The sequence below is a fragment of the Ammospiza nelsoni genome, chromosome 27, assembly GCF_027579445.1.
Source record: "Ammospiza nelsoni isolate bAmmNel1 chromosome 27, bAmmNel1.pri, whole genome shotgun sequence".
NCBI classification, from domain to species: Eukaryota; Metazoa; Chordata; class Aves; order Passeriformes; family Passerellidae; genus Ammospiza; species Ammospiza nelsoni.
In genome coordinates, this window is record NC_080659.1 from 2,009,935 (window position 1) to 2,149,105 (window position 139,171).

At 54.1% G+C, this 139,171-nt stretch overlaps 6 protein-coding genes across 7 annotated transcripts in view; 2 read left to right on the plus strand and 4 right to left on the minus strand.

Annotated features, from left to right (window-relative positions):
* ATP8B3 (ATPase phospholipid transporting 8B3) overlaps positions 1–20,543 on the minus strand; it is a 30,885-nt gene extending 10,342 nt beyond the window's left edge. Inside the window, exons 1-17 of the mRNA XM_059489992.1 lie at positions 20,472–20,543; positions 19,897–19,988; positions 18,357–18,470; positions 16,445–16,543; positions 15,989–16,050; positions 15,361–15,433; positions 15,201–15,271; positions 13,789–13,871; positions 11,542–11,700; positions 9,757–9,845; positions 9,016–9,209; positions 8,080–8,288; positions 5,917–5,951; positions 4,649–4,769; positions 3,847–4,035; positions 2,214–2,326; positions 777–941 (exon numbers count right to left, since the gene is read on the minus strand). Of these exons, the coding sequence (XP_059345975.1) occupies positions 777–941; positions 2,214–2,326; positions 3,847–4,035; positions 4,649–4,769; positions 5,917–5,951; positions 8,080–8,288; positions 9,016–9,209; positions 9,757–9,845; positions 11,542–11,700; positions 13,789–13,871; positions 15,201–15,271; positions 15,361–15,433; positions 15,989–16,050; positions 16,445–16,543; positions 18,357–18,470; positions 19,897–19,988; positions 20,472–20,526 (1,923 nt within the window). The 5' untranslated portion in view covers positions 20,527–20,543. The remainder of the gene's footprint in view (positions 1–776; positions 942–2,213; positions 2,327–3,846; positions 4,036–4,648; positions 4,770–5,916; positions 5,952–8,079; positions 8,289–9,015; positions 9,210–9,756; positions 9,846–11,541; positions 11,701–13,788; positions 13,872–15,200; positions 15,272–15,360; positions 15,434–15,988; positions 16,051–16,444; positions 16,544–18,356; positions 18,471–19,896; positions 19,989–20,471) is intronic.
* A 10,908-nt stretch (positions 20,544–31,451) lies between these two features.
* On the minus strand, positions 31,452–82,493 carry REXO1 (RNA exonuclease 1 homolog). Of its 2 annotated transcripts, none has more exons than XM_059489710.1 (16): positions 82,213–82,493; positions 62,966–64,722; positions 59,363–59,464; positions 56,929–57,130; positions 56,116–56,279; positions 53,918–54,055; positions 50,285–50,408; positions 49,095–49,208; positions 46,664–46,801; positions 44,599–44,712; positions 42,960–43,033; positions 38,837–38,947; positions 38,350–38,465; positions 38,063–38,201; positions 34,858–34,978; positions 31,452–33,730 (listed from the first exon to the last, which is right to left on the minus strand). In XM_059489710.1, the coding sequence occupies exons 1-16, from the start codon at positions 82,400–82,402 to the stop codon at positions 33,642–33,644; spliced, it is 3,693 nt and encodes a 1,230-aa protein (XP_059345693.1). In that variant the 5' UTR covers positions 82,403–82,493; the 3' UTR covers positions 31,452–33,641. The 2 variants fall into 2 exon arrangements, with proteins under 2 accessions (XP_059345693.1, XP_059345694.1); XM_059489711.1 differs by lacking the exon at positions 82,213–82,493 and adding an exon at positions 73,572–73,796.
* Positions 82,494–91,221: 8,728 nt separating this feature from the next.
* On the minus strand, positions 91,222–97,687 carry ABHD17A (abhydrolase domain containing 17A, depalmitoylase). Its single transcript, XM_059489925.1, has 5 exons — positions 97,602–97,687; positions 95,330–95,819; positions 93,846–94,040; positions 92,954–93,133; positions 91,222–92,132 (listed from the first exon to the last, which is right to left on the minus strand). The coding sequence occupies exons 2-5, from the start codon at positions 95,632–95,634 to the stop codon at positions 91,907–91,909; spliced, it is 906 nt and encodes a 301-aa protein (XP_059345908.1). The 5' UTR covers positions 95,635–95,819; positions 97,602–97,687; the 3' UTR covers positions 91,222–91,906.
* LOC132084739 (uncharacterized) lies at positions 95,633–97,701 on the plus strand. The gene is made up of 3 exons (XM_059489993.1): positions 95,633–96,015; positions 96,811–97,105; positions 97,411–97,701. Exons 1-3 carry the CDS (start codon positions 95,633–95,635, stop codon positions 97,699–97,701), a joined length of 969 nt encoding a protein of 322 aa, XP_059345976.1.
* A 2,791-nt stretch (positions 97,702–100,492) lies between these two features.
* On the minus strand, positions 100,493–109,984 carry LOC132084469 (AN1-type zinc finger protein 5-like). The gene is made up of 7 exons (XM_059489593.1): positions 109,860–109,984; positions 109,277–109,556; positions 108,048–108,221; positions 106,955–107,048; positions 106,033–106,151; positions 104,529–104,639; positions 100,493–102,862 (listed from the first exon to the last, which is right to left on the minus strand). Exons 3-7 carry the CDS (start codon positions 108,196–108,198, stop codon positions 102,714–102,716), a joined length of 624 nt encoding a protein of 207 aa, XP_059345576.1. The 5' UTR covers positions 108,199–108,221; positions 109,277–109,556; positions 109,860–109,984; the 3' UTR covers positions 100,493–102,713.
* A 19,028-nt stretch (positions 109,985–129,012) lies between these two features.
* LOC132084700 (nuclear receptor ROR-beta-like) overlaps positions 129,013–139,171 on the plus strand; it is an 18,408-nt gene continuing 8,249 nt past the window's right edge. The window contains exons 1-5 of the mRNA XM_059489945.1: positions 129,013–129,061; positions 136,567–136,652; positions 136,751–136,892; positions 137,609–138,022; positions 138,824–138,945. Of these exons, the coding sequence (XP_059345928.1) occupies positions 129,055–129,061; positions 136,567–136,652; positions 136,751–136,892; positions 137,609–138,022; positions 138,824–138,945 (771 nt within the window). The 5' untranslated portion in view covers positions 129,013–129,054. The remainder of the gene's footprint in view (positions 129,062–136,566; positions 136,653–136,750; positions 136,893–137,608; positions 138,023–138,823; positions 138,946–139,171) is intronic.

Consider the following 139,171-nt stretch of genomic DNA (forward strand, 5'->3'; position numbering starts at 1 on the left):
TTGTAATGCAATGATGTAATGCAATATAATTATGTAATGTAACATAATGTAATATGATATAATATGATGTAATATAATATAGATTATATATACTTTTATAATATTAAATATAATGTTATATCTAATAGATATTATATATTATATATATTATTTATATATTATGTAACACAATATAACAATATAATATAATGTAATGTAATAATATAATGTAATGTAATACAATATGATATTATGTAATGTAATATGTGATTAATATAATATAATATAATATAATATAATATAATATAATATAATGTAATTCATTCCTTTCTAATCTTCTGATGAAATCCTTTCTTTCTATTTCTTTTAGTATAATTTTAGTATAACATTTTTAATATAATATAATTAATATAATGTAACGGAATATAATATAATATAATGGAATATAACATAGTGTGACGTAATGTAATATATTATATTATATTATTCATATTATATTATTCATATTATATTATATTATATTATATTATATTATATTATATTATATTATTTATATAATATAAATATATACTATATTTATATAATATATAAATATTATTAATAATATTTTTATTTGTATAATATAAATATATCTTTATATAATATATAACTAATATAGTATAACTATAACATAATATAACATTACGTGATATAATGTAATAGAATAGAATAATAAATCAACCTTCTGAAACATAAAATCAAAATTCTCATCTCTTCCCTCATCCTGGGTACCCCTCAAACACCGGCCCATGTCCCACCTGCAGGTTCTGCTCCATCTCCTCGTAGAGCCCGTCCAGCTCCCGGGCTCGGTCCCCCAGCAGCGCCGCGGCCTCGCGGTGCCTCCGGCCCCAGGTGCGGAACTCGGCCTCGCTCACCTCCCGGCTGGCCACGCACAGCGTCCGCAGCGTCTCCTCCGCAAAGCGCTGCAGGGAGAGACATCAGCACCCTCCTCCCACAGGAGTGGGTGGCAAAGCTGTCCTTGGGCCCCTCAAACAGGAAACAGAGACCCAGAGGTTTCTCTCCTGGATTAGGTGAAAAAGGCGCCTCATAGGATGTGGGGGACTTCACCTCAAACTTAAGGATAGCTAATTGGGAGCCAAAAAGTCCCTCCTAAACAATTTACTAGAAAAAGAAGTGAACAAAGAACCTCTGACACCTGGCTCACCTTTCCTCTGTTTGTTATTTTGCCTTTATTAAACCTTTTTGTTTCCAACACTGCAACAGAAGCCATCCTGCTGTTTTTTATGCTTCCAAGGGTAGCTGAGCTATCTTGGGTGTGTTATACACTCTGAGAACTTATGAGACCTGGCTTGAGGAGGCTCCTATAACATCCTCCCTCCCCAGGAGATTGTGGGAAATTATATGAAAAGTAGAAAGTAAGGACGAATAGAACAATAGTCTGTGTATTAACACTTGGCTAGAATAACTCCCTAAGCTACAGAAAAGTATATCTAGTATACACTAAAAGTATATATTATAAAAGTATATCTAGTGAGATATTAGGGAATTCTAAGCTTAATAATGGAGCTCTGTGCGTTGTATCTTAAGGTTTACAGGCAGGTATTGTATTCGAAATAAGCAAGCATTGTTTTAACCAAAGGTACGTGTGCTCATAGTGGTTGGATGGCACTACTGCCAATATGCTTTTGCTTTGTGTGGTTGGTCAAAAAACTTTAAAAGTGAGTTGTAACATTAAGTTCTTTGCTGTTGGGGATGTGAGCTGATGGCATCTTCCCGTTGTCATAACCATGTAATGAGATCGATGCTGGAAAATCAAACAGTTTGAGATGCGTTCCTCAGCAGTCCAATCCTGTTTGTGATTTGTACATAGACTCCCAAATGGCAATAGAGAGGGCCAGGAAACTCTCACAGGACCAGGACATCACCCCAGGCCAGCCATGGGCACAGCCAGAGACACTCCAGGACCTGAGCATCTCCCTCCAGGCTCCAACTCCTCCCATCCTCCAGCATCCCCCTGAGCATCCCTGGATGCAGCTGCTCCCTGCAGAACACCGAAGGTGGAATCCATTCCCTCTCACCCCCTGTCCCACATGCAGGTGAGGCTCCTAGAGCAGAATGCAGAACCAAAACCCCTTAGGCAGAGGGAGGAGGAGAACAGGGCATGGACTGCAGGACACCCAGCCCAAAGCCAGCAGGAGGCAGAGCAGTGCTGTCACCCCAGAGGTGGCACTCACATCCAGAGCGCTCTCGGTGAGGCTCTCCCGGGGCCCGCGGCTCTGCAGCCTCTCCAGGATGACGGTGTCGGCGCCCTTGGTGTAGAGCCGGATGGTGCCCTGGGGGTCTCGCACTGCCAGGGAGGGGAGGACACCTTAGGGCCCCTCAGAGGTGGCTCCCGTTCATTGCTGTCCCTGCACGGTGGCCACACTGGCCATGCTGGCCCCCAGAGGGCTCCATGGTGCTTTTCCATCTGTGGCCATGGGGAGCATAGGGGTATCCCTGTCACAGACATCTTTTAATGAAAAGTCCTTTCCTTAGGATTTTTCCTCATGAGAAGCTGAGAGGCCTCAGGAACAAAATGTAAATAATGATTATCTGCTGCTGTGGAATGCAACAGGTGCATCTGTGATTGGTCTCACTGAGTTGTTTGTAATTAATGGCCAATCACAGCCCAGCTGACTTAGACTCTCTGTCTGACCCACAAACTTTTGTGATCATTCCTTTCTATTCTTAGCTTAGCTAGCCTTGTGATGAAACCTCTTCTTCTATTCTTTTAGTATAGTTTTAATGTAATATATATCAAAAAATAATAAAGCAAGCCTTCTGAAACATGGAGTCAGATCTTCATCTCTTCCCTCATCCAAGAACCCCTGTGAACACGGTCACATATCCCCAAATCTGCACCACCACGGGGCAGAATCAGGGACTGTCAGCTCCTCACACAACTCCTCTGAGCCCTGGATTTACTTCCTCTCTCTTGGCTGCTCAAACCCTTCTTGGCTGCCATGACCAAGGTGAGCAAACCCACAGGGATGACCAGGATGACCCTCTGGAGCCGGCTGTGGATTTACTGATGTCAGAACTCAGTGCATCCCTCCGGGTGTTCAGAGTTGCTGGGACCCCATCAGGGGGCTCAGAGACCCTGGCACACAGCCCAGAGCACCTGGGGATTTGATTTTGACCCCTGGAGCAAGTTACCAGCTTTGTATGAGGAACTGAAATTCACAGAGGTTTGAATGGTGTAGTAACAAAATGATCACAGGGTGAAAATGTAGATTTTAGGATTTTTGGTATGGGGGTTATGGGGACAAGATGGAGGAACTTGGGCGTTCCAGCCTTTCTTCTTCTTCTTCTCTATCTCCATTTTCTGCAGTGATGTTGGCACTTTGGGATTGGTTTAGAGTAGAAGCTCACTGTCTAACACAGGTGATGGGTATTTGGAATTAAGTGTAAATATGTTATATGTAGTTTGTAGTATAAAAAGACAACACAGAGAGTGCCTGTGGCTGCCCTGCTGAGCAGATCTTGGCTGGGCAGAAAGAAAATATTATAGATAAGAATTAATAAACAACCTCAAGACAGAAAACTGAAGAGTCCAGACTCGTTCTTCAGCCGTGCGGGCCGAAGCAGAGACATCCTGCACATCTCGGGGCAGCAATTAACAACCAAAAACCTGAGATACTTCCTCTCTCTTGGCTGCTCAAACCCTTCTTGGCTGCCCTGACCGAGGTGAGCAAATCCACAGGGATGACCAGAATGACCCCCAGGAGCCGGCTGTGGCCACCTGCAGCCATGCCAGTGCCATCCCTTGTGGGGCTGAGCACAGAAGGCACTGGGACAGCCCAGCCCAGCCCACCCCACCCCACTCACCCAGGACAGACATCCTCTTGCGGTCGCTGTTGAAGTCCAGCATGGCCAGCAGCTTGTAGGTCCTGGTCCTGCCCAGCTCCCTGATGGTGATGGAGTCCTGAGTCCGGCCCAGGAAGACGTAGCCCAAGCTCCTGGCTGCCAACACCAGCGCTTCCTCATCAGGGGAGGCTGCCTGGTAAACCAGCTGGTCTGCAGGGGAGGAGGAGGAGGAGGATCACACACAGAGACTCCCAGCAAACCCCACTGGGACAGCTGCAGTGCCCTGTTCTTGCCCATCTGTGACACCCTGAGCTGCCAGGCTGGGAAAGCCCAGCCCTGCTTGTCTGATCTGGAGAGGGACAAGGGATGGAGGGACAGGACACAGGGAATGGCTCCCACTGCCAGAGGGCAGGGCTGGATGGGAGATTGGGAATCAGGAATTGTGGAATCCATCCCTGGAATGGATTTCCCAGAGCAGCTGGGGCTGTCCCTGGATCCCTGGCAGTGCCCAAGGCCAGGCTGGACAGGGCTTGGAGCAGCCTGGGACAGTGGGAGGTGTCCCTGCCATGACAGGGGTGGCACTGGATGAGTTTTGAGGACCCTCCCAACCTCAACCATTCTGGATTCTATGCTCCCAGACAGGATTATCCCCCTTGTGCTTCTGTTCCCACCCATGAGCTCTGAAACTCCCCCAAACACAAACCCATGGCACAGGGACAGTGGCAGAGCCCCCCACGGGCTCTCCCACACCACAGCTGAGCTTTGCTGGGTTCTCCCAAACCCCACCACGGCCCCAGAGCCCCGAGGGGCAGCTCAAACCCACCGCCCCTGTCCTCCACCATGACAGTGTGGCAGAGGGCCAGCAGCCTCAGGAACTCCCTCAGCACGGGGTCATTGTCCCTCTGGGCGGCTTCCAGCAGCGTCACATCGCAAACACCCGACTTCTGCTCCCCAGGGTGCTCCCAGCTCAGCCCCAAGCCCTGCAGGAGGCACAGGCAGGATGCAGGAGCCCAGTGGGGCTGAGCACAGGGCTCTGTGTCCCCAGGAGCACCGGGATGTGACACAGCAGCACTCTGGTGTTCTTCTGTCTCAGGTTGGAAATGGGGATGTGTGCTCTATTCTATCTGTGGAGCAGTTCTGTTGTTCCGTTCATTGGGCAGTTTTTTCTTTATCTCTCCCACAGCCAACCCTCCCTCCAGGAGATCTCTGCTGTCCATGGCCACTGAGTGTCCCTGCAGGGCTGAGCCAATCCCAGCATCCCATGGGGAGATGCTCCGCCCAGGGGAGGAGCCAAGCATTCCTGCCTGGATCCAATCTGAGCCTGGCACAGCACAGCAGCCTTTGCCCCCTGCATTGCCAGAGGAGCAGCTTTCTGCTGCCCTGCATGGCCAGAGGGAGCCCAGGCCCATCTGCAGCAGCCCTGGAGCTGCAGAGGAAAATTCCCCCCTTGTGCAGGATCCCTGCTGCAGCAGAGCCACAGCTGGCACTGCAGGAGGGCTGAGCCCCCGTGGGATGGGGCTGGGACACCACCCTGGCACACAGGGTGTCAGGTCTATTCTGACTCTGTCAGTAGGTTATTTTGTTTGTACTATTGCATTTGTATTTTCAGTTTTCCTAGTAAAGAACTGTTATTCTTATTCCCATATCTTTGCCTGAGGGCCCCTAATTTCAAAATTATAATAATTTAGAGGTTGGGGGTTTACATTTCCCATTTCAAGGGAGGCTCCTGCCTTCCTTAGCACACACCACTTTTCAAACCCAGACACCTTCTAAGGTCTCCCTGTCAGTGTGAGACCCCCAGGGCACAGACCCTGGCGGGAGCTGAGCTTTGCTCTGTGCTGTCCACACCAAGGGGGTAAGTGTAAAACAGCTGGGAGTGAAAAAACCCTGAAAATCAGAACTGCATCCTTTTATAACCCCATTTCCCCTGTCCTGAATGACAAACTCACCAGACCCCTCTGAGAGCCTGGACCTTGTTTGGAGCTAGGTGAGCTCCTCAGCACCAGCCTGTCCCTGGTGTCACCGGTGTCACCAATGTCACCAGTGGCACCAGTGACAGCCCCATGGCACGTGGCAGGGGGGTTTACTCACCTGTGGCTGTTTGTTCTCATGGCCTGTGCCTGAACCTGCCAAAATAAAAATAATCCCATTAATAGAGGGCTGGCAGGAGGCTTGAAGCAGCTTCACTGGAGAGGCTCCTGCTGGAGAAAAATCCAGTAAAAAACCAAAAACCTGAGCATCTGCTCAGGGTCAGACTCCACTGGGATATCCTCACTTTTTTGGCTTTTTGTTCAGATTTTCACCATGATTTTAATGGTAAAAATTCAGGTTTACTTTCAGCTGCATTTCCTGGAAGATTCTGCATTTGGCTGAAGCCTACTTGGATTAGGGTGATGCTGCTCCACAGGGGTGGGATGTGCTACACCAGGCAGGGAAAATTTGGTTTATTCCTGCCTAAAAGCTTTGCCAGGGTTTTTTGGCCTTCCTTTTTGCTTTTATCCGTGTCCATTTGTCTCAAGCACATGATACCCGCCTCAGGAAAGCAGTTCTTCATGCTAAAGCTTGGTCCTGCCCTCCTCATTAAATGTCACTAATTAAGCATCATGATGGCTCCCAAAGTAAGCCAAGAGCTGGAGAAAGTGCAGCAATGAGAAGAGGGAGGACTCTTTATGGGGAAAACTGAGCAGAATGATTAAAAAGAATGAATTTTTAAATGTACACAAAAGGTTAAAAAAACAAAAAACCCCAAACAGACAAATAAAATAAAAAACCCAGCACAGAGCAATTACATACATTCACTCTAATTTAACAGCTTAAGGACAATGATAATTTTACAACAAAATAAAAAATAAAAACTTCAAAAAAACCCCTTAATATAAAAATAAAATGCACAAACACTAAATAAAAAATAATGAACTTATTTCTATAATTATGAAAAAAATACCTTAAATTAATAAAAAGCTATATTAACAAAATTATAAAAAATAGAATATAAAAATATAATTATATAAAATAAAGCTAAAATTAAAATTAAACTAAAATGAACTAAAAATTAATTAAACTAAAACTAAGGTAAAAACTTACTGAAACTAAAACTAAAAATTATAATAAAAACATATATAAACATACTACAAAACCCCATTAAACAAAAATATCCACAATACAACAAAATTAAATAAATATAATAAATTTTAAGAAACCAAAATAAACCTCATAATAACTATCTATTAAATTAAAAAATTATGTATTGTCTTATAACAAAAAACTTATAACTACTTTAAACTATTGCCAACTACTTCCTCCTTTAAAATCTCATGACATCTAAAACTAATATTTACCTAAATAAGAAATCCTTCTTAACACAACAATAATCCCATTCCTTCATTAAAAACAACAATTGTCTTGGGCTGGAAGATGTTAGTGGTGTGTGTGTTGTATTCCCATCAGAGCTGGGGCAGTTCTCTGCTGTTGATGGGGCAGTTTTTTCTTTATCTCTCCCACAGCCAACCCTCCCTCCAGGAGATCTCTGCTGTCCATGGCCACTGAGTGTCCCTGCAGGGCTGAGCCAATGCCAGCATCCCATGGGGAGATGCTCCGCCCAGGGGAGGAGCCAAGCATTCCTACCTGGGCACAATCTGAGCCTGGCACAGCACAGCAGCCTTTGCCCCCTGCATTGCCAGAGGAGCAGCTTTCTGCTGCCCTGCATGGCCAGAGGGAGCCCAGGCCCATCTGCAGCAGCCCTGGAGCTGCAGAGGAAAACTCCCCCCTTGTGCAGGATCCCTGCTGCAGCAGAGCCACAGCTGGCACTGCAGGAGGGCTGAGCCCCCGTGAGATGGGGCTGGGACACCACCCTGGCACACAGGGGGTAGGGACTGCTCTGACTCTTCAGTAGTTTTTTTTCTTTTTTTGTACTATTGCATTTGTATTTTTAATTTTCTTAATAAAGAACTGTTATTCCTGCTCCCATATCTTTGCCTGAGAGCCCCTTAATTTCAAAATTATAATAATTCACAGGGAGGGGGTTTACATTCTCTATTCCAAGAGAGGCTCCTGCCTTCCTTAGCACACACCTGTCTGTTCAAACCCAGACACAATAATAAATGCTGCACCTGCAAAGCCCCAAAAACGTGGGAGATGAGAACAAGGAGAATTCCTACCAACACCAATCCTCCTGTCCCAAGCACTCAGCAGGGATGGAAAGAACCAGCTCCAGGTTCATCTGAGCCCCTACAAACCAATCCCAGCCCAGGTTACCATAGATGGTCCCATTGACACAGCATTTCTTGAAGCTCATGATGTTCTGGGTCAGGGTGCCCGTCTTGTCTGAGAAGATGTACTGGATCTGGCCCAGCTGGTCGCTGAGGCTGGTGCTCCTGGCCTCAGCTGGGATGTCCTTGGCACCATAATACATCTCCAGATCCCAGTTGATGAAACAGCTGTTCACCAGGTAGATGAACTCAAACCTAGGGAGTGCAGGAGGAGAAAACAGGGAGGAGGAGGTGGTGTTCCTCAGAGCCCAGGGTGCTGGGGAGCTGAGACAGGAAGGAAAGGCAGAGGGACATCCCCATTGGGATCCTACTGCTCTGCTCAAGGGACACAATTCCAGAGGGTTTTCTTCACCCACTGGGTCCCCTCTAGAATTCTGGCCCCTGCTGACCAAATTCACAGATCTAGAGGTCCAGTGAAGGGCCCAAAATTTGGAAACAACTTTTTCCAACATAAATTGTGATTGCTGGCTGCACAGAGCAGCTGTGCCCTTCTCCTCCTCATCCATTTTTCTCCCCATCCCTTCCATAGGAAGCCCAGGAATATCTCAGATCCTGCATCCAGGGAGCTGCACCTTCCTCAGAGCCATCCTCAGCCTGCCCACAATTCCCAGTGTCCCATCCAGCCCTGCCCTCTGGCAGTGGAAACCATTCCCTGTGTCCTGTCCCTCCATCCCTCACCAGGGATGCCCAGGGTCACATCCATGTTCTGCTTTTGCCCTGGGAAGATCTGAAACCACATCTTTGGTGTTTGTAGGACACACACCCCATCCACCCTTCCCCTCTGCTGGCTAAGGGAGCACCTGGGAATGACCTGGGCCACACCTGGATCTTCATTTTGGGGTTGTGACCCAAGCTCCAGGTGAGGAACAAGGGCAGGGGGTGGGTGCTGGGCCCTGGTCCCCACCAGCTCCGTGGTCCTTACGTGATGTACATGGACATGGGGATGATGATGCTCAGGAGGATGGTGAAGCCCCAGAAGTTGAGGAAGGCCTGGTGGGCAGGGCTGGTGTGCTGGTAGAGGGCAGCCAGGTAGCTGTGCTTCTCCTGGAACGTCTTGGCCCAGAACCCTGAGGCCACAGCCAGGCCCAGGGACGTTGCCAACAGCAGCAGGAAGATCTGGGGTGGGAAACCAGCATGAGAAGGTCCCAAGATGAGAAATCCCCACAGAGCCCACCAAAATCTTCTCTAGAAGGCTCCAGGGAGACCTCAGAGCCCCTTGCAGGGCCTGAAGGGGCTCCAGGAGAGCTGCAGAGGGACTGGGGACAAGGCCTGCAGGGACAGGACACAGGGAATGGCTCCCACTGCCACAGGGCAGGGCTGGGTGGGAGATTGGGAATCAGGAATTGTGGAATCCATCCCTGGAATGGATTTCCCAGAGCAGCTGGGGCTGCCCCTGGATCCCTGGCAGTGCCCAAGGCCCGGCTGGATGGGGCATGGAGTAATTTGAAGGTGTCTCTGCCATTGCAGGGGTGGGACTGGATGAGCTTTAAGGTCCCTCCCAACCCAAACCATTCTGGGATTCTCTAAACATGTTAAACTCAAGATATTTTGCCCCAAATCTTGCAAGATGAAGAAAAGCAGCACCACCCAAGCAAGAGGCCTCTCATGAGGAGCCCTGAGGGCCACCCAAGCAGCAGGGCAGAGGTGTTGGTCCCACACACACCACGATCACCAGCCGGTCCATCAGCTGGTCCAGCTTGGTTTTCTTCCTCTTGATCTTCCCAGAGTTCCTCATGATTTTGGAATCAAACCCTGGGCAGGGAACATTTCCAAAGTAAAAATGCAAGTTCCAGAAGGTCAGAGAGGCTGCTTCCCTCCATGGTGACACCTGCCCTCCCCTGAGGAGACCCTCCCTCCATCAGTGCCCCTGGAGCCGTGGCTGCAGGCTCCACAATGTGATGCCCACAGCAGCTCTGAGCCCTTCCTCTCCCCACAGCTCCCCATGGCCTGAGCTGGGTGGGCTGGATCTGGGATGGGTGGAAATGCCCAAGGCCAGGCTGGACAGGGCTTGGAGCTGTCACAGACATCTTTTATGGAAAATCCTTTCCTTAGGATTTTTCCTCCTGAGAAGCTAAGAGGCCTCAGGAACAAAATGTAAACATTGATTATCTGCTGCTGTGGAATGCAACAGGTGGATCTGTGATTGGCTCATGTTTGATGTTTGTAATTAATGGCCAATCACAGTCAGCTGGCTCAGGCTCTCTGTCCGAACCTTTGTTTTTCATTCCTTTTTTTTCTATTCTTAGCTAGCCTTCTGATGAAATTCTTTCTTCTATTCTTTTAGTATAGTTTTAATGTAATATATATCATAAAATAATAAATCAAGCCTTCTGAAACATGGAGTCAGATCCTCGTCTCTTCCCTCATCCTCAGGTCCCCGTGAAAGCCGTCACATGGAGCAGCCTGGGACAGTGGAAGGTGTCCCTGCCATGGCAGGGGTGGCACTGGATGGGCTTTGAGATCCTTCCAACCTGAACCATCTGGGGTTCTGTGACCATTTCCATTGCTTGGCAGCTTCTCTGGAGCAGTGGATGGTGTCCCTGCCATGTCAGGGCTGGCACTGGATGAGCTTTAAGATCCCTCCCAACACAAACCAGTGTGGGATTCTCTGAAGATGTCAAACCCAAGACATTTTGGACCAAATACTGCTGCAGCTGGGGGATAACTTGGGATGAGGAGAGGTTTGGTCCCACCAGGACATCCTGCAGCATCTCCTCCACCTTGTGCCAGCTGGGAACAGCCCTGCGGCACTGGAATTGTTGCAGTGTGTTGCAATTTCCTATTTTAGACTTCCTAGTCCCTTCCCAGGTGTGGCAATACCTTTCTTCCCCTTCCCCCTCACCCCCTTGCTGAGTTTGTTCTGTCAATCAGTCTTAACATTCCAGCAAGGCCATCGTGTGGTTGGTCAAGTTCAAAGGATGCCCCTCGGGCCTGGGGTCATTGGCCTGTCTGTGTGTCCCTCGTCCCCTGAGACCCTCCTCCTCCCACCTGGTTGGTGCTCACCTGTTCCTTTCCCTCCCTCTGTCCCTGGGCTTAAATTGAGCCAGAACCATGTGCTCAGCATTCTGTTGGAGCTGTTACCAAGATTCAGACATCTATGACCATGGAATAAAACTCTGGATATAAACCCTCCGACAGAATCTGTCTCCTTTTCCTCTTCACCTTAGCCTGATGCCTTTCCACCTGAGGTAAACTGAGTTTCTACAAGCCTGGGTTTGTTTCAATGCCCAGCTGCGACACCCAGCCAGCCAAAAGTGTCTCTGAGGTGAAACACCACAGCTGCCGCCTTTGGCCCAGCAGCAAGGGTCAGACGAGCCCGGGCACAATCTCCCGGGTAATATTGGGATCTTATTCCAATAGGAACGGCTCGGACACCTCAAAGCCGCCGTGCTGCCGGGTCATTCCTGCCCTTCCCGGCCGGGCAGCGACGCTCGCCAGGGGCACTCACCGGCGTAGAGCACCAGGCCGTGGCACAGGGCCGTGTTGCGGACGCGGCAGCCCCGCAGCAGGATCCGGTCCCCGTCCAGGGCGTGCGTGCGGCCTCGCCAGCGCAGGGTGCCCGTGAAGGTGTGCAGGCGGCTGTTGGGCTCCTCGCACCTCACCCGCCCTGCACAGGCAAGGTCAGCGGGCACAGAGAGCCTTCCTCCCCTCCCAGCCCCATCATCCCCCCCAAACAGGGATGCTCGGGTGGGAGAAATTGATTTATAATGGAAATGATATAGGTTATTAGTATTAAAATACACTAGTGCGCTTGGGGAAGCGTATGTATGTGTGTATATATATCCTATAAAAGTATTAGAAGTGTTGTGTGGCAAAAGCTGACTGGCTGAAAAAGCTATAAATGGTTATAAAGTTAAAAATGAACAGTTTAGAAAATGAAAAATTATAAAAATGGAAATGTAAAAAATTTGTTAATGTAAAAATTCTTAATAAATTTAATAAATTTAATACTTTAATTTAATTAATTTAATTATTTTAAATAATTTTAATAATTAAAAAAATTTTTAATAAAATTAATAATGTAAAAAACTTGTTAATGTAAAAATTCTTAATACATTTAATACTCTAATTTTATTAATTTAATTTAATTATTTTAAATAATTTTAATAGTTAAAAAATTTTTAATAAAATTAATAATGTAAAAAACTTGTTAATGTAAAATTTCTTATTAAATTTATTAATTTTAATACTTTAATTTAATTATTTAAAATAACTAATAATTTAATAAATTTTAAATAAAATTAATAATGTAAAAATTTTGTTAATGTAAAAATTCTTAATAAATTTAATAAATTTAATACTTTAATTAATTTAATTAATTATTTAAAATAATTTTGATAATTTAATAAATTTTAAATGAAATTAATAATGTAAAAAATTTGTTAATGTAAAAATTCTTAATAAATTTATTAATTTTAATACTTTATTTTAACTATTTAAAATAACTAATAATTTAATAAATTTTAAATAAAATTAATAATGTAAAAATTTGTTAATGTAAAAATTCTTAATAAATTTATTAATTTTAATACTTTATTTTAACTATTTAAAATAACTAATAATTTAATAAATTTTAAATAAAATTAATAATGTAAAAATTTGTTAATGTAAAAATTCTTAATAAATTTAATAAATTTAATACTTTATTTAAAATTATTTTAAAATTATTAATAAAATTAATAATGTAAAAATGAATTTGATATAATAAAAATATAAAAGTTTATTGGTTTTTATAAAGTATTATAAAATGAAAAATTATAAAATGAAAATGTAAAAAAATTGAAAACGAACAATGTAAAAATTATTAATAAATTTAATACTTTTAAAATAAATTAATAATTTAAATTATTGAATTAATTAAATTAATTTAATTATTTAAAATATTTCTAATAATTTAGTTATAATAAAATTAATAATTAAAAATGTAAACATGTAAAAATAAAAATTATAAAATAGAATTTGTAAAGATTTATTATTTTTAATAAAGTATTATAAAATGAAACATTATAAAAATTTATTTTTTTTTTTCTAGATTTATAAAGTATTATAGCCAAAAAATAGGTTGGCTTCTGGTGGAATGGTGTAGAGTTGTACATCTCTTATGTCTCACCCTTCATCGAGACTGAAAATGGAATAAAATCTTTTCAAACACTTCTCAGTTGTCCCATCTCTGTAAAAAGCTGAGAATAACCCAACCCTGAGGGCCTGCTGGGGAGATCCAGGGTTTGTCAGGGCATCTCCGGGTGGGGTTTGGAGGGCTCAGATTAAGGCTCAGGGAGGTGCTGGGAGGTTGGGCAGTGCAGGAGCCTCACAGGAGAAGGTACAAACACAACCCCCTTCACCCCCAAGGCCTTGGAGAGGGGAGTTCTGCTCCCTGAGGAGGAGCAGCAGGGGCTGGGCTCAGGTTTGGGCACCCAGAGCTTGGTTCCAGTGGGAAAACCAAGATCCAGGGCAGGGGGAAGGTGCCCAACCCTGCTGGATCCATCACAGAGGTGATGGGAAGTGCCTCCCACGAGGCCTTTGGTGCCTCTTGCTGGACTGATGGGAGCAGAGAATTCCCAAGGCTGGGTCCATCCCGTCCCATCCCATCCCATCCCATCCCATCCCATCCCATCCCATCCCATCCCATCCCATCCCATCCCATCCCATCCCATCCCAGTGGGATTGGCCATGTCCTCCCCCAGGCAGCACTCACCATCAAAGGCAGCCATGCTCTCCTCGCTCTGCAGCTCCTGGTGGGTCACCAGAAGGGCCTGTCTGAACTTCAGGTTGGTTTCCCTGTGAGCAGGAGCCAGGGAAAGGAATATAAAACAACCCTGTGGGGTGACAGAGCCGTTCATCCTCCTGTCAGGCTCACGGGACAGAGACAGCCATTAATTATCAGCTAATTACACAAGTGGTGGCAGTGAAATGCCAGAGAGGGACCTGTTGTGCCACATGTGCAGGAAGAGCCCTGGCCCAGGGACTCTGCCCTAAATCATCCTGCACAGGGAGGATGGGCTGGGAGGCAGCTGGGACATGGAGACACCAGCCTTAGGTGCTCTGTAGAACCCTCAGCAGAGACTTTGGACTCCCAGCTTCCAAATTTGTGGGTTAAATCTGCATTTCTGGGGTGTCTTCAGGTTTGGGTTTTGGAGGATCTCCCACATCCTGTGATTTCCACTGAGCCCTCCCAGTGCTGGGGGGTCCCCAAGACCAGGGTCTCTGGCCCTGTCCCCCTGATACCTTGAGGTTGAAGTTTTTCTGTTCTGTTTTGGTGAGCAGCTTTTAGCTTTATATTAAGGATAAATATAGGATATATAGGAAATACATATATATGTGTGTGTGTGTGTGTGTGTATATATATATACACCTCCTATAGCCTATATATATCCTATATATGTATCTTATATTCTATATATATCCTATATCCTATATATATATATCCTATAAATATATATATCTTTTATATATATATATATCCTAGATATACCTCCTTTATCCATCCTGTATATAATCCTAACTCCTATATCCACCCTATATATATATATATAGGATATATAGGATATATATAGGCATATAAAAATCTCCTTTATATAGGGTATATATATATATACATATATATATAGGATTTATAGTAGGATCTTTTCACAGGCTGGTGAAGACAAAACAATCCTATTCCATCTGCAGACTCAAGGACAATCCCCTCAAACTTCAGGCCCAAAGCACAAACAACGTGAAAAGAGGAGGGCAGGCAAGCAAGCAAGGAGGATGAAACTTCATCATTTGAAGCTGTTAATTGGACAATTAACAATACAGTTGTTGTTAACTGGACAATGAACAATTGGACAATAGTTAATTCCTATATGCAAATGGACTAAAACGTATAAAAATGTGAGATCTTGTGGCCAAGCGCTTTTTGCTCCCATCTTGGAGCCACCTGGGCAGAGCCACAACTGTGCCACTACCAGAGTGTGGCCTTGGAAGGCACTGCAATAAATATCCACTTTATTTCTCTGAACTCCATCCAGCCTCTGTTCCAGCTCCTCAAGGCATCACCCCCATGGCCAAAAGGGTTCCTGTCCCTGTCCTGTCCCTGTCCTGTCCCTGTCCCTGTGCTCTCCTCACCCATCAATGTCCGCGGTCTCCACATAGCACAGGCTGCTGGGCTCGGAGCTGCACAGCAGGAGCAGATCAGCCTTGAGGAGCAGAAAAGGGGGAGAGAGCAGCAGGATGAGCCCCTGGTCCCCGTTGTCCCCAGGGCACAGCCAGCTCTGGTCCCCCTCACCGGGACGACGCTGTCCTTGCGCAGCCGCACGATGTCCCCGACGCAGATGTCGCGCCACTGCCGCCAGCAGAACCTGTGGGGACACCCAGGGGACAACTCTGTGTCCCTGCAGAGCTGTGGGACTGAGGGCTGGGGGTGTTCCAGCCAATGCCTGTCCTGAATTCCTGCAGGATTTAGGTCTCCAGGCCCTTGTGCCACCTCCAGAGGGATGAGAGGGGAGGAAGGCTCTCTGAGGGTGGCACAGGAGCCATGTGTCACATCCATGTCCCTGTCTCCACAGGTGACAGGGGCTCTCAGCACCCTGAACACATCTTTCCCTGGAGCAGTGCTGGGCAGGGACACATGTCCATGGGTTGGATGTATTGGCCTGGAGGAATTCTGTGGCCAAGGAATGCCTCCCCCAGCACATCTCAGCAAACTGGGGCATTTCTAAACCTGCTGCCCATGCCTGGAACATCACCAATCCCACAGGAGGACCTGTGGCACGTTTTGGGAGGTGATGGGAGCTTGCAGAGCCCAGGACAGTCCCACCAAACCCTCCTCAGCTGCTCAAGGGTTCTAACCTCTCACTCAATGGGAGCACAGATGTTCTGGGTGTGACACAGGCACAGCCCCCAGAGCCCCTCACCTGCTCCCAGCCAGGATCTCACAGGGCCTGCTGTTGATGCTCCTGTCACTGCGGTGACGGCCCTGCACAGGACAGACAGACAGACCAAGGGGTGGCAATGGGCAATGCCAGGCTGTGGTGTCCCACAAAAACACCCCCCTGATGCCACCACCTCCCTCCTCACCCCAGAGCTGCATTCTGAGCCATAGGAAGGTTTGTTCTGATGGATAAAGAGGCTGAATCCCCCCCCCCCAGGTGATTCTGGGCACTCCAGCCCATGGTCAAGGTATTAAAGGTGACAGGAATGAGAGTCTGGACCCCAAGGGAAACAGCCAGGGTGAGACATCTTACCCAAGGGAAAATAAAACCATGTGTGGATGTGGTGGAGTAGGGGATCCCTCAGGGCAGCAGCCCCTGAGCCCCTCAGCCCTGCTGTTCCCCTCCCTGCCCCTGTCCCCAGGGCCACCCCACACTCACAATGTCATCGATGAGGTCTCGCAGCCCCCGGATGATGAGGAGGCAGCTCAGGGGGAACAGCAGGGTGTACCAGGGCAGCGTGGAGATCTCAGGGAAAGTCTGGAGAATGAGGATTTTACAGCACTGGCACAGCTCCTGTCCCACCCTGGGGCTCTTGAGGTGACTGAGTGACTCTCTGGCTGGCAGGATTCATCTCAGGATCCCCAAATCAACATCTCTGCTACAGACACCTTTTGTGCTGGGCTTTCACCTCTTTTTGAGGTGTGAAATGCTCCTGGGTCTGTGACTTTGGAGGGATGAATTTCTGGTTTGGTGTGGTCAATCTGAGCTTCAGCACCATGGGAACCAAACCCATTTTAGAGAATCAAGGAAAGATTTGGGCTGGGAGGGACCTTAAATCCCATCTCATCTCACCCCTGCCATGGCAGGGACACCTCCCACTGTCCCAGGCTGCTCCAAGCCCTGTCCAGCCTGGCCTTGGGCACTGCCAGGGATCCAGGGGCAGCCACAGCTGCTCTGGGCACCCTGTGCCAGGGCCTGCCCACCCTCACAGGGAACAATTCCTGATTCCCAATCTCCCACCCAGCCCTGCCCTGTGGCAGTGGGAGCCATTCCCTGGGTCCTGTCCCTGCAGGCCTTGTCCCCAGTCCCTCTGCAGCTCTCCTGGAGCCCCTTCAGGCCCCAAAAGGGGCTCTGAGGTGTCCCTGGAGCCTTCTCCTGTCCAGGTGAGCAGGCCCAGCTGTGCCAGGGCAGAGGGGCTCCAGGGTTAGAAGTTAAACCAAGACACGAAGGGGAAAGGAGGAGAAGAAAGAGAAGAAAACTGAAAGAAGAAATCAAAACTTTGGAGGAGAGAAATAAAACCAGAAGACGGGCTCCCAGCTGGAGGCCTGGAGCATCTCTGCGGTCTCCTCTGGCCTGGCTCTAGCAGCTCCACGTCCTTCTTAAGGAGACTTTAATTTAAATTAATCACACTGAACACAGGTTAAACCCCTCAGAAAGTTCCTGAAAGATGCTGAACACCACAGAAAAGCTCCTGGGGAACCTTTCAGCCCGGATTCCCTGCCCTGAGCTGCAGAGAGCGCTGTGTGGGCAGAGCCCTGGCATACACCCGTTGTGTTGTGATTTCAGGGTTTACTCCAGAATCTCAAGTCCCTCCCCTGAAGATTCCCTCCCAGGTGTGTCAATCCTCCCTCCTTTCCCCTCCCTGACCCCTCCCAGCACTGTCTGTCAATCCTGGAATTCCAGAAGAACATCAAGGGATTGGGAGATTCAAACTATTATTCTACTTAAACCTTCTTGACTTGTAATTCTTCATATAAAGGTTGGTAATTGTTTTTCCATGGGTCAAAATCAAAGGCATGGTGGTCTTGGGTTCTGTGCCAAGGTCTCTGAGCCCCCTGGGCAGGGTCTCGAGTCCTTCCGGGCAGCCAGAGGAATTTCCTGGGTTGCAACACTGCTCCTCAGGTTTCCCTGTGTGGAGAAGCTTTAAGGTGAAGGTGAAGGAAAGGAGTCAGTTCTGATGGAGGGTTTGCATCCAGAGCTTTATTCTGGCCCACAGGCCTCTGAATGCAGCAGCAGCTCCAACAGAACTCCCTGAGCCCGTGGTTGCTGCTCCTTTAACCCCGGGGAGAGGGGCAGGGAAGGGGCAGGGAGCCACCAGCCAGGGACAGGAGAGGAGGGACAAAGGGACAAAGGACACCTGGATGGCCCCAATGCCCCCAGGGATAGAGGGCATCCTTTGGATCTGCCAATCTGGAATGCCAGGACTGACAGTGCTGGGAGGGGGAAGGAGAGGGGACTGACACACCTGGGAGGGAATTATCAGGGAGGGACCTGAGGTTCTGGGGTAAACCCTGAAATCACAACAAAACAATTGTTCATGTTCCAGTACCCCCGGGGTGCCTGTGCCCACCTGGAGGAGGATGACGAAGACGAAGTAGACGTTGGCCATGCGGTGGAACTGCTCGTAGAGGTTCAGGGGCAGGAAGGTGAGCAGGCTGTACTTGGCTGTCCTGATGGCATTGCCCTGGGGACAGGGGGCACCGAAATCAGGGGCCTGCTCTGCAAATGCCAGAGCATTCTGGTGTTCTTGGGATTTCCCACAGAACAAAAGATGCCTTCAAAAATTATCAAAGCCATAAGGGAAAATGTTGATTTCTAAAATAATAATAATAATTATCATCATCATCATCACCACTATTATCATCACCACCATCATTGTTATTATTATTATCATTATTACTATAATCAATAAGTTATATTTAAAAAATATTTATTATTAATAAATCTTACTTAATTTTTACTATTATTATTTTAAAATTTTATTATCTTCATTATCTAATTAATTAAATTTGTATTATTTATTATTCAATTTATTAATAATGAATATTCTAGTTATATTTTAAAATTATTTTAATTTTAATATTATTATACATTTTATATTAATAACTTCTATTTTAATAGATTAATTTATTTTAACAGTATTTTTATTTTAATTGTATTATATATTTATTAATAAATTTTAAATTATTATTTCATATATTTTTATTTTAATATATTATTTCATTTTTGTATTATTTTTATTTAATTATTATATATAATATATATTATTTTATATATTAATTTAAAATTATTTATATTATATTATATTATATTATATTATATTATATTATATTATATATAGATAATTATTATATTATTAAAGTATTATATATTAATTTTAAAATTATGATTTCATATCTTTTGATTATATTATATTATATTATATTAATCATATTATAGATATTTCTTAATATTTTTTAAATTCTTATTTAATATATTTTATTATATTTTAACATTATTTCTATTTTAAAAGTATTGTATATATTGATGATTACTATTATTATTTAATATATTTTTATTTTTAATATATTGTTTTATTTTTATATTATTTTCATTTTAATAGTAGTAAATATTTATTATTATTATTTATTTTTATATAATTTTAAAATATTGTTTTAATTTTCTATTATTTTAATATTATTATTTTTATAATATATTCTTTTAATAATTTTTTCTCCTCACACGGAGCACCACTAATGTTGCACTTTCAGGAAGGGAAGGGAAGGGAAGGGAAGGGAAGGGAAGGGAAGGGAAGGGAAGGGAAGGGAAGGGAAGGGAAGGGAAGGGAAGGGAAGGGAAGGGAAGGGAAGGGAAGGGAAGGGAAGGGAAGGGAAGGGAAGGGAAGGGAAGGGAAGGGAAGGGAAGGGAAGGGAAGGGAAGGGAAGGGAAGGGAAGGGAAGGGAAGGGAAGGGAAGGGAAGGGAAGGGAAGGGAAGGGAAGGGAAGGGAAGGGAAGGGAAGGGAAGGGAAGGGAAGGGAAGGGAAGGGAAGGGAAGGGAAGGGAAGGGAAGGGAAGGGAAGGGAAGGGAAGGGAAGGGAAGGGAAGGGAAGCCCAGGACCAGCCTGGCTCACCGAGTATTTCCTCTTGCTCAGGCAGAAGGCAAATTTCTTCCTGACCTGCATGTGGTAGCTGCGGTCATTGGCTCTCACCTCCCAGGTGAAAGCTGGAAGAGCAAAGGGACATCCATCCCCCAGTCCCCCTGGGAGCCAGCCCAGGGCACAGGGACCCATGGTGGCCATGGCTGGGGTGGCTCCTGGGGACCTTGGGAGCTGCAGGCACAGCTGGGATCGGGGTCAGTGACAGGGGACACAGAGAGCAGAACATTCCAGAGCTGCAGGGGTGCTGCCCACACCTCCCCCGAGGTTCAGGGTCACCCCTTGGGCTCAGGGTTTGGCTCACAGAGGGCTCAGGCCCTGCAGGGTGAGCCCCCAGCCTTTGGGGTTCTGCTCATTCCTCTCCCAGTTCTGTTTGTGCCACTCCAGTGCAGACCCTCCAAGCAGGGCCCACCCCAGCCCTGCTCCCAGCCCTGCCCCTGCTCACCCCAGACCTTCTCCTTCCCCATTCCCCACCCGTGTCCCACACTCAGCTCCCTCACGAACCATCTGAGAGCAGCAAAATCCCCAAACCACACCCAAATCACACTGACCTGGCTGCTGCTGCTTCCCACGGGGGCAGCCTGGGGCTGGGTCCTGCTCAGCCATGCTGGCACCAATGCCAGGCCCTGGGGACAAGGACAGCCAGAGACTTTTGGAGCACTGAGCAGGGACAGTGGGATCCTATTGGGATGCTCCCAAAGGCCAGGCCCTGGGGACAAGGACAACCAGAGAGTTTTGGAGCACTGAGCAGGGAGAGCAGGATCCCACTGGGATGTTCCAGCTCCTAAATGCCAGGCCCTGGGGACAAGGACACCCAGAGACCTTTGGAACACTGAGCAGGGACAATGAGATCCTATTGGGATGCTCCAGCTCCCCGAGGCTCCAGGGCAGGACAGACTGTGGGAGGGACATTGTCCCATCAGCCTTCACCCATCCCAGCTCCCTGTGACAGCTCCAAGGCATTTCTGCCCCCTGGGGAAGCTGCAGGAAATCACTGAAATCCCTGGGGAGGAACTGGAGCTCTCCCTGTGCTGCCAGCCCAGCCCAGCTCCATCAATGACAAGATTTCCCTCATGCCTGATGGTCCTGTGACCTTCCTGCAGGGGTGGCGGGGAAGATTAATTAATGTTTGTGAAGAGCTTTGTGATCCTCACATGAAGGGAGGCAGTGAGGGATAAAACATTAATTACATTATTAAATAACCCCACCAGAAGTCACCCATGCCGTTATTTCTTATCTCACTCTTTGATCACTTTTTTCTTTCTTTTACCCCAAAATATCAACTTCCCTCTTGCTCCTGTGGGTATTGCTCTGTCCCAACACCTCAAAGACACCACTGGCTGGGCATCCATCCTCGTTCCAGGTCAAAGGGACCCAAACACCAACAGCACCTCAGCCCCTGCAGCCAGGAGCTTGCCCAGACCCATAAAATCCTTCTTTACCACCCAGGACTTGGTGCTGTCCCTGTCCTTGGATCCTAAATCACACCCTGAGCTCAGCACACACAATTCCAGAAGATTTGGGTTGGGAGGGACCTTAGAGCCCATCCCATCCCATCCCATCCCATCCCATCCCATCCCATCCCATCCCATCCCACTCCTGCCTTGGGACACCTTCCATCACCCCAGGCTGCTCTAAACCCTGCCCAGCCTGGCCTGGGACACTCCCAGGGATCCAGGGGCAGCCCCGAATGTTGTTTTCTTTGTTTTCACAAACAAAAAGGAGGAAGGGAAGGTTTCAGGGAGATGCTGGGGGCGGTGGGACAATCCCAAAAGCTCCCACTCCCAAAAGCTCCCACAGGTAAGAGGGAGCAAGAAGAACAGATGGATCCCTGGATGGATGGGATCTCTTCCACACAGAAATCCCACAGGAGCCCCCCAGACTGGCTGTGACCATTTAGTTTAGGTAAAACAGGATTTGACACAGAGCAAAGCCAATCCCCCCCTTCCTCCCTGCTGTGCCCCACTCGTGTCCCTGTCCCAGCTCTCCCTGCAGACAGACAGACAGACAGACAGGGCTGGATCTGACCCCGCAGGGACAAAGGCAGGACAAACAAACCCCTCACAGATCTCCATGGAACTCCTCAACACAACAATTCCACAGAAATAATGGCAGCAGGACTCGCCAAAAGGCCACGGTAAAGTGGGGAAAATTTGGGCATAAAGCAAAATATTGCCCAGAGCCTGTGGAAAATGTGACAGCACCGAATCTTTGCCCAAGGTGCGGAAAAGGGAGACACTTTGCAAATCAGTGATATTCCAAATATGGCACAGATGGAAATCTTTTACTGAGAAAAGTGTTTCACAGCGAGGGAAACCACCCTGAAAGAATACAAGTGTTAGTGATGATTCAAGAGCCCAAAATGTCTCTGAAAACAGAACATTTGGGGAACTTTATTCATATCCTATCTGCAGGGTCATCAGCTGATTCTCCAATTTTTCAGTTTTGGGGATTGTTAGTAGTGAGCTTATAACCTTTCTTATTTCTGTTTTCTATACCTAACATTGATAAATAGTGACTGCTGTTAATATTACATAAACGTTTTAAAAATATTGGCTCAACCCCTGCAAACACTTGCTGCTAATATATTGACTGATTAACGTGAATTCACTGATTTTTGTGATAAGAATTATTTATAATGTTTACAGCTGGCTTTCATATATTTTACAATCTCTCTGTGTACAAAGGGACAAAGGAGGGACAGCAAAGCCCTCCATGGGCTCCTGGCAAGGACACTTCCCTCTCTCCTCCTGCCAGAGAGATTGGGATATAGGGGATCCCATAAACAGGATGATGGATACAGGCCCAGAGGGAAAACCCCACAGGAGACAAGACAAACCTCAGGGAACGGGGGAAACTGAGGCAGCTGCTCACAAACCCTGATCCCATCCCTGGCAGTGCCCAAGGCCAGGCTGGACAGGGCTTGGGGCACACTGGGATGGTGAAAATGTCCGTGCCATGGCAGGGGTGGCACTGGATGGGCTTTAAGGTCCCTCCCACCCCATTCCAAGGTCTCAGCCAGGGGTGGCACAGCTGGGACAAGCCCTGAGCCTCAGCCAAGCTCCTGATGGAGAGGCCCAGGCTCAGGCTGGGAAGGGCAGAGTCAGGATTGCCAAGGGGACACAGGCTGAGGTGACACAGGGCCCATCCATCGGGACAAGGCAGCCCCAAGGCCCAGGAGTGTGGCCAAGCTCAGCCAGACCCACCCTGGGGGTTTGGTCCAGAACTGAGCCCTGGCTGAGCTCCCCCAGCCCAGGGTGGTGGTTGGGGGTCCCAGGGTGTTGGTTGGGGGTCCCAGGGGCCGCTCAGGCCCAGTAACCCTGGCTGTGCCCTCAGGGCTCTGATCTGAGGCTCAGAACATCCCCTGCCTGTAGGGGGACACAGGATGGGTAAATGAAGGTGGGACAGAATGGAATCTCATCCCTTGAAGAGTTGTAGCTGAGCCAACTACTAAAGATTAGGAGCAGGCCTGATGTTAACGGGTAGTAACATTGTAGTAAATAAGAACAGTGTTATAAAAGAGTGGATTGGTGGGATCTGGAGTTGGATGGCTGCTGCAAGGACCAGGAACAGTCAGTGCTTAGAGGAGCTACCTATGAGAAACATCAAGGAGGTACAAAACTCTGGCAATATGGAATCCTTGCACTATAGTGACAGTGGAACTCTTGATACATAAGACAACACCTGCCCTCCCTCCTTGCTCCAGGACACCAATATTTAGGGTGGGGCTGACAGTGAGAAATGCCAATGTGTTTTCCTGGGTTCTGCTTCCAGACCAGCCTGTCCTGAGCTCCACACTGGAATTCCTGGGTTTATTTGTGTTTATCCTGGTGCCCTCATGCTCAGGCCTGAAGCTGCTGATCCACCATGTCCCCACCTTGCCTGGCATCTTTGAGCCCAGTCAGGATCACCAGGATGCCCAACCAGGCTCAACTCAGCAGCTCCACAGAATCCAAACGGTGCCAAACAAAAGCACAGCTTGTTCAGCACCTGCAGCTGGCACAGACTGGGCACTCCGCGGGGCTGAGTGCCCTGCAAAGGCAGCTGGGGGTGCTGCCTCTTGCCAGGGCCTGGAGCAGGGGGAAAGGGGGGAAGAAAAGGTGAATTAAAGCACTGGAAAAATATTTTCAAGCAGGTATCCAAGAAATCTCGGTTCCAAGAAAGCTCTTGACAAACGTCACTCATCAGCTCAGTAATCAGAGATTAAAACTGCTGGAATTGGTGCCAGGGCTCCCTGCCAGCCCCAGCCCCACGGGGGGACAGCCTGGACAGACAAACCCTGCTCTGAATCCCAGGGAGGGCTGGGGATGGCCAAAGGCACAGGACACCCTGTGAACACCTGGGGACACCCTGTGAGCACTGTCCCACACCTGGGGACATCCTGTGAGCTCTGTCCCACAGCTCAGTGAGCCCAGCAGTGAGTCCTTACCCCAGGGGATGTTCCCCCAAATCCCCACCTGGGATGGAGCCACCCGGACTGTCCCATCCCCGGTGTCCCTAAAGCATCCCCATGCTGCTGCCGGCGGCTCAGAAGCCCCAAAACAGAACTTTCTCATCCCAAAACAGAACTTTCTCACCCCAAAATGCCGCTCCGGGCTCCTGCAGGTTCGCATGGCTGAGCAGAGCCGGGTTTAGGGAGGGCCGGGCACGGCGCCACCGGGGTTTGGCCGGGGCTGCTGAACCCGCTCGGATTTCTGTCCCTGCCTGCTCCGAGCGCTGCCACGGGAATTCTGTGCGGGTTTTGTTCTGAAATCCCCGGCTCAGCTCCGTGCAGGGGCTGTGTGAGAGCTCGGGGCAGCGCAGAGCTCCCGGTGCCCTCGGTGCCCTGCGGCTCCTTCCACGCTGGGGACACGCTGGGGACACGCTGGGGACACGCTGGGGACAGCACCAGCCTGGCCCTGGGTCCCTCCCGGGGCTGGCACACAGCCCTGTAACCCTCCTGGGGTGCTGATGTTGTTTCCTGACCCCAATGTCCCCCTGGGACTGCAGCCAGAGCCACCCCGGGGATGTCCCCACGGCCATCCCGCCCCAGTGTCACCCACCCCCAGGGCCAGCCCCCCCAGTGTCACCCACCGCGACAGGCGGCACTGGGCGGGGGGTGGCTGTCACCTCCCGGGCCCGGCACGCCGGAAACGCCCCCGCGCTCGGCCGGGCCATCATTAAACCCTCTCGCTGTTACTGCCCAGGACGTGCCCGAGCCGTGAGTTTCCCTCCTCTCGCCCCATTTCCAGCTTGGATGCGCTCCGGGGTGCAAAGGCGGTCCCCAAACGCTGCTCCGTGCCCGGAGGGGCTCCCTGGCACCACAGGCTGTGTGTGTGTCCCCCCGGTGTCACCGTGCCACCCGCGGGGTCCCCGTACCTGCCCCGGTGCCGGGCACAGCCCCGGGCAGCGCCGCGCTCCTGCCGCTCCTGGGGACGGGACTGCCGCCACCTCCCTGTCCCCCGAGCTGCCACCAGCCCTGCCCCACGCGGGACCGTGGCACAGCCCATGCCACACCTCCCTGGGCCCTGCCCGCCTCCCTCCTGCCCCTCCTGCCCCGGTTCATTGTCCCGCTCAAACCGAGCCGAGCCGCGGCTCCGCTGGCTCCGCGACACGGTGACACCGCCCGGGTGTCCCTGCCACCGTCCCAGGGCAGGGCAGGCGGTGCCAGGCTGATCCCGGGCAGGTTTGGGCAGCCCCGGGACTGGCTGGTGTCCCCACTGGTGTCACTGGTGCCACTGGTGTCCCCACTGGTGTCACTGGTGTCGCCGGTGCCCCCCGAGCCCCCCGGGTGTGGCAGTAGTTCGGAGGGACTGGGCTGTGCTTGGGCACTGTGAAAAACGCCAATCACTTGTTTTTTTTAAATTTAAAAGTTTAATAGTAATAAAATGGTTGTAAAAATAGGAATACAATTAGAGTGATAATGATCTGGACAATTTGAATTAGGACAATATGAGATAATAAATACAAAGAGTTATGGATGTCTGGGTACGTTTTTCTGGGCAGCATGAGCCTGAAAAAGGACACAGTTAACAAAGGATTAACCCTTAAAAACAACAGCCTGTTGCATATTCATACACTTCATACATGGTGCATAAATTCCATTCAAACACAGGATTCTGTCTGGTCATCAGCAACTTCTTCCTCCGAATCCTGATAGCACCTTTGATTGGGAACAAGTTCGTTTCTTCTGATAATGCAGCAATAAATTCTCTTTCTCTGAAAGATTCAGGTGTCCTGTGGCTGCTATCTCGCTGCGAGTCCTTTCTTTAAAAAAGTATCCTACATAGCATCATTTCTATTTTAACAATTTTTATAACTATATTACCATAGTTACTATACTATATTACTATTACTATATATTACTATACTATACTATATTACTATAACTATACAACTAAAACTATATTTAACACGGTACTTAAGAGAATTAATACAGGATCACTTTCTAACACAACACATATAATATTCATTTGAATATTTGCGAAAAGCCAATTATACAATACATGCATTTTTCACAGGCACCAAGCAAGGCGGGAGGAGGGGACAGCGAGGAAGAGAAGGCCGAAGGCACAAAGGAGCCGCTCCGGGCAGTGCCAGCAGAGCCCAGCTGGGGACAGGGACACCTCGTTAGTGACGGCAGCTAATTAATGAGGCCGGAGCCCGTGTCCGCCCCGCACACCCGCAGTGGTCCCGCATCGCCGGCATTGCGTTAATTACTGCCTGCAATTAACGCGGGGACCCGGAGGCGATCACACAGCGCCAGCCCCGCAGCCCATGAAGCGTTTACTGCACAGCTCGGTCCCCGTGTCCCCATTTGTGTCCCCACACGTGTCCCCGTGTCCCAACACGTGTCCCCTTGTCCGCATGTACAACCTTGTACGCAGAATTTACAACACCAAAAATAACAGTCCCAAACAAAACAACAACCCTCCTAAACTTTTAACTGAAAATTCAATTAAAAGAAGTCCCAACTCCAAACCAAAAACTATTATACAAATGTCTTACATCATTACTAAATATTGTCCCTTAAAACAAAATAACAGCACCTGACAAAGTTATCACTCAACAAAATAACAACCCCAATGCCAGCCATGCACAGCAGCACAAACACCATTTTACACCCATCAAAACCACCAACCTCCCACTGCAACACCCCCCTTGACCACTTCTATTATTGCAAAGAAAAAGAAAGACAAAAAGTTCTACACAGAAATACAAAAAAAACCCCCACATCTACAGAAACAACTCAAACATGTCCCCATATGTGCCCTCATGGGCCTGTGTCCCCATAGTGGCCCTCACATCCCCCTGTTTCCACACCTATCCCCATGTCCCTATGTCCCAATGTCCCCATACATATCCCAATGTCCCCACATGTGTCCCCATGTCCCTATACATGATGTCCCCACATGTATCTCCATGTCCCCATACATCTCCTGATATCTCCATGTGTCCCAATGTCCTCATACATGTCCCAATGTCCCCACGTGTCCTCTCGTCATCACAGATCTCCTGATATCTTCATGTGTCCCCATGTCCCCATACATGTCCCCATGACCCCATACACATCCCAATGTCCCCACATGTGTCCCCATATCTCCATACATGTTCCAATTTCCCCATGTGTCCCTGTGTCCTTACACATGATGCTCCCGCATGTGTCCCCATGTCCCTATACATGTCCCAATGTCTTCCTTCCTTCCTTCCTTCCTTCCTTCCTTCCTTCCTTCCTTCCTTCCTTCCTTCCTTCCTTCCTTCCTTCCTTCCTTCCTTCCTTCCTTCCTTCCTTCCTTCCTTCCTTCCTTCCTTCCTTCCTTCCTTCCTTCCTTCCTTCCTTCCTTCCTTCCTTCCTTCCTTCCTTCCTTCCTTCCTTCCTTCCTTCCTTCCTTCCTTCCTTCCTTCCTTCCTTCCTTCCTTCCTTCCTTCCTTCCTTCCTTCCTTCCTTCCTTCCTTCCTTCCTTCCTTCCTTCCTTCCTTCCTTCCTTCCTTCCTTCCTTCCTTCCTTCCTTCCTTCCTTCCTTCCTTCCTCCCTCCCTCCCTCCCTCCCTCCCTCCCTCCCTCCCTCCCTCCCTCCCTCCCTTCCTCCCTCCTCTCCCTCCTCTCCCTCCTCTCCCTTTCCTGTCGCTCCTGTCGCGATCCCGCAGGTCTGGAGCAGTCCCCACAGGGAATTTCGGTGTCTCAGCCATCACCTGCCGTGTCCCCCGCGCTGTCCCCTCCCCTCGGGTGGCACCGCAGGAAGCTCCAGCGGCCCCTGAGCCCCAAACCCGCCGTGCCCCGAGGGTTTCGCTCCCTCTCGCCCTTTCCGGATCCCTCTGGAGCAGGGACAGGGACATTCACACCCCGCTCCTAATGGTGGCTTTGGGCACCCGGGGACGGCCGAGGTCACCCTGGCAACAGAGGCCGGTGACGGTGACATTTTCCCAATCAATCGCCCTCTGCAATTAGCGGACACCCCCCCGCCCTTGCAGGGTAATTAATGAGCGCCGGGAGGCCGGGCCAGAGGGAGTCCCTGGGGCGCTGCGGGGTTTGTCCTGCTGTGTCCGTGTGTCCCCTTCCCCTGGCACTGCGGGGTTTGTCCCCGTGTGTCCCCTCTCTTGTCACTGCGGGGTTTGTCTCTGTGTGTCCTCTCCCCAGCACTGCTGTGGCTGTCCCCGTGTGTCCCCTCTCCAGGAGCTGCCCCCTGTCAGCACAGGGAAGGGTTAAACCTCCGAGCCCCGTCCAGCCCGGCTTTGTGTCCTCCTGTCCCTCCACGAGCGTGGGGCCGGCTGAGTGCTGCTCCCTTGGGACCGGGGCTCTCATAACCCTAAAAATCCCACCTGCCTCCACCCTCGCCCTGGAGGAGGCTCGAAGGGTCCCTGTCATCCTGCAGGCTCCAAAAGAGCAAAAAAAAAATTAAAAATAAACAAAGCAAAATGCTTTTGTCACTGCAGGCGTTCCCTGATGTCACCTGGGCCACCAGGTGAGCAGCAAGGGGGGAGCAGAGGGACCCTCGGGGATGGGGAGGTCACTGTCAGAGCAGGCAGTGCCACAAAAGCCCTCGGAGGTGGCTGAGAAGGCTCCAGGTGTGACTTTTACAGCCTCGGAGCGGCCGCTGCCATCGCCGAGCCATCAGCCGCGTTAAATAAAACACATTGCCTGTGAGGTCATCTAATGGGCCATTATTTCTTTATTTGAACTTTTTACCTTCACCTCTTCCTCCGTGCTGAATCAGCTCCTTGCCTTGGCACTTCCATTCCTGCCCCATTTGGGAGATTGATGCGGGCTCTGGGGGGAGCCTGGCAGGGCCGGGGATGCCGATGCTGTAGTGAGTTTTTATGTTTTATAATGGTTTTGTCTTTGTATCTCCTTATTTCCCTCTGATTGTGTCCCCTCCCTCTACCTGTGTAATCCCTTTCCTTTGCTGAGATCATCCCCAAATCCCCACCCTGGCTCTCTGTCAGTCCCTCACCATCCCATCCCCTCCATCCAGAACTTTCCATCCAGGTGATCAGCCAGAGGCCAGGGGTCACCCCCAGGTGTCACCCCATATCCTGTCCTGAATGTCCATCCCCAGCCTCCATCCCTCAGGGTCACTCATTGGTCAGTAAATGTTTTCTACTTTGGGTTTCCACCTCCCTTTCAACGTAACCCTGGCACCTCTCAGCAGGAGCCCCCTGAGGTTTGTGGGGGCTCCTTGGACCTCCTGAAATAAATTTTGGATTAACCCCTGATAAGAGTTGGCTCCTTTATCCTCTGCCATTGCTCCAGCATCTCCTCTGCTGCAGGGGATCAGCCTGGCTGCCTTTGGTACCCCTGGGATCAGCCTGGCTGCCTTTGGGGCTCCCTCAGTGGCACTCAGAGGGACCAGAACACGCCGGGGCTCTGGGGGGAGCCTGGCAGGGCTGGGGATGCCGAGGCTCGGTCCCGGCCCCGGGATAAGGCAGGAGGAGCCGGGATGTGCCCGGGAACCCCTCGGGGTGTGGGGTTTGCACAGAGCGAGGGTCCGGCCGCGACCCCCCCCTCCTGGTTCAGTCCGAGGGGTTGGGATCGGGTTCTGTCCCAAAGGAGAAGCACCGATTTCATCCCTTTTTCTTGGGATGTCCTGGAGGGGCAGGGAGCAGCGGGAGCGGGGGTGGCCTGGGGGAAGCTGGGCTGGGCTGCAAAACCGGCCAGGGGCACACATGGAGTTACTGACAGAACCAGAGCACACAGCCTCAAGCTGTGCCAAGGGAAATTCAGGTTGGATATCAGGAAAAAGTTTTTTACACAAAGGGTGATAAAGTTCTTCAATGGCTGCCCGGGGAGGTGGTGCAGTCCCCATCCCTGGGTGTGTTTAACAAAGCCTGGATGTGGCACTGGGTGCCAGGGTTCAGTTGAGGGGTTGGGGCTGGGTTGGACTCGATGATCTTGGGGGTCTCTTCCAGCCCAGTGATTCTGGGATTCTGTGAACAGTGGCTGCAAACTGAAGATGTCGAGGAATCACGGAATGGTTTGGATTGGGCAGCAGCCGGGTTCCAAAAGCGCAGAGGGGGGACAGGATGGGAGCCCTTGGGGCTGGGACCCCTCTCATCCCTCAGCCCATGCAGCACCTGTGTCACCCTGTGCCAGAGTGGAGGGGGGACGACACACCTGAGCGGCCACGTGGGGACCCCACAGGCCCAGCTCCAGCCCCAAGCAGCAGAACGGGGTTTTGTCCCTGCTGCTGTCACAGAATCATGGAATGCTTTGGGCTGGGAGGGACCTCAAAGCCCATCCAGTGCCAGCCCTGCCATGGCAGGGACACCTCCCACTGTCCCAGGCTGCTCCCAGCCCTGCCCAGCCTGGCCTTGGGCACTGCCAGGGATCCAGGGGCAGCCACAGCTGCTCTGGGAAATCCATTCCAGGGATGGATTCCACAATTCCTGATTCTCAATCTCCCACCCAGCCCTGCCCTGTGGCAGTGGGAGCCATTCCCTGTGTCCTGTCCCTGCAGGCCTTGTCCCCAGTCCCTCTGCAGCTCTCCCGGAGCCCCTTCAGGCCCCAAAAGGGGCTCTGAGGTGTCCCTGGAGCCTTCTCCTGTCCAGGTGAGCAGGCCCAGCTGTGCCAGGCTGGCTCAGAGCAGAGGGGCTCCAGCCCTGGCAGCATCTCCGTGGCTCCTCTGGCCTGGCTGCAGCAGCCCCACGTCCTCCTGCTGCTGTTGCCCAGGGCTGGGGCAGCTCTGCAGGTGGGGTCTGACCTGAGCCCAGGGGCAGAGGGGCAGAATCCCCCCCTGCCCTGCTGCCCACGCTGGGGCTCAGCCCAGCACAGGGGGGGTTTCTGGGGCAGCCTGAGCCCCTCACCCACCAACAGCCCAAGTCCTTCCCCCAGGGCTGCTCTCCCTGAGCTCATCCCCAGGCTGTGCTCAGGGCTGGGATTGCCCAGACCCAGGCGCAGCACCTTGGACATGCTGAACGTCCAAGGTCTTCTCCAGGTCTTCTGCAGCTTGGGAAGGATCTCCTGGGAAGCCTGTCCAGCCCCTCCCAGCCCCAGGATGTCTCCAGCTCCCCCCCTCCCCAACGCACCAGCAGGCAGAGCAGTCACAGACTCGGGGATGTGCATCTAGTCAACACTCTTTTATTAAAAACAATTACAAAAAGTTACAGGTTACAATCGTTCTGTACAACCCAACCAAACCTCTGGTGCCTGGGGGGGTGATGGCAGCCCTGGGCCAGGACAGGCTCTGAGCACACCCATGGATGTGGTTCCACCCTCCCAGGGACATCCCTTGACACAGACACCCCCTCACCCCCACCCCAACAGCCTCGGTTTAGGCTGACCATGGGGAAAGGATGGAGGATGGAGCCAAAGCTGCAGAGCAGGACACAGCACGGTGTGCCCATGGCTGTGCCAGGGCAGGAGCTGCTGTGGGAGGCTGGGAAGGAGCAGGAGCTGCCTGTGAGGAACAGGCAAGAGGCAAGAGCCAGCTCTGCTCCAGGGACATTCCATCCCTGCAGCCAGGGGTGAAGATAAACGGGGGATAAACGTGGCAAAGAGGCAGAAACAGAACAAACCTTCCCTCCCCAGCTGTGAGGCACTGAACTGTCTGTCCCACAGCCTGGGCAGGAGCAGCTCTGTCCCTGCAGGCACTGGGACACAGGGACAGCCCAAGGGCTCCCAAGGCAGGGAAGGAGCAGAGCTGCATGTGGAGCACTGGGGGAGCTGCATCCCCAAAACCTGGGGTGAGGAACTGCCAGAGGGAACAAGGATGGGCTCAGCAGCAGCAGGAGTCTGTAGAGCCCCACTGCTCCTGGATCTCCTGCAGAGCCTGGCAGAGGAATCCCCTCCCTGCCTCCGAGGGCAGCAGTGGGATGGGAGAGTCCACCAGGGCCAGAGAGGGGCTGGAGCAGGGACATCCCTGTCCTGACCCCAGCCCTGCAGCAGGGACATCCCTGTCCTGGACCCCAGCCCACAGCTGGGCCAGCTCAGCAGGACCTGCAGGGGACACAGAGCTGTCCCCAGACCCTGAGCCCAGCAGGGGCACAAAGCAGTGAGCAGGACCTGGCTCTGACAGGAACCAGAGCCCAGCAGCTCCTCTGTCCCCAGACTGACACAGCCAGGGACACAGCAGCCACCAAGGGACACAGGGACACAACTCCAGTGCTGCCAGGGGGGCTCAGGGTCCCTGCTCTGGGGTGAAGGTGCTCCCTGAGCCCAGCTGAGAGACCATGGGCTCCATGGGGATTGCTCCCCTCAGCTCTGCTGTCCCCAGAGGGAGCCACCAGGGCCACCCAGTCACCCCAGTGACAGTGACACCCAGCAGTGCCACACACACAGCTGGGTCCCTCACTCTCTGCAGAATCCCAACATGTGAATGAGGTGAAATGAAGGAATTTTGAAGAAATAGGTGAAATTTTCCCCTATTGCTTTTGCCTGGGCCAAGTCCTTGCAGCAGGGCCAGCCTGGTGGGGAGTCCTGCACTCTGCTGAGGCCACCCTTAGGTGTAACCCCCAAAAACCTTGTTCCCTGAGCACAAGCTCACCCGGGCCCTGCTGGCAGCTGAGGGTGAGGGAAGGATCCCTGTCCCACCCTGCAGTGATGGGGTGCAGCCTCTCCCTGGCTCTGGAGCTGTTTGTCCCTGCCTGCCTCGTGGCTCCCTGAGGTCTGGGCAAGGGGAGACACTGGTGGTTTCCCCTTTGCACTGCCTGCAGAACCAGGTGCCAATTCCCAGATCCCACCTCATTCCTGTCCTTCAGAGCCTCCCTCTCCTGCAGCTCCACTGTGGGACTGCACCAGGATCCCTTCCCAAGTGCTTGATCCTCAGCTCTTGCTTCCCACACCAGCTCCACAATCCCCTCACAGCTTCCTGCCCAACCTTCTTCCATCTCCCCCCTCTCCAAACACTGCTTTGGAGTACAGAGGCAATTTAAGTTACATTTGGGAGAGAAAAAAAAAAAAAAAAAGTAAACAATCTACCTTTAACTGAACCAGAAAGATCCTTCTGCACATCTCCAACCTACCTCTAACAAGCTTCTCCTAGGAACCAACAAGTTCTGGTTGTGCTACTCCAAACACCTTGCCAGGCCCAAAAGGCAGAGCTTGGACCACAGAGAATCCCTCAGGTGGAGCCTGAGGATCTGAGAGCCACCAGCTGGGCAGGGGGGCTGCAGGTGTGAGTGCAGGAGTCCTGCTGGGGTGGTGGGGAGCAGGAACATGCTGCTGGCACGGGGGACAGAGTGGCTGTGGGCATTTATTGCACTGCTTCTTCCAGAGGTGCAGGAGAACGGCAGAGACACCACACGAGGTCATCGCTTCACCTTGGCATCCTCTCTGATCTTCCACACCATCAGCTCCATGCAGGCTCTGGCATCCTCACTGGAGTCGTGTCCTTCCACTGGGGACACAAACACAGTGCCACTGACCCCTCTGCCTGCTCAGCCCAGCCCAGGGAGCTCCCCAGGCAGAGGCAGCTCCTCCCTGGCCCTGCAGCCACAGCCACACCTGGGAGCCCCCTGAGCACAGCTGGGATTGAAAGGATTCCACACAATCACAGAATGGTTTGTGGTTTATGGTTTGTTCAAGGCCATCCAGTGCCACCCCTGCCATGGCAGGGACACCTCCCACTGTCCCAGGTGCTCCCAGCCCTGTCCAGCCTGGCCTTGGGCACTGCCAGGGATCCAGGGGCACCCACAGCTGCTCTGGGAAATCCATTCCAGGGATGGATTCCACAATTCCTGATTCCCAATCTCCCACCCAGCCCTGCCCTCTGGCAGTGGGAGCCATTCCCTGTGTCCTGTCCCTGCAGGCCTTGTCCCCAGTCCCTCTGCAGCTCTCCTGGAGCCCCTTCAGGCCCCAAAAGGGGCTCTGAGGTGTCCCTGGAGCCTTCTCTTGTCCAGGTGAGCAGGCCCAGCTCTGCCAGGGAACAACTCCTGCCCAATATCCCATCTAAATGGGATTTTTTCCCATCTAAATTCCACTTCTTTAAGTGGGAAGCCATTCTCTGTGTCCTGTCCCTCCATCCCCTGTCCCCAGTCCCTCTGCAGCTCTCCTGAAGCCCCTTCAGGACTTTAAGGAGTCCCCAAAGCCTTCTCTTCTCCAGGCTGACCACTCCCAACACTAAACATGTATTTTTCTCCACTAAACCCACAATTTTTGCTGGGTTTGAGCCTGACACCATCAGCTATGGAACAGCTGGGAGCTTCCCCAGCAGTGTTTAGAATGACAGGAAGGAACAGGCCCCACTTCCAACAGGAGGGTCCATCCCAGTTGAGCAGAGAGAGAAGGGAGGGCAGGACCTGACCTTAGTAGAACCACCCTCATCCTTCCCACATGCCTTCCTTGGTCCCACTCAGCACAGGGAGAGCTCTGCCCTTGGAACAGGGGTCAGACAAATGAACTGTGGCTGAGGTTCCTTACACCACACACACATGCAGGGCAGAAAACACAGTGTCAGGAGGGCTGGGGAGAGCAGAGGAAGGCAGGGCTGAGGAGAGCACAGCCAGGAGGTCCCTCAGGTCTCACCATTGTCCTGGATGATGCGTTTGAGGTAGTCGGCCATCAGCGTGCGCAGCGCCCGCTTGTAGGGCAGCCCCAGGCGGTGGGGGAACACGATGGCTGTGTCCACCACAGTGCCATGGATCAGCTGGGGAGGAGCACAACAACAGGGTTAGACCCCATTCCCACAGGGACAGGTTCTCCTGGGGATCAGGAACCTCCTGGTCAGCTCTGGGCTCAGTGCGGTGCTCTGTGCAGCTTCCAGCCCAACCAGTCTGGCAGGAGGCTCTGGCTGGATGTGGGCACCCATGCAGGGTGTGGGCACACAGCATTCCCACTGCTGTGCCAGCCCCACAGCCCTGGAACCTCACACTCAGGAGGTTTCCTGAGTCTCAGCAGAGATTGGGGCTGATCCAGTGGGACAGGCCAATCCTAAACCCCCCAGCCTGGAGAAGCTGGAATAGCTCTGGAGTATTTCCCAATTAAAAATGAAACTGAAGAACCAGCTGACAGCACAACAGTCCCTGTGGGAGCTGCAGCAACCTTCCAGCTGCTTCTCAGGCTGGTGAGGGGCACCCTGCCCATCGGAACTGGGTAATCTTTGTGGTGCCTTCCAACCCAACCATTCTGGGACAGAAGTGGGCAGGATGTGCACACATGACAAAGCAGGATGTACATCCCAATGCTGCCTGGCCTTCAGGGTGCAAACCAACCCCAAATCCTCCCATCCACCAGCAGTGACTCAACAGGAAGTTTTTAACCAGCACCAGCTCAGCAAGGATGGAATGGGAGAGGGAAATTCTATCACTGAATCATATCAGAGAGTGTTTTGAGTTGGGACTTTTTAAAGGGCTTCTACTCCATCCAGTGCCATGGCAGGGACATCTTCCCCTATCCCAGGCTGCTCCCAGCCCTGTCCAGCCTGGCCTTGGGCACTGCCAGGGATCCAGGGCCAGCCACAGCTGCTCTGGGAAATCCATTCCAGGGATGGATTCCACAATTCCTGATTCCCAATCTCCCACCCAGCCCTGCCCTGTGGCAGTGGGAGCCATTCCCTGTGTCCTGTCCCTGCAGGCCTTGTCCCCAGTCCCTCTGCAGCTCTCCTGGAGCCCCTTCAGGCCCCAAAAGGGGCTCTGAGGTGTCCCTGGAGCCTTCTCCTGTCCAGGTGAGCAGGCCCAGCAGTGCCAGCCTGGCTCCAGCCCTCTCATCCAACAGCTCAGCTCTGAATTGTCACCAAGCTGGAGAAACTGGGGATGCTGACCAGGTCAAAGCGCTCCCTGCCCTGCACCAAGGGGGCTGGGGACAGCCAAAAGGCCCCACCTGAAAAGTCCATAAATCACAGGCCAGGCTGGCTTTGCCTTTTTTAACACTGATTTCTTCCTCTCAGGTTAAAACAAGATGAATTCTCTGCTGTCATGAGCTGCATTCAGTGGGAGCTGGAGGAATGTGGGTGAGGGCAATCCCACATCCTGAGCACAGCAGTGAAGGGCAGAGCATAAGAGATAAACCTGTGTCCTGTCCCAACAGGGATAACTCCAACAGGACCCTGATAATCCCCTCTCCTCTCTGCCCCCAGGCACCAGCTCATGCTGCAGGACAACCCATAACTCCATCAGGAACAGCTCCACAACTGCACTTCAACAGGAACAACCTGCTCCTCTCCTCAGAATATAAAACTGCCAATGTTATGGATAATCTTCCCTGGCCTGCACTCAGCCCTGGCACCCTCCCAGACACACTGGTAATTACTTATGTAGATCAGGAAGAGTGAGGAAACAGGATAATAAAGCCTTAAATAAAACTTGAAATGCCATCAGCACTTGGAAGTTGCCACAGCCATTAGTGAGATATGGCTTTAGTGCCACAGCCCTGGGCCATTCTGCTGTGACACCCCACACTGCTCTGGGCTCCTCCTCTTGGCAGCAGCTGTGGTGCTGAGAGAAAATCAAGCCTCTAAGAGGCCAAGGCAGTCATCTCGAGCTGATCTAACTGGAAATAATGTCTTTCTGATTATGATGAAGCCTCTCCAAGGCTGGGATAAAGGGTGCCACGGAGAGGTAAAGTGTTTTACAGGCATTAAAAGCTCCTGCTTCCAAGCCAGCCCAGCCCTGGGAGCTGGCAGCCACAGAGGCTTCAGCAGGAGAGGTGTGGGACAAAGAATGGCTGAGGGCAGTTCTGGCATGTGAGCACAAAGACTTGGCTCCTGCCTGCCACATGCTCTCCTGGTGAGCCAGGACAAACCCCTCAGTGCAGGACACACACCCTGGCAGGGCCCTGGGCACACCAGGCTGCTGAGGGCCAGGCAGGAAACAGGACAGGTAAAAGGTAAAAATAATTTCACCAAAGTAACACCACAATTCCTAGAAAAGCTGGCACAGAACAGAGAACAGATCAGGCAGGGGTGAGAGGCAAATTATTCGGGATCAGTCACAGAATCATGGAATAGTTTGGGTTGGGAGAGACCTTAGGGACCATCCTGTTCCACCTTCCAGCAGCCCAGGCTGCTCAGAGCCCTGTCCAGCTCTGTCACCCTGGGCAGCAGCAGCCACTGAGAGTTCAGGTGACACCAGGAGTGACAGACACGACCCCACTGCCTGCACTGCCAGCACAGCCAGCTCCACACAGGCTCAGAGACTGGACAGACCACGGAATCCTGGAATGTGCTCAGTGGGAAGGGACCCTCAGGGATCATTGATCCCAGCCCTGTCCCTGCACAGCCACCCCAACACCCCCACCCTGAGCAGCCCTGGGAGCTCCTGCAGCTCTGGCAGCCTTGGCACCATTCCCTGGGCAGCCTGGGCAGTGCCCAGCAGCCTCGGGGGGCAGAACCTTGCCCTGAGCTCCATGCCAAGGCCTGGCACAGCTGCAGCCCTTGCTGGGCTCCTGTGTCTGGTCATGAGAGTGAAAAGATCAGCCCCTGCCCCTCCTCTTCCCCCATGAGGATGCTGAAGACCACATGAGTCTCCTCTCAGTCTCCTCTAGGCTGAACATACCAAGAGCCCTCAGCTGCTCCTTATGAAGCCCCTCCAGACCCTTCCCCATCCTCACAGCTCCTCTGGACACTCTCTAATGGGTACATAGCTTTTTTATATTGTGGTGCCCAAAACTGCACACAGGATCTGAGGTGAGGCCACCCCCCCGATCCTTGGAATTAAACTGCTCCTAAATCCCACCTAACACCCCCAGGGTGGGAAAGCAGCCCAGGGAGATGTGGAGGGAGAGCCCAAGTTACCTTTAGTGCAAATAAGTCGCTTTCCAAGCTGTGCCCTATCAGAATGGTGTCTGCACTGAACATGTTCAGGAGGACGGCTTGGACATCTCGCAGGGTGATGCTCGTGTTCTCCAGGTCCTCTTCTGTCACACCTGAGAACCTGCACAGCAACAGCACAAAACAGGTTCTGTTCCTTCACCTGAAGAAACACCTCAAAGCCCCTCAGCCCTTACGGAGTGGTGGTCAGTGGAGTTTCAACAAGTTCCTGAGAGAGCACAAAGCTCTGTGCCAAGGGAGACCCTCCTCACCTGGTGTTGTAATCCACCACCTTGGAGTCTGGCTTGACAAAGGTGTCATACACCACCTTCAGCTCTGAGTTGATCACAGTCACTCTTGTCAGCTCCAGTCCTTGCTTAGTGTAGCACTGCAAGAACAGGGCAGATGTGATGAGAGGCACAGGCCAGAACAGTGTGGGATCAGTGGAGCCCCTCACTCAAGGGCTGCAACTCCCAAAATGTCCAAAATGCCCAAAAACAAAAAGCCTAAATGCCCCAAAAAAATCCAAAACATTTGGTGCAGCAAGGCCAGGCAGCAGCACTGCCCAGCATGGGCCAGTCAGAGCCTGCCAGGGCTGCACAGCCCTCAAGCCAAACACAGCAATCAATAAGAGCTCATTTGCACCTCCAGCACCAATATTCAGAACAGAGAGAATCAGGTCAGCAAGCAGCTTCCCTCCAGCCACTTGTGTCACACCTCAGGCAGCCCCAAAAAGCTTTGTTTTGGCTTTGGACCCACCATTTCACAGTCTAAGGCATAGATCCCAGGGTAGCCATCAGTTGTGGGCAGCTTCTCAAAAGTCTTGACAAAACCATCCAGGCTCTCCTTGCGCCCATCGTGCACGTGTTGCTGAGAGGAAAAGAGAGACAGCTGGTGAGCATGGGAACAAGAAGCCAAAGAGCCCACTGCAACAAACCTCCACTTCAACAAAAGTAGGGTTTTAATGATTTCTTAATGAGGAATAAGTTTTGAGAGGTTCACAACCACAGCAAACACACCATGGGCAGCCCTGATTCCAGTGGCACGTCAGGGCTGGTGGCATCGCACTGACAGCACATGGAGGAGCAGGACATGTCTGGGGAGAGGGAGCTTTCAATCTGGAGGAGAATTAGTCAGGAAGGGCCACACTGAGGCCTGGCTCTGCTGGAACTCCAGCTCCTGGTTCCTGTGGCCAAGACAAGGCCAGGTGCAGGATCCTAAACCCAGACTCTCTTGGGTTTTTGGTTGTTAATTGCTGCCCCGAGATGTGCAGGGTGTCTCTGCTTCAGCCCACACGACTGAAGAATGAGTCTGGACTCTTCACTTTTCTGTCTTGAAGTTGTTTATCAATTCTTATCTATAAAATTTTCTTTCTGCCCAGCCAAGGTCTGCTCAGCAGGGCAGCCACAGGCACTCTCTGTGTTGTCTTTTATACTACAAACTACGTATAACATATTTACACTTAATTCCCAATACCTATCACCTGTGTTAGACAGTGAGCTTCTACTCTAAACCAATCCCAAAGTGCCAACATCACTGCAGAAAATAGAGAACAAGAAGAAGGAGAAAGGCTGGACATGCCCAAGTTCCTCCATCTTGTCCCCATAACCCCCATACCAAAAATCCTAAAATCTACATTTTCACCCTGTGATCATTTTGTTACTACACCATTCAAACCTCTGTGAATTTCAGTTCCTCATACAAAGCTGGTAACTTGCTCCAGGGGTCAAAATCAAATCCCCAGGTGCTCTGGGCTGTGTGCCAGGGTCTCTGAGCCCCCTGATGGGGTCCTCAGCAACTCTGGACACCCAGAGGGATGCACTGAGCTCTGACAAGACTCCAGAGCAATGTGTGCACCCACACCCAGCCAGCCACACCCACAGCAGCTCCAGCCCACCAGGACTTGAGGCAATAATGGGCATTTCCAAGCACTCTGCATTGTTCCCAGCTCCAGGGTCAACAAGATCCAGCAGGAAAACTCAGGGAGTGATTTCACAAGTGGTTTTAGCCAGCGCATGACTGAGCTGCTGTTGTAACACAGGTACTCCCACACTCCTCCACAGCTCAGATCCCACTGGTTACCCTGAAACCCTCCTGGCAAGCAGGGGATCTGAGCTGGAGGAAGCTTAAAGAGGAAGCAGGAACAGGTAACAGAGAGCAAGGCAGAGCTGGGACTGCCCTTTTGCCTGCTGACATGGTTTTGGTAAAACCAAGCTGCACCACACCCAGAGGTGATGCTCTCCCTCCCTTATTCCCCAGTGGGGTTTTTGTTGTGCTGAAGTTTTGCCTGTCCCTAAATCTCCATGTACCTGTGTACAACCACAGCAACCTGGGCACAGCCTCCTTTGCCATATCCAAAACCAAGGAATCACTGAATCCTTAAGGCTGGAAAGGACTGCCAGGGTCATCAAGCCAACCCAGCAGCCCCACCATGGTCACCACTAAACCATGTCCCCAAGTGCCACACCCACAAGCTTCCTGAACACTCCCAGGGATGGTGACTCCACAACTGTCCTGGGCAGCCCCTTCCAATGCTTTACAAACCTTTCAGTGAAGAAATTTTCCCAATATCCCACCTAAACCTCCACTGGCACATCCTGAGGCCGTTCCCTCTCCTCCTGTCCCTGTTCCCTGGGCTGTCCCCTCCTGTCAGGAGCTGTGCAGAGCCACAAGGTCCCCCCTGAGCCCCCTCCCAGCTCCCTCAGCCTCTCCTGGTGCTCCAGACCCTTCCCAGCTCTGTTCCCATCTCTGGACATGCTCCAGCCCCTTCAGATCCTTCTTGTCATGAGGAGCCCAAACTGTGCCCAGGATTTGAGGTGGGGCCTCAGCAGTGCCCAGCACAGGACAGAGCTTCCCAAAGGTCTCACCCTACAAAGAATGAAACTGTTCTGGTTTGTCCCAGGATTAAAGGCTGGAGAGAGGAGGAACTGAGGCCCTTGTAAAGCTGCCATGTGTGGGCAGAGAGGAAACCAAAGCAGGATTTGCATATTTTCCTGCACAGGTCACTGCTGCAGGTACAGCCAGAGCACAGGAACTGCATCATCTGAAGTTAATGAGGCAGCTGGGCCAACATTGAGGCCAATCTCTCCCAGATTCCACAGCCAGCACTGCTCAAAGGCCTCATGGATCACAGCTGCACTTGTCCACTCTGCACCCATGGCATGGAACTGCTCTGCTGAGGGATTGGGGAGAGCAGCTCAGCAGCCAGGAGACACCAAACACTTCTCCCTGGCAGCTTCAGCCCTTCCCTCCCTCTGTGACACAACACAACTGAGCAGTGAGTGAAAAAAAAACCCCATTAGGTATTTTGTTGTCATGAAAATGCCCAAATCTTCCTGGCTGGGAGGAGGGCAGGGAAGTTGCTCCTGTTTTTGAGGAAGCACAAAGAGCAGCCTCTGCAGGCTCCCTGGAGCAGCACAGCTCCCTCCTGCCATCTCCTGCCTCCCTGCCTAACTGCAGCAAACCCAGCTCACTCACACAGCTGAGTGCCAAATTCTGGGTTTTCCCACCACTGCAGGGCAAAACAATTTAAGTTGCACTTGATTTATCCATTTAAGGGAAGCCACTGTTCTGCTAAAGGCTTAAACAAAGATTTCCCAGCCCTGTGCTTGGACACACACAAGTTTTCTGACCAGCTTACTGCTCCAGTTACTGAGAATGGTGTCTCATTACAAATATTTTCTGTTTTCAAAGCATTTCTTCAAAACTGAAGGATTCTGTGCTCCCTAAAACCCTAATATCCAAAAATTTCACTGCATGCTCTGATGCTGAGCAGGCTGTGGATTCAATCTTGAATCTACCAAAAGGTGCTGTGAAAACTGGGGGCTTATAAAAAGGAGGGAGAGAGACTTTTTAATACTGGTATGGAAGGACAGGACACAGGGAATGGCTCCCACTGCCACAGGGCAGGGCTGGATGGGAGATTGGGAATCAGGAATTGTTCCCTGGCAGGGTGGGCAGGCCCTGGCACAGGGCGCCCAGAGCAGCTGATTTTTTAAAAATCCTAAATTCATGTGGAAAAGAACAAAAAGTAATAACCTGATGTCATCCAATCCAACTGTGCAGGGCAGGCTTTTATGGTGTAAACAAATAAATTGTAACAAACCTTTAATTTTGCCCAGAATCACCTTCTACCTCTAGCTTTTGGTTCTCCCCTGTGTGGCAGTTGCCAGATATAAAAATGCCACCAAAACAATGACAAGGAACATGCCCAGAGACCTGGGAGAAAGGCACAGGACAGACTGGGAATGTGGGGTGGCACACCAACTCTCCTGCTGCCTAAGGGAAAGAAAAAAGCACCTGTGCAAAGGTACCCAGACCCTCTGCTCCATCAAACTCCACACCTGAGAAGCTTTTTCATTCTTTTTCTAGTGCTGGGCTCCCTCGAAAGAAGTTTTGTGATATTTTGGAGTTACAACAGGCTCCTTGGGAAGGTTCTTCCCCTCATTATAATCAACAAAACTTGTGAGAAAAGATCTGTCCACCAGGATAAAGTTATCTTAGAATAGGAATCTGGAAAGGAAAAGATGGGAAGATGGGTTTGGCACTGTTGCCAAGGCCATGAAACTGCTGCTTAAAAGGAAATCCCTTATTTCTCATTCCTTCTGTGATTCACTGAAGAACATGAGCTTTTCTATGTCCCTCAAGCAGATGATAAATGATCAGGATAAATGAACCCAGCCCACTCCAGACAGCTGAGTGTCAAATACTGGATTTTCCTACCACTGCAGAGCAAAAAAAAAAAATTAAGTTGCACTTGTTTTATCCCCTTAAGGGAAGCCACTGTTCTTCTAAAGGCTTAAGCAAGGATTTCCCAGCCACTGCCACTGTGAGCAGGGCACAAATGTCACAGAGAATAAAGAGGTGTTGTTCCATCACTTACTTTAGCAACCTGGCAGCCTGGTGACCCCACAGCTCCAGAGCAGCAGCTGTAGTGAGTTTCCCACCCACCTGGCACTGAAAGAGAAAGAGAGGAAGGGTCAAGGAGAAAACTCTTGTTAACAAGAGACCTGAACTTCAGCTTTCACTGCAGATCCCCTGGATAAGCATGACAAAAATGTGTCAAACACAGGGGGAAAATAACTGTGGATTCACAGGCAGCAATCTAAAGAGTTTAAGTCTCTGGTACTCAGCCAGACAAACTCCAGAAGCCACTCAGTGATGGAAAACCAGAGCAGAGCTCAAACTAGGTTAGTGCCTTGCTGCAAATGAATTCAGCCAAGATCAGTGAACTCTCCTGGGACTGACAGACCTCTAGTGCTCCCAGTCAGCCTTTTAAAGGGCTGATTCTTTTCCAAAAGCACAGGAAGGTTTTTTTTCCTTTACAAAAAAAATGAAACCCCCCTGCTGCAGCCCCAGTGTCACATTCTGAGGACAGCCAAGCCCAGCAGCTCTTGGTGAGGTCATTGCAGTGACAGGCACAGAACTGCCACCACCTGGGGGTGTGACAAGCCCCAAAATCAAGCTCAAAGCTGAGGAAGAGCCTGTGTTTGGGGCTGGAGCATGGGCAGCAGGGCCAACCTGTGGTTATTAATTATTGTGGGGTTGTTGTGGGTCCCAGGACAAGGTGAGAATTGACTCCAAGTTCTCAGAAGGCTGATATTATATTATATTATATTATATTATATTATATTATATTATATTATATTATATTATATTATATTATATTATATTATATTATATTATATTATATTATTAAAATATATTAAAATATATTATATTAAATGGCATTATTATAAAATTATATTATTCACATTTATATTACATTATTATATTATACTATATTACACTATATTATGTTATACTAGATTATATTATATTATAATATTAAAATTATACTAAAATTATATTAAAATTATATTATATGAAATATATATTATATCAAAATTATATTATATTAAATGGCATTATTATAAAATTATATTATTTATTTATATTATATTACATTATTATATTATATTATATTATATTACACTATATTATATTACTATATTATGTTATACTAGATTATATTATATTATTATATTAAAATTATACTAAAATTATATTAAAATTATATTATATGAAATATGTATTATATCAAAATTATATTAAATGGCATTATTATAAAATTATATTATATGATATTACAATATGATATGATATTACTATATTATATTATATTATATTATATTATATTATATTATATTATTATATTATATTATATTATATTATATTATATTATATTATATTATATTATATTATATTATATTATATTATATTATATTGATATACTAAAACTACACTAAAGAAAGAGAAAGGAGACATCAGAAGGCAAGCAAAGAACGATAATAAAAAACCATGACAGACTCAGAGAGCCCAACACAGCTGGCTGTGATTGGCCATTAATTAAAACCAACTCACATGCTGGTTAACAATTCTCCAAACCACATTCCAGTGGAGCAAAACATGGAGAAGCTGAAGTTTCCCAGGAGAAGCAGTGGTGGCAAAGGGATTTTTAATAAAATATGACAGGGCTGTACCTCTCTGCTTGCGCAGCCGCCCCCAGTGGTGCACGCACTCCTCCCTGCGGATGCAGCTCCCCGAGGCTGACACCATGTACTCGGTGCCACAGCGACAGCAGATCCTGCACGAGGCTTGGGGACAGAGACAAACAACAGCCAGGTCACTGCAAGCAGCCCTTCCTACCCCTCACCTGGCCAGAGCAGAGTAAATCACCGTCACTCAGCCCCAAATGCTGTGAAATGATGTTTTCTGTTATAAACTATTCCAAATATTGTTGCAAACTTCTATGAAAGCACAGAAATCCCTCTGAAATCTGCCCCCCCAGAGGCAAACACAAAGACTCTCCAGTGGCTTTGGTTCACATAAGCTGCCCCCAGTTCCATCAAGGTTTGCTGCATTGTTTCTCCATGCCCAGCAAATTACGTTGGAGTCTAACACAATTATTTTAAGAACAGGATAAATAAGTCATTCTTTGGACACCAGAGCTAATGAAACCTGGTTTCCAGGGGATCTGTGCCTTGTCACTTCCAAATGACACTTTAGCCCTTCTAGGGCACAGTTTTCTGTCAGGATTTTCCAGCAGGAGCACTCGGGTCAGGGCCTGGCAGTCTGCAACTGCTCCCTCCTACCACCTCAGCTTTTACTGCCCAAAATTTGGGGAAGGGAGATGCAAAAAAACATTGGGAAGGAGCTATCATCCTTGTGATCTCCATGCAATTCCATGATTCCACCAAAATTCCATTTTTGTGTGAGCATTAAAGCTGTTAGCACATTCCCAGCTCTGCCCAATTGGTCACAGTGGCAGCAACAGCTTTAGTTAAACAAGGAGAAATTCAAAGATCCTGCAGCATCTGCAGGAAACTACAGGAACAAAACCAGGAACATGGGCTCAGGTTCATAAAGGAGCTGGCTGGTTTCTGGGAAAAAAGGGCTCTCACAAATACAGCACTTGACAGTGTTAATGCAAGAGAGCTTTTGCCCAGGTTGCTTCAGCAACCACAGGACAAATGTAGGCACAAGGTGTTAACATGGATGAGCACTTAACACACTTTAGTGAGGTCTCTCCACACACATGCTCAGGGAAGCGTGGCAAAGCACCTCAACAGAAATCACCAGTCTGGATTTTATCCTGCTGCAGCACAGCCTGCTTTAGGCAGGGACTGAGGAACAGAAATCTTGCCATGAGTTCAGAAAATTCAGAGGAAGACCCCATCCTGTGGGTTGACCCAACCTGTGGGTTCAAGGCTAGGTTGGATGTGGTTTGGAGCAACCCAGACTGGTGGAAGGTGTTCCAGGGAGTGGAATGAGATGGGCTTTAAGTCCCTTCCAATCCAAACTGTTTTGTGATTTTATGATCACTGCACAAAGGGCTCTGGGGAAGTGTTTGGCCCAGCAGTGCCATGAGATCAACAGAAAACTCTGCAATCCAGAGCAGCAGAGCAGGACCCACTGCAAAGCCAGCCTGTCCCTGTGTCAGTCCTTATCCCACCAGAACAGCAGCTCCCACAGACAGAGACAGAAAAAATCCTTCCCCTGGGAGAGGGGAGGGTCACCAAGTGCAGAACAGGAGCCTCTTCCCAACTGGTGAATTGCTGTTCTTTGGTAGCACAGAATCCTGGAACTGCTGAGGTTGGAAAAGAGCTTTAAGATCAAATCCAACCATCAGCACCACCACCATGGTCACCACTAAACCATGTCCCCTGTGCCACATCCACACATTTTTTCAACATTTACAGGGTGATGACTCCACCACTGCCCTGGGCAGCCTGTTCAATGCTTCACAACCTTTTCCACAGAGAAATTTTCCCTTATATCCAATCTAAACCTCCCCTGGTGCGACGTGAAGCTGTTTCTTTTCATCCTGACACTTGTTACCTGGAAATTAGAAATTAGAAACCTCCCTCAGCCTCACAGACTATAAACTCTGGGTCAAAAATAGCATTCTGAGGATGTGAAAGCTGAAGAAAGAAACTCTCCATGCAGCAGAGCTCTGCAGCCACACTCCCCATCCCAACAACACCAAGGGGCAGCTCCTGCTGTGTCCAGCAAGCCCTGCAGAAGGAAAGAGGCAGCAGAACTTACAGTCAGTGACTTTCTTCTCCTCTGCAGTGTAGAGCACAGCCCGTCCAGCCTTCTCAGGGTGAGGCATGGGGTACCCATTCTCCTTGAGCTGCTCCTCAGTCATCAGGTACTCCTTGAGGCGCCGGTACAGGGCAGCTCCTGCACACAAACACACAGCTCAGCTCTCAGCACCAAAGCACTGCCTGTGTTTCTGCCTTTACAAACTCTCCTGCCTTGATAAATTGAACTTCCCCCACTATTCTGAACTTGTCTCAGCTCAGGATGGACAGGGGAATAGGTGTTGGGTGGTCATTTTTAAAATCTGGCCATTATTGTACAAGTTGATTTTTAAACTCTTTGAACAAGGAGCATTAAGTCTGGAAAGCACAGCTGGAAGAGAATTCCTCCAAAAGGTCCATCTTCAGCCTTGCTGTTACTGATAGAACCAACACAATTTGGGTTGAAGGGACCTTGGAGATCAACCCATTCCACCCCTGCCATGGCAGGGACACCTTGCACTGTCCCAGGCTGCTCCCAGCCCTGTCCAGCCTGGCCTTGGGCAATGCCAGGGATCCAGGGGCAGCCACAGCTGCTCTGGGCACCCTGTGCCAGGGCCTGCCCACCCTCACAGCCATGAATTCCTGCCCAATATCCCATCCATCCATTATCCCAATATCTTAGCTATCCATTCCCCATCAAGCCATTCCCCCTTGTCCCGTCACTAAATGTGAGATTTCTCACATTTCAGTGTTTAAATGCAAATATATCTGATAATTGGTAACACAGCCCTCAAATACCCCTCAAAGGCCACCCACAGCTCCCTAAAAACTTCATTATCCAAAGTTTCTTCCCGCTACTGATCTCAGGCTGCTTGTTTCATTTCACTGAATAATTATAACTTCTTGCACTCTGCTCAATATCTCCTTTGGCTGCTGCATTAAACCCTTCCAATATTCCTGGGTGCCCTTTGATGTTGCTTAGCTGAGCTATATTGGCCCTTTTAAGCTTTCTCAATGTCAATTCCTTCTGCTCCATGGCCTCCCTGGCTCTCCTCTGATCTCCTCCACAATTTGCCTACATCTCTTGGCAACCAAAATACCCATAACTGATTTGAGCCCACATGAAAAATGCTCGTGGCACAACCCTTTGGCTACGATACGACCTTACTGTGACATTGGTGAGAGTGAAACTGAGCCCTGCAGAGATGGAGGTTTTTAAGTTTGCCTTTTAATCTGACAGGCACATTGTAAAGAACTGCTTCAGGGCAAGAAAGCTGAAGTAAAATTATGCCCAAAGCACAAGAGGCAGCTCTGAATGGTTATTGATGCTCCATCAAAGCCAGCCAGGCTGCAGCAGTGACCTCAGAGCCCCAGTGAGGATGGAAGGAGGGCACTGGTCAGTGGTGCCACCATCCCCCAGGAGACCATGCAGCTCTGTGGTGCAGCCAGAGAACAGAGAAATCCCAGCAGTTCAGGTCATAAAATCCTGAATGGGAAGGGACCCTCAGGGATCATTGATCCCAGCCCCTGTCCCTGCCCAGCCACCCCAACACCCCCACCCTGAGATGCCCTGGGAGGTCCTGCAGCTCTGGCAGCCCTGGCACCATTCCCTGGGCAGCCTGGGCAGTGCCCAGCAGCCTCGGGGGGCAGAACCTTGCCCTGAGCTCCATGCCAAGGCCTGGCACAGCTGCAGCCCTTGCTGGGCTCCTGTCCCTGTGCCAGAGCAGAGCTCAGCCCCTGCCCCTGTGCCTGCCCTGGGGAGGAGCTGCAGCCCCCGAGGAGCCTCCCCTCAGTCTCCTGGGCTGCAGCTGAACGAGCCAAGTGCCCTCAGCTGCTCCTCAGCCCTTCCCCAGCTCCGTGTCCCTCCTCTGGGCACTCTCCAACAGCTTTGGGTCCTTCTGATCTCGTGGAGCCCAAAGTGCCCCCAGCACTGGAGCTGAGGCTGCCCCAGGGCAGAGCAGAGTGGGACAATCCCTCCCTGGGCCTGGTGCCCCCAGCACAGGGTGGCCCTTGGGGCTGCCAGGACCCAGCAGTGACTCAGATCCAACTTGCACTGACCAGGACCCCCAGGCCCTTTCTGCAGTGCTCTGAGATGAGCCAGATCTGCTGAGATGCCTGGAACAGTTGCTGTGCACATCCCAAGGGATGCTCCTGACTTACAAGAGCTCAGCTTGGGCACCTTGGTCTGGTTCTCTGGCTGTCTGCTGATTTCCAGGACATCCGGGTCCTGTTTGGCTTTGGGATTTGCTGCTGCATTTCTTTTTTCCTTCACCAGCTCCAAGTCCCTCCTTTGGGCACTCTCCACCAGTTTTAGATCCTTCTGGCAGTGTGGTGGCTAAAATGCCCCCACAACCTGAGGTGAATGCACCAGCCAGATCCCGATCCTGCCCCCCCAGTCAGTGTCACAGCTCAGCCCCCCTCAGCAGTGACAGCCCAGCAGGAGCAGCTCTGACCTGTCAGATCCTCGGCTCTCAGGCTCCCTGAGCGGTTCAGGGTGAAGCTGGTCTTGGCAGCAAGCTTCCCTCCCAGCACAGCCTCGTGGGACACCACCTTCTTGTTGCTTGTCTCTGCAAGGAGAGGGAGCAGCACAGGGGGACAGAGATCAGGTACCCAGTGGGTGACTTCAGTCCCAGTTTGGGACACTACACATGGGCAAAAGGATGATTCTGTTTATTCTCTTTAACTCTTGTTTTGCTCCAGAAATGGATTCTCTGTGCCACATGCTGGCCCAGCATTTCCATCCCAGCACCACAGAGAGTATTCTGTTCACACTGTCAGCCCACAGCAATTTTAAGGGCAGCAAAGACACTTTTCCAGTTCTGCTAGAAACTTGTAGCTCTCCCAGCTCACTCTGCACAGCAAGCCCTCTGACTGACCAGAAGAGAGGAGCCAGCACAGAAACAACTTGACCCCTTCATGTGCTGTGTGAGGGCATCACCCACCCTCAGGAAGCAGCTTTGATTCTGGGGCTCTACAGACCAACCTCTCACACAGGATCCTTCAGCTTCTTTCAGAAAGGAGCTTCAGAGCTCTAGAATATGCTCAACACATCAGACAATGGCAGAGAGGGGCTTTTTACTAATCATTAACTGGCAGCCCTCTCCTAAAGGCCAGCCTCCAAGTTCAGCTGCTCTGCCTAATGGCCAGGAACTTAATGAAGACAGAGGGGAGAAAAGGGAAGAGACCAAAGAAAAAAAAAATTCACAAGAACAGCACAAATTGATTGTTTAATGTACCCTCTCGAGAGCCAATAATGAAATGTCTTAACCCTCTTCGTTTCTCTCTTGAAGCTTAATGTGTGTAACAGATTTCTGTGGTGATGGACGAGTCTATCACTTTGAAGGCATCATGTGAAAGTTACTCCATTAGCAGGGCTTTTCATTTGAAAGAACTTGTGCTAAAAAAAAACCCACCCATGTGGCATTATCTCCATTTAGGCTGAGAAAGCCAACAAAGCATTGCAGGACCTGCCTCTTGAAGGCCCATTAAGGCTTGCCAGGCTATAAAAAGCTTAAACTGGAGCTGTTTGCCTTTCAGCATAATGCTGCTGAGAAATGGGTTCTGGCCTTTTGAAACAAGTTTCTCTGTGTGGTTTGTAATCCCAGCAGGGCTCCAGCTGTCCAGCTGCAGGGTTGGTACCTACTCTTGGTGCTGGCTGGGGAGTTGGGCACGAGGCTGCGGAGCTTCTTCAGGGTGTTCACAGCCACGTTCAGGTAGATGTTGCGGCTGGTGCTGCGCTCATAGGCCACCTTCTCCTCTGCCAGGGCCTGGGAACAGCACAAATCATCACCACACACCCCCTTCACTGCTCACAGAACCCCAGAATGGTTTGGGATGGGAGGTGATGAGGTCTCTGGTGTTCAGATGACCCCAAGGTGTTGGAAAGTCTCTTTTTCCCAGCCCCGGGATAGAAGAAGGCAGCAGAATTCTTTGGCTCTGGTTCTCAAGGTTGTTTATTGTGACTGTGGTCACAGGGGCTCTTGGATGAGGGAAGAGATGAGAATGTTGACTCCATGTTCAGAAGGCTTGATTTATTATTTTATTATATATACATATATACATATATATTACATTATAACTATACTAAAGAGAAATAGAAAGGAAGGGTTTCCTCAGAAGCTAGCTAAACTAAGTTAAGCTAAGCTAAGAATAGAATAGAATAGAATAGAATAGAATAGAATAGAATAGAATAGAATAGAATAGAATAGAATAGAATAGAATAGAATAGAATGATAACAAAACCAGCTCTCTCAGACTCTGCCGGACATAGCTCGGTCCTTGATTGGCCATTAATTATAAACATCCAAGATGGCCCAATCACAAATCCACCTGTTGCATTCCACAGCAGCAGATAACCATTGTTTACATTCTTTTTCTGGGGCATCAGCTTCCCAGAAGGGAAAATCCTAAAGAAAGGATTTATAGTGAAGAAGATGTCTGCGACAGTTTATTTGTTCTTATCTAACACATTGTCTGTCTGACCTGCTGAGGTGGGTCTGGCAGGTCAGGTTGGGGCACACTGACCACCCTCAGGGCAGGGTTATCTTTTTATACTAAAAACTTTGTGTACTTTATTTACAATAATTTTCCAATACCTATCACCTATGTTAGACAGTCTGTCTCTACTCTAAACCAACCCAAAAGTGTCACGATCACAGCAGAAGATGGAGGACAAGAAGAAGGAGAAAGACAGAACATGCCCAGATTCCTCCATCTTGCCTCTTGAACCCTCATTCTAAAAACCCCAAAATTCTACTTTTCCACCCTGTGGTAAATTCACTATCATTCTGCTCAAACTGTTGTGGCTTGTAACTCTTCACACAAAGTTGGTAATTGTTTCTATGGGCTAAAATCAAAGGCACAGGTGTTTGTGACTCCGTGCCAAGGTCTCTGAGCCCCCTGCCAGGGTCTTGAGTCCTCCAGGGCAGGCAGAGCAATGTCCTGGGTTCTGACAGGGAGGAACCTCAAAAATCACTTTTTTCCACCTTCCACTATCCCAGGTTGTTCCAACCCCATCACACCTAGCCCTTGAACCCTTCCAGGGATGGGGCAGCCACACTTCCATGGCTTCTGGATAAAAGAAATGTTTGGTTCTTAAATACAGACTCCAAGTAGTGATGCCTCAGGTTTGAGCTTTTCTATTTTTCACATTCTGTGCTGCTTTAGTGGGTGGGACTGGGTTCATATTATGGGATGGTGAGCTCTGTGCACAGAACAGGGAGAGAAAACAATTCCTGCTCCAGCTGGGGACCAAGGACAAATGATCCAAATCTCAGGCCAAGAGCACAAACACTGTGGGCTTGAGAGAGAAAAACAAGCAGGGTAGGAGTGCATGGGCTGGAGCTGGAATGGGACAATGAACTGCAATGTGCAAATGGAGCAGAACTTAAAAAATTGAGACCCTGTGACCAGGTGTTCATTTTGTGACCATTTTGGTTCACCTGGGGTGCAGCCCTGGCTGGGCTCTTGTGCTGCCCAAGGTGCATCCACTGAGGCCTTCTAATGAATCCCTGCTTTATTCTTTTGTTCCATCTAGTCTCTGTTCTAGCTCAGCCCTCACAAAGCATCAGTAGGACCACAAAAAAAAAAAAAATGCCTGACAAGGAATTGACTTATAAAGCAGAATATGGCACCAATATTTGCTGGTAAGTAAGAGGAAAAAAAGTAATTTTATTTTAAGCAAAGTGCTGGAAAAAGCACTTTCATGTGAAAATTTCCTGAAGAGATTAATAAAACTTTCCTACTTAGCAGAAAAATTTTTTTTCAAACTTTAACATATTTTAAATTGGTATCATCCCTTTTCTTTTCCCCCAGTATAAAGTCTGCTGCCACCTTGGTTGAAGTATTCCAGAGCTGCTCTTGCTCCCAGGAATATCTAACCTTGCCATGTTTTCATCAAGTAATTCTTGATTCTTGTTCTTGGAACTGCCTGGGCAAGGCTGCTTTCCCCACTTTGGGGCAGTGCAAGATCTTAACTGGAAAGGAAAGGAGGTTTGGCAAAGGGCGACTCCTGGGGAAGGTGGAATCCCACAGCAGAAATCCTCGTGGTGTCTGCTTTGCTTTGGGACACACCACACAATGCCCCACATTTACCCAACTAACAACCAAGCTTTTCCAAGAAAATGTATTACTCTCTCCACTCTGCTTTTGGATATCCTACTGTACTGTCCCTACTGCTAAAAAGCTCCTTAAAGTCTCCTTAACAGCCTTCAGAAACAGCAAGGAACCAATTCCCAACCAAACACACCTATCCCAAACACTTCCCTGGGCTCAACACATTCCAGGAGGTGTTTCTGGCTGCACTAAAGCAGAAACCCTTTGACCACAATGAACATTCCTCTGTTTTCTTCTCCTGGGGTTATTAAAGGGCTCAGGCAAGATTTCCAAATGAAGGGAAAGATGGGATTTCCTACTGGAAGCCCCCACTGGAATGACACTTGCTGTTGTCCATTGTGGTGATATTTAATGCCAGTTGTGGATAGGGGAATCTTCAGGGAATCAGGGAATGGTCTGGCTTGGAAGGGACCTTAAGATCATCGAACTCCCACCCTCAAGTTTCTGCAAGCATAAATGCAATTCAGTTTTCTGGATTTGCTACCATTTTAGAAGGTTTTTGTTGCAGACATCTTTTATAGAAAATCCTTTCCTTAGGATTTTTCCTCCTGAGAATCTGAGAGGCCTCAGGAACAAAATGTAAACAATTATTATCTGCTGCTGTGGAATGCAACAGGTGGATCTTTGATTTGCCCATGTTAAATGTTTGTAATTAATGGGCAATCACAGCCCACCTGGCTCAGGCTCTCTGTCCAAGACAGAAGCTTTGTTATCATTCTTTGCTATTCTATTCTTAGCTAGCCTTGTGATGAAATCCTTTCTTCTATTGTTTTAGTATAGTTTTCATATAAAATATATTTTATTCTATATTTATATAATAAAATATAAGTTATACAAGTATAATATTAATATATTTAATATAGTTTTAATATAATATATATTATATATTATATTTATATTATAGAAAACTTATATATTCTATAAAAATATATATTCTATAATATATACTATATAATATATTTTTATATATTAATATATTATATATAATACATATTATATGTATATAAAATAATAAATCAAGCCTTCTGAAACATGGAGTCAGATCCTCATCTCTTCCCTCATCCAAGAACCCCTGTGAACACCATCACAGGTTCTGGCCAAGGCAGAGGATGCCATTTCCTGCTGCAATCATTACTCCTGAGAAGCAGGGATGTGTACAGACCTTGTCAAAGGCTTCCTGGGAGGAGGAGCAGAATTTCAGGCACTCATCAATGAAGAGATTGAGATACCTCTGACGAATGTTGGTGGGGACTTTAGCACCAAACTCTGTGGGAATAACAGGCCTCTGTAAAGTGGTGCTCTGGAGGTGAGACAGAGAGAGAAAGAGGCTGGTCAGGCTCCAGGAGGTTGCTCTGAGGCTCTCCCACTTCCTGTTATTAATCATGGGGTGAGTTCCTTTTTGAAAATCTGCCCAAAGCCAAACTTAACACGCAGCACTTTTGGTACTAAGAATACCACTTGAGGCTTCACCACCTTCAGTGCTCTAAGTCCTTCAAAAACAGCTGTATTTCACTCTAAGTCAGCCAGGAGCCAGGGACTCCAGGGGCATTAGTCACACACAGCATTCCAGAGCAGGGCATGCTGACATTTCCAGTGAGAGGGCCAAGGTGAGGATGGCACCAAGCACCACTGGAGCCATGAACACACACCACAGTTATGGGCACCACACACAGGTTTGGTTCTCTGGCTGTGAAAAGAGAACAGGAGGCCCCACCTATCCCACCCCCATTCCTGGGGCATTCCTGCAAATTGATTGCATTGGGGGTTTTCCTCCATTTTTAATGCCAATCATGATGTTCCTGAAAGGATTTACCCCTTCAATTTACTAGCATGTTCTTCAAAAGCTGCATGTTGGGCTGAGCTGTGACCCACCACTGCAGCTTTCCATTTCACACCAGTTTATCCCCCCATCACAGCACACCTGCCTCTTTTTCAGAGAGGAAAATGTTCATTCATCTCTAAAACACCCAATTGTTTTGTCAGTTGTCCTCCATCCCACCCAAGAGATATCCATTAGCCAAGCCATCTGCTGCAATCTGGAATGAAAACAGCTCTGTGGAAGGTGTGAGGTTGTTCCAAGCTGGTCCTCTCTCAATGGGAGAAGTGCTCATTTTCCCCAGGAGACTCTCACCTTGATACCCTGTTCAAAGGGATTTGGTCTTTTTCATTAAATATATAAATTCTCAACCTCTAATATTATATCCTTAAGCACCTCTGTAACTCTGCTAGATATTTTATCCTTTCAGTTATTTCTCTTATGTTTAATCAGCTTCAAGTTCTTTGTTACTATGGTGGCAGTTTGGGTGGAAAGGAAAAAAAATTACTTTTCACTCTTCTAGAAATAATCAGAGCAAGTTATGACAGATCTTGACACAAACCATCATCAATAAATGGATTTTTAACCAAGTCCTGGCACTAACCAGTTCTGCCATCCACTCCAGCAAACAGCTCCTTATGCCATCCCCAGGCTGCTCCAGGAGAATTCTGCTCTCAGTTGTCTTAGCAAATAACAGATTCCCAATCCCATGGAAAGGAGGGAACTTTACAGAATCCCTGAAAGGTTTGGGTGGGAAGGGGCTCTAAAAATCATCCCATCCCACCCCCTGCCATGGCAGGGACACCTCCCACTGTCCCAGGCTGCTCCAAGCCCTGTCCAGCCTGGCCTTGGGCACTGCCAGGGATCCAGGGGCAGCCCCAGCTGCTCTGGGCACCCTGTGCCAGGGCCTGCCCACCCTCACAGCCACCAATTCCTTCCCAATATCCCATCTAACCCTGTTCTCTGGCAATGCTCTCTCCCTGTGTCCTCTCACTTTGCTTAGGAACTCACAGCAAAGGCACCCAAAGGCTGGGCAGAGATCCCAGAGGATAAAGAGAAACAAAACAAAAGCAACTAACAAAGACAAAATAGTCTTTTCTTTAAACACCAGCAGCAGCATGAAGTTCAGTGCTCACATTTTACCATCTAGGTCACAGAGGGACATTATTCATAACCACCAGTGCTTGCCACAGAGCCTGGCAAGGCCATGAATCCATCCCTGGCTTTTGAGCACAGGAGGTTCCAAGCCCCTGACCCAAACACACCCAGGCCAGTCAGCACAAGAGAAGGCTCAAATTGGAGACAAATTATCAATATTCACAAAGATCAGAGCAGCATTTAAGTATTTCTACCTTTTTAAGCTCCTACCACTTGAGTGTTTAATTTTTTATACAATGCTATCTAGGAAAACCACAGGAAGAAACAAACCCACTCAATCAACACAATCAAAACACCACTCTCAGGGAGTGCTAAGTTTGGAACAGCAGGATCAAACATTCCACCCTCCCTGGGGAATGACAGGAAAAAATTCAAACTCCCCTTACCTGTAAGGAGGGAACATGTGCTACCCTTTTGGGCACGATGGTGCTGGTGGTCTTGGAAGCCATCCCAGCCAAAGTGCAAGGCTTCAGAGGAAGGGTGGAGGCTTCAGAGTCATTGGAAGGTGTGACACTCCTGCCACCAACAGCTGCCTTGCTGCTCCCAAGGCCTGCAGGGAACACAAAACACTCAGGGACAAATCCTGCCACTGGGCTCCAGGCTGCCAGAATGAACTCACTATCAAAGGCCAGTACTGCAAGCTGTGATTTTCTCAAATCCAGGTCTCCAAAGGGACACAAATTGGGCAATTTTACCACCTTGCAGGCAAGGATGAAGAAATCATCTGCCAGGAAACGTGTCTCATTTGGGTTTGTTTGGGGTGACTGAGTCAGCAGAGTTTAAAGAGGTAACTCTGGCAGCTGGAGGCACTGACACCCCACACTCAGCTCTGAGTCCTTCCTCCATAAAGGCTCAGCAATGAGCCTTCATTAGCACTTCCCTCCTGCTCTGCCCCCCCCCGCCCCGAGGCTTCAATGGAAGAGGGAATGAAGAGCAAACACAATCCAAGGAAGAAACAGAAAAAGGAGAGGCTGAAGTGAGGGAGATTGGGTGAGACACATCAGGCTGGACAAGTCTGACCTGCTGCTTTTCACAACAGGGTGGAATTTCTCAGGGAAAGACGTTCCACTGGACGCTACCAGCAGAGATTCGAGTCATGGCCAGTCCTATACATCCCCTGACAGTTTTACACGTGCTTAGGAGAAATGTAAACCCGGGGGAGGACAGGACAGCGACCCCAAATCCCACTGCTGCCTTACTTTGCTTGGCCGCTGCGGTGAGGGCTGCATTTGGCACGTGAGCAATCCTCCTCTTTTCTCCTGGCAAACAGAGAGAGGTCTTTTGAGCAGCCCCAACCAGCTGTGCTGCCTGCTGCTGAGCCAGCTGGATCCTCTGGTAACACACCTCCTGGGCCGTGGGGGGACGGTAGGGCCGCACCACCGGCTTGCTCGGGGTCTCTGCCTGCACACACAAACAGCATTTAGGGCCAGCAGCTCCCCTGCTCCATCCACACCCCCCAGAAAGGTCTCTTCTCCTCAAGCCCTCTGTTAGTTTTGAGAGGACAACATCCCAAGTGTGTTCCAGAATGAAATAATTAAGAGTCATCCTTTAACAAACATGGCATTAATGATTCATGCTATGGGAAGGCCTCCCAGCTCACTGGCACGTTCCTCAATTCATGAGCTGCTTTTAGTGGCTGTGCCCAGCCCAGTCCTGGGTTCTATCAACACCCTCAGCCTTGCCCTAACACACAGACCCTGTGCTGCCTACTTTGCTTTTTACAGCAATAAAAAGGTGACACCAATTCTCCAGTCCTCTTTGCCACAGGACACTGAGCTCCACTGCTCCCTCCCTGAGGACACCTGCACCCACCTCTGCACCACAGCAGCTCCCACCTCTCTGCAGCCCTGGAACTGCTTAAAAGCCTCACAGAGAAGTATTTATGGCATCAGAGCATTACATAAACTGATTTTCTGAATTTCAAACAGGCTCTGTCCCTGCCCACTTCTGGAGGTACCTCAGTTACAGCACAAACAGGTCCCACACGAGTTTCCTTTGATGGCCAAATTTAGGTTTGCAGGAAAAGTGCCAGAAATTATGTCAGCAAAGAGAGAAGTTTCCTAGCAGCAGAAGTGCAAGAGAAGCAGCAGTAGTACAAACTTCTCCCTCTACTTCACACCTTTGAAATGTGAGGAACAGGCCTTGAATCTCCTTGGAGGAGGATGGCCCGTGAACACCTAGGGGCAAAGCTGGCACCTCCTGCATTCCCGGCCTCTGATGCTGACAGCAGCTTCTGGATACCAAACTGGGTGCAGTCAGACATTAAATTATAATTACAGACTTCCAAGCAGCACAGGCCACTCATTTTCTGCCTCACCTGCAATTCCTTTGGCCCCCATTTCCCCTGGCAACCAACCCTGAACTCGCTCCCTCCCCTCCTCCTGCTCAGTCCCTGAGCCATAAATCATGAGCAAGACTGAGCAAATATTCCACTTGGAGGGACACAGCAAGGCACGTTCTGAGGTGAAAAGTGGCAGCTGAGGTGTTCCAGCACCTCCTGGGCAGAGCTCTGAGCTGACAAACTCCAGGGAATTCAGGTCCTGGAGCTGAGCACACCAGATCAGCTCTGTTTGCCCAAGCAAAGGCTCTGCTGAGGCTCCCATCTTTGGAAAGCATTTTGGGATCAGCTGTCACATTAAGAAAATATATTTGAAGGTTTGTACATGTCTAAAAGGTGCCTCTTTGCAATAAATATTTGAGTTAATGAATTTCCAAGCCATTTGCTTCAGTCTCTTATCTCTTCACTTTGGAAGAAAGGGCCCTTATCAAACCACACGAACTGGCTGGAGATATGTAGTTAAATAAAACCCATTGTATTGACCCCAGGGCTTCAAATTATTAAAGGCAAAAAAATCCTTCCTAGGCAGAGAGGAAAGGCAGAACAATTAATCTGGACTACCCAGCTCAAATTAATGCACAAGCCTCCACTCTTATCCTGCTGCAACATAAAACTAATCTGAGATCAGCACCTGGAGGGAAACACATTAAACCCTCAGAGAAAACATGAATTAAAATCCCAGGGAGAAAGGAATAAAAAAATCAGATTTTTTTGCTTCTTCTTTGCCTTTTTTTTTTTTTTTGTTTTGTTTTGTTTTAATTTTTCTCCTCTGTATTTGTACAATTGGGAAAAAAGAGTATCCAAACAAATACTGCTGAGATCTTGGCTGATTCCGAGCAGATGTAAGGTAATGGTTTTAAACATCTGAGTAAATTCCTGTAGTATCTTTTAGATCCACAAGGCACAGAAAAATACCAGCAGATACAGAGTGACCTTGTGTGCAGTTAATTTTTATTGAAATCTCTAAATTAAGCTGTACTGGAAAAAAATGAACACCCCAACCTATCCCAAAGGGTTACCAAGAGCACAATCCACTCACTCTTCCCAGCCTACCCTTGGTTTTAGGAAGATTTTTTGTTTTGCTGCCACTTTTAACAGATTCTAAAATCTGGGAGATTTTTGAGGAATTGGAAAGAGAGGAAATAAAACAGCCATAGACTGATTCCAGCACAAACAGCTCCCACACTGCTGCCTGGCCCTGGGAGTGCAGCCTTTGCCAGGGTCAGGACAGAAAATCCTCACTTGGAACAACCTAAACTCATCTGCTTCTAATCTGCTTTTAAATCTGCACTTACATTTCCTTGTTTGACAAGATGAGAGATCCTTCTTTTTTGGCCAGGAAACAAGGTAGTTAAATTATCTTCTGTCTTTTCTTCATTTCCCTCCTCTTTGGATGGCTGGAAAACAAAAGAACAGAAGAACAGACTTGAAGATCCCTCACAAGAGGGAGATGTGGAAATTCTCCTTTTGGGTTAATCTTGCAGAGGACAGGTGGGAACACGTGGCCAGTGACAAGAACCTTCCAGAAGCCACCAAGGAACAGCAGCAGGACATTCCCAGCCCAGCAGCAGCTCCATGAGCTGGCATGGGGCAGGATCAGCCTCACCTGGCACAAGAGCCTTGACCAGCCCTCCCCTGGCAGCCACTCACACTCCTCACCTCCCATGGCATTTTCAGAGTCCAGGGGGGTTAGGGTGGATTGGTTTTTAAGAAGTTGGGAACTGACTCATTCTGCCCTGGGCAGTGCTGACACCTGCTCAACACCAAACCACGGTGTCCTCACCCCACATTTAGGGAAATATTTCCTGCAGGCTCAGCCACAGCTGTCACTGCAGGAAGACTCTGGTGACACAGTGCAGGTCACATCCAGACACTCAGCAGGAGGCAGAAACACCTCTCCAGCCAAAGCTACTCCAAGCTGACACCTCAGAGCAACTCCTGGACAAGGAGAACCCCTTGGAAATCTGCTTGAAATTCGACTCAGTTGTTAATTGACAGAAACTTGCTAAGTGATTTGTTTCTCAAAACCCCAGCTGCTCTCCAGACAATCTTGGTTTGAGTTTCTCAAAACAACTCCTGGCAAAACTCTGACATGAGCCTGACCATCTCTGAAATTCAGCAGCAGAGCCAAGGCTGGATTTAGGGATGAGCTTGGGCACCACTTGGGACAAACCTGTGTTCATCACCACAAGGGCACCCTGAATCACCTGGTACCCCAGGAACCCCAGGGTTTGTTAATTCACTTCCACCCCTAATAAACTCTCACAATGCAATTCTGCCAGGCAGAAATCACTGCACTGCCACATGCAGCTCCTGCAATCACAAACCCTGGAGTATCCTGAGCTGGAAGGGACCCTCAGGGATGATCAGTGCAGCCCCTGTCCCTGCACAGGCACCCCAACACCCCCACCCTGAGCAGCCCTGGGAGCTCCTGCAGCTCTGGCAGCCTTGGCACCATTCCCTGGGCAGCCTGGGCAGTGCCCAGCAGCCTCAGGGGGCAGAACCTTGCCCTGAGCTCCATGCCAAGGCCTGGCACATTATTGAGCCCAAACAACACAGGGTTGTGCTGGTTTTGCACAGCCTGGTGTTTGGTAGTGGGGGAGGCACAGAGGTGGCTTCTGTGAGAAGCTGCTGGAAGCTTCCACCATGCCCAGCAGAGCCAATCCCTGATGGCTCTGAAGATGGACAGGCTGCTGGTCAAGGCTGGGCCAATTAGAGGAGATGGGAACACCTGTGTGATAACAGATTTAAGAAGAAAATCAAAATAAAGTGAGGCATGCAGTTTTCATTCCAGCTAGAGAAAAGAAGGTGAGACATGTGAGGGAAACAATGTGGAGACACCAAGGTCAGTGGAGAAGGAGGGGCAGGAGGTGCTACAGGCACCAGAGCAGAGATTCCTCTGCAGGCTGTGGTGATGACCATGGTGAAGCAGCTGTGCCCCTGCAGCCTGTGAGGATCCCTGGGGATGCAAAGATCCACTCTCAGCCCTTGGGGATGCAGAGATCCACTCACAGTCCATGGGATCCACAGGGGATGAAGAGATCCATGGGGGATGCAGAGATCCACCCACAGCCCTTGGGGATCCACAGGGGATGCAAAGATCCACTCTCAGCCAGTGGGGATCCATGGGGGGTGCAGAGATCCAGGGGGGACACAGAGATCCACCCTCAGCTTGTGAGGATCCATAGGGGATACAGAGATTCCCCCCACAGGGATCCACAGGGAATGCAGAGATCCACTCACAGCCCATGGGTGAGGTGCCCATGCTGGAGCAGTGGATGCCTGGAGGGGCTGTGATCCAGTGGGAGACCAAGTGGAGAGAGAGAGAGAGGGGCTCTGCTTCCAGGCTGGAGCAGCCTGGCCTTGGATGACTGCACCCATGGCACAGCAGCTTTGGGGGGCTGTGTGCCCATGGAAGGGACTCTCATTGCAGCAGTTTTGGGGGGCTGTGTGCCCGTGGAAGGGCTGTGTGCCCATGGAAGGGACTCTCATTGCAGCAGTTTTGGGGGGCTGTGTGCCTGTGGAAGGGCTGTGTGCCCATGGAAGGGACTCTCATTGCAGCAGTTTTGGGGAGCTGCTGCTCCTGAGAGTGGACCCACATTGGAGAAGTCCATGGAGAGCTGTCTCCCCTGGGAGGGACCCCACAGCCTCACAAGGGAAGGATTTCTCTCCCAGAGCAGTGGAAGAAAATCTCACTGATGGACTGACCAAACCCCCATGGCCTCTCTCCCTGCACTGTCTGTGGGAAGGAGGGAAGGGCTGAGGTGGAAAAAGCTGTTTTAAGGGCCTGTTTTACTTCTCATTAGATTCTGATTTTGTTAGCAATAAACTCACTTTGTACCTCTAAGCTGAGCCCTTGGAGTCCTCTCTCCTGGTCCTTACCTCAACTCATGAACCCTTGGTTTGAATTTTTTCTTTCCTCTGTGCAGCAGGGGAGGGAAGTGAGTGATTTCCATGGGTGCCTGGTGTTTGGCCAGTGTCAAACCACAATGGGTCCATCTAGGAAATCACTCCATAAACAAAAACAATGTCCCATGACCAATCCCACCCAGACACCCATGTCCCAAAGAAGGATCCCTGTGCTGCAGTGAGCCTCCTTCCCCAAGGAGCAGGAAACCACACCCGAGCACAGGGATGCAAAGGAGCCACATGAGGCTACTGACAGCTGAGCTTTTGTCACTCCAGGCCACAATTAACTCCAGGCCTCTGGTTCAGCACTTTCTGAATTCACTGATCAGTAATTCCTGCTACAGATTATGTGCCCTTCAACTATTTTCTTGTTATGTAAATACTGTCTGTTTTATATCCTTAGTCTGAAGCCTCTGGTACCATTGGAAGAAATTTTACCTTCAATTTTTTGCTTGCACCACCCACAGGTATCCAGAGATCCTGAGCAACTACCTGTAATACGCATTTAGAATAGGGAAGATGAATTTGGAGAGTCTCCAAAGTGTCTGACAAGTACTGGACTTGCACCAACACCCTGTCCAGGTTCTACCTCCCCCATGTTCCTTAAACTCTGCTGCAAGAAGAAGGCAGTGCCCAGGCTGGCAACCTTAGATTGGCATTGAAAACCCCAAAACTGACTCCCTGCAGCCTTTTCTCCAGCCATCTACATCCACAAGGTTCTCAGGCCAGATGGAGACAGAAGTAATTGATAATCTTGAAAGCCTTCCACACAAGAGGGGACTGAACCCTCACATTTCATAGCAGCTTTGAATCCAGCAGGTAAATTCAGGAGCAAACACTTCCAGGCACTCAGTCACAACAAGGAAGAGATTCTACCAACACATGGAGTCTCCCTCTTCAGCTACTTGAGATAAGCAGCACCACTAAACCAAACCAGAATCCTGCCACCTTTGGAGGGGAGAGAACCAACACCCCCAACCCAGCATTACCTGCTTGCCCAGCCTTCCCTTGTCTTCAGTTTTCACATCTTTAGATTCATTAAAGATCCTGAGACACTCTTCCATGGGATCTGACTCAAAGTCCACATCTTTCTCAAGGATGGAATAATCAATGTCATCAGATGTAGAGGAGGATGATGAGGACTTGGACAACTTGGAGCGCTTTGCTTTCTTTGTCCTGTCCCTGTCACTGTCAGAGGCTGAGCCAGAGTCAGCCCCATCCAAGTCTGAGCTCACATCAAGCAGTGAGGAGGACAAAGGCCGGCCTCTGTCATCCTCATCTCCACTCTCATCCCCAAACAGGTCCACGTGACTCAAACTCTGCTGCTTCTGACCCTTCTTGGGGTCTCCTTGTCCTGCACAAGTGACCTTGTCCTTCTTTCTCTCCAGGGAGCTCTTGGTCCCTTTCTCCTTGCTTTTACGACCAGAGCTTTCCTTGCCATTTTTCACATCAGCAGTTTTGCTCTGAGGATCCTTCTTGCTGCTCCCCACTTTCTCTGTGCCTTTGGTGACACTCTCACTCTTGCTTTTCCCTGAACTGCTGCTGCTGGACTTGGATTTTTCTTTCTTACACCCATCCACTTTTTCTGACTTGTGTTTTTCAGGTTTTTTCAAGTTCCCATCTGTTTTCACTTTGATGCTTTTGTCTTTGCAGTTTTTCTCTTCATGCTTGGTTTTTAATTTTTCTTCTTTCTTGAGCACTTTGTCTTTGTCTGCATTTTTATTTTTCTCCTTCTTCCCAGCCTCACTGAGGCCTGCTGTTTTACTAACATCAATTTTCTTCTTTTTTGTTTTGTCTTTGGATTCTTTGTTTTTATTTTCAATGTCCTTGTTGTTCTTACCAGAAAACAACTTCACTGCCTTTGAGTTCTTGTCTGATGAGTTCTTGGAAAGGTTTTTCTGTGAATTTGGAAGGTCCTCCCTGTGCTGTGCTGCTTCTTTGCTCCCCTGGGAAGCAGAGCCTTCCAATTTTGTGCTCTGCTCTTTGCTAGAGGACTCATTTGACTCACTCTCAGAACCAGCTTTTGAGGGTGAACTACCAGAAGCTGTTTTATATTCCACCTCAGCCTCATCTTCAGAGGAGGAGAACCTGGCCAACACCTCATCATCATCAGGATCTTCACAGAGCTTCTTCCTTGACGGAGAGTAGGAATCCTCATAATCAGAGGCTCTGTCCCTTTTGGACCCCTTGGTTGTGCCTTTGCCCAGCAGCCTGGCAGAGTAATTGGAAAGGGGGTCATATTCCAAGTCTGTGGAAGGCTTGGAGTCATCAATTACATATTTGTTGTTGGTGACAGTGCTGCTGTATTTTTTATTCTGCACCACAGCCTTGGGGACGTACTCCAGTGAGCTGCCCTTGGAGCGGGAGGAATCCAAAGTGTATTTACTGGAGCGGGCAGCAGCAGCCAGAGGAGTGGGGTTGTAATCTGAGTTATTATTGAAGTTGTAGCTCCCTGGATTGTACTCCAAGGAGGCAAAGGAATCACTCTGTGGCCCAGCAGCTGACACAGGTGTGTTTGAAATGAGTGAGGAGCCCTCTGAAGCACCAAAGTCCTTCGTGGTTTCCAGCAGCTCCTCGTACTTCTTCTGCTCCCTCTCCACTTCGTTCTTCACCGCCTCAATGGCCTTGTTGACCAGCTCCAGCTCCAGAATTCCAGGTGTGACATCTGTGATGTCAGCCAGAAAGCCATCCTCCACCTCCAGGGAGGGCCTGGGCAGCTCAGGGTTGTAGGGATCATAGCCTCGCTCTGCAAAGAGGAAAAAATCATTTACTGCCAGCAATTCAAGTAAAATTTAAAATGAGATCTTTTTAAGGTGTGTTTTGATCAAACCCCAACACTGAATGACACAACCAAATGCCACATTCTTACACCACAGAATAAATACCAAAAGCCACCAGTGATGTTCTCTGGCCTGGACTAAACCAGATTGTAGAACTTACTCCCAGGACCAAAAATCTGCTAAGCGCTTTTAAGACTCATGAAAAAGCTCTAAAAGCTCTATAAATTAAATATTCTTCAAGGCACCAAAGAATAATCCCCTGTATTAGGAGCTGACTGTGCACAGAACTATCTGCTAAATTCAACGAAGCCACCAAGAAGGAAAGAGGAGAAGTGAGAAACTGTGGATTAGGTTCTCACCTCCCAATGCCAACACCTAAAGCCACCAAAAGCCTCAAGGCTCAGAGATTCTTATGGCTGCTGCAGGAAAATCACTGATCTCAACTGACAAACTGAGAGCTGCTGGTAGGAAGGAAAAACTACAACAGGAAACACAACTCAACTACTCATAGCAGCCACCAAGACAAGAACACCGAACATCAAAATATTTCCCTTTTCCACATTCCCCTTTCCAGAAAAGCCCCTTTGATGGCCTCTCTTCCACATCCAGCCTGGACAAGAGAAGGCTCCAGGGACACCTCAGAGCCCCTTTTGGGGCCTGAAGGGGCTCTAGGAGAGCTGCAGAGGGACTGGGGACAAGGCCTGGAGAGACAGGACACAGGGAATGGCTCCCACTGCCACAGGGCAGGGCTGGGAGATTGGGCATCAGGAATTGTTCCCTGGCAGGGTGGGCAGTGCCCAAGGCCAGGCTGGGCAGGGCTGGGAGCACCTGGGACAGTGGAAGGTGTCCCTGCCATGGCAGGGGTGGCACTGGATGGTCTTGAACAAACCATAAACCACAAACCATTCTGTGATTGTGTGGAATCCTTTCAATCCCAGCTGTGCTCAGGGGGCTCCCAGGTGTGGCTGTGGCTGCAGGGCCAGGGAGGAGCTGCCTCTGCCTGGGGAGCTCCCTGGGCTGGGCTGAGCAGGCAGAGGGGTCAGTGGCACTGTGTTTGTGTCCCCAGTGGAAGGACACGACTCCAGTGAGGATGCCAGAGCCTGCATGGAGCTGATGGTGTGGAAGATCAGAGAGGCTGCCCCTGGATCCCTGGCAGTGCCCAAGGCCAGGTTGGATGGACTTAGAGCACTCTGGGATGGTGGAAGCTGTCCCTGCCCATGGTGGGGGGTGGCACTGGATGATTTTAAAGTCTCTCCCAACCCACACCATTCCAGGACTCCAACAATGACAGAAGTTTCAGGAACATTAACAGCTGCTTTTTGACTCTGAACTGTTTTCAATCCTTGTTTTATCACAGCATCTCTGGATGCTGACATTCCAGAGGAGCTTTTTGTTCTCTGCTACAAGGACAGTACAAAACTGGCTCTCTAACATGGATATGCTAAAAACCAAACAAAGAGCAAAGAGAAAGAAAACAGAAAATTAAAAACCTCTCAGGTCTAAGAGGGATGAGAGAATTTCTCATAACAGTCAGGGTTAAAAGAGCTGTTTCTACCATTCTCGTAGGACTGAGGGGTTTGGGGTTTTTTGGGGGGGCAGGGGTAGTTTTGGGGGTTTTTAGAGAGAATACATAAATGCAAAGCTTCCTTTGGCAACAGGAAAAGGATCTCTCCAGCAGCTGGCAGAACTGGCCCCCGAGGAAGCAGAATGAAAGAGGCTGGGTTAAAATCAAGGCAGCAGTTTCAGAAAATACTTTTTATTCCTTTGGGTTTGCAAGGTTTTTTTTCCAAACCAATTAGCTCCTGATTGAACAGGGACTCTGGGCAATGGCAGAGTGATGTCACCACCCTCCACAGGCCTGCCTGAGCCCTGCTCAGAGCCAGAAACGTGGGGAAAGAGGAACAAGGTGCTATTTCTACAGCCAGTTCCCCTCCAGCTATTGCAGAGAGCTGTAATGATGACACAAAGAGCGATCCCAAAGCCAGGGTGTGCTCCTCCCTGGGACACAGGGAGGGAGCAGGTGACAAACCAGGGACAGAGCAATTCCTGGTTAGAAACCTTGAAGAAAAGCAGGCAACAAGGCAAAAACAACAACAAACCCATATGCAAACAGCAGCAGCATCAAGGCAAGACTATGTAGAGATTATCAGAATTGTTAGGGATAAAATCAGCCTAAGGAGTGAGAAGGAGCAGACAGCTCATGTCTGACCATGGGTGAAACATCAGCTCCACACTGGCAGAAAGCAGCAGGAGTCAGCTACTACCCTCTAAATCTGGACTGAGACCTCAAATGCAGCACAAATGTTTGAAAGGAACAGCTGAAAGGCTGATAATTCATGCAGGGCTAAATATCAGATGGCCTGCAAACAGAGAACACAGAGTCTGGATGTAGAGACTTGCCAAAAAATAAAGCAACAAACCCTAACTAAACAAAAGCCACCTTGTACATGCAGAAAACCAAACTATTTTAAACATATCAGGATCAGGGAGAGCAGAGGGCAAGCCCAGCACAGACATGGTGGCTGCTGCTTATCTCTAGCCCAAAACTGCTGGCACATTTTCTGTGGCTGGAATGATGAAAACACACATTATAACCTCAGGACATGCCACAGGCTGGGAGACAGGGCAGGGAAAGAGCTCTGTGCAAGTGTGGGGGAGGCCTGATGGGTTCTCCAGCACTGCTGATCAAAGGCTGCCTGCCCATGAAAGGCTGTGAAAGTGGCTCCAGGATGCCCATCAGCACCAGCCCCTCAGGCCACCAGGCATCTGCAGAGAATGCAGCAAAAACAGGGCAGCAGAGGTTTAATTAATACAAAAACAAATATATAAAAAAATTATATATATATATATATATATATATATATATATATATATAACATTTTAATATATTTTTGTACAAATGTTACAATATATATAAATATGTATTATATATAACATTTTATATATAACAGTCATACAAAAATATTTCTATATAAATTGAAATGTATATTTATATATTTATTTATATGAATATAAACAAATATATTATTATAAAATATATAAAATATTTTATATGAAAATATTTTAGTATATAGTATGTGTAAAATATATTAAAATTAATATATTGTTTATATAAATATATATAAATATAGATAAATATATATTATCTATATAAAATAGATATCATTTATGCTGTATATAATATATAATGTACATTTTTATAATTTATATAAATTCTATTTATATAAATATATTTATATTTATAGAATATATTTATATTACAGTATAGTTGTACTATACTATAATATAAAGTATATTATATTTATAATATACTATATTTAGTATGTTATATTTATACTTTATTATTTATATTAGATAAAAATATATAGTTATATTTATATAAATATTAATATTTAGTATAGTTGTGGAATATTTATATTTTAGTATGGTGGTTGAATATTTATATAGAATTGTGTTTACATTTATATATTATATATTTTGCAGGATTACTTATAGTTCTACATTTATATATTTATTTAATATCAATTTTATATCTATTTATATGTATACATATATGATGAGGCAGAAGCACACAAGTCCAAACCAGAGATGCTCAACCTGCCATTTGAAATCAGCTTTTCAGCTGCCAAACTAATCCCAGGAACCAGGAAAGGGAAGGATCCTGACCTCAAAGGAGTCTGCTTCATGTTTTCTTTTCTTCCTCTTCCCTTCCCCAACCTGGGCACTCAGAGGTGCAGGATGAGCTGCACTGGGTTTGCTGCTCTGCAGGATTGAGGCACTGCTAGGGAAGGAATTCTTTTTGGCGGGATGGAAAGCACAATCTGCTCTGACCCTTGGGAATCACGAGATAATGAGACTTGAGATGCCAGCTCCTGGCAGGATTGTGAACTAAACACTTTATAAAGTACAAACTATTAAAAGAAATTATTGTACCTCAGACACGTGAGAAACAAAAGGTGAGGTTACCATCAATATTATAGAAAACCATTAATTAATATTAAACAAGTTATTGATATTAATCTTATTAATATATCATTAATAATTATATCTATTATATTAATAGAGACACAGAGGTCTCTATGCAGAACCTCAGTGAACATTTTATTTAACCTCAGTGAACATTGTATTTAACCCAGGACTGCTTTAGAACACACCCAATTGAGCTGTGCTTCAATCAGCCACTGCAGCACAGAAAATATAGAAACACAGAACAAGATTCTACCTAAAAAAACCAGGCTGATGGGTTTTTTTTCCTAGTTACTGTCAGGATGATTGAGGGACACAAAGCCTCAGTTCCAAGGTGGAGCTGGATTATTACAAAGCTTCTCTGAGCCAGACTCCTCACTGGTCCTTCTAGTTTGGGCAACAGGCAAGGGCAGTAAACAAAGCTGACATTAAAGAAGAGTGGGAGGACAAGGTCACCTGTGTGAAGGTAAAACTTACTTTACAGTGAATCATTCCAGAGAAAATTTTTATTTTATTTGTCCAGGCCTAATACAGCACATAGCTGAGATGCCTGAAATACAGAAAAGCCCAAACGTGTCACAGGTGAGCTGTATGATCATGGCAAACCTGCAGGTTTTGGAAAAGGACTCCAGCTCTTGAATGCATGTGGGAGACAGAATCCCAGACTGGTTTGGGTAGGAAAGGACCTTAAAGCTCATCCAGTGCCACCCCTGCCATGGCAGGGACACCTCCCACTGTCCCAGGCTGCTCCCAGCCCCATCCAACCCTGGACACTCCCAAGGATGCAGCAGCCACAGCTGCTCTGGGCAGCTGGATGGCAACTGCTTCTCCCAGGTCCAACAGAGCTACCCAGCTGCTGCCAGACAAAAAGGCTGCAAAAATTAGAAATTTTCAAATTTACAGCAATTAGGAATTCAAACAAAAGGCTCTGTTGGCCAAGCTGCAGAGGGACCAGCACGGGTCAAAAGACATTGAGCATTTCTTGTAGTGAACCCACAAGAAGGACATTGAGGGGGTGAGGGTGTCCAAGGGAGGGAATGGAGCTGGGGAAGGGTCTGGAGCACCAGGAGAGGCTGAGGGAGCTGGGAAGGGGCTCAGCCTGGAGCAAAGGAGGCTCAGGGGGGCCCTTGTGGCTCTGCACAGCTCCTGACAGGAGGGGACAGCCCAGGGGTTGGGCTGTGCTCCAGGGAACAGGGACAGGATGAGAGGGAACAGCCTCAGGCTGGGCCAGGGGAGGTTTAGATTGGAAATTGGGAAAATTTCTTCACAGGAAAGGTTGTCAGACATTGGCACAGGCTGCCAGGGCACTGATGGAGTCCCTGTCCCTGCAAGTGCTCATAAATGGTGTGCATGTGGCACCTGGGGACATGGTTTAGTGGCTGGGCTGACTGCTGGACAATGATCTTACAGCTCTTTTTGATTTCCAAGCCCTGCTGCTGCTGCTGAAGGCACCCACTGCCCTGGGTCACCCGCAGCTGGCAACAAAAGGTGCATTCATGGGGAGGTGGGGAAGGTGGAAGCTGTTTGGAGACTCTTTGGGAAAGGAAAAAATAAAGGCATTTTTATTTCACGTCATCGGAACAGCTTTGTTGGCTTAAGGGCTCGCTGTGTTTACAGTGCCAGCACTCAGCAAAGGGACAACCTCTGTGATTGCAGAAAAATTATCACCACTGGAAAATCATTCTGAGCTTTGCACTTAACACTTGACAGAAGGGACAGTGGTGCCTCAAGAACAGAATGTTTCAGAGAGGTTTTAGCAGCAGCCTGAGTTCTGCTACTCTTCAGAATTAAAGAGCACACAAGAAATGGCAGGTTTTGGCACAGAGCTTGTTCACCAGGACCCAAAGAAAATTTCCAACAATTAATTTAACAATAACATACAACCACTTGGAAATAATTAACACTGAGATTTAAAGTAGTACATTTCAAATAATCATCCAGAGGAAATGGGTTAGGTGGGCAGCAAAGGGGAGCTAAGAAAAATGTTTCTTCAACTTGAATTCCAAACGTAGTCCAAGGATTTGCTTTGATCCTTTTTTGTGTTTTTGAAAAGTAAATCTAATTATAAAATTAAGTGTTAAATGCAGAGATAACCCTGTGTTGGTCAAGGAACACCAGGAGCAAGGTTTGAGAGGCATTAGAGGCAGAAGAATCCCTGTGCACTCCTTGGATTTGTTCTCCAGGGGAGGCATTTAATGCCACAGCCTCAAAGTACATCATGAACCTCTACAGTCATTTCTTCAATGGAAAAAAGGATGCTAATATGAGAAAAGAAAGTCTGATATTAGCAAGACTGAAAAACAGTCTGAACAGTCATCTCTCACTCCAAGGTATTTTTAGCCTGCTGGGTTCCAGCAGGGCAGTGCTGGTTTCCCCAGGTGTTGTGGCCAATGGGGCCACCTGTCCCCATGGGCTGAGCCCCAGGGGTCACACTGAGGGACAGGAGCAGCCAGACAGCACCTCTGCACTGCACCCTGAGCTGTGTGCTCAGCCCAGCCATCCCAGACTGAGGGCAGGCAGTGCCCAGAGAGAAATCATGCAATGATTTGGGTTGAAAGGGACCTTAAAGCCCATCTTGTTCATGGACACTTTCCACTGTCCCAGGCTGCTCCCAGCCCTGTCCAGCCTGGCCTTGGGCACTGCCAGGGATCCAGGGGCACCCACAGCTGCTCTGGGAAATCCATTCCAGGGATGGATTCCACAATTCCTGATTCCCAATCTCCCACCCAGCCCTGCCCTGTGGCAGTGGGAGCCATTCCCTGTGTCCTGTCCCTGCAGGCCTTGTCCCCAGTCCTGATCTCCTGAGACAGGGACCTGCCCAAGGGGGTTCATTCAGCCACAGCAGCTCCAGAGGGTCCTTCCAAAGCTGGAATTGTTATCAGGGAACTCATCAGCAGCTCAGACAGAAACAACCTGGGATGCAGCACCCACCTCCTCAGTTTATTCAAGGCAACACAACTTTGGGCATGTGATAGATGAGTAATGCAATATTTGACTCTCACAATTAAAAGGCAAATATCCTGTATATGTATTAAGAGAAGTTCTATAGATTTATAGTTGTGTTTTACCCCTTTTGTGCTGTCATCAGGGGTGCCCTGGGTTTGGGACATTTGGGAGGGTGGGATTGTCACTATGGCAGCACCTGAGCTCCAATCAGGATTTAAGGAAGTGAATTGCACAACTGGACAGCAAAGGAACCAATGGACAGAACTTTGGGAGGGGCTAAAGGGTTAAAAGGTGAAACCTCCACTGTGTGGGTGAGCACATGGTGGGTAAAATCCTCCTCTGCAGGTGCTGGAATATTTTCTCTATTCAGTCTGCTGTTGTATTTTTATAAGGTTTTAATAATCCTTTTACACTTTTGGAAGTGAGTATAACTTCTCGCAGGCAGTTTTGTCTGTGGTGCAGCAAAAACAAGAATCTGAAAGGTCCTCAAGCCACTGAGCGTGACAGGGAGTCCCCAAGGACACCTGGGGCTGTCACTGCCTCCCACAGCAGCACCACCTCAATCCAGGGATGCAAAAGCCAGGACAGGATGACCTGGCCCACACCAACCCATCACTGCCACCCCTCCATGCCCAGAATCACTGACAGTCCCACCCACCCTGCTGCAGAACAGCATCAAGCTCTGTGAGACATTTTCCTAAGAGGAAATCACAGCACTGGCACATTTCTCCCATAACTTAGGAAAAATGTGAGAATCCCAACTGACTGGATTGGCCAGGACAGGCAGAGGACAAAGACAGGCACCCAAAATACACCCTGACCCCACAGCCTGTCATGCACAGGCTGGAAGGAGTGTCACCATTTGAAAATCTGGATATTTGATGTTTGGGTTCTTTGGAGATCTTTCCATTCCCCTTCTCATTTTTGCTATAAAGTTACTCCTCAAAATATAGGAGAAATTGAAATTCTCTTTGGGGAAAAAAAAACCCAACAAAACAAACTTAACAGAGACTTGGCTTTTTCCTCTGAGGAAAAGGCCAGAAACCATTTCCACATCTCCTGTGTAATAAAATTAAGGATCTACTCAAAAATATAATTAGCAGAGCAAGTCTTCTTTTCAAAGAAAAAAAAATTAAATATTTCAGGTATTCTGGTAACTTCTCTCCATTCAACTTCACCTTGAAAGCTTACTCCAACCAGCACAGTCACAAGCAGCAACACCAACCAGTCCTTTAATTTTCCAGCCTTTTTCTGCATGCTCCAGATAAGTTATCTTCTCAACACCTGTCTGATTCTTTAACTATTGTGGGGGGGAAAATTCCCACTTGTGACAAGAAAAAAAGAAAAAAAAAAAAACACGAAACCCAAAACTCAACTATTTCAACTTAGTCACAACTGAACATTTGGAAAACAAAGTTAAAAGCTAAAGAAAAACAAACACCTTTCAAGCTGTATTATATTAAAATATTAAAACATTTAAGGTGCGATGTATGAAAAGCTAAAAGCAAAACTTCAACTGTTTTTAAAACCTGTCTGGCTTTAAACAATTCAAAAGCAGGAATTAAAACTCTGCAGCTCCTTTAGGTCTCAGACACCTGCAGCTTCACAGCCACTTTTAACCACAGAACCCAACACCCCAGCACAAACCTCCCTTCAATAAAATCCCAAAATCCACAGGGGGATTAAAAACCCTTGTAAACCAAACCCTCCAAAGCCAATGTGGGCTTTTTGCACAGCATAATGAATATTCCAGAGGCAGGTGACACTCAGGTCCCTGCTCAATGAATGGCCACCATGTGAAGCCTCCCTGGAGAAGTCGCTTCTCTCCAGCTGCTCCTTCCCAGCTGCGCCCCCCAAACCTCCACCAACCCCGCAGGACTGCAAAAACCTCAGGAAGAGTTACCTGAGCTGCCGGGGCTCGATAAGCACTGCAGGTATTTGTTCATGCCGGAGCTGCCCGGCCGGGCTGGCGGCAGCACGCGGTGCGCAGATGCTGACACAGCACTTTGTGAGCACCGGGGCAGGACCGGCCCCGGTCCCGCCTTCACCCGCCGGTGCTCCCGGCTCGGTGGGGCTCATCAGAGCTTCCCGAGCCCGCTCCTCTTTCCTAGAGCTGCTGCCCTCACTTTGGGGAGTTCCTGACCTCCTCCTCCTCCTCTCCCCAGTCCCCACCTGCGGCTGCTTTCGGCTTGGTCTGAGCTCCGCACCCTGCGCGCAGCAGCGCCGCAAACTTCCATCCCCGGCCGTGCCGAAGCAAACCCCGCAGCTCTGCAGCCCCCGGGACAGCGGGACAGGAGGTGACACGGCTGGGACACAACCTGGGGAGGAGGTGACAGGGCTGGGACACAGCCTGAACCAGCAGAACAGGAGGTGGCACGGCTGGGACACAGCCTGGGGAGGAGGTGGCACGGCTGGGACACAGCCTGGGCCAGCACGGGATGAGGTGACACAGCTGGGACACAGCCTGGGGAGGAGGTGACACGGCAGGGACACAGCCTGAACCAGCAGAACAGGAGGTGACACAGCTGGGACACAGCCTGGGGAGGAGGTGACACGGCAGGGACACAGCCTGGGCCAGCACGGGATGAGGTGACATGGCTGGAACACAGCCTGGGCCAGCAGGACAGGAGGTGGCACGGCTGGGACACAGCCTGGGCCAGCACGGGATGAGGTGACATGGCTGGGACACAGCCTGGGGAGGAGGTGACACGGCCGGGACACAGCCTGGGCCAGCAGGGGAAGTGACACGGCAGAGACACAGCCTGGGGAGGAGGTGACACGGCCAGGACACAGGCTGAGCCAGCAGGACAGGAGGTGGCACGGCTGGGACACAGCCTGGAGAGGAGGTGACAGCACTGGGACACAGGCTGGCCCTGCCTGTCGCCGCCTGCCCCAGCCCACGGGAGCCACCCGGCGTCTCCGCCCCGGCCAGCACAGAACGCCCCGGGAAGCGCTGGATTACTGAATTGTGCTTCCCAGTGCACGGCCGGGCTTGGCTGGAGATTAAAAACATAAATTAGAGGAAGTGTTCACATGTCAGGGAGGAGAGGAGTTTTTCAATCCCGGGATTGCAGACACAGGGCGGGCAGAGAGGAGCCAGGGACTCACCAGCACTGGCACAACTCCAGCTGTGCCAAACCCAAGATCCTGCTGGCTTGATGAGATCTGCTCCTACCTCCTGCTTTTCACACACCTGGAACTGCCCCACGTGGGGAGACTCAGATGCAGGACAGAATCTCCCCACAGCCACAGAAAAACCAAATATGAGAAGTGTCCTGTGAGGCTTGATGGAGATCTGCTCCCACCTCCTGTTTTCCACACATCTGGAACTGACCCACGTGGGGAGACTCGGATATTTAGGGGAAAATCTCCCCACAGCCACAGAAAAACCAAATATGGGAAGTGTCCTGTGAGGCCACACTGATATCCTGGCACTAAGGGCACCTGCACCTGTCCACCCACAGGAACACCCCAAAAACAGCACAGGGAAATCACCACAAATCCCAAACTGCTGAAAAGACTCATTCTGACCTCATCACCAACTGGTTCTTCACTCTTCATTTCAAAACTTGGTTAAAAATAAAATCCATTGGTGGCATTTTGGTAATTATTCTCCTAAACACAGATGTGGGGGGGAAAGCAGAATTGATGCCCCCTCCCAGTTCAGACTGGAGCACCCAACACTGAACACCTGCTTTGCTCTGTCAGTGAAATGATACTGAAAACACTTGGGGTTCCACTTCTGCTGGAGCAAATACAGTAATAAAGCTCTCTGCTGAGATGATCGTGCACAACATCAGCTCCAGGAAGGAAAATGCACTGGGAAAGATGCTTTTTCATCTCTTCTACAACACAGTGTGAGCATGGCCTGCAATGTGAGTCATGCCAAGGCTCTAAATCCCAACCTGTGCCAAAGCTGCTCCCACAAACAGGCACAGCCCCTCGGCAGTGAGGAACTCAACAATGGCCCTGACCATATGGGGTGATTAAAGATGGGTTTTAGCTTCTAAAAAGCCTCTCTAGGTTTTACAGAGTATCACAGAACCACAGAATGTCCTCAGTTGGAAAGGACCCTCAGGGATGATCAGCCCAGCCCTGTCCCTGCACAGCCACCCTGTCGCAGACATCTTTTATGAAAAATCCTTTCCTTTGGATTTTTCCTCCTGAGAAGCTGAGAAGCGTCAGGAATAAAATGCAAACATTGATTATGTGCTGCTGTGGAATGCAACAGGTGCATCTGTGATTAGCCCATGTTGGATGTTTGTAATTAATGGCCAATCACAGTCAGCTGGCTCAGACACAGAGCCTGAGCCACAAACATTTGTTATCATTCCTTCTTATTCTATTCTTAGCCAGCCTGCTGAGGAAATCCTTTCTTCTAGCATAGTTTTAATGTAATATATATCATAAGATAATAAAGCAAGCCTTCTGAAACATGGAGTAGATCCTCATCTCTTCCCTCAACCTGAGAGCCCTGTGAACACTGTCACACCAGCCCAACACCCCCACCCTGAGCACCCCTGGGAGCTCCTGCAGCTCTGGCAGCCTTGGCACCATTCCCTGGGCAGCCTGGGCAGTGCCCAGCAGCCTCGGGGGGATCATCCTGGTCACAGCCATCCTCTGTGGCTGCTTTTGGGCAGAAGAAGGGAGAGGTGAAATGATCCTTGCACCAGTGACAGGATCCAGGGTAAAGCTGGGGAGATAAGCCAAGGATTTCTCCACACTTGACCTGAGCCCCACAGTGTTGCAGCAGCTCAGTGTGTCAATCACACAGAGGAGCAGAACTCTGTCCCTGACACCTCCCACAGATTTGATCCAGGTCTAACCAGCAAAGCTTTGTACACCCAGAGAGAAAACTGCTCCACAAGCTTTGGGCCACATCAGAAAACTGCTGAGCAGCTCAGTGCACCCCACTGCAGAACAAAATACCTCAGGCAGGGTGCTGAAAGCCTGGCTGGCTCTTCCCATCCCACAAGAACACAAGGATCAGGACCTGAGGGAGGCGGCTGCAGCTGTGGCAGGCCTTGGCATGGAGCACAGGGCAAGGTTCTGCTCCCCGAGGCTGCTGGGCACTGCCCAGGCTGCCCAGGGAATGGTGCCACAAGGCTGCCAGAGCTGCAGGAGCTCCCAGGGCTGCCCAGGGTGGGGGTGTTGGGGTGGCTGGCAGGGACAGGGTTGGATTTGATGACCCCTGTGGTCCTTTCAAGCTCTGGCACATTCCAGGATTCTGTGATCAATGGCAGACAAAAGAGCTCAGAGCTCCAGACCTGGGTGCAGCTTTCTGCTCTGGGTTCAAAACATCCACCTCCAAACCACCCCCAGACAGCATCAAACCAGCAAACCAGGGCTGCCTACCTTAAGATATTTATGAAGAGCTGTATTATGCCTCTTTTATGTCTTTCAGCATACTCAGGACCTCTGACTTTAAAGAGAGACCTATTTTTCCCCTCTACAGCTCTTGAAAAGACGCTTTTAGGACTGAAGGCAGCTCTTCCCTCCTCCTTACAGCGCATGCTTTCAAAGCACTTCACACACATTCAATAATCTTTTCATCCTGCTCTGAAGCAGGTGGGTTTTAGTCGTCTCAGAGATGGAAAAAGCACTTCAGCCAAGTCAGGATGAGAATTTGCAATCTCCAGATTCCAGTCCTGACAAGAAAACCCCATCAGCCTCAGCTCAGCACAGAATTTTCACAAACCTCCAAAGCAGGATGAGAATTTGCAATTTCCAGATTCCCAATCCTGGACAGAAAACCCCATCAGCCTCAGCACAGGATGTTCACAAACCTCTAAGGCACCAATATTCTGTTACCACACAGGTAATTCCTGCAATAAAACACTGGAATAGATTTCCCACACCAAGCATTCCAATGTTTCAGACTCCAGCTCAAATGTGCCCCTGTCTCAACATGTTTGTATTTATGGATCTGCTTCCAGATGAAGGGAAAGGGAAAAGGGAAAAAGGGGAGGAAAGGAAAGGAAGAAGGAAAGGAAAGAGGAAAGGGAAAAGGAAAGGAAAGGAAAGGAAAGGAAAGAAAGGAAGGAAAGGAAAGGAAAGGAAAGGAAAGGAAAGGAAGAGGAAAGGAAAGGAAAGGAAGGAAAGGAAAGGAAAGGAAAGGAAAGGAAAGGAAAGGAAGAGGAAAGGAAAGGAAAGGAAAGGAAAGGAAAGGGGAAGAGGGAAAAGGGGAAAGGGAAAAGGGACTCCTGATAATCCAGCAGCAGTCAGGGAAAACTCAGTCCTGCTCCTGCAGATCTCCAAGAGGAATAGAGGGCTCAGCAGCACTGCCCCCAGCACTGTGTGTGCAAAACAGAGATCATTTATGTTATGAACACCTGAAACTTGGGAAGGCCTGGAGCAGTGAGGGTGGGCAAAAAAAGGAGGGGAACAGTGCTGCATCCCATTAATTCCTCTTTCCACGTCCTCTCTGCTCCACCTGGCACATGTGCATGTCCTCCCCCTCCACAACCCTGCCAGGGCCAGCTCCACTTGCAGTTTTCAAAAGCTCCTTTCAAAGCTACGAATTGCACCAAGAGTTTTGGGGTTCCTGCCAATCCTCTGGTGATCCTCAAACATCAAAGCCAGCCCCAGCCTCAAATCAATATGCTTAGCAGGCTGCTCCTTTAGATGTTATCCTTTTTTTTCTAGGCACCATCCCAGAAAACACCAATCTGTGCTGTAGCTCTTGGTGTAGAAACCAACCTGCCTTGGCAAAAAAAAAAAAAAAAAATTACATTTTTAAAGCTTCTGTATCGAGTGATGTGATTAAATAGGTCAGACCTGCCCATGTGCATGGTTAGGAGGCTACTTCAAAACAAAACAGGCAGTTCCCCTGGCAGGGAGCACGCCCTGGGGGATGGAGAAGCTGCTCCCAGAAGATGGTTGCCAGGTTCTGGCTGAGTTACTGCACCCTCTAGCGTAAAACCTCCAGATCCTTGCAGGCCAAGAGCCTGGGGCAGGCAGGGAATGAGAGGAGCACTTCAGCCAGAATCCTTCCCAGGAAACTGAGCCAAGCACTGCAAAATAACTGCAAAAGTGTCTCCTTGCTCCTACAGGAATCAGGAACATTTTGTGATCTGCTGGAGTCTGTTCTAAAAGCCTGAGATTGCAGCAGGACCATTGCTCATGTCCCATTTCTCAGTTGGAATCACAGAAACCCAGAATGGTTTGGGTTGGGAGGACCTCAGAGCCCACCCAGCGCCACCCCTGCCATGGCAGGGACACCTCCCACTGTCCCAGGCTGCTCCCAGCCCTGCCCAGCCTGGCCTTGGGCACTGCCAGGGATCCAGGGGCACCCACAGCTGCTCTGGGAAATCCATTCCAGGGATGGATTCCACAATTCCTGATTCCCAATCTCCCACCCAGCCCTGCCCTGTGGCAGTGGGAGCCATTCCCTGTGTCCTGTCCCTGCAGGCCTTGTCCCCAGTCCCTCTGCAGCTCTCCTGGAGCCCCTTCAGGCCCCAAAAGGGGCTCTGAGGTGTCCCTGGAGCCTTCTCCTGTCCAGGTGAGCAGGCCCAGCAGTGCCAGGCTGGCTCAGAGCAGAGGGGCTCCAGCCCTGGAGCATCTCCGTGGCTCCTCTGGCCTGGCTCCTGCTGCTGTTGCCCAGGGCTGGGGCAGCTCTGCAGGTGGGAGCCAACACAGAACCAACATTAAAAAATGTCTGGAGGCAAACCCTGAGCTCAGACAGAACTCCCAGCTCCCTGTTATGCCAGCTGTGCCACGTGCTGGATGCCAAGGGTTTGGCAAAGAGGCAAGAACAGGCTCTGAGCTGCCTGCAGGGAGCAGTGCCTGGAGCTCAGCCTCCTCATCCTGCTCCTTCCACAAGTGACAGAACCTTCCCCTGGGAAACCAGGCCCACACTGGGGCTCTTCTGTGCCAAAAAACTCTCCTAAGTGCTGTAGATTAGGTTGGAAATGAAGAAAATATAGAAACTATATAGAATAGATTCTATACAAGAATTTCTATTGAGAAATAAGAATAAGACTAGAATATTAAGACTATAAGAATAAGAATTTCTAATAACAAATTCTATAAGAATCTGTATAAGAATCTGTATAAGAATCTGTATAAAAGAATCCCTATAAGAATCCCTATAAGAATCCCTATAAGAATCCCTATAAGAAATTATTTAAGAAATTCTATAAGATTCTATAATAGTTTATTCTATAAGAAATTCTATAAAGAAATTCTATAAAGAAATTCTATAAAGAAATTCTATAAAGAAATTCAGAATATAGAGAATAGAGACTATATAGAATACAGAATATATAGAATATAGGGTTAAGAAAATATATTTCTTTCATAGAAAAAGTTGTCAAGCACAGCAGCACCTGGGGCAGACCAAAGTGAGCAATTCCAGTTCCAAAACTGACACTCCACTCAGATATTTAAAAACCTGCAGGAACAGCACACTGAAAGATAATTATAACATCATCTAAAGAACCATCCTAAAGCATTCTAGGGAGCTTTTAAAATTTGAAAAAACACCAAAATTGGCAAAAAAACACTTTATCTTTTTAACAATTATCTGCCTGTGACAGCCCTGAGAATGCTTCTTTTACTTTAAACTAAACTAGCAGTGGTGGTAAGCTGACCTGGTAACCAGGAGACATCAATAAAGAATCCTCTTCCAAACTTGAGAGCAACCCAAAGTTAAATAAGCACACAAAAAACACAACTTAGGCTTTGTTTTGGCAATTTCTGCTTCAGATTATTAGAAACTGTCCACACCAGCATTATTATCCCATTACACCTAACAGAAATAAAGCTTTGACATAAAGAAAGCCAGCAGGGCTCTTCTGGGAGAAGAATGCAGGCTTTTTTTCTGCCAATAAATCAGCAGAACAGCAAATAATGGGAATAAATAAAATGACAAGAGCTGCTGGAAGAAGGGCCAACAATAGCTCGCTATTGATCCTGGTGGGTCTGTTCCAGCTCAGGATATTCCAGGACTGCCTGAATCACTGGGGGTTTGTGCCAGGCTGCCTTTGAGAGCCTGGCAGTGCCCTGTGCCCCACAAGCTCCTCAGGGGCTTGGAGCACAGCCCCAGCACATTCCAGTATTCCCAGTATGGATCACTGGGCATCACTGGGCCCAGCGTGGACCACTGGCCCAGCACATTCCAGTATTCCCAGTATGGAGCACTGGCCCCAGTATGGAGCACAGCCCCAGCACATTCCAGTATTCCCAGTATGGAGCACAGCCCCAGCACATTCCAGTATTCCCAGTATCGACCACCATGGACCACTGGCCCCAGCATGGAGCACTGCCTCAGCACATTCTGATATTCCCAGTATGGACCACTGGCCACAGCATGGACCACTGCCCCAGCATCTTCCAGTATTCCCAGTATGGACCACTGGCCACAGTATGGAGCACTGCCCCAGCACATTCCAGTATTCCCAGCATGGAGCACTGCCCCAGCACATTCTGATATTCCCAGCACGGACCACTGCCCCAGCACATTCCAGTATTCCCAGTATGGAGCACTGCCCCAGCACATTCCAGTATTCCCAGCATGGAGCACTGCCCCAGCACATTCTGATATTCCCAGTATGGACCACTGGCCACAGCATGGAGCACTGCCCCAGCATCTTCCAGTATTCCCAGTATGGACCACTGGCCCCAGTATGGAGCACTGCCCCAGCACATTCTGATATTCCCAGCATGGAGCACTGCCCCAGCACATTCCAGTATTCCCAGTATGGAGCACAGCCCCAGCACATTCCAGTATTCCCAGTATGGAGCACTGCCCCAGCACATTCTGATATTCCCAGTATGGACCACTGGCCACAGCATGGAGCACTGCCCCAGCATCTTCCAGTATTCCCAGTATGGACCACTGCCCCAGTATGGAGCACTGCCCCAGCACATTCTGATATTCCCAGTATGGACCACTGGGGACCCACCGGCACCAGCACAGACCATTACCCCAGCACATTCCAGTATTCCCAGCATGAACCACTGCCCCAGCCCCCAGTATGGACCACCATCCCCAGCATGGATCAACCCCTGGCACGGACACGGGGGGCTCTGGCTGACCACAGCCCCCCAGAGAGCCCAGCCCGGGCCCTGCCTCCCGCTCCAGGCGGCTCCAGGATCTAACGGGAGCTGTCAGCAGCTCTGGAACCGGCCTGACACCTCAGCCCCACGTGAGCCCAGTGCCCGGAGCGACAAAGAACGGGACCGGGGCAGCGCCGGGGCCGTCCCGGAGCCTCGGGACGCTGCCCGCCAACCCCCGGTGGGATCACACCGAGCCCAGCCACCCTCAGCGCTGAGGTTCCTTCAAACCCTCCCCGGACCCCGGGGCGAGCTGACAGCCACGGGCAGGGCTGGGCTTGGCCGGTGACACCGGCAGACCGCGGGATCTGCACTGCGGAGGGGCTCGGGGGCTGAGGCGGGCCCTGAACGGCGGGCAGGCGGCAGGGGAGGCGGCCAGACACGGGTCTGCCCTCACCGGGGGAAAACACACGGGGCAGGGGGAGAAAGCACCACCGGGCCGGGGCCGCGGGAAGGTGAGGGGGCACCGCGGCCGGGCCGGGCCGTACCTGCGCCGTGTCCGAGCGGGAGCCCCACGCTGGGGTCGCCTGAGGCTCCGGAGGCTCCGCACGGCGCCGGGGCCACCGGGGGGTGGCGGAAATGGCAGTAGGGCCTGCGGCACCCCCGGCCCGGCCCCGACCCCCCGGCGTTGAGGAACGGGCAGTCGATGCCGCGGAAGTAGCCGGTGGATCTGAGCATCCCGCCGGCTGCGGGGCGGGAGCGGGGCCGGGCGGGCGGAGGAGCCGCGGGCGGCCGGGACGCGCTCCCGCCTCACACGGCCGGTACCGGCCCCGCCGCCATCTTGGGAGCGCCGGGCGCGGCAGCGAGGACCCCGCGACGCCGCTGCCCGCACAGGGCTGCCCGCGGCGCGCCTGACAGCGGGGTGGGGCGGGCGGGGCTGAGGGAGGGGCGGGAACGCCCACGGGACCGGGAATGGCCTGAGGGGGACCCGGAGTGTCCTGGGGGGGTTCGGGAATGGCCTGAGGGGGGACCGGGAATGGCCTGAGGAGGATTGGAGTGTCCTGAGGGGGACCCGGAGTGTGCTGAGGGGAATCCGGACTGTCCTGAGGGGGATCAGGAACGTCCTGAGGGGGATCGAGAATGGCCTGAGCAGGCTCCGGAGTGTCCTGAGGGGGATCTGGAGTGTTCCGGGGAGGATCCGCAGCGATCATGGATCCAGCCCCTGTCCCTGCCCAGCCACCCCAACACCCCCACCCTGAGCAGCCCTGGGAGCTCCTGCAGCTCTGGCAGCCTTGGCACCATTCCCTGGGCAGCCTGGGCAGTGCCCAGCAGCCTCGGGGGGCAGAACCTTGCCCTGAGCTCCATGCCAAGGCCTGGCACAGCTGCAGCCCTTGCTGGGCTCCCGTCCCTGTGCCAGAGCAGAGCTCAGCCCCTGCCCCTGTGCCTGCCCTGGGGAGGAGCTGCAGCCCCCGAGGAGCCTCCCCTCAGTCTCCTGGCTCCAGCCTCAGCTGCTCCCGTTCCCCCGGGCCCGGCCGGGCTGCAGAGCCGCCATGCAGAGCCAACGCTCTCAGGGGTGCTCACGGTAGGATTGTTTGGTATCTGCAGGGCTGGGAGTTGGACTTAATGATCCTTATGGTTCCCTCACATCTCAGGAAATTGTTTTGTATTACTGATTTTTTTTATTTTATTTTTATTCCCCAATGAAGAACTGCTATTCTTATTCCCATATCTTTGCCTGAGAGCCTCTTAATTTTACAATTGTAACAATTCAGAGGGAGGGGGTTTACATTTCCCATTTCAGGGGAGGCTCCTGCCTTCCTTAGCACACACCTGTCTGTTCAAACCCAGACTGGGGCATCCACAGCCTCTGGGAATCCCCTGGCACTGCCCCTGGTGGGGGCTCAGAGCAGGGAGACTCCACCTGCAGCAGGTGAGGAAGGTGCACAAGGAGGAGCTGGCCTTGGCCAAAGGGAGGGACGAGGGAAAGATTGCAGAGCTGTGTTTTGTAATAGTGTTAAGTGAAAAAAACTTCACTTTGTTTTCCAAATTTGGCACAGGCTGCTGCCTCCTCTTGCCCATTGCTCCCATGGCATCCCAGCAGAGCCCAGGAACCAGCACTGAGCAGAACCAGCAGCTGCTGCTCCTGGGAAAGCTGAATCATCCCTAAAGAGCTTCTAAAAACCAGGAAACCTCAGGAGGTAAGCTGCCTTCCCTCGGGCAGAAACCCTGCCCTGGTACTGGGGAGGGCTGTGCTGAGACCCCACCCAGAACTCCCCACCAGGCCTGGGAGAGCAGGCTCATTTCCCCCCACAAAAACAGAGTGGTTTCATTTTTATGGTGTGGTTAAATCTATTTTATAGAACTTCAGCTGTAACAGAGAAGCTTCAAGAAAGACACACACATAAAAGTTCAGATACATGGGGTATTTCCCTGCTTTATCATTCTCATCCTGTGCTTCTTCAACTCACAAACCAGTAAAATAAAGTGGTATAAATGAAATGAAATTAAATAAAATATAAAAGAAACAAAAATAAGAAAAAAGATAAAATAAGAAATAGAATAGAATAAAATAAGAAATAAAATAAAATAAATAAAATAAGAAATAAGATAAAAAATGAAATTAAATAAATTAAAATAAGAAATAAATAAGAGATAAAATAAATTCAAAATAAAATAAAATAGGAATAAAATAAGATAAAATAAGAAATAAAAATTTAAAAATAAAATGTAATAAATAAAATAAAATAAAATAAAATAAAATAAAATAAAATAAAATAAAATAAAATGCTTGTTTCTGCCCAGGTCTGGAGGCCCCCACATGGAAATCCTTCCCAAAATTGATGCTGTTCTTGCTGTTGCCTCCTCACTAAGCTCAGCTAACTGGGATACCCACTCAGCTCCCAGTCAGGAGCACTGGGAAAGCTCCCAAGGCTCGCTGTGCACACCCAGGCAGCTCCTCTGGAAGCAGCACCCCCAATTTCCCCCACCCTGCTCAGCACCCCAAGGAACCCCTCCAGCCCTGCCAGGACCTGAACCCCCCCAGTGTCCTGGACTGACCAAGGGACCCCCAAACCTCACCCCAGCACCTCAGAGCTCCTGAGCCTCTGCAGAGAAGGGAGGGGACCCCCAGACAGTGAGGGGACCCCAGACAGAGGCTCTGATTCCAGGGGAGGAGGGCACGAGCTGGGACAAGGGGGCACAGCACAGGGTGGGGCTGTCCCTGACCCTGCAGGGACACGGGGACAGGGGTTTGGTCCTCCCCTCCCCAGGAGAGCCAGGCAGGGGCAATGTCACTGCAGAGTCACCCCTGGCACTGCCCTTCCTGCTGCTGGGGGACACAGGGACTGTCCCCTGTGATAGGGACACACCACACTGTGCTGGGGGACACAGGGACCTGTCCCCAGTGACACCACACTGTGCTACGGGACGCAGGGTGACACACTGTGCTGAGGAACAGTGACCTAGAGACCTGTCCCCTGTGACAGGGGGACAGACTGTGCTGGGAGACACATTGTCCTGGGTGACAGTGACACAGTGACCTGTCCCCTGCAACAGGAGACATCACACTGTGCTGGGGGACACAGGGACCTGTTCTCTGTGACAGGGGGACACCACAGGGTGCTGAGTGACACAGAGTGACAGAGAGACGCCACACTGTGCTAGGGGACACAGGGTGACACAGGGACCTGTCCCCAGAGACAAGGGGACACCACACAATGCTGGGTGATACAGGGACCTGTCCCCTGTGACAGGGACACACCACACTGTGCTCACACTGTGCTGGGTGACACGGGGTGACACAGGGACCTGTCCCCAGTGATAGGGACACACCACACTGTGCTGGGGGACACAGGGACCTGTCCTGGTGCCAGGGTGGCCTCATCCTTGCTGGGTGTCCCCACACTCAGGACCAGCGGTGGCCCAGGAGCAGCCCCAGGGCTGCCAGGGGGTCACTCCTGGGTCCCTGCCCCCCCAGCTGCTCCCTGCCCTGCCATCCACCCCAGCTGGGGAATGGGGTCGAGTTTTGGGAGAAGAACCCAAAAAAATGGAAACCAGACACTGGTGTGAGCAGAGCCTCCCCCAGAGACCCCCAGTCCCTGCTCCTTGCTCTGCATCACCTCATCTGAGCTCCCAGGACGAGCTTCTGCTCCCCAGGGGGGAGATTTTCTCTGAATCCTCATGGGAACATTTCCAGCCTCAGCACGAGGTGCCAGAGGGGTTTGTGGAGCTGGAGAAGGGAACAGAGCTGGGAGAGCAGGAGCTGCCAGGACATCCTCACCTGGGTCACACCTGCCCAGGGATGGGCTCACCAGGAGGGTGACATCGCTCCCAGCACTCCCAGTGCTCCCAGCACCTCACCCTGCTGCCACCCTACATTTAACACCCCATGGTCATGTCCCCCATGGGAGTTCCTTCCCAGGCAGGGGTTCTCTGTGACACCCCATAATGCCATCCACATCCTGGGCAATGGCCTGGCTGCTGCCTCCCCCTGCCCAGCCCCAGCCCACGGGGTACCAGCCACCCCAAAGGGATGCTCCAGCCCCCCACGGTTCTTCTGGCACCCCAAAGGGATCCTTTCCCCTCCCCACAGGTGTTTCCAGTTCCCCACATTCTTCTGGCATCCCAAAGGGATGCTCTCCCTTCCCCAGGAGATGCTTCAGCTCCCCATGTTCTCCTGGGCCCCCAAAGGGATCCTTTCCCTTCCCCAGGGGATGCTCCAGCTCCTCACAGGTGTTTCCAGCTCCCTACAGATGTTTCCAGCTCCTCACATTTCTTCTGCCACCCCAAAGGGATGCTCCAGCTCCCCACAGGTGTTTCCAGCTCCCCACATCCTTCTGGCACCCCAAAAGGATGCTTGCCCTTCCCCAGGGGATGCTCCAGCTCCCCATAGTTCTTCTGGCACCCCAAAGGATGCTCCAGGTCCTCATGGGTGTTTCCAGCACCCCACAGTTCTTCTGGCACCCCAAAGGGATCCTTTTCCTTCCCCAGGAGATGCTCCAGCTCCTCACAGGTGTTTCCAGCTCCACACAGTTCTTCTGGGCCCCCAAAGTGGTCCTTTCCCTTCCCTAGGGAATGCTCCAGGTCCCCACAGTTCTTCTGGCACCCCAAAGGAATGCTTTCCCTTCCCCAGGGGATGCTCCAGCTCCTCACAGATGTTTCCAGCTCCCCACATTCCTCTGGCACCCCAAAAGGATGCTTTCCCTTCCCCAGGGGATGCTCCAGCTCCTTACAGGTGTTTCCAGCTCCCCACATTCCTCTGGCACCCCAAAGGGATCCTTTCCCTTCCCTAGGGGATGTTCCAGCTCCTCACAGGTGTTTCCAGCTCCCCACATTCCTCTGGCACCACAAAGGGATGCTTTCCCTTCCCCAGGGGATGCTCCAGCTCCCCACAGCTGCTCCTGGCACACCAAGGGGCTGCATCCCACCCCCTCCTCCAGGACGTTCTGGTCCCTCTATGGGATTTTCACCCTATGGGGATGCTCTGGCCCCTACAAGGATGCTTTGCCTTGGCCGCTACCAGCCCCCCAAGGAACATTTCCGTCCCGCAGGGTGTCCCAGCCCGGTGCGGGGTCCCAGCCGAGCTGTCCTGGCGCTGTCACCGCGGGGCTGTGGCGGCCCGTGGGCCTCCCTTGGCCGTCCCAGCCTCCAGGAACGCTCAGGCATAGGATGACAAAGGGAAGCTCACAGGGGGCAGCGGGCCCGGCCCCGCACTCCTGAGAGAGCTCCTGTGGACAGAGGAGAGACGGGAGGGGACAGCGAGGGGGGCTGGGGGATCCCGGGGAGGTGGGAGATTCTGGGGAGCTGGGGGGATTCTGGGCAGTTGGGGGATTCTGGGGAGATGGGGGATGTGGGGAGCTGAGGGATCCTGGGAAGTTGGGGAATCCCAGGGAGCTGGGGGATCCCAAGGAGCTGGGGAATGTGGGGAGCTGGGGGAATTCAGGGGAGCTGGGGAATCCCAGGGAGTCGGGGGATCTGGGGAGCTGGGGGATCCCGGGGATCTGGGGTAATCCCAGGGAGCTGAGGGATCCTATGGCATCCTGGGGTTCCCATGGAGCCAGGGGAGCTGGGGGGTCAGAGGGAGCTGCAGAATCTGGGGCTGCCCCACATCTCCAGGAGCTGAAAGCAGCCCTGGATGTCCCTGGCACAGCCCTGGCAGGGCTGAGGTCCCTGGGGTGGTTTGGGAGGTGCAGGAGGAGGTGCAGGGACTGCTGTGGAACCCAGGGTGAGGAGAGGGGCAGAGGGGGTGTGTGCACATCTGTGTGTGTGTAAGTGTGAGTGTATGAGTGTGTCTGAGTGCATATCTGTGTGAGTGTGAGAGGATGAGTGTACATCTGCGTGTTGTGTATATGTCTGTGTATGTGAGTGCACATCTGTGTGTGTGTATGTGTGTGTGTGTTTGTGTGTGTGTGTGTGTACATCTGTGTATGTGCAGGTCTGTGTGTGTGCAGGTCCCTGTGTGTCTGTGGACACCTCCTGTGCGTGTGTGCAGGTCTCAGCAGGGCTGTGCACATTCCTGTGCGTGTGCACACGTGTGCAGGGGCCCCTATGTGCACACCTGTGCATGCACACGTGTGTGCTGTGTGCCCACCTGTGCACAGGCAGAGCAGGGTGGGGCCATCCCATGGATTCCCACCCAGGCCCAGGGTCCCAACCCAGCTCAGGGACCTTCATGAACCACAACCACCACCTGCCACCCCTGTCCCAGCCCCAGCCAGCAGGGCAGGGCTGGGTGCCCCCCTGGATTCTGGGTGCCACTCATGAGTTCTGGGTGCCCTCTCAAGGTTGTGGGTGCCCTCAGGGTTGTGATGTCCCCAGGGTTCTGGGAGTCTCCAGGGCTGTGGGTGCCCTCTCAAGGGTGTCCCCAGGACTCTGGGTATCCTCTCAGGGTGTTCCCAGGATTGTGATGTCCCCAGGGCTGTGGGTGCCCTCTCAGGGTGTTCCCAGGGCTGTGGGTATCCCCAGGGCTGTGATGTCCCCAGGGCCATGGGGGCCCTCTCAGGGTGTCCCCAGGGTTGTGGGTGCCCTCTCAGGGTGTCCCCAGGGCCGTGGGTGCCCCCCTGCCCCCCTGCCCGTGTCTCACCAGGGAGGTGCCGCCGGTGTCGCGGTGCAGCCTCAGGCTCGTCGGGCTCTGTGCTGCTCGGGGAGGGGGACACAGCTCTGCTCCCACAGCTGTCCCCATTGTCCCCACTGTCCCTAAGGCCTCCACCTCACTCAGCAGAGCCAACACATTCCCCCCTCTCCTTGTCCTTTCTGTCTCCTTCCCTCCACCTCAGCCAGCACCGCGCTGTTCTGTCACCCTGGCATCCTCTCCCAACGCTGCCCCTTCTCCCAGCCCGACCTCCGAGGGATCCTTCCCCTCTGCCCTTTTATACCGTCTTTGTTCATATGACAAGCACGTGGAAAACCAGAGCAGAGCTCGGAAAAAAGCTCCTTAAGTTGCTTTAATTCAGTTTCCTGGATCCCATGACTGAGCTCGGCCTCTGAGCGAGGTCTCATGACTGTGGCACGCAGGCCCCGGCCATCAAAAGCCTCATTTATGCCCCAAATGAGACTTAAACCCCTCTTGGCCGGACCCAACATCCCCCATGCCCAGCCTGGGCCCCTGGGCGCCCCTGGCTGGGGGCTCCAAACTGGCCAGAGGGACACCTGCCCTGACCCTGCCCTGCTCTGGCCGCAGGAGGGACTCTGGGGGCACTCAGGGCCTTGGCTCTGCCTGTCCCCTCCAGGAAAGGACACTGCAGAGTCCCCATCCAGGGACCAAAACTGTCCAGCCCTGTCCCCCAAAAAGTGTCCTGCCTTCACCCCAAGCTGCAACACCAGAGGAGGGGACAGAAGTGTGATCCCAAAGGGGACAGAAGTGCTATCCCAGTGGCTCATGGCCCAGTCTGACCCCAGGTGGGGGTTCCTGTGCCCAGGACCCCCAGCCCATGCCCCTGAGGCCCCTGCAGCTCTCATGGGCTGAATGCTCCTCTGTCCCTCCCTGCTCCAGCTGCTGAGTGGGGATGGAGCCTCATCCTGGGCCAGATCCAGACCATGATCCCAGTCAGGGCTCCCCACCATGGAGGTGGGACCCAGCAATGTCCATCTCCATGGACTCCCATACTCCCAGCCTGCCTCTGGACTTTGGGGATCAGGCTGAACTTTCCTGACCTTTTGCCTTTGTTTTAGACTCAGACACAGGAAAAACAACCTCGAGCCACTTCAACATCCCCCCAAAGCCAAGGAGCTCTGAGCTATCCTGCTGGCGAGGCAGAGCTGGCCTGAAGCATCCGCAGCTCAACAGGAAACAGCAGCAGTAAGAGGATAAAAATACCCTGGGTGCACACAGAACGTCTCTGTGCCAGGATTAGGGAGCCCTGGGACAGTGGGGCCAGAGGGAGCTGGGCTGGGAGGCTTTGGCTTCCCACACACGTGTGAGCCCAAGGCTCCTAAACCACCTGGCCACTGCTGGGATGGGGATGGGGAAGGAAGGACTGGGGGATTGTGCAGGGAGAAGCCAGACATCCCAGCTCCTGGACCCCAAAATCCCCCTGGGAATGAGTGAGGCCCCCTCCAGAGCCACCCACTCCTCTCCCAGCTCCAGCACAGCCCCAGCACTAAGGAAGGCTCATCCCTCCTGCTCTGCTCCTGGGGGCAGAGGGATCTGTGGGGAGCAGGGGGTCCTGTGCCCCCCACCTCGACCCCCCAGCCCCAAACAATGGGTGCATTGGAGTGCTCAGAGCGTGGGGGTGCAGCAGCCCCCCCCGCCTGGCCCCTGAGCCCCTAAGGAGATTAAATCCCTCCTCACATGAGCCTGGCGGGCCCCAGGGCCTCTGTCGGGGACAGGACAGGGACAGGGAGGGGAAGGGCTCAGCAGTGTTTTGCTGTTTGGGCTGCGGCCAGGGATGTCCCAGGGGCAGGAAAACACACAGATAGGCAGCTCTTCCTGAGGTGGAAGAGCAGGCACTGTCCCAAAAATCACCAACCAGAGCCTCTACCCTTCCCTGGGGCAAATTTCCTGTGTGCTGGTGGGAGGACTGTGGGACACCCCTGCACCTGCCCCCACGGTCTGAGCACCCCCAGAATCACTGAGGTCCCCACACAGCTCTGGTCAGAACTGGGCATGGAGCAGGTCAAAAGTAAGGTTTCCTCTCCCAGGACCATCCCATGGACCCTAGAACCACCCTGTGTCCACCCTCGCTGTGCTGGCCTGGTACAGAGCAGGACATGGGGATGTCCCCCTTCCCCTGTGGCACACCCAGCCCCAGGAAGGCTGAGGCCATCCTCCACCTCTGCACCTGTGGGACCCCCTAATGACACAGGAGGGGGGAATGGGCTCCTGCTGTCCCCAAGTCCCACTGGACACAAAGAGCTTTGGTACCAGGGGCCAAGGGCATCTTCCCTGCTCCTGTTGGCACCTTGGGGTCACCCAGTCCCCAAAGGAGGGTGACAAGCACTGGGGACCTGGCCAAGGACAATCTTGGTAAGGTGCTGAACAGGGGGAAGGCTGAGGGGCTGGACACCCTGGGGCTGGCTCAGGAGCCCCCAGGGGTAGCCAGGGAAAGGGCACACACAGGTGAAACGTTAAACCTCTGCTCTTTATTTGCTGCCTGCCTCCCATGCCCCGAGGAGGTTTCCAGGGGTGACCTGAGCACCAGGAGTGCTCTGGGAAGGCCGAGCAGCCCAGACTGGAGGAGGTGTGGGGCAAGGGGGCACCTCCTCCATGCATCCCCATCGTCCCCGTGGGGACACGGCTCTGCCCCAGCCGGGGTGAACACCGGGCACGGCCAGCGCTGGGCCCGGGAAAGCTCCGTGGAGAGCAGGAACCGCCACCTCCCGTGTCCCAGGCACGGGGACACCGCGAGGGGCCGGCCCAGCCCCTCTCCAACTCGCCTTATTGCTATGGTCAGAGCAGCAGAGCGGCCGGGAGGGACTCGGGACGTCGCCGGTTTGGGAGAGGGGACGAGGACGTGTCTGAAGCCAAGGATCCACCCCCGGAGGGTGGGCTCATGTCTCTGGGGAGGGGCAAGGAGGGAGCTGCCGTCTCTGGCCAGTGATGCCAGCAGCGCCAGGCTGGCACCAGCAGGGAGGAGAGCTGTGCTCACATCTGAGAGCAAACACTGTCCATTGCAGGGCCTCCTGCCCTCTCCTGAGCCTGGAGCCGAGGCTGAGCAAACTCATTACAGCTCCAGCAGCAGGGACTGGGGAGAGCTACTGGGAGAACTGGAGAAACAAGCAGAACCCCCCTGCCTGTGGCCCTGGCTAGTTGCGTTGGCTGGCCAGCTCCTGGGAGATGAATTTCCGAAGGCGCTCGAGGTACTGGCTGTAGAGTTCAATGTCATTGTGCCCTGCCCCGTCCACCCACAGCGGCTCCACGGCCTTGGGGCAGCGCTCAAACAGCGCCAGGCCGTGCGAGAAGTCGATGACTTCGTCCTCTGTACCGTGGATGATGAGCACAGGAGAGGTGATTTTGGAGATCTTCTCGATGCTGTCAAAAAGGTGGATGGGGGAGAGAGGAGAGAGGGGGTGAGCACAGGGAATGAGACATTTCCACTCCTCCTGCCTCCAAAACATCCCCTGGGACAGGGACCAGGAAATTCTCTTTGATCGTGGCAGAGCACAGGGACAGGGAGGGACACAGAGCTTCTGCCAAGGAAAAGATCTGCCCCAGTGTGACAGACAAGGAGCAGACAGCAGTGACAACATCCCCGTGGGACCTCAGCAGGGCTGATGGGAACTGCAGCAGGACAGCCCTGCCCTGCTGAGCTCTGAGGAAGGGAAGCACAGGTCCCAGCCCATCACAAAGGCCATGTGAGGCCACCAGGATGCAGAGCGTGGGCTGGTGGCTCCAGCCACAGCTTCCGGCTCAGAGACTGTCCCTTGAGCCCCACGGGCCTGGCTGCAAGGGAGAGGCAAAGGAAAAGCTCAGCCTCTCAGCACCCCTCCTGAAATCTGAAGAGCAGGAAATACCCCAAGGAATTACTCTTGGGGGACAGAGGGGTCCCAGGGACACCCAGGGCTTGTGACACCTGACAGGGGCCAGCAGCACAGCCCCAAAGCTGGTGGGCAAAGTCACTGGGATGGGGTGACCAGGAGGTGATGGCACAGGGGAGTGGGGTACACACATGGCACGGGGAGGGGGCACAGTGACCCCAGGCAGGGCTACAACTCCCAGAGGGCCCCAAATACAGGGCAAGAAGATGCCAAAAGGGGATATTTAAACCTATCACAAAAAACGGTCCCCTGGCTGTAAGCTGCTCTGGGCACTGCCCCTCCAACCCCCCCATGCCCCCTGCCCAGGGCACTCACTTGGGGAAGGCATCGAACCAGTAGGTCTTCTTGGTGTCGGGGAAGGCGACGCGCATGCCGGAGGTGAGCGGGGAGTGCAGCACGATGGCCGCACACTCGTAGCGCGAGGCCAGGTCAACCGTGGGCACGGTGCCGATGCTCTGTCCGTACAAAATGATGTTCTCCGGGCTGATCCCATACCTGCATGGGACAGGGCAGCTCAGTGGGCAGGCAGAGGCAGCTCAGGGGTTACTCTGTGCTGGTCACTGCACCCACAAAGCTCCCGGCAGGTCTGGGGTCTGTCTGTCCCCCGATTCTCCCCAGCTCCTCATGGCTGGGCCCAGAGCAGCTCCCTGAGCTCCCAAAGGACCAGGGAGCAGCCAGGGCTGAGCTGCCAGCTGAGATCTGGGGGATGTCAAAGCTTTCCCTCACCAGGTCAGAGTTACAGGGTGTTCAGAGCCTGGACTGCAGCCAGTGGGGCAGCCCCAGCTCTGGATCACACCATGAACCAGGCCTGAGGAAGAGGAGGCAGAGCCTGGCATGGGGCTGCTCCCCAAGCCTGTCATGGGAACCAGAGCTGAGCTTGGCATGGGGCTGCACCCCAGGCCTGGCATGGGAACCAGAGCTGAGCCTGGCATAGGAACCAGAGCTGAGCCTGGCATAGGGCTGCATCCCAAGCCTGCCAGGGGAACCAGAGCCGAGCCTGGCACAGTGACACAGGAAGCACAGCTTGTGCCAAGGTCATGGCCCGCAGCATCCCTGCCCCTTGAATCCCCTGGCTGCTCCCTCTACAGTTTTCCAGCCACCCCTTCCTGTCTCCAGCAGCCCAGGGTTCCCCTCCTGGGTGTTTCCTGTTTTGCAGGCTGCTGAGCCCAGCGTTTTCCTGCAGGGTTTCCACGCTGTGCCCGCTCACCGCGTGCGCAGCGCCTGCCACGCGGCGTCGATGTCGGAGTAGAGGTTGCGCTCCGAGGGCCGGCCCGTGCTCACGCCGTAGCCGGAGTAGTCGTAGGAGAAGATGTTGCAGTTGATGCGCGTGCCCAGCCCGATGTAGAAGCTGCTCATCTGCCCCAGGTCCACGGCGTTGCCATGGGAGAAGAGCACCGTGTACCTGGGTGTGGGTATGGAATGTTAATCTGGGCTCTGCTGGAGCTCCAGCAACCAAACCCTGCACACAAAGGGCCAACACCCCTCCAGCCACCAAGGGAGCTCCTTGTGACACCCCCAGACCCTTCCCTGACAGAGCCAGGGGCTCACTCCCAGCAGGAACAGGCAGCTTGATGATTCTGTTGAAGTTTTTGAGTCTATTTTTGGTAAAAAGCTCAGGATTTGGGGCCGTTTGCCCAATGGGGATTTCAAGTAAGAATTCTGACAGCGGGTTTTTTCTCTCCTGAGCCTGGCAAGACACCAGATGCTGAGAGAGAAGTGAATTGTGGGAGTGACAAGGCACAAGAAATTTCCACCATAAGGGGAAAAACAATGTTAATCATAAAAATTAACACTAATAGCAGACTGATGAGAGCTTGGCTCCCTTCTGCCAGAGGGAGGGAGCAGGACTCACTCCCTGCTGAGCCCCTGCAGCTGGTCTGAGGGGTCTGTGGCCAGGCTGAGCCTCCAATCCTGACCTGGATGCCCAGGGAGCCCCAGATGGAGTCAGTGACAGGATGAGCTGGGGGAGGTCAGACAGCCAGCAGCACCTGATACCCCAGGTTTGGCAGGCCTGGTTCCCCCCAGCCCAGGTTCTCCCCTGCAGTCTGGGATACTGCTCCTTGAGGACCTGTTGTTGCTGGGAGGACATAGGAAAGGGGTCAGCTGGGGTGACATGGCCACCCTCTGCACCTGAACCCCCAAATTATGTCACTGCTCAGGGAGCAGCAGCCAAATACCCTCCTGGCAGTAGGAGGGGGTCTCCATCTCACACTCCAAGGTGCCAGTTCAGACCCATGGGAGTGACCAAACCCCTCCTGGCTTTCACTTCCATCACTGTTCCTTGAGGAATCAAATGTCCCTGTGAATTTGACTGAGCCAGGCTCTCCTGCCTGGCACATGGTCACCATGGGGAGAAGCAGCTGTTGCCGCCATCCTGGTGCCCCCAAGCTCCGTGCAAATACCTGGAGCATTGCATCACTGCCATGACACAGGGGCCTGTGAGACAGCCTGGGGAATCCCCACACCCCACAGCCTCAGCTTTGCCGCTGCTCCTGCTTTAACCCCACTGCCAGGGCGGCCAGACCGGTCCTGGGAGCGCAGCTCACCTGTCCCATTGGAGCCTCCAAAAGCCCGGGGCAGGGCCAGGCAGGGCCAGCTCCTCCAGCCAGGGGGAAGAGGGGCCAGGAGCCCCCAGGGCAGCCCCGGGGCAGCCCAGCAGAGCCCCAGCCGGCACACCCGCCCGTGACTCACCTGGCGCCGGGCACGCAGCGGACGTACATGCAGCCGACGCGGTTACCCCGGCTGCTCTTGGTGACGAACACCTCGATGTTGTCCAGCTCCCGCTGGGAGTACTGGAAATCCGCCCTGTCCTTCAGGTGCAGCTTCCAGCGGCCCGCGGCCCCGCGCAGGGAGCCGGTGCTGCCCACGGGCTCGGGCTCGGGCACCATGGCGTAGGTGGGCTCCGGGGGCAGGAAGGCCAGCTTGGCCGCGATGCGGCTGGGGCAGGGCGGGCAGCAGAAGAGGCAGCACAGTTGGCTGATCGACAGCCCGTTCATGGCTGAGGCGGGAGGGGAGGCGGCCGCGCCCGCAGCGAGGGAGGATCCCGATCCCACAGAGGCCGGCAACGACGCCCGGCCCGGAGACGCCCCGTCCTCAGCTGGCCCTGGGCACGGCTGGCGCCGGCCGAGCAGCGCGGGCCGGGGCTGCCGTGTCCATCTGTCCGTCCGGCGGCTGCGGGGGCCTGCGGGCAGGGCGGGGGATCTGAGGGCTCTGTCTGTCCCCTCTGTGACCACTCGTGTCCCCGCAGTGTCCCCCCGCGTTCCCTCCCTGCAGGCCCCCCGCAATCCGAGCTCCTGCCACACTCGGCAGCCCACGCGGAGGGGGCGAGGACGAGCGCGCATCCCACACACGCCACCCCCACGGCAGCCACACGGCTGGTGGGACAAAGGACGCGGCTCCCCCGGGGCCACCCAGGCGCTCGGGAGTGCCGAATCCCGAGGAAAAAGGGGAAAGGGGAGAGGAAGGGGGGAAGAGGAAGAAAAAAAAAGAAAGAAAAAAAAAAGGCAACTATTTTCTGCAAGTTTGGGCATAGGCTTGAGCTGAGGAATGTCAAACCAGCCCACACCCCGAGGAATTCGCTCCATCTGCTTCCGAAGGCCTGAGAAAGGGGAGGAAAGGGTGGAAGAGGGATATGGCACTGAGGCTGGGATTTGGCACTGAAATAAGCCAAAATACCGGGAGTGAAGGGATGCCCCGCGCCCCGGTGGGAGCCCCGTGACCACCCACAGCAGGGCCAGGCCGGTGTGACACCGGGCACGTGGCCGCCGTGTCCCTGCCGGGGCTGGCACTCCCGGGGCAGGACGGGGTGTCCGGTGGCACTACGGGCACTCACACCGCGTGTCACACTCGTGCCGTGTGCCCCGCACACGCTGGGACAAAGCCAGGCACCAGCTGGGGACAGCCCGCCGTGGGTGGCCAGCCCTGCCCGGCCCCTGCCCCGACCCACCGCACACACACCGACCCCACAGCCACCGAGGGGGGATCTCTGCTGTACTGAGCTCTGTGGGGCCCCCACCACGGACTGGTGGGGCTTCCCCCTACCCTAGCAGAAACGGGACCCTCACCCGGCACACCCTGACCGGGCTGTGGGACCCCCACCCTGACTGCAAACACGTTTCCTTCCATTGCCCGCTGCTGGCCTCCCCCCAGCACTGACCCTTCCCCCTCCCCAGCTGTGAGTTCTCCCCCTCGCTGTCCATTGTGCAGACAAGCATGGAGACCCCCCCCCCCCACACTGACCCCCCGACTGCTGTGGGCCCCAATCTCCTCTCTGATCACTGGGGGACGCCTGAGCAGTGGGACCCTTCCCCGATCACTGAGTGCGTGTCCCCCACAGCCCCACAGGACCCGATCCCCCCAGTGACCTCCTCGAGACCCCCCCTGACTATTGAGGGGGTCCCCGTGCGCCCCCACTGCCCCTGCCCTCACCGCCGGCTGCGGGACACGCCGCCCACCGGAGCCTCTCCCGCCCGCTGGGGGAGCTCACCCTGCCCGGCCTCTCCCCTCCCCTGCCCGCTGGGGGGTCCCGCACCCTCACTGACCGCCCCAACCCGACACTGACCACTGTATCCCCCATCACTGACCGTATCTCCCCCTCGCCGACCACTGCGTCCCCCCCTTCACTGACCACTCTGCCCACCCCTCACTGACCACCGTCTCCCCCCCACACTGCCCACTACTTACCGCCCTCACTGACCACTGTCTCCCCCCAACACTGACCACTCCGTCCCCCCCTCACTGACCACTGTGTCCCCCCCACCGTGCCCCCCCAGACTGACCACTGCGTCCCCTCCTCACCGACCAGCGCGGCCTCCCCCGCGTGCCGGGGCCTCCCCTCCCTCTGGCCGCGCTGGGGACCCCCACCAACACACCGTGACCGCCTCACCGCCGGGCTCCGCTCCCGGCAGGCCTCCCCCGGCCCGTGTGCCGGTCCCCGGCCCGTGCGGCCGTGCCCACCCGGTACCTGCTCATCCTCCCGGCCCCGCTCGCCGCTGCCCGAGGCCCCGCGGCCGTTGCGGCCTCCCAGGCGGGGGCGGCGCTGGCCCCGCCCCGACCGGACGTGACGCCATCGTCGCGCGCCCGTTGCCATGGGAACAGCGCGGCCGCCTCATGGCGGGGATGCGGCGCGGCCTCTGCTCGGCCCCTGGAGCCCAAAATCCCAAATGGATCCCAAAATCCCAAATGGATCCCAAAATCCCAAATAGATCCCAAAAGGGACCCGGAGATCATCCAGGCCGGCCTTGGGCACCTGGAGCACCTGGAATGTCTCCGGAGAGGGAGACTCCACCGCCTCCCTGGGCGGCTGCTCAGTGCTCTGCCACCCGCAGTGTAAAAAAGCTTTTCCTCACGTTGAGGTGGAACTTGTGGTTTAATTTAATTTATGGCCATTGCACCACTGGAAGGGGTCTGGCACTCACGTTGGAGATATTTAGGTGGATTGGTGAGATCTCCTCTTGTTGGACAATATACCAAGTTTAAAATTTTTATTTCCTAACTTCAGCCACGTTTGTTCGCCTTTGCCCCGGGGGAAGGGAACGGCAGTTTCCCTCCAAAGCATTGCTCCACCAGGAACAATGAGATCGGCATCACAGGGGCCGAGAGATACACGAGAGATAAGGGCCATCAAGGGCCATTGGCGGAACATCAGCGAACATCTACCCCAAATTAGGAGTGAAGACCTAATTAACATCAGAGGCGAGGAAATCCGTATCCAGTAGGAAACCAAATACTAAGAACTGCGCAACTCAGGACCAATGAACATTAAACCGATGGATTTCTATGGGTTTGGGACTGTATAAAATTTGACAAAAACTGAGAAGTTTGAAAAAAAGTCATGGAGTGCGGTCCCCTGCGGATGAAGGGCAGCGGGGGAGCCCTGGGGGCCGGCAAGTGGGAGAAGGAGGAGAAAGAGAAAGCCCCGATGCCGGAGCAGATCACGGGCAGCGAGGAGGAGGAGGACCAGGTGGAGGACGAGGAGGAGGAGGACGAGGAAGAGGAGGATGAGGATGAGGATGACGAGGAGGAGGACGAGGAGGAGGAGGAGGATGACGAGGATGAGGAGGACGAGGACCAGGAGGAGGAGGACGAGGAGGAGGAGGATGAGGACGAGGAGGAGGAGGACACAGAGGAAGAGGATGAGGAAGAGGATGACGAGGAGGAGGAGGACGAGGGGGATGAGGAAGAGGACGAGGAGGATGAGGAAGAGGACCAGGAGGAAGAGGAGGAGGAAGAGGATGAGGAGGAGGATGAGGAGGACGAGGAGAAGGACGACGATGAGGAGGAGAACGAGGATGAGGAAGAGGAGGAGGAGGATGACGAGGATGAGGAGGACGAGGACCAGGAGGAGGAGGAGGACAAGGATGAGGAGGACGATGATGAGGAGGAGGATGAGAATGAGGAGGAGAATGAGGAGGACGAGGACCAGGAGGATGAGGAGGAGGAGGATGACGAGGATGAGGATGACGAGGAGGACGACAAAGAGGAGGACGAGGACCAGGAGGAGGAGGACGAGGACAGCTGGACAAGCGCACACTGGCTCAGATGGCCTTGGAGAAGATGCAGGAGAAGCGGCCAATGAGGGGATCCTGAAGAAAGCCGAAAACCCGCAAGCAGCGAGTGGAGGAGTTCAGCGGCACTTGGATATTCTGATCAGCACTGCGACATCCCAAAGGCAGCTGGACTCCATGAACGGGCTGCTCGTCACTGCTCTGCAGCTGGGGTTGCTTTGTATCGATGTAAACCTGCCTGTTCTCCATATTGTTATACTCCCAAATGTGACTTCGGAGTTTTGTGACTTTAAACTGTCTTATTTTTATAGTCTTTTTTAAAAAAACCAAACATCCAACACTCTCTGTCTTTTCTGGATTAACCAAGCCCAGCTCCCGTGGTCTCTCCTCATCAAAGAGAAGCTCCAGACCCCAAATCATCTCTGGAGCCTCCACTGTAGCTCCTTGTCCTTCTTGTCCCAGAACTGGACAGAGCACCCCAGATGTGCCCCCCAAGCAGAGGGGCAGGGTCCCAGTGTCCCCCTGGCCCCAGGACACTCTGCTGGCTCAGTTTGCCATCCCCCAGCACCCCCAGGTTCCTCTCTGCAGAGCTGCTCTCCATGGGTCACTCCCAGCCCGTGCTGGCCCCTGGGGGGTCTACAAGGACTCTACACTTGCCCTTGTTGACCCCCCCAGGTTTGCCCCCACCCAGCCCCTCAGGGTCCCTCTGGATGGCAGCAGGGCCTGCAGGTGGATCGGTCACTCCCCTGCTCTGAATCACTGTGAAACCCGATCAGGATCTGATCTGTCCCTCAGCAGAGGGGCTGGAGGAGGTTCTGATGCCTCGGGACAGCAATGGGGACAGGGGGCTCTGCTGTGCCCACCAGGCCCTCGGAGCTCTGCCTTCATCCAGGCCCTCCCTCCTGGCCATCCTCCCCCATTTCCCGTGTGTCTCCCCACAGAGATGTCACCAAGCCAAGCCTTGCTGAGGTCAGTCCCGGTGCCACACACACCCCAAATGCCCCACGTGGATATGGGGAAGGGGAGGCTTTGCTGTCCCAAACCCCCTTTCCTGCCCCAAGGGGTGACAGCACACAAGAGGGAACCCAGGAGAACCTCAGAGCCCCTCAAACCCAGCCAGGGCTTCCTGCTCATCCAGACTTGTCAGGGTTGCAGTGACCTCTGGGGATCACCCAGCCCAGCCCCTGGTGGGTTTGAGATGTGGGGGTGCAGGTCTGATCCCCAGCCAGCTCCAGGTACTGTCAGTGATCATCTACAGGTAAACTGAGGCACAGAGCCCCAGAGCCACCCCAGAAGAGCCAAGCCAAGCCCCACAGACATCCCTGCCTGAAACAGAGCACCCACAGCATCCAAGCAAACTAGACTGTGTTGTATTTACACTCATGGACAGGGAGGGAGAACAGGGAAAGGGATGGTGCTGGAGAAGCAGGTGGCTGTGGGCTTTCCCAAGGGATCCATGGGAGCTGCTGCACTTCCCTGGCGCTGGTGGCTGCAATTCCTGCATCCCCCGAGGCTGAGGGATCATCCTCAGCCAAAAGCTCAGTGGCAAACCCAGCCTGGCCACGCACCAGCTCCAGCTCCCAGGTGTGTGCAGGGCTGCAGCCACTTGCCTGCCCCAGACATGATGTCAATGTTATCCAGAAGGAAAAACCTGAGGAAAAGGCTGGTGAGAGGCAGCCTCACTCCTCTCAGTGCTGGAGGGGTGTTTGCAGCAGTTTGGGAGGTTCAGATGCTGCTGGCAGCTGGCACAGAGCACACACTGCTTTGGCTGGAGCAGACTGCAGACACCAAACACTCAGAGGGATCCCCCAGCAGCACCTGGGCAGAACTGCCACAGGGAGGGCAGGAAAACAGCCCCTGGAAGGAAGGAGCTGCTGAGATCTCCCCCAGCTGGGACCTGCAGCTCTGCTGACACCGAGGGAAAGCTTCCAAAGCGTGGGATGGCCAGCAGAGTGGGACAGAGGCTGCTGCTTGTCCCCTGGGACACAGCCGGGTTTCTCTGCAAGAGAGCCAGAGCCCCATGGCCACAGCCCCGCTCCTGGTGTTCCCAGGAATCCCCTGGGCATGGCAGAGGCTGTGGCTGTGCCCCAGGAGCCTCTGCCTGCCTTGTGCTGCATCCCAACAGAGCCCTCCAGGTGCCCTTTCTGCAGTGGTACTAAGTGGCATTTGGTTTTTCCTACACCTCCCTTCCTGTGTGAGTGTGTGCACCCCCAGAGCCTTCCAAGTGGCTTTGGGGTTCTTGAGGCCTCTGAGGATGTTCACTGTACCCCAAAGTTCTCCTTCTGCCTTCCCTTGCACCCCAGAGCCCTCCCTGGGCCTTCCAGCACCTCAGAGAATTCTCTCAGTGAGCCCAGAGCCCTCCAAGCACCTCTCCCTGCTCCCTGGGTCTCTCCATGGGCATTTCTGAGCCCCCACCTGGACCTCTGGGCACCCTGGGACCTTCCTTATGACTCTCCCTGTGCCCCAGTTCCCTCTGTCTGGCTTGCAGAGCATCTCCTGGGGACCTGGCCCTGCCTCTCAGCCCACAGGGAGGGAGGAGGCAGAGGAGGGCGGCTGGGTGGGCTCCCTGAGCTCTCCCCAATGCCAGCATGGCCCACATGGGAGGAGGGGACCCCACTGTCACCTGGATGCAGGGACAGGTCCAGAAGCAGAGGTGTGGGGACCTGAGCTTTGTGCACAACCCTGATGAGAGCGACTTGTGTAAGGCAGAAGGCAGGGAGAGAGGAGAGAAGAGAGAGGGGAGAGGAGAGAGGAGAGAGAGGAGAGCAGGCACAGGCAGCACTGAGGGACACACACCTTGCTGGGAAAGCAGCCGGGGTTATCCAGGGGTGCTGGAGCAGGAGGCTGGAGCAGGGGTGTCCCTGCCTCCCTCCCTGTGGGGAGAGGCACAAGGCAGCCAGCAGAACCTTCTGGAAGGTCCTGCCCTGCCCACCTCACTTCAAGCCACAAAATCTCTTCCCTGTGCCAGCATCACTGCTCAGCTCCCTTGGTGCTTCTCCAACAGCATCAACAGAGGGCGGGGAGAGGGGTGTGGGGTGCTGGAACTACAGAATCAACTTCTCTGCATGGGAGAGCAAACACCTCCCGGGGAGCAGACGGCAGCCTGGCTGCCAGGATCCCCCAGCTCCCGGGGCTGCAGGCAGAGGGACAGAGCCCAGGCTGCTCAGGGACTGCGGCCACAAGCCCTGGGTGGTTTGCAGGACTCGGAGTCGCTGGGAAGGGAAAGGCTGAGCCCGGCTGAGCCCGGCTCTTCCCACCGTGCCCAGCAAGAGGCGAGTGCGAAGGTCTCAGAGCCAGAGCAGCGGGGCAGGACGGTCCCTTTTCCTTTGGGAAGCTGGTTGAGAACACATCAGCTGAGCTGTGGCTGTCGGGCAGGCAGGGAGGGAGAGGAGGAACACAAGTGGCTGCCGGAGGCGCGAGGAGGCCCCGTGTCCAGGTGCCGGCTTGTGTGCGCTGCCGGAGCCACCCTCGCACCGCCGCGGGGGCTGGGAGGAGGAGGAGGAGGAAGGCTGGGAGGAAGGGGAGGAGCACCAGGCAGCCTGGCTGCAGTTCGAGCTGCTCGGACCCCTTCACAACTTCTGGATCTTCTCGGCGATAACGATGGGGTTTTCCTTGCGGATCTTCTCAGCAGCTTCTGCCTTGTAGTCGTAGGGGCAGGCGTGCATGTCAGAGTACCGGTGAATGGCACAGAACAGGTTCCCGCAGCGGCAGTCGAAGCCTGAGGGGAGGAAGAGCAGAGACAAAGCAACATCAGACCCCATCCAGCTGGGCAGGAAGGCAGCAGGGCCTGGCTCCTTCCTGCCATGCCAGGAAATGCCACCAATGCAGAGAGAGGGCCAAGGGAAGGGGGGCTGCAGCTCCCCACAGGCCAAAGGGACTCTTCATTCATGGGTGGCTCTTGGCTTTGCTCTGGCCCAGGAGCTCTGTGTGCTTTGGGCAGCCCCAGCTGTCACATGGTGGGAAAGGCTCCCAGAGCAGCTGCTGTCCACATTTCCCGGGGACAAGGGACGAGCCAGGCACTGCACAGTGCCAGACTGTTAATCCAGACCAGGCTCCCCAGGCAGCCCGAGCTGGAGCTGAGCCCTCCAAGCCAGCCCAGCTCCCCAGGGTCACACAGCAGCAGCTGGGCTGACCAGCAGCAAGCAGCAGAGCTGTCACCACCATAGGATCACGTCTGAGCTACTTAGGCTTCAGAATTCCCAGTTTAGTCACTTCACTCAGGGACAATGCTCAGAGTGCTACCATTAACACAGCACACTGGGAAAGCAAGGCAGGGGATGTGCTGCAGGACAGCAGGGAATCCATCCTCTGTCCCTTCATGTTTTTCCAGCTATAGGCCCACAAACACCTTGCTCCAAGGTGCCAGTTTACTCCTGGTTTAGAAAAATAATTTTATCCTAAATGCCCTGAATTCACAGGAGTACTCTGTAAATTGAATCCTAAAGAAGAGAACTTCTCATAGTTTAAAGGAAACCCTCATCCAGGAAAACAATCCTCTCTGCAACCTGAAGACTGGGCAGAGAGCACCCAGCCCAGATCCCCATTTATAAACCCACCCCTATTCTAGGACAGTGCCCATGGATTTCCAGGCAAGCTCAGGTTCAAACTTTCCAGTCTAGACTTGGCCAAAGCCTCTTATATCCATGAAAACAGCCTGCTGGATGCCCCAAGCAGGCCACAGAAGCAAGTGCTCTGCCAGAATAGCATGACCTGCACAGCTCCAGAGTTAACTTTCTTCCAGAGAAGCACTAAATGCCAGAGATAATTTAGGGGAATGATGTTTTTATTAACAAACCACAGCCAAATTAATTGCTTCACTTTCCAGAAGCTGTTTTCCCATTGATAGCAGTGCCCTGACACCATCCCAGCACTTCTCTCTCCAGCTTTACAGGCTGCATGCTGAGAGCCATCCTGCTCTCAGGAAGCTAACAGTGGAAATCAGGCAGCATTAACAAATGGGATGAGTCTTGGAGAGGGATTTTCCATTTGGGTCTAGCTCAGTTCATGTCACTGTTACGAAAGCTTTACCACAGACCTGACCGGGAGCGGATTCCGATCCACAGCAAGCTCTGCCTTCCTCTACAGCAGCTTCTGCCAAGAAGCAGGAACAACCAAGAGGTGCTGCTGCATCCAACCCTGCTCCCAAGGGCTGCCAGGACCCTGGCAGTGAGTGGGATGCTCCCAGGCTGCTGCCTCAGCCAGTGCTGCTGCAGGTCAGAGCTCTCCTCCCTCCTCTCCTGCAGCACCACAGCTCCAGGATGGATTTGGGGGGAACCTCCATCCTCTGACCCTCCAAACCCAGCAGCACCACAGCACTGTGCTCACAGGGCTCTCACTCTGGGCTGCCTGGGGCACAGGGAAGCTTTCCAGAGGCAGGCACTCACCAGTCAGCCCAATCTTCTTCCGGCAGGTGAAGCAGCGATTCTTCTTTGGTTTCGGTTTTTCCGAAGCCGTCTTGCCCTCAGCCGTGTTCTGGGATATCTCAAGCAGGGTACCTGAAACAGAGGCAAGAGTTTTGCTGCCTTTCTTGATAAACCAAATATTCATTTTATTATAGGAGCTGCTTGAGGCTCTGATGACTCTTTGTGTGCCCTGGCTGTCATACCACAAACTGTGAGATTTGCCTTGTTCCACTGAGATCTCCACCTCACAGCTTTCTCTCTGTTTCAAATGCCTTAAATCCAAAGCTGAATTGGCCACTGGACAGTGACTGGATAGTCACTACAGCTCAGCTGCTGTACAGCAACACAGCTGTCAGCTGAGCCCACAGTTAATCTTCGCAGGGAGAAAAAAAATTAACCCCTTGTAAGTACTACTAATTATTTTTGCTGACTCTTATGTAAGTGTTCCCCAAATGTAGGTCTTAGAATGCTTTACACAGATATCCATCACTGCCTCTAATCTACCAAAGGGAAAACTGAGCTCTGAAAGCCAGATTGTTAAAGGTCATTGATGCTTAGCAGGATTTCCTCCAGTACCTAAGCAGGTTAGAGAAGTCAACAGGAGGGAGGAGCTCCAACTGCTCCTTGGAGCACCTGTGGTGCAGGCTGCTCTGAGGAGACAAAACAGAGACAGCTTTGTGGAGCTTACCCTAAACAGCCTCCTAAAAGTTACACAGGCAGATGAAAGGGGCAGGCTCTCCCAAGCCTCTTTTTAACAGCCTCTCACCTGCCTGTTGTAAATTGCCCCCTGGGCTTGCAGGCAAGCAGAGATTACCTAACCCACAATGCCCAGCCATGTGTGGTGACTAGAGCCTGGCTTTTTAGCAACCAACAGCTCCCGGGCTTTTTTAGCTTTCAATGCAAAAGCTGTCAGCTGAGCAAAGGAGGGTGTCTGCATGCACATCACCTGCTCATGGCATCAGCTGGAGGATGTGCCACACTGGGCAGTGCCTCTGCCGCTCCTCCCTGTGTAACGCCCCCCGAGGGACAGCTCCCCCACCACACAGGGTGACAACAGCAGGCCTCCAGTACCCCCAGGCACTGCCACAAAGGAGTCACCTCTCTGCAAGGCTGGGATGGATCCCTCTCCCTGCCTCCCCCTCGGGAGCTGGCAGGGGAGTGCCGGCAGCGTCAGGCTGTGGGACGCTCCGGGCTCGCTGCCATGCGCTGGGAGAGGCGTCATGGAAGATTATCCTCCTGCCAGCCACTCCAGGGCTGGCAGCCACTCAGCCCTCAGACCACAGAGCAATCTCTATCAGCCTGCCCTCGAGCACTGCATTTGCTCTCCTCCCTGTCACCAAAATAAGTTTCCTCCTCAGCTCTCAGGTGTGTCTTTACTGCCGGGAGGGGACACACCCCCAGGCTCAGCAGCTGTCCCTGCTGCTCCAATGGACTCCTGAGCTCAGTGGCTCTCAGATCTGTGCAAAGGACAAACCAACCACCCTACCTGATGAGGAAGAAGCCGATGAGGCTTCATCTGTCTTGCTGAATTCCTCTGTCTCGTTGCTGGTTTCCTCTCTGGATATGCTCATGGCTGTCATCTGATGGGTCACAGGAGTCTGAGCGCTGGGAGCATGTGCAGCAGACAAACAAGAAGAGAAAACACAAGTATTTTCATTCGATAGACAGTTAGTTATGTGGGAGAGACCTTCAGCCCATAAAGTTTATTTCCTTATATTCAAAAGTAGGTCAGGAGCACAGCAGGTCAATTCCCCTTGAGATCGGGGATCAAAGTTCTTTATAGACATAGATGGAATGAATCTGTGATGATCTCAGTTTCCTTTTGCACCCAATTACATCTCAAAGACAAGGCAAAAGCCTATCCAAACAAGTCCAGGGGGAGAAAAACACAGTTATGAGTCAGGGCTGTAATGTGATGGTAGAGCTCAGTGCAGCTCTGTCCTCCTCCCCATCAAACAGGCCCAAGGTCTCTAATCCTGCTGTCACAGCTTCCAGACTGGGTCACCAGCAGGTGCTTTCACTTAGAATCACACGACATTCTGAGCTGATGATCCTCGTGACCTTTCCAAGTCCAACTCTTGGCCCTGGACAGGAAAACCCCAAAAATCCCAATACCTGTGACTGAGCAGAAACTGAACAGTTGAACAGAGCCAGGGACAAACAAGGTGCACTGGCTCCAGGAGAACCAAGATAATTTACTACCAACCCTCTGATACCTCACTCTACACATCAGACATCAACAGCAGCAGATTGAGGGACATTTCAATCTTCCAAATAAACCAGAGTCATAACACAAAGTCTGACCCAGCCTGTTCACAGTCATATAAAGGATAACAGCCTGTCCCTTGTGTTCCAGAGCTGGATTTCAGCAGGGTTTAGATCCCCTCCCCTGCAGACTCTGCCCCTACCTGGCTTTTGCATCCTCAGGTGTGGAGTCTCCCTCTGCACACTGTCCTGCAATGGCCTCGGGGGCCATGGGGCTGCTGCTGGGACCACTGGGTGCTGTGAGACAAGAGCAGGCTTGGTCAGATCTCTGGGCAGTACCAGCCAGTTCCTCAGGTGCTGGACAGTCAAGGAGAAAGCAGAACAAGCACTTCCAGCAGGCCTTACACTCCTGTTCCACACTGGAGCTGGGAGAGCACACCCCTGTTGGGATCACTCCCATATCCCTGTTCCTACTCCAAATTTGTGCCAAATTTGGGACTCTGTGGGACACCAGGGCTGTCTGGATCTTGAACCCAATGGCACTTTGTAACTTCTCCAAGGTGTAAAAACCAGATCCTCATCTGCTGAAAGGAACAGGCTTCAACAGACACATATGGGTTTGTGTCAGCTGAGGATCTAAGCTGGGGTCTTAGGAAGAGCCTTTGTCAGGAAAAGTCATGTTCCTGAGCATATTTTGTGTGGGTGACTCAAGGGAAGCCATGATGAATTCCATGACTCCCAGGAATAAACTGTGGAAGAACTCTCAGAGGCATTTCTCACTCTGTACGTGTGGTACTGCACAAACCCCCAGCAAAAGAAATCCCTGCTCACATTTGCAGAGAGCATCCTTCCCCTGCTCCCATCCCAAGTGCAGGAAACAAACCTTGTAAGTCATGGCTTTTAGATATCACACTGTTAAGATAAGAATATGATAAAAATAGGCCAAATAAAACTTCATTGTGAGGCTTTGTCATGGTTCCCAGCAGTCAGCACCTCATCAGGGAGCAGGAAATAGCTGAAAGCTGGGATCACCATTAGCACATGTGAAATTCTACAGTTTACTGGGAGGTGCTGGCTGGCATGGGGCTTCACAAACTGGTGAGACTGGGAAGAAAGCAAGTGCCCCTCCTGACAGGGAACAGAAGTGCTTGAGGGCTTGGGTCCTTGGGTATCCATAGAAAGGGAAAGATGATTTTTCTAGGAGGGGGTAAATCTGCTCGTGGCCAAAAAGTTGATTGAACACAGTTTGGACCCAGACACCCATTTAGGACAGATTTCCAAGAAAAAATCCTCTACCTGGAGGGCTTATCCGGTCACTGCTCTGCTGCCTCTGCAGGAACTCCTTGTAGCACACGGAGCACATGCCGTTGGTCCGGGGGCTGCCGTAGAAGCCGCAGCCCGTGGTGCACAGCAGAGGCACCTGCGTCTGGTTGGTCTCCTGAGCCATCCTCGCCCCTCCGAGGCACCGAGCTGCAGCCAGCAATCACAAATAAACAGCTGTGAGGGCCTGAGCACCCGGGCATTGTGTGCTGCAGCTGATCAGGAAGGAGCACAAAGGATCCCAAGAGAGCCGGGTTCCTGCACGTGCACAACCACACCAGGCCCCCAGACCCTCGAGCACTCAGGGTTCCTAAAATCCATGTCCTGGGGCCCTAAGTCACCCAGAGCTACCCAGAGCCAGACTGCAAATCCAACAGGAACTGGCTCCCAGCTCTCCCTGCTGCACCACGAGGCTCCCTAAACTCCCGGTGACACACGAGCACGTCAGACCCCAACAATCCGCTCTGCACCGGTACCAAATGTGCCCCCACAGCACTGCTGATGCCCCCCCCGAACACCCACACCTCACACGCCCAGTGCAGGCCCAGTCAGTCACATTTTGGTTTTCATTTCGAGCCTGGTTTAGTTTTTTTAATTCTCAGGAAGATGACGCAAGCGATGCAGAAAGAACCCACTGACGCTCTGCTCTGACATACGTGGGTAAGGGGGATGTTAGCATGATTAGGCTGGAAATAAAGATAAGGTTTTCTTTCCAGCAGTAAGATGTGATTCCAGAACACCTTCCCAGGGAAAACAGCTGACACGCTGAAACCTAATTTTAAATTTAATCTTAATAATTTCTCTCTGGATCACATGCAGTTACCTCCAACCCCAGGAACCGGCCCCTTCCAGCCACACACGGTGTAGCATTTACAGGGCCAAACCCACCACAGTGCTCCAAATGAGAACCATGAGGCACAAACAAAAACCACACACAATTCCAATGTGTGTGGACAACGTGGCTGCAGCCAGTCCAACTCTGACACAGAACAAGGGGAGAGGATGTGCGCAGGACCGTGGTGGGTGCGGGGGGCTCCAGCTCGGGCACAAAGCCACGGCGTTGGTACCAGGAGCTCCCAGCAGTGCTGCCTTTGTGGGGTGCATGAAGCACCCACGACCTCCCAGCCAGCCCTGCCGCTTCCCTTCCTGCTCCTACAAAACTTGCCTCACCGAGGGAATAAACAAGAAAAACACGAAACCATTACCCTGCCAGGAGCGCTCCCGTGGGACGGAACCGGATCACCTCTGGTTTATCCCTCCTTGTCCTCAGCTGGGGGATGCGGGTTTCGGCTCCGCACCCGGGGGTCCCCCGCAGAGCTCAGACCAGCGCTCCCATGGCCACACCGGGACCCTCCCGGCCCGAACCGGCCTCTCCTCGGGCACTCGCAGCCAGGGCAGCCCCGGCAGCCGCGGATCCCTCGGGGGTCCCGGCCGGCGCCCGCTGCCACACGGACAAACCTCGGGCAGCTGTTGTCGATCGAGTCCCTGCGGAGAGAAGGGGCCGCGGGCTCAGCCCTCCCCGAGCGCCGCACGGCCCAGCCGGCCGGACGGGCCGAGCCGCGGCCCCCGCCGTGCCCGGGCGGCCCGGGGCTGCCGGGACCCCCCGTCCGGCCGGGGAGAGACCCCCGCCCGCCCCCTTCCGCGGCCGGCCCCGGCCCGCCGCCCCCGCCCGCCGCGGCCGGGCCCCGCGGCCCGCTCCCGGCCCGCGGCGCTAATCGAGGCCGAGGCTGCGCGGCCTGCGCGGAGCGGGAGCCCCGGGCCGGGCCCCGCTGGCCGGGCCCCACTCACCGGCGGCGGAGGAGGGCGGGCGGCCCCGGGCCGGGCCGGGCCGGCCCCGGGAGGCTCAGGCGGGCGGCGGGCAGGGAGCGCTGCCGGGAAACATGGCGGGCGCGGGCCCCGAGCGCCTCCCCCGGGGAGGGCCCGGGACGGGGGGGACGGGACGGGGGGGACGCGAGGCCTGGGACGGGCCCGGGGGTGTCGGAGCGAGCCGGGGACAGGGCAGGGGGCTGCGACAGACCCCGGGGACACGGACGGGGCGCAGGGCAGGGGCTGGGGTGTGGGTGTGCTCGGCAATAGCGGAGCGGGCTGTGACCCCCCGGCTGTGGGAATAGGAGTGTGGATGGGCTCCGGGAATAGCGGGGAGGGGGCTGTGAGCCCTGGTTGTGGGGACAGGAGTGTCAGTGGGCTCCGGGAATAGCGGGGAGCACTGTTAGCCCTCCCTTCCTCGGCCATAGGGGCACAGGGCAGGGGCTGGGGTATGGGTGTGCTTCAGCAATGGAGGCGAGGGCTGTGACCCCCTGGTTACAGGGATTGCGGTGTACGTGTGCCCTGACTGTAGGGGAGGGAGCTCTGACCCCCTTGGCTCTAGGACCGGGGTTACAGATGTGCCCCATCTGTAGCTGAGGGGCTGAGACCCTCATGTGGGTGTGTGGGGCGGGACACAGCCCGCTCCCATGCAGAGAGAGGGGTCACAATCAGAGCCAGGCTGTAGGAAGGAGGGTGAGACCCTTGTCCCTTGAGTTTCAGGGGCTGGGACACAGATATTGCATGGCTGTAGAGGCTGGGGCACTGTGGGGACTTCAGCTGCAGGGCAGGGGACTCGGGACATGGCTGTTACCGCTGGGGAAGAGCGTGGACAGCACCCTGCTCACACCTCATCCATAGGGGAGGAATGCCAGCTCTGCCCCAGAGGCAGGAGAGGGGCTGAGAACCCCGCTCTGAGGTCTGGGGCCGTACACCATCCATAGTGTGAGTGGGATGCTCCAGGAGCCTCCAGCTGCAAGGGATTCCCAGCTACAAACTGTTCCTGCTGCTCTTCAGCAAGCACTGAAAGTGCTTCAGTCAAAGCTTTGCTCACGGGGCCCATTCCCTCCTAAACTCGTGTGCCCAGCCCTGCGTGCAGGACTCCCCTCCGAGCCCGTGTGTCCCTGCTGGGCTCCAGGACTCTCCTCCAAGCCTTTGCCGGGGGTCCGGCCCTCCCCACTGCCATTGCCATGGGGGCAGACTCCGCAGGAGAAAACACCCGCTCCCAGCTCTGCTGGGGAGCACCGAGCAGCAGAACCCCCGGGAAGCCGGGACCAAGCTCTGCTCGTGATCTCCCCAGCACCTCCCTGCCCCAAGCCCCGCAAAGATCCGTGCCCTGAGCTCCGGCGGGGCTCGGCCCGGGTTCGGTTCGAAGAGAGGCGCGGGCCGGGCTCCGCTCCGGGGGTGCCTTAGGGAGCCTTGGGGCACGCAAAGCTCCCTGCGGGGACAGGCTGGGACATTGCCGGTGACACCAGCCCGGGCCGGGAGAGCGGCCACCAGGTGGCACCTGGAACCCACGGACGTGGGCACGGGCACCCAGAGAGGGTGAGGGCACAGAGGGTGGTGCACAGCTACCCACAGAGAGTGAGGGCACAGAGGGTGAGGGCACAGAGAGGGTGAGGGTACCCACAGAAGGTGAGGGCACAGAGGGTTTGTGCACAGATACCCAGAGAGGGTGAGGGCACAGAGGGTGGAGGCACAGGTACCCAGAGAGGGTGAGGGCACAGAGGGTGGGTACACAGGGATGGTGGGTGTGGGTACCCGGGGAAGGTGAGTGCACGGGTACCCAGTGACAGTGGGTGCACAGGTACCCAGAGAGGGTGAGGGTACCCACAGAGGGTGAGGGCACAGAGGGTGGTGTACAGGAATGGTGGGTGCACAGGGATGGTGAGTGTGGATACCCAGAGAAGGACGCAGGTCCCCAGGGATGGTGAGTGCACAGGTACTCACAGATGGTGGGCACACAGGTACCCAGGGACAGTGGGTAGGTGTCCAGGGATGGTGGGTACACAAGTACCTGGGGAAGGTGAATTCACAGGTTACCCAGGGACAGTGGGTGCACAGGTACCCAGGGACAGTGGGCACACAGGTAGCCAGGGCTGGTGGGTGCACAGGTGCCCACAGACAGTGGGCACGCAGGTAGCCAGGGATGGTGGGTGCACAGGTATCCAGAAATGGTGAGCACACACTTACCCAGGAATGGCGAGCACACAGGTACTCAGTGATAGTAGATGCATAAGTACCCACAGACAGTGGGCACACAGGTACCCAGGGACAGTGGGTAGGTATCTAGGGATGGTGGGTGCGCAGGTACCTGGGGAATGTGAATTCACAGGTACCTGGGGACAATGGGTGCACAGGTACCAGTGACAGTGGAAGCACAGGTACCAGTGACAGTGGAAGCACAGGTACCCAGGGGTGGTGGATGCACAGGTACCCAGCAACAGTAGCTGCACAGGTGCCTGGGGAAAGTGAAAGCACAGGTTTCACCTGGCATGGTGAGTGCACAGATCCCCACAGAAGATGGGCACACAGGTTCTAGAGGTGGGCATGCAGCTCCATGGGGATGGTAAGTACACAGGTACCCTGGGAAGGTGTGAGCAGGAGTTACCAGGGAAGATGTGTGCACAGGTAACCGGGACGAGTGAGCACAGAGGTGCCCATGGAGGTGAGGGCACAGGTAACTCACACCCCTGCAGCCTCCCAGGCATCCCTCACCCACTGCCAGCCCTGCAGAGGGGGTCCCTGGACCCTGCTTTGTTAGTAAGGGTCACTCAGCCAAAAGGGCTCTCTTGGCTAATGAGGTCCCTTGGCTCTTGCAGACTGGCAGGGTCCTGCAGCTCCAGCCCAGTGTGCCCCTGGGGCTCCCCACGCCCCCTCTGGTGCTCCTCAAACCCTTCAGCTCTGGGGATCAGGGCACCTTCTGTGGGGACAAAGCCCCAGCAGCCCCGGCTGGGCAGGTGGAGCACAGGGGCTGCTCTGAGGGCAGTTGCAAGGGGATCAGGAGGTGCCTGACCTGGGGGGCTCTGAGATCCCACCTGTGGCTGGGACAGCACGGCAGGAGCTGTGGGGAGGCAGGGGCACCAGAGCAGGGCAGGCTGGGCAGTGTGATATTAATACACATTTCCCCGTGGTGTTCTGGCACAGTTTTCAGAGCCAAAGCCGGAGGGAGCTCCTGGCTGACACAGCCTGGGTTTGTTGCTCTCCCTCCTCACTCTCCCTCACCCCCAGATCCAGCGGTCCCCCCACCCCTGTGGCTCCCACAGCACCAGGACGTGTTGCTGGAGCATCGCGTCCATCTGTCCTTGAGCCGTGGGAGAGGAGAGGGGAGCAGCCCCCATCCCTGCCGGCATCAGCCCTCTCTCCACAGCATCATCTCCGCCTGGGTTATCTAATGGCTGTGGCAGAGCCTTTAAATGTCACCCACTAAAGAGAGCACGACGGCGTCCGAGAAGGGAGGGGAGGCTGGGTGAGACAGGATGGGAAAAACAGGAGCAAAACAGTATCGATTTCCAGCCAATTATCACTGTTATCAAAGCAGAGCAATTAAAGGATGAGGCCACATCGCCAATACCCGGCTGCCCCTCCGAGGCGAGGCGCGGGCTCAGCGGCTCTGTGGAGCACACACAAACACACGAACACATCCGAGTTCCCTCTGTGCGTGTGTGCTCGGGGCACACGCGTGTGCTCACACACACACACACACACACATATATGGGTCCTGAGCTCTGCGGTGTCGGCTGCCCTTGTTTTCCCGGCGGAGTTAATCTCCCCAGCCCGCTCCACCGCCCCGATCTCCGCGCAGCCAGGACGTGCCTCCCTCCATCTGGCTCTGCTGAGCCCAGGGAGGGTGGAGGGCGCTGGGGACGGCTGGCAGAGCACTGGAGGGGCTGGAGCTGCGGGAACTCAGCGCATTTCTCTTCTCAGGTCGGCTAAAATGTTCTCTCTCCGTGTGCCCGTCCCTCTTTCTCCCTCCTCCTTCCCGCCGCCCCAAGGTGCGGGGCCTGGCTCCGACCCTGCTGCGCCCCAAGGCTCTCCAGGCTGCCAGCTGGGCACTCGCCCTGCCATGGTTTTGGCTTCTTATGCTCTTGCAGGATAGATGTCGGAGCCACACAGCTCCAAATCACCATCCCTGTCCTCGGATTGTCCAGCTGCAGCCCAGGAGACTGAGGGGAGGCTCCTCGGGGGCTGCAGCTCCTCCCCAGGGCAGGCACAGGGGCAGGGGCTGAGCTCTGCTCTGGCACAGGGACGGGAGCCCAGCAAGGGCTGCAGCTGTGCCAGGCCTTGGCATGGAGCTCAGGGCAAGGTTCTGCCCCCCGAGGCTGCTGGGCACTGCCCAGGCTGCCCAGGGAATGGTGCCAAGGCTGCCAGAGCTGCAGGAGCTCCCAGGGCTGCTCAGGGTGGGGGTGTTGGGGTGGCTGTGCAGGGACAGGGGCTGCACTGATGATCCTTGTTAGTCTTTTCTCACTCAGGATATTCCAGGATTTTCTGATTCTATGATTCCATCACTGGTGGGTGGTGTTTGGGAGCACCAAAGATGCCAGCAGGGACCAGACCTCTGGCTCAAAATGCAGCCCAGAGCAGTAATGGGGGTTACAATGCACTGTGTCACAGCCCAGTGACCCAGTGGCACTGGCACAGGGTGCCCAGAACAGCTGGGGCTGCCCCAGGATCCCTGGCAGTGCCCGAGGCCAGGCTGGACAGGGCTGGGAGCAGTCTGGGACAGTGGGAGGTGTCCCTGCCATGGCAGGGGTGGAACGGGATGGGCTTTGAGGTCCCTCACAACCCAAGCCAGTCTGGGGTTATACAAACACCCCCAGTGAAGAGCCTGAAACATGGTGGTGTGGTTCCATCACTGGGAGGGTCAAACCACAGCCTGGGGCAGACCCCAAAGCCTCCCCCTCCCAGCCTGGCAGCCTTGGACCCAAGGGCTGCACTCCCCCACATCCAATGGCACAGCTTGAGAGCAGCATTTCCAGCAGCCACCCCAGGAGATGCTTCCTGGGCATCTGGGGAGGAAGGGAAGCTGGGCTCTGGTCCTATTGCCTGGGAGGGAGCTTATATGGAAAACCACAGAGGCTGACAACAGCAGAAACCCTCGTTTGGCTTTGGCCACACTCTCAGCAGCTCAGGAGCCCCGTGCTGGCTCTCACCACTGGAAATTGCTGCTTCTGTGGGGAATGGCAGGACCTGAGCCCTGACACCTTGCCTGCTCCCTGCTCCCCCCCATGCCCTGTCCCCTGTCCCCTGGCTGTGCACAGCTAACACATTAACCCAGTGCTGCCCCCGGCCCTGCGCTCCCTGCCTGTGTGACACACATCTGGGCCAGCACAGAGGTACAGGGGGGCATCAAATCCTTTTAAAAGGCTCAGTGGGTTAGAAACCCCCTTGCAATTACCACTTTCTCCTTGTCTGGTGCACACAAAGGAGCCTCCGGGGCGCTGGGCATGTTCCTGACAAACCCAACAGAGCCACGGGAGCCAGGAGGAAGGGACGGACGCAGGAGCCTTTTCAGACTCTGCTATTTGGTTGCAAACTGCTTAATTTCCTGAACAAAACGATATTTTTGTTGTTGCTGTTGTTTTGATGGAAAGGACAGCACTTTTTTGGCATGGTACAATCCCAGGGCTATTCATCCGTCACCACAGCAACGAGCTCCATCAATGGCCATCCGAGATTGCGGATGATTAGAGACAACATGTAAAAGGTGGAAGACGCTGGGCACCTCGAAAACCTCGTCTTCCCAAATGACTTGAATTATCCTCATTATTTCTCCCCGGCCAATTCTCTCCCCAGTCCGCAGGAGATGTCGCTGTTATATAAACACGGGAAGAGCCAAGTTATGAGAGCAGGGAATGGTCCCTTCTGATGGGGACTGACCTGGAAAGCTCATGACATGGAGGATGAAACCCTCAGAGGTGCTCAGGGCATCCTTCTGTGCCTGGAAGTGGGGAGGAGTGGGGCAATGCTGCTGTCAGGGACCATGGCTGAGCCTTGGTTGGGGTGACCACAATTTCTGCTTTTCCCAGTCCTGCAACTCTTCCCTGAACTGTGCCACCCATCCCAGGGACACAGTGAGGAGCTTTGTGTTGGTTTGAACCTCAAGGACCCAACCCATCCCCACCACCAGTTTTTGGGGTAAACCAGAGAGAAAGAGGTCACTGGAGCCTGGAGAAGGTGTGACACATCCCGGTGGAGGGATTTCCTGTGGTGGCAGTGTCCTGAAACATGGCAGCCCTGAAACTTTAATGCCCACCTGCAATATTCATGGTGCTTCAAACAGCAGCAAGGTGGGAATTGTGCAGAGCAGCCTGAATATTTCATGGGGGGCTCTGCACTGGGATTTTGGGGATGGTTTCCTGCACTGCCACCACAGCCCCACCCTGCCATGGAGTCTGAGCCATCCGGTGTGGAGGAAGAGTGATGACACCCTGAGTCCCTCAGAAATAATCAATGGTTGTTTTGGCCCTGCCCAGGGTGGGAGGAGAGGTCGTGTCCTTTTGGGCATCTCTCTGCTCTGGGGGGATCAGGAGACCCCAGGTCTGCAGGGTGACCTCCCAAAGTGGCTTTGGTGGCTGTCCCCCACTCTGAGTCCCACAGAGCATCACAGAGGGGCCCCTAGAGCCCACCCTGGGCTGGGATGTCGTGGTGTCACTACAAGGGACAGGGACAGCAGCTGTCCCCAGTCCTGCAGGGTTGTTTCCTTGCTAGAGGCCCTTGTCCCAGGGCCATGGGAGGTGACGGTCACACGGGTGGCTGGGATCCAGGTCAGCTCTCCATTGGGACATCCCCTCTGTGAGCCAGGTGCTCAGGGCCAGGCTTACACAGGATCCTGGCCCAAACTGGCCCAGCCCACGATGGCAAAAGGTCCCCAGAGCAGTGACACCACCATGGGGGGGAGGTGATGGTGACAACATCAGGGGACAGCAGCTCCTCCCCACCCTCTGCAACCCTTCCTGAGCACTCCCTGCCCGGGGGCTGCTGGGGGGTGGCTGCACCTGAAGGGAGCCCCAGGGGCAGCAGAGCCCCCACCATGGCAGGGACAGGGCTCAAGCACCCTCCAGCAGAGCCCATCATGGTGTGCATGTCCCCTCCTCACTCCGTGCCTCAGTTTCCCCTCTGTACCCTGGGGGTGAGCCCTCTGTCTAGGGTGTTTTCCAGGACCTCAGGTGAGAGAATGGGATATCAGTTATAGGAATGTGCCCTCTGTTGATGGAGTGACAAAACTATCCTTTGTCCCCTCAAAATAGAAATAAGCCCAGAAGTTTCTCTCCTCAATTAGGTGAAAAGGCATCTCATAGGATCTGGGGGACTTCACCTCAAACTTAAGGATGGCAAATTGCACAGAAGCCAAAAAGTCCCACCTGGGCAATTTAGAAAAAGAGGAGAACAAAGAAACTAATGGCTTTTGTGAGGTGTTTTACCAGGAGCAAGACCCTCTTGCACCTGGCTGGGTTTTTTTTCTGTAAAGAGTTTTGTTATTTTGCCTTTTATTAAAACGTTTTTGTTTCCAACACTACCACAGAAGCCATCCTGCTGATTTTATGCCTCCAAAGGTAGCTGAGCTATCTTGGGTGAGAAATGGATCTCCAAGAGTTTATGAGACCTGGCTTGAGGAGTCTCCTATTGCTACCAGTGGGCTCCTGGCTCCATCCAGGGACAGACCCCAGCCTGATGGGAAGGGTGGCCAGGGGACACACGAGTGCCCATCCTTCTCTTCATCGATGGAACAGCACAAGGAGGCAGAGTGTGGGTGCTTCCCCTGAGCTCACACCAGGCAGGATCAGCTTTGCTGCCCTTCTGGAAGGTTCTGGGGCTTCTCCTTGGAGCAGGGGGCTGGGGACTGCTGTCACCACCCCTGAATGGCTCCTGGGGTACAGGGGCATGAGGGACAGCTCTGCCCCAGTGTGGGAAGGTGTCCTTGGGGCAGTGTCTGCTCCTGGAGAGTGAACCCTGTGCTGTTTTTTCCTCCTTTTCTGTGGAGCCACCTTTGGTGGCCCCCCGTGCCACATGTGAGGTGCTGGCACCTCTGCCCTGGGACATCTCGGCCATTCAGGGCTCCATGTGCTGGCTCCTGCCTTGGGCTCTTCCCCTCCTTCAGTCCCCACCGTGGTGTCCCACACCCCCTGCTTAGGGAGCACCCCCTGGCCAGGAATGCCCCCCAAATCCCACCTTCCCCCCGCTCCCCAAGCTCCCCTTTGGCTCCCATCTGCTCCCCAGCACCCCCAGTACCTCAGGGCAAAGGGGGGAATGGCCAAAACCACACCAGGGAGCCGTGGCTCTGATCAGGCTCGATTGGAGCCGATAATTAACAGCAAGAGAAGATCGATATGGGAAGCAGCTGTGCTGCAGCCAGGGACAGGGACGGGGACAGGGACAGGGACAGGGACAGGGACAGGGACTGGACTGGGGCCCCTCCTGCCACCCCGGGGGTGTCCCCTCAGTGCCAGGGCTCTGCTGGCATCCTGCATTCCTACAGGAGGAGGAGGATGGAACATGCACACTGAGGGCTCGGCCATGTCCCCCGGGAAACCAGCCACCACCACCAGGCTGGGGGTGACAACGGAGGGACCCCCCCTCATCCCGCACACCCCAGGCCACACAGACAACGCAGCCGGAGCCCACGCTCCAGGTCAGGGAGCTGCGGGGTGGGAGAAGGAGTTAATTCCTACACCGAAAAGCTCTTTGCCGGCATCTCGTCTCTAATGGAAGAGTCATGTCGGATTAGCGGGAGGGCGGACGAGGCGCCGAGCGAGCGCCCGGCCCGGCGGGCCCGGCCCCGGGGACAGCGGGGGCAGCCATGCGGAATGGCAGATCTGGGCCACTGTGCCAGCGCCGCCGGGGCCAGCGCGGACCGGGGAGCGGCTCCGTGGAGATCCCACCCGGGATTCCATCCCCAGCCATCCCCAGCCACCCCCCGAGCCCGGGGATGCTTCACCTGTGCGCCCACCCGGGGCTCGGAGGGGAGGGAGGGAGGGAGGAAAGGAAGGAAGGAAAGGAAGGAAGGATGCTCCGGGAAGGGCGAGACGAAGCGAAACCCTCGGGGCACGGCGGGTTTGGGGCTTAGGGGACACTGGACCTTCCTGCGGTGCCACCGGAGGGGAGGGGACAGAGCGGGGGACGTGGCAGGTGATGGCTGAGACACCGAAATTCCCTGTGGGGACTGCTCCAGACGAAGGGAAGGGAAGGGAAGGGAAGGGAAGGGAAGGGAAGGGAAGGGAAGGGAAGGGAAGGGAAGGGAAGGGAAGGGAAGGGAAGGGAAGGGAAGGGAAGGGAAGGGAAGGGAAGGGAAGGGAAGGGAAGGGAAGGGAAGGGAAGGGAAGGGAAGGGAAGGGAAGGGAAGGGAAGGGAAGGGAAGGGAAGGGAAGGGAAGGGAAGGGAAGGGAAGGGAAGGGAAGGGAAGGGAAGGGAAGGGAAGGGAAGGGAAGGGAAGGACGCTCCGAGCCCCGGGGCTCCGCAGCCGCTGCAATCCAATCGCCGAGAGCCAGCGATGCCCGGGCGATGGAAAAGTGGGTCAGGCACATTGGACACCATGTGCTCCTCCTCTCCTTTCACACTCCTTATCGCAGAGCCGATGGTAAATAAACCAGCCCGTCTCCCCAGCAACCCCGGCGGGCGCTGGGCTGTGCCGGGAGCGGAGTCCAAGGTGAGCCACGGTGGCAGCCATGGGAGCCAGCCCGGGCAGCTGCGAGCCCGGCATGAGCAGGAAGCCCCAGCCCGTGGTGGGAGCAGGGTCTGCCCGGCTGCCAGGGACCCCCACCCCGGTCTGGTGGGTGGGAAATGTGGGGAAGGCCCATGTCCTGTGTGATCTGCCCCGGCAAAGGGCCCTGAGTGCTCCCGAGCTTTCACTGGTTCTGGCAGACCCTAAGATGGAAAAACTCCCAAAAATGGGAATATTTGCCACAAGGAAGCACTGTGAGGTATTTGAGGTGCCTTGTCTCCCTTGGGATCTGTCAGCAGGAGAGCACCAGAGCATCCCTGACCCACTGACCTGTTAAAAGGAGGCATCCCAGAGGGGTCCCACCCTGTATCACCCCACCGAGCATCCCCCTCCTCGGGTAACCCCAGTGGCTCTCCCGAGGCAGGGCTGGGTTCCTGCCACCCCCCTCCAGCTGCTTAAATCAAGCAGAGCCCTTTGTTTTCTCCTTTCATATTATTTAATTCTCCTCTCCTCACTTGCACTGCAGGGGCAGTGGCTAAGCCCAGGGCTTTGCTAAGCTGGGATCGTATTAAAAGAGCAGAGAGGAAGAGAGTTTCTGGTGCTAAGCTGCTTGTGGTAACAAAGATGGATTTAAGGAAACTGCTCCCATAGCGATATTATTGCCCAAAAGCACCCAAACCCCAAAGGAGAACACCTGGGGATGCAGGGAGAGGCCTTGGGGTGTTCCAGCTGGGATGCACCGGGCACTGCAGGGCTGGGGGTGCTGTGTGGGGCCAGCAGGTGATGCCACAGCAGGAGCTGGGACCCACGAGCAGAGCTGAGCCCTCAGGGGGGGCTGGCACGGCCCTTTGGGGCTGGCAACAGTGGGTGGCTCACCTGGGCTTTGGCTGCATTAAAAGCTAAACCCTCTGGCACGGCTTTTTCCAGAGCAGCAGCCAAAAAGGCGCTTAGGGGCCGAGGCGGGCGCCTGCCAAGCCCTAATTAGGGCTGCTCAGCGGGGCTAAAGCGCAGCCCCGGCTCTGCAGGGCGGGGCTGAACCACCGGGGATGCCACTGCTGGGCTTGGGGTGTTTGCTGGGAGAGGGGAAATCATCTTTCCTTCCAAAAAACCCTCCTTCTTTCCAAAAAACCCTCCTTCCTTCCCAACACTGCACCACGTGGGAGCTGCCACGCCTCCCTTTGGGCTTGGCATCCCCAAACCAGCGGGATGCACTGACCAGGGCCCGGGCGCGGGGAGGGCCAGCAGCAGATTTCTGGGCACTTTCCTCCTCCCTGCTCTTCACCTCGCCTTCTCTCTGCATTAACATGTTAACTTCGGCCAAGAGCTTTTCCCACTGACCTACTGATCTTTCCTATTTCGGTGCCTGGAATTAAGGGATTGCTGGGATTAACTTGCACTAAAGCTCCAGATCGGCTCTGGAACGGGACGCCCAGGTACGGGCACCACGGGCAGCCTGGGGGCAGGAGCCTGGCAGTGCCCAAGGGGAACAACGGGCACCGGGGGCACCGGGGGCAGTGCCCGAGGGCTCCAGCACAGCTGGGACACGACAGCACCCTCTGTGCTGCCAGCTCTGCTCCTGCTGCTCCCATTGCCAGGGTTTTGCACCCAAACGCTCCCACCCTCCCATTGGCAGCGTTTTGGACCTGCTGTGCCCAGGGCTGGGCACCCACACAGGTGACAGGAGGCTGGGTGCCGAGTCCTGGCTGCCCACCCAGAGCTCTGCCTTGGGAAGCAGCTGCTCCCTGGAAAAGGGGCTTGGAAGCTGCTCGGTGGCATCCCTGCTGCCAGGACAGGACCTTGACCAGCAGCATTTTCCTGCTGCCAGCCCCAGCCTGGGGTGCCACAGCCATCCCCGTGCCAGGATGCTCCTGGCACCTGCCACATCCTCTGCCTGCCCCACAGGGTGATGCCCCAGTGCCGCCAGTCCCCAGAGCCTCACTGTTGGTGGCAAAACCAGAGCCACAACCTTGGTGGCCCTGAGCGCTCTTTTTGCAGCATTTCCACAATATTCCAATATGGGGGCAAAATAAAATCTCCAAACTTACCCTTTTCACCCCAGATTGGAGGTTCCCCTTAAAAGCAGGTGGCTTTTCCAGCTGGAGGGACCATCCCCTATCCCTGCCCTAGGGTCTGTGTCACTGCCAAGTGCCCCCATCTGCCCTGGGACCCCCATGCTTGCTGCCAGGCACAGGAGAAGCAGCATCACATGAAACTCAGCAATTTTGTGGCTGGGAAGTTAAAAAAGATGGAGGTGAAGGAGGGGCTGAGGGGGGGCAGGAACAACCCAGCTTTGAAGGTGCCTGGAGATTAACTCAAGGCCATGGTTGAGGCTCGGAGACTTTTACAGCAAAACCTCATTAAGGCGGGAGCGGGGGGAAACGGGGGGAGTCAGGAAATCTTCTAAGCAGGAGGAAAAATGTTTGATTCAGCAGAAACAAGTGGGAAAAAAGCCCCCTTGAGTCCCCCCACTCCGCTTTTATCTGTCCCGGGGGGATCGGGGCTGAATATGAAATCTGCCCCTTTCCTCTTTCCTGTTTATCTCCTAATTATGACACTGGAGATTCGGTGCCCGGACGGTGCCGAGCTGGGGCTGTGCCAGGGGGAGCTGCCCGGGGAGCCCCTGCACCCCTCGCTGCTGGGCTGAGCCCCTGGGGCTCCAGGCAGGGAGGGGATGGTGCTGGGAGGGCAGGAATGTCCTCCAGGTGACAATTTGGGTGTCATTTGCGCAGTGAGGTGGGTCAGGGCTCTGCAGCCTGGGCCAGGGGATGCTGCCTTTGCCCCTCCCCAGGGACCACCAGAGGGGTGAGCAGGGCTGGGCTGGGCCCCTGGGGCCAGGGAAACCAGGGGCAAAGGGAGCAAAGCCCCAGGGTGGGCCCTGCAGCCACCCACGGTCACCAAACACCACGGCCCAGTGACCTACTTGGGGCAGCAGTGAGATATGGGAGTGTGGGATGGGGATGGAGAGAGGCATGGAGAATGGGACAGGGATGGAGAGATGGGGATGGAGAGAGGGATGGGATGGAGAGAGGGATGGGATGGAGAGATGGGGATGGAGACAAGGACAGGGACAGGGATGGAGAGAGAGATAGGATGGAGAGAGGGATGGGGATGGAGAGAGGGACAGGGATGGAAACGGGGATGGAAACAGGGACAGGGATGGAGAATGGGGCAGGGATGGAGACAAAGTTGGGGATGGGGACAGGGATGAGGGTGCAGATGGACAGGGATGCAGGAAGACAGGGACACAAACAGTGGTGGAGATGCAGGCGGGGATGGGGGTGCAGAGGGGAATGGAGATGCAGATGGATGGGGATGAAGGTAAGGACAGGGATGCAGACAGGGATGGGGATGTAGGAAGGGATGGAGGTGCAGATGGACAGGAATGCTAACAGGGACAGAGGCAAGGATGGGGATGCAGGAAGGGATGGGGATGAGGCAGGGGTGGGGATGAGGCAGGGGTGGGGATGGAGGCAGGGGTGGGGATGGAGGCAGGGGTGGGGATGAGGCAGAGATGGGATGCAGGCACGGATGGAGGTGCAGGCAGGGATGGGATGCAGGCACGGATGGAAGTGCCATTCTCCACCCCATGGAGACCCAGAGCCGCTGCCCGGGGCACGATGGGATCCAGCCCGGCCCTGGTTCCCCTCCCCCGGCCCCTACGGAAGGCTCAGCGGTCACTAATTGCTCGGGACACCCCTCGGGGTGCGGGGGGAGGCTGAACGTTCCTCCCCCGGCAGCTCTGCTGGCCACGGCTCCAATTAGCCTCGTTACCTGCGTCGCTGCTGATTAGGGCCGGGTAATTGCCCGGCGTTCGGTGTCCCTCAGAGCCGCATGGCAGCGCCTATTGCATAAGCACCGGGCCGGCGTTACGTGAGCCCCGAGCGAGCCAGGCCAGCCCGGGGGCTCCGGTTACACCCGGCCCTGCTGCCCCCCTGCTCCCGGCCCCGGGCGGGGACAGGGACAGCCCCCGCGGGCCGCAGGGCTCAGGGGTGCAGCTCACTGCTGCCTCAGTTTCCCCGTTCTTTGCATTCACAGCGTGTCCTGATAACACCCACCCTGCACCCACGGCCCCACAGCCCCATGCCATGGCCCCTGAACACCACAGCCCCACAGCTCCACGGCACAGCCCCATGCCATGGCCCCGCAGCCCCACACCACCACCTCGTGATCCCACAGCCACATACCACAGCCATTTTACATGGCCCCATTACCTCATGGCCCCACAGCCTCATGGCTCTACAGCCCCATGGCCCCACAGCCCCATGCCATGGCCCCTGAACACCAGAGCCTCACACCATAGCCCCACAGCCCCACAGCACAGCCCCACCCCATGGCCCCATATTCTCACACCACCACCACGTGATCCCACAGCCCCACACCACAGCTGTTTTCCACGGCCCCATTATCCCATGGACCCATAGCCCCAAAGCCCCATGGCCCCACAGCCCCATGCCATGGCCCCTGAACACCACAGCCCCACAGCTCCACAGCACAGCCCCATTCCATGGCCCCACAGCCCCACACCACCACCCCATGGCCCCACAGCCCCACACCACAGTCCCATTCCATGATCCCACAGCCCCACACCACCACCCCATGGCCCCACAGCCCCACACCACAGTCCCATTCCATGATCCCACAGCCCCACACCACAGCCATTTCCCATGGCCCCATTACCCCACGGCCCCACAGCCCCATGCCACGGCTCTTGAACACCACAGCCCCACAGCCCCACCCCACAATCCCATTCCACGACGCCACAGCCCCACACCACAGCTATTTTCCATGGCCCCATTCCCCCATGGCCCCACAGCCCCACAGGCCGTGCCGTGCCAGCCTTTGCATAAGCAGCAGCAGCAGCAGAGGTGCAGTGACTCACAGCCCTGCAGCGGGGCCACGTGCCCAGCACCCTGCCTGAACCCACTGCCTGCCAGGCCTGGCACAGCTGGCACAGCCACCTCTCATGCCCGCGGTGTGAGGGCAATGCCCCGTTGGCTTTGGCACAGCCGAGGGACCCCCATCCTGCAGCACTGAGGCATTTCAGCAGCAGGGTGGGAGGGAGGGTGGCACTGACACCGTGGGGAGCACAAAGCAGTGACACCCAGCCCTGGGCAGGGGGTGCCCCCCCGTGCCACCCCCAAAGCTGGGGGCACAATGAGGCTCAGTGGCTGCAAGTGCTGCAGTTCTGCTGCTGCCCCCCAGTCCCCAGTGTTGCCCCCATCCCCAGACCAGTGTGGGGGACATGGCTGGGCCCTCATCCAGCCCTGGGGATGAGGGACAGGACCCCCATCCAGCACTGGGACTGGGGGACAGGACCCCCATCCATTCCAGATATTGGGGGACAGGACTCTCATCCACTCCAGGGATTGAAGGACACGACCCCCATCCAGCCCTGGGGCTGAGGGACTCCCAGGACCCACATCCATTCCAGATATTGGGGGACAGGACCCCCATCCAGCCCAGGGATGGAGGGACAGGACCCTCATCCATTCCAGATATTGGGGGACAGGACCCCCACCCAACCCTGGGACCCCCAGGACCCTCATCCAGCCCTGTAAGTCGGGGACAGGACCCTCATCCATTCCAGGTATTGGGGGACAGAACCCTCATCCAGCCTAGGGACTGAGGGACAGGACCCCCATCCAGCCCTGGCACTGGGGGACAGGACCCTCATTCAGCTCAGGCACTGGGGGATGGGACCCCCATCCAACCCTAGGACCCCCAGGCCCCCCATCCAGCCCTGGGACTTGGAGACAGGACCCCCATCCATTCCAGGGATTGAGGGACCCCCAGGACACCCATCCAGCCCTGGGACTGGAGGACAGGTCTCCCATCCATTCCAGATATTGGGGGACAGGACCCCTATCCAGCCCTGGCACTGAGGGACAGGACCCCGTCCAGCCCAGGAATTGAGGGACCCCCAGGACCCCGATCCATTCCAGATATTTGGGGACAGGGCCCCCATCCATTCCAGGCACTGAGGGACAGGAATCCTGCCCAGCCCTGAGTCTGGGGGCTCCCCTGGGGCACACCCCCCACCCAAGGATGAGCTGTGGGGAGGACCCCAGCTCTGTGCCCCCCCTCAGTGTGTTGACCCCGTGCCCCACTCCCCGCCGGGCAGCTCAGCCACTCCAGCTGGGAAACTGAGTCACGGTAGGCGCCTGGCAGTGCCCTGGCAGTGCCCTGGCAGGGAGCCCGGGGCAGGGGCACCGCGGGGTCCGGCCCGGGGCTCCCCGAGCCTGGAGCGCTGTTCCAGCCCCGAGCGGGGCGGGGGGCTCTGGGCGGGGGGCTCAGGGTGCGGGACGGGCGATGCTGGCGGGAGGTTCCCCTCTCGCTGGGTGGGGCCGAGGGAGAGCAAACAGTGATTAAGGCGCGATGGTGTCATCCGGAATTCCTGCTCACCTCCGGGCCAGCCCGGGGCGGCTGCGCTGATCCTGGTGGCACAGCCGGGCCAGCGGTGCCCACTTCAGCCCTGGCACTGATCACAAAGATTTGGCAGCGGGGCTGGGGCAGGAGGAGAAGTGATGGATGGTGGCAAGCGTCAGGTTTGGGTCCTTGTCCCGTCCTGGTGGCCATTTCCGTCCTCTGCCACCGGTGCCACCTGGGCTGGGCTGGATCCTGCCCCGCTGGACCTGTCCCCCAGCATTGCCCCGGTGGGTGCAGCTCCTGGCACAGCCTGGGCCTGGCACCACGCAGGAGCCAAAGGCAGCTCTGCCCCTCCTGCCCCACTGCTCCCATCCCCAGGAGATGCTGGCGTGAGGGTCCGATGTGAATGAGCTGCACCAGCTCCTGTCACTGCGTGGGGAGGGGCAGAGGGGTTTTAGGGGATGTTATGTGACCTCCCTGGTCAAGGCCGCTCCTCTCTTAGGAGCAAATGTTGCTCCAGGGGCTCAGCCTCAGTGAGCTGGCTCCACCTCGCTCTGGCTTTCCTGGGAGCGAGGAAAATTCCCCCAATTTAAACCCAGCCAAGTCCATGGGGTGAGACTCCATCACGAGAAAAAGGGGTCGTGCTCTGGTGGAGCTTCTCCATCTCCACCCTCGTGGAGGCTGAATCCCAGATCTGCAGCACCCAGCACACGCTCAGGCGTCCCTGCAGCATCTCCTGGGCCTTTCCCCGGGCCATTCCCGAAGCTGTGGGTGTCCCATGGGATGCAGGAATACACAGGGAGATGTAGACAGAGATGAGATGGAGCGGGGGGTGCCGCACACGAAGGGTTAAAGGCCGGCGGGAGCGGGCGCGGGGATGGCTGCGTGGGTCCCGCGTTGCTCACGGCAGGTGTGGTGCCGCTTATGTAACCTCATACTTTTGGGTTGCGCCGAGCGCTCGGGAGGATTTTCGCTCTCGCTCCGCCGCGATTGAGCCGCGATTGTCCCAACAGCCGCAATCGGCGACCGCCTTTGGGAGGGGCGCCTCGGACCCTGCGTGCCACGAGGAGTCACCGCGCTGCTCCCTCTCAGTTTCCCCATCTGAAACGGGGCTAATGAGGGTGACCTGCTTGGGGCAGCTCCCGTGACCCCGGGGAGGCAGCGCGGGGTGCTGGGGATGCGCACCGGGCCGGCAGCTCTGCCTGCATCCGGGGCGCGGAGCCTGCCGAGAGCGAGGGAGACGTCGGCCCTCGTCCCGTCTGCGTGCCCATCCATGCGGAGCAGGCAGGAAAGCCGCGAGGAAGGAGAGAATCCGACCGGAGAGAGCAGCGAACCCGCTCCCAATCGCCATCAGCGCAATCGTGTCAGACAGCAGCGCTGGAGCGAGCTCGGCCCCGCCGCCCCCAGCCCCGGCCCCCTCCCCGCCAGAGCCGGAGCGGAGCCGGGAGGGTCTCGGGGCAGGATGGGAGCGCACAAAACACAAAATGAGACCACGGCTCAGCCCCAGCGCAGGGGTGGGAGCACACAAAACACAAAATGAGACCGCGACTCAGCCCCAGCGTCCCCCTGCCACTGCCACCCGCCTGTGCCAGAGCAGGGGGACGGCTCCAGGGACAGCAGGGGAACCCCTCTGTCAATGGCACATCGGCATCTCTGCACCCCTGGCTCGGCTCAGTGTTTGGGGTGGATGTGGGCCGAAATTGCCCCCTTCAGCTGCCATTAAATGGTTTGATTTGAGCATTGGGGGGCTGAGGTGTCCCCCCAGGGCCCAGCTGCGAGGGCAGGAGGCCATTGAGGGCCGAGGCAGTGATGCCACATGCGGTGACGGTGGCTGCTTCAATGCCTCTGGTGGATGCTGTCTCCACATCCATGGCTGATGTGGCTGTGCCATGCCTGTGACCACACTCATACTCGTGGCAGATGCCCCATCCAGCTGTGGTGATGCCAGCTCCATGCCCATGGTGGATGCCAGACCTGTGTCTGCATTAGGAGCAGTGCTCATGCCTATGGCAGATGCCTTCTCTGCGCCCATCAGGTCTCCAGGCCAGTGCCACTGTCCCCAGGCACCTCTGGGCACGGCTGGGCACTGACCCTGGCACCTGAGCCCTGGCCCAGCACTGCCAGGGCCAGCTGCCTCCACCCCTGTGATGTGGCACAGGGAGGACTCTGGTGACCTGGTGCACCACAAACCACAGCCAGGGGACTTTGCCCCGTGCTGGCACCTCGGGCTCTGCACGGCGAGGCCTGGTCCAGAGCCACCATCTCTGCTCCTCTCAGGCAATGTCCCTTATCCAGGGCACAACCCGGGCCCCCGAACCACCTGGGCCCATCCCAGCATGAGGGACGGGGTGGGAATGCCTCCCTGATACCTTCAAACCTTCCCTCTTCTTCCACAGCGCCATTCCCGACCCGCAGGGCTCCCAGCTGGGATGTGCCCTCAGATCTCAGCATCTGCACCCTGGCATGGGCACACTGGGCACGGGGGGGTCCCCGTGCTCCCCACGCCCCCCCGGTGCCGGGTGCTGCCCCTTCTGCAGAGCCCCCCAGCCCTGTCCCGTCCTGTCCTGTCCTGTCCTGCCGGGGTTTTCTGGGGTCCCTGGCGGGCACAGCGGGGCCGCACGGGCGCCAAGTGAAGCAAGGCAGCCGTGATTCAGCGGGACACGCAGCCGGCCCCGTGCCTGGGCGAGCCGGGGCAGGACGGGCACGGCTCGTCCCTCCCGGGGGCGGGCAGCCCCGGGGGCAGCTCCGAGCCGGCCCGGCCGGGCGGGGGGCGCGCAGCCCCCGGTGCCGGGCGGGCTCCGGCAGCGCCGAGCAGCGGGCGGCGGAGCGGCGGGGATGGGGATGGAGCGGGAGGAGGAGGAGGAGGAGGAGGACGAAGGGCAGGAGGTGGGGCTGGAAGTGAAACCGATTGGGGGGGGGCGGGGCGGGCTCGTCATGTGAACGGCCGCATGCTCGGGCAGAAGTGGGTCACGGCGCGGCGGAGGGGCAGGTGCCAGAGCCGCCCGGTGCCGCCCGGTGCTTCCCGGTGCCGCCCGGTGCCTCCCGGTGCCGCCCGGTGCCTCCCGGTGCCGCCGCTCCCCGCCGCGCCCCGCGCCGCTCCGGAGCCCCGCGCCGCCCCATGCGCCCCCCGGCGCCCTGAGCGCGGCCGACACGATGCGAGGTGGGTCCGGGGCACCGGGGAACGCGGGGGGCGGGCGGCGGCACAAGTTGGTGCCGGTGGGGATCGGGGAGAGCCGGCGGAGGGGGACGGGCAGGACCCGACGTCAGCCCGGACGGGGATACGGGGGAGCCTCACCAGCCCCGCCGTGGGGAACGGGGGGCTCGGTGTCAGCCCGGACAGTGACACGGGGGGATCCGCATCAACTTTGCTGGAGGAGAACGAGGGGAGCGGTGTGAGCCCCGCGGAAGGGATGGGAAGGAGCCGATTCAGCCCCGCTGGGGACACGGGGGACCCGCTGGAACGGGACAAGGGGGGATCCGCACCAGCCCCGCCGAGGGGAACGAGGGGGGAACCCCCACCAGCCCCGCCGGTGCCGCTCTGCCTCCTCCACCTCCCCCTTCGTTAGGAATAAAATTCTTGTTTATTTTGCTTTGCTTTCCGACGCCGGCTTAGACGCACTCTTAAGCTTTTCCCCGCACTAAACCCCTTAATCTCCTCTTCAATATGTTGCTCCCTCCAGGGCTGGATTTATTGTAGTTTTTCCCCCTTTTCCCCTCCCCACGGCGTAGGGGGCAGTTTGGGAGGCTCCTGCAGGGACGAGCGAGGGATCAGGTGCAATTTTGGGTGCCCCTTTTCCAGGGCAGGGGTGAGTTGTGCCAGCACCTGGCTGCTTTTACCCGCTACCAAAGGCAATTCCTACTTTTCACCCCTGTGCTTTGCCGGTGGGGAGGAGGAGGATGGAGGGAGGAAGGCTCCAGCGGGACAATCCAGCGGGGCCTGCTGATGGTGACGCAGCGGTGGCCGGATTCAGCTCTGCTCCAGCGTGCTGGGCTGGGATTTTCATCCTCCTTTAAACCATTTTTCCATCATGCCCTGCCTTCCCCAAACCCTTCGCCCTGCCAGGCCCCCCTGGTGCCCCTCCATGGGTTTATTTTGGGGGTTCACGTCCTTAGGCTTATTTTGGGGAGTGGGCACCAGGGCGTTCATGCCGAGCTCCTCAAATCCTGCTTGCTCCCTGCTCTGCGGGTGCTGCGGCTCTGCCCCCGCTGTTCTCTTGTGTAACGATGGGGAAGGGGAGGCGAGCCCCCCACATCCCCGTCCTGCCCCCCAAATCCTGGCTTTGCACCTTTATGGGGACGGAGGGAAGCATTAGCGCCTGCCTAATTGCGATCACGCCTGGCTCTTACGTAGCACTTGCACAGCCAGCACCGGCTTAATTAGCAACTGGGCGAACTTTTTCTTTTTCTAAAAAATATTTTTCCTTTTCCCCCATGAATTGCTGGTGTTGACCCTAATTTAGGGCCGAACCCTGACGATTCCCACCGTTCCCCACAGTCGGGCGTTTTTCCCGCAGTCCCACGTCCTCATCCCTCTCGAAGCCCAAACGCCGCATGGCGACGCCAAATTGATTCAATCTCCATTTTCCTTCCCAAAACCGCCACCGCTCTGCCCCATTTTCCCGGGGGCCACAGCAGCTCCTCTCTCCCGTCCTTTCCCTGCGCCGCGGCTGCGCCAGGGCCGGGCAAGAGAGAGGCTTTGCCTTGTATAATCCTATACGATTTCCAGCCCTCCTGCTCACTTGTTTTGCAAGCAGCGTGGCGAGGAGCGTGCGGTGGCTCGGCAGCCTTTGCGACTTGTCCTAGTGACCTAGATCTGTCATTGGAAAAAATCAGAGAGGGCGGAGGAGGAGCTTCCCTGCCCGTTTCGGCGGCGTGCACACGCTGGCGCGGCCGGCACCCACCGGGCCCTCCCGCACGACGGCCGCGCCTGTCCCGGCACCGCGGATGGCCCTGCCTCCACCCCCAAAAACCAAACCTGGAGGAGAAAGCTGCCCTCTGCCTCTATGAGGGGTCCAGAGTGGATTTGGGGTCCCCCCACGCTGATAACCCCAGGGAGAGCCAGCACAGGGAGAGGCGAAATTATTGTTGGGGTCTGGTGGTCTCTGTCCCCATCCCCGTGTCCCTGTCCCTGCTCTCTGTCACGTTTAACTTTGAACTAGCCGCGGCTATTTAAAGAGCTGCTAATGTCTAAATCGGCCCGGTTTATCGGATGTGGCGAGCAGAGCTGCTCTCCTGGCTTTTTTTAGCCCCCGGGGAGATAATTCCCCCCCGGTTTAGCAGCTCTGCCGGAGGGGTTCTCCCACCGCAGCCCGGCTTGTCCCCACCCCGGGCTGGCAGGTCCCCCCTCCCCTCTGCCTCACCTTTGCCACCCTTGTGCAGCAGGCAAAGTGCAAAGGGCTGCGGGGCTGGCCTTGGCACGGCTCGGCGTGGCACGGGAGCTGCGGAACCGGAGCTGCTGAACCGGAGCGGCCCCGGGGCAGCCGCGTCGCCCACCCCGAGCTGCCATTCCCCTGCTCCACGGGACGGGGGAAAGCAGCGCTTTGCTGGAGGCTGGGGAGAATCCAGAGCTCCGTTCGCGTGCCTGCAAGGGAAGGTGGCCAGGGGTTGCCCCAGGGCAGGGTGAGAGCAGCTGAGCGCTGTTCTGGCCCAAAGTTTCCAGGAAATCTTTGCTAATCACTTAGGAAAGCAGTTCTCCCTCCAGAATCGCAGCCCGGCACGGGCCGTGCTTGTGTCATCTGAATTTTCCCTGCTGCCCACTTGGCCCCGGTGTTCCTGAGCCTGGAGCTGGGGCTGTGAACACGGGCCTGCCTTGTTTGGGGTTCCCCAGGGATGGGGATGGGATTTTTCGGCAGCCATGGCCGAAGTTCCGGGGTGCTGGGAGACCCCGAGGCACTGCAGCACCGGAGGCTGTTTAATGGCAAAGCAAACAGCAGATAAAAGGGGTGATAATTCCCTTTATTTCCTTGTTTATTCCTGCCCCAACAGCAAAACACAACTGTGGCTGTGGGGAGGCGCAGTCACTCCTGGGGCTGGAGGTTGCTGCAGAGGATGTGGGTGCAGAGCTGGGGTTTAGGGCAGGAATGGGAAATGGGGCAGCATTGTAGGTCCCTGTGTGTCCCTGTGGGTTCCTGTGGATCCCTGTGGATCCCTTGTGTCCCTGCGGGTCCCTGCAGGTCCCTGTGGGTCCCTGCGGGTCCCTGTGTGTCCCTGTGGGTCCCTGCGGGTCCCTGCGGGTCCCTGTGTGTCCCTGTGGGTCCCTGCAGGTCCCTGTGTGTCCCTGTGTGTCCCTGCGGGTCCCTGTGCAGCCTGGACTCGCCCTCCTCTCCCTGCTCTGACTGCACCAGGGGGATGCTGAGTCCCCCTGGAAGGGGAGAGGTGCTGGAGGGGAAGCATTGGAGCACCCCGGTGCCCTGGCTGGGGCTGGGGGATCCAGGGGGGCTGCAGGGCTGCTGCCAATTCCCAGGGGTGCCCATCCTGCAGCATCGATGGAGCCTGGCAGAGGGATGGGGCACGGAGCTCTGTCCCCACAGGTCACAGGGTCACTCCACCGCTCCACTGGGGAGGAACTGGGGGATATTTGGGGCAGGGATGGCCCCAGAGGCACGGAGCCACCTCTGAATACTCAGAGCTGGGGTGCTGCCCCACTGCCTCCTGCAAGGACACCACAGGGGAAGGAAGGGGTGCCCACATTCTGCCCCTATGGGGTCACAGCTGTGCAGGCTCACCCTGGGGCACTGTTCAGGGATCTGGAGTGCACCCCAAAACAAACCCCTCCCAGGAGTCCTCACCCCACAGTCCCAGTTATGCCGATGGGGAGGGGGAGGCAGCTCCAAAAATGCTCCAGCAGCAGCGGGGTCACAGCACATCCTAAGGATTAATGGGATGCTGAGGGTTTTGGGGTCATTACCCAAAAACAGTGAGATCATAAGGCTGAGAGGAAGGACAGGAGGAGGAGGATGGGGCCACCCCAGAGAGGGGTCCAGCCCCCATGGCTGCACCCTGCAGCGCCGGCCTTGTTTTGTTTTGGGGTGCACGGGATGCCCGCCCTTGGGGCGGAGGCGATGCAGGGAGGGTGTGCCGGCCCATTCCTGCTCGGGGAGGGCGGATCTGGCTCTGCCGAAACCGCGGAGCCTCCAGCAGGGGCTGGGGGAGCGGGGCTGCGCTGGAGGGGACACACACGCAGAGCCAGGTCTGGGGCGTGACAGGCGACCTGGGGGAGGAGGAGGAGGAGGATGAGGGGCCCCTCACCTGCAGCTGCAGCTCAGGGTGACAAATGGGTGCCTCCAGCTGGAGGTTTCACCCCAAAACACCCCAAAATCCGCACTCCCGGCGGCGGGAGGTCGGCGTGCTGCCCTGAGCAGCAGCGCGGCGCTCCGCGGGCGCGGAAGGGTTAAGGGCCGTGGTTACACAAGCGGCGTGGCCGCGGGCAGAAAGTGTGTCAGTGGGACACGAGGGCTGCACCGCGCACCGGGGGCATCGCCCCGCCACGGCCGGGCCCGCGGCCGCACCGGGCCGCTTACATAAGGACCGGCCGGTGGCAGCGGGCCGGGAGTTGGGCAAGAAGTGTTTACAGTGGGAGGAGAGCAAATACCACCGCCGGGACATTTTAATTGCCGGCTGGAGATCATTATTACTTATTTTTTTAACCCTTTCGTTGTTTCTTTTATGCTGATCCCCGTTTTAGCACCATCGGCCCCGGGGTGGGGGTTCCCAGAAGGGAAAGAGGTTCAGCCCCTCCTAAATGTCCCCCCCCGTTCGCACGGTTGTGGTGGGAGGAGATGCTAAATTCTCCAGTGGGGAAACTGAGGCATGAGGGTAAAGTGGTTGGGGTGGAGGAATATCCGGGATTTGGGGTCTACTGAGATGTTTTCCCTGATCCCAGTGAGATTTGGGGGATTCCCGAGCTGCTGTGGCCACCTCACCCTCACCCATATTCCTTCCCATCCCTCTGGATCTGCCCCAGGGCTGTGTTTGGGGGTCCAGGGGAGGGTCCGGCCGCCTCGGGGGTCCCTGGCCGTGGCACGAGGGGACACTGAAGGAGCCGACTCGGTGACTCAGCCGGGTTTCCAATCAGAGCAGCAATTAACCGTGCCGGCTGTAATTGCCATCGCCAGGTTACGGCCGTATCTCCACGTCAGTTATTTGGGCCGAGCGTCCTGGAGCGGGTCAGGTGCCAGCGGCGGGCACGGCCGGTAATTAGCACCATGGTAATTAGAGCCCCAAAAGGCTGCGGGCACACGGCAGGGCTTGTCCTTCATCAGGACAGCATCATCATCATCATCCTCATCACCCTCAGCTCCAGCTCTCATGGGGCGGGATTTGGCCACCGGCACACGGAGCCTTTGGGGTCGCTGGGGTTTTCGGGGCTCGCTGGCGGTGCCGGGCCGCGCTCAGCCCCGGTGTGTGCCGGTAATTCCGGGCACCGGAGTATCGGCCGCGGGCGTGAGGGCGCGGCGGGCGCGATGCATCACCCGCGCTGCCGGCGGCTGCAATTAACGTTGCAATTAACGTTGCATAACGAGCCCGACGCCGCTTCCTGCCGGGGGTGGCACCCCCTCCCTGTGCCCCCCGCCGTGCCACCACCTCGGTCCCATCCCGGACAGGGCTCGGGCAGGGCGGCGGGGAGGGGAGCGGTCCCTGCAGAGTGGGGGGAGATGGCAGCGGGATCCGGGCAATTGGGGGTGTTTCGGTCATGGGAGCTGGGGGTGATTTGGGGGTGGCCCCACATGCCCCTCCTGGTGCCTCCGTGCCCCTGAGAAAGGCGCTGCGGTGTTGGTGCAGCTGCGGGGGATGTGAGGATGCCCTGGACATCCCTGCCCGGCCCGCCGCGGGGAAACCGGCCCTGCTCAGGTTCAGGAGCACGGCAGGGGCGTGGGCAGAGGCTGCGGGGAGGGGCAGGGATGAGATGTGACTGCCCCGAGTCGGGGGACAACACACAGCCCTGGGAGAAGCAGCCTGGGGGAGGAGGGGTGAGCCCCAAAACCACCCGGTGCGTGTGGGGCACTGGGTTAATCAGGGAGCCAAAGGATGCAGGATCTGTCCATGCATTTACACCTGGGATGGGAGTGAATCCTTCCCCAGAGCCAAACCTGCCTCGGGGGACACAGTGGTGGCATCCCTGGGGTACCAATGGCATCCCTGGGAGGGGAACAATGGCATCTTTGGGGGTACCAATGTCATCCCTGGGGACACCAACAGCATCCCTGGGATATTGAGCATACTTGAGGTACCAATAGCATCCCTGGGGGTACCAATGGCATCCCTGGGATATTGAACATCCCCAGGGGTACTGATGGCTCACCTGAGGGACAGAGAGCATCCCTAGGAGGGACCAGTGAGCATCCCTGTGGGTACCAACAGCATCCCTGGGATATTGAGCATCCCTTGGGGTACCAATAGCATCCCTGTGGGTACCAACAGCATCCCTGGGATATTGAGCATTCCTGGAGGTACCAATGGCTCCTTCAAGGGACAGACAGTGTTCCTAGGAGGGACCAGTGAGCATCCCTGGGGGACTGATGGCATTCTTGGGGGTACCAATAGACCAATAGCATCTCTGGGGTATTGAGCATCCTTAAGGGTACCAATGGCTCCCCTGAGGGACAGAGAGCATCCCTAGGAGGGACCAAAGCCATCCCTGGGGGACTGAGCATCCCTGAGGGGTCAATGGCACCTCGGCTGCCCCTCTGCCCAGTGAGGCCTCAGTGCCCCATCCCAGCCTCCCCCGAGCACTAAGGGACCCCAGGACCCCGCCGGGTACAGTGGCACTGGCTGAGCACTGGGACTGTCACTCGCAGAGGTGGCCCCACAGAACAGAGCCAGCAGAGCCGATGGCTCCCAGGGGAGAGCAGAGGCAGAAGGGAATTACCCGAGCTGGGGGGATTTGCACAGGCCCAGGAGATTGGAAATAGCCATAATCTGGCCCTGGGGGTTATTTTGGCGCGGCGGGGCCTGCCCAGCACCCTCGGGAGCGCCGCCAGGCTGAGCCGGGCCGGGCTGCGGGGGCTGGATGGGGATTAGAGGGTGCAGAGATGCTGAGAGGCACGTACAGCCCCGGGGGTGCCGAGCATCCCCCCCGGGCCGGGAGGGCACGGCCAGCCCGGATCTGGGGCAGCTGGAAAATGAGGAGGACGAAGCCTATTAGCAGCTCAGTGCCAGCGAAGCAGAAGCGGGAGGGAAGCGGATTTGTGGGGGGAAGGGGCCGGGACCTTGAGCTGGGGGTGGCTGTATCGGCTATATCGGTGCTGCGTTCAAGGGAGCGGCTGGGGGGGCACGGGGGGGGCCCAGAGCCTCTGCTAGGGGGACCTGCAGGGATGGGGATGTCCCTGTGCCAGGCTGTCCCTGTCCTGGTGCACACATCGGTTTGAAAATAAGGGCAGTGGTTCCAAATCAGGGGCCCGGGCAGAAACGTTCTGTTCTCTCTCAGATCCAAGGGCTTTCCTACCCTGGCTCTTGCTGCTGGGGGATGGGGGTTCCCCACGCCCCGTGTGAGCCTTTTAGGGACCTCTCTGAGGTGCAGGAACCCTTGTGGGGTCTGTGGGAAGCGCTGAGCTGCCGGTGGGCCCAGCTCTCGTGCCTCAGTTTCCCCAGGTGCTGAGCCCTCTTCCCTCTCAGCAGTGACCATCATTAACCCCGTGGTTTCCCCTCTTTCCCCACCCACCGCAGCCCAAATCGAGGTGATCCCGTGCAAGATCTGCGGAGACAAATCCTCAGGGATCCACTACGGTGTCATCACCTGCGAAGGCTGCAAGGTGAGCTGGGGGAGAGAGCTGCGGGCAGGGGGCGGCTCTGCCTTCCTGCCGGGCACTTCCCCAACCTCTCCCATCCCATTCCACCCCATCCCGGGCAGGGTTTCTTTCGGAGGAGCCAGCAGAACAATGCCAGCTACTCGTGCTCCCGGCAGAGGAACTGCCTGATCGACCGCACCAACCGCAACCGCTGCCAGCACTGCCGCCTGCAGAAATGCCTGGCACTGGGCATGTCCCGCGACGGTGAGTCCTGCCCCGGGTCCCCAGGGTCCCCTGCTCCCCCTCGGAGCGTCCCAGGCACTCAGGATGGAGCTGATCCCCTCGCAGGGCCAGCGGGTGCAAGGAGGGTTTGGGACGCCCAGAAACGCTTTTGTGTTTTCGGTGGGAAAATCGAAATTGGTTCTGTTTGGTTTGACCCAGGGTTGGTCTGGTGTGACGCTGTTCACTGGGGTCTTTGGATGAGGGAAGAGACGAGGATTGGAGTCTATATTTCAGAAGGCTTGATTTATTATTTTATGATATATATATATATTACATTATAACTATAGTAAAAAATAGAAAGAAGAGTTTCATCTCAGAAGGCTGGCTAAGCTAAGAATAAAATGGAAAGGAATGAAAACAAAGGTCTGTGGCTTGGACAGAGAGTGAGAGCCAGCTCTGCCGTGAGTGGTCACTAATTCCAAACATCCACAATCACGGACCCACCTGTTGCATCCCACAGCAGCAGACAACCATTGTTTACATTTTGTCTCTGAAGCCTCTCAGCTTCTCAGAAGAGAAATAATCCTAAGAAAGGATTTTCATAAAAAGATGTCTGCGACAGTCTGGGTTGGGGGGTGCATCCAGCGGGGTCCCAGCCCCCAGAGCAGGCACTCCCAGCAGCCAGGGCCTTTCCCAGGGCAGCGCCTTTGCCCTGGGGGTGAAGCTGCCCTGACGCCGCCACCTCTCCCCCGGGGCAGCGGTGAAGTTCGGCCGCATGTCCAAGAAGCAGCGGGACAGCCTCTACGCCGAGGTGCAGAAGCACCAGCAGAGCCAGGAGCAGAGCGGCGGCGCCAAGGACGAGCCCGAGTCCCTGAGCCGCGTGTACACCACGAGCGTCAGCAGCGGCCTCTCGGACCTGGACGACATCTCCACGCTGTCCGACGGGCTCCTCTTCGACTTCCCCCTGACCCCCGACGGCAGCAGCACCTACTACAACCTGGACCTGCTGGCCTCGGCACAGCCCTCGCCCGACCAGTCCAGCCTGGATGTGGCCGATGCCACGCTCATCAAGCAGGAATCCCTCTATGAGCTGATGCTGGAGCCGGCGCTGCTGGCACACGGGGCGCTGGAGGGTGCCCAGCTGCCCCCTGACATCTCTGTCCTGGAGATTGGTGAGTGCCAGGGCAGGGCAGGGGGGTGTGTGGCCACGAGGATGAGTCAGTGAGTCAAAGGATGCAGGAGGGATTCATCCCTCCACCACTTACACTTGGGATGGGAGTGAGTCCTTCCCTAGATGCCATCACTGTACCCCCCTGTCCCGGGGGTACAGTGATGGCATCCCTGGGGGAACCAAGGGCATCCCTGAGGGTACCAAGGGCATCCCTGGGGCTACTGATGGCATCCCTGAGATATTGAGCACTCCTGGGGGGTACCAATGGCTGCCCTGGGGGTACAAAGGGCATCCCTGGGGTGCATACCTGCTGCCACCCCAGCACCTTGCAGGACACCCAGCCCTGGGGACACACACCCGCTCTAGGGGAAGATGTCCTTGCCCATGGTACGAGATTTAAGATGAATAAATGGATGGCATTTAAGCTTCCAATCCAAACCATTCTGGGCATCCCTGGGGTAATGAGCATCGCTGGGGGTACCAATAACATCCCTAGGGTACTGAGCATCCCTGGGGGTACCAGTAGCATCCCTGGGACATGGAGCATCCCTGTGGATGAGCCCAGCCTCAGTTCCTGGAGCAGCCCCAAGGCTCCCTGATGGATGGAGCTCAGCACACCCAGGGTCTGTGGCACATCCCCTGCTTGCTTTGGGCTCAGCCCCTGCTGCCCCATCTGTCCTCACACTCCGTGACACTGTGTGAGAGCCCCTCCAGCCCTCAGCCCCACAGCCCCACAGCCCTAGAGGCCAGGACAGGGTTGGGGTGCCCAGGTGTCACCTCCTGCTGTCCCCCAACCCTGCAGACCGGGTGGCCCAGAACGTGGTGAAGTCCCACCTGGAGACGTGCCAGTACACCACGGAGGAGCTGAAGCGCCTGGCCTGGAGCCTCTACTCACCTGAGGAGGTTCGTGCCCTGCAGAGCAAGGTGAGTGCCACTGCCACCACAGCCCCTGGCACAGCCACTGTCCCCTGGGGCTGTCCATGGGTGAGCAGGGGTCTGTCAGTGCTTGGGAGATGCCCAGAAGGGGAGTTTGCTGTGGCAGCTCACAGCCCAGGTGTCCCAATGTCACCATCCCCTGTGGATGGCACAGCACTGCCCTGGGGTGACAGAGCTGGGGTGCTAGCACACCCTGAGTGTCCCCTGCACATGG

What these genes read in the sequence shown, in the direction of transcription:
- REXO1 (XM_059489710.1), bottom strand. Translation starts at nt 82,402, where the DNA reads ATGCTCAGATCCACCGGCTACTTCCGCGGCATCGACTGCCCGTTCCTC. An exon ending in CCCGCTCGGACACGGCGCAG is followed by an intron (nt 64,723 to 82,212) that starts GTACGGCCCGGC and finishes TCCTCTTTGCAG; the next exon opens with AGCGAGGCTATGATCCCTAC. An exon ending in CCCAGGAAGCCTTTGACAAG is followed by an intron (nt 50,409 to 53,917) that starts GTCTGTACACAT and finishes TGCTGTTCCCAG; the next exon opens with GCCCTGGCAGAGGAGAAGGT.
- LOC132084739 (XM_059489993.1), top strand. Translation starts at nt 95,633, where the DNA reads ATGGCTGAGGCGGGAGGGGAGGCGGCCGCGCCCGCAGCGAGGGAGGAT. An exon ending in CCACGGCAGCCACACGGCTG is followed by an intron (nt 96,016 to 96,810) that starts GTGGGACAAAGG and finishes CCCCCTCCCCAG; the next exon opens with CTGTGAGTTCTCCCCCTCGC. An exon ending in CGCCCACCGGAGCCTCTCCC is followed by an intron (nt 97,106 to 97,410) that starts GCCCGCTGGGGG and finishes GTGCCCCCCCAG; the next exon opens with ACTGACCACTGCGTCCCCTC.
- ABHD17A (XM_059489925.1), bottom strand. Translation starts at nt 95,634, where the DNA reads ATGAACGGGCTGTCGATCAGCCAACTGTGCTGCCTCTTCTGCTGCCCG. An exon ending in CGCTGCGTGCCCGGCGCCAG is followed by an intron (nt 94,041 to 95,329) that starts GTGAGTCACGGG and finishes ACCCACACCCAG; the next exon opens with GTACACGGTGCTCTTCTCCC. An exon ending in TGGCAGGCGCTGCGCACGCG is followed by an intron (nt 93,134 to 93,845) that starts GTGAGCGGGCAC and finishes TGTCCCATGCAG; the next exon opens with GTATGGGATCAGCCCGGAGA.
- LOC132084469 (XM_059489593.1), bottom strand. Translation starts at nt 108,198, where the DNA reads ATGGCTCAGGAGACCAACCAGACGCAGGTGCCTCTGCTGTGCACCACG. An exon ending in CCTGAGGATGCAAAAGCCAG is followed by an intron (nt 106,152 to 106,954) that starts GTAGGGGCAGAG and finishes ACATGCTCCCAG; the next exon opens with CGCTCAGACTCCTGTGACCC. An exon ending in ATCGGCTTCTTCCTCATCAG is followed by an intron (nt 104,640 to 106,032) that starts GTAGGGTGGTTG and finishes CCTCTGTTTCAG; the next exon opens with GTACCCTGCTTGAGATATCC.